Genomic DNA, 144,179 nt, shown 5'->3' on the forward strand with positions numbered 1-144,179 from the left:
AGGCAAGGCAAGGCAAGGATAGGCCCGAAGGCCACGCAAGGCAAGGCAAGGCAAGGATAGGCCCGAAGGCCACGCAAGGCAAGGCAAGGCAAGGATAGGCCCGAAGGCCACGCAAGGCAAGGCAAGGCAAGGCAAGGATAGGCCCGAAGGCCAGGCAAGGCAAGGCAAGGCAAGGATAGGCCCGAAGGCCACGCAAGGCAAGGCAAGGCAAGGATAGGCCCGAAGGCCGCGCAAGGCAAGGCAAGGCAAGGATAGGCCCGAAGGCCACGCAAGGCAAGGCAAGGCAAGGATAGGCCCGAAGGCCACGCAAGGCAAGGCAAGGCAAGGATAGGCCCGAAGGCCACGCAAGGCAAGGCCACGCAAGGCAAGGCAAGGATAGGCCCGAAGGCCACGCAAGGCAAGGCAAGGATAGGCCCGAAGGCCACGCAAGGCAAGGCAAGGCAAGGATAGGCCCGAAGGCCGCGCAAGGCAGGCTAGAGCAGGGAGCCCAGGTGAGCTCGATGCCGAAGCACCGAGGCAACTGTCAGGCAGGGTTAAGAGGGCACACCCAGAGCATAGAGTGGACATAGGAGATGGACTGGGCCTGTCAGGAAAGCCAGCACTAGAGGGACCCCTGGTGGTGAGGCGGTAGCACAGCAGCCACAGCCGTAACAGACTGGGCCTGTCAGGAAAGCCAGCACTAGAGGGACCCCTGGTGGTGAGGCGGTAGCACAGCAGCCACAGCCGTAACAGTACCCCCCCCCTCAAGGCCTCCCCCTCCTCCTGGATCCCATCTGTGCAGGAGGTAATCAAGAATAACGGGAGACCACTCCGGGGGTGATGCGGCAGGGTCAACTCCTTCCCGAGGAAATAAGGCAGTCCATAACCCCACCTGGGGTGATAAGGCAGACACAACCCCAACCTGGGGCAGAAAAATAGTCCATAACCCCTCCTGGGACAAGGCGGCAGGGTTAGACCCCTCCTGGGGTAGCAGAGGCGGTGCAGATTTCCATAACCCCTCCTGGGGTGACAAGGGGAACACAACCCCCACCTGGGGCAGAGAAATAGTCCGTAACCCTTCTCGAGGCGATAGTAGGACCGGTCCGGACCCTTCCAAGGTCGGCATTAAGACCGGTACAGGCCCCTCCAGGGGCGGCAGCTGGGCCAGTACAGCAGGCTCGGATCCTACTCGGGCAATTGTAGCAGGCTCGGACCCCTCTCGGGGCGTTGTAGCAGGCTCGGACCCCTCTCGGGGCGATGAAGCAGGCTCGGACCCCTCTCGGGGCATTGTAGCAGGCTCGGACCCCTCTCGGGGCGTTGTAGCAGGCTCGGACCCCTCTCGGGGCGATGAAGCAGGCTCGGACCCCTCTCGGGGCGATGAAGCAGGCTCGGACCCCTCTCGGGGCGTTGTAGCAGGCTCGGACCCCTCTCGGGGCGATGAAGCAGGCTCGGACCCCTCTCGGGGCATTGTAGCAGGCTCGGACCCCTCTCGGGGCGTTGTAGCAGGCTCGGACCCCTCTCGGGGCGATGAAGCAGGCTCGGACCCCTCTCGGGGCATTGTAGCAGGCTCGGACCCCTCTCGGGGCGTTGTAGCAGGCTCGGACCCCTCTCGGGGCGATGAAGCAGGCCTCGGACCCCTCTCGGGGCGATGAAGCAGGCTCGGACCCCTCTCGGGGCGATGAAGCAGGCTCGGGCCCCTCTCGGGGCGTTGTAACAGGCTCGGACCCCTCTCGGGGCGATGAAGCAGGCTCGGACCCCTCTCGGGGCATTGTAGCAGGCTCGGACCCCTCTCGGGGCGTTGTAGCAGGCTCGGACCCCTCTCGGGGCGATGAAGCAGGCTCGGACCCCTCTCGGGGCGATGAAGCAGGCTCGGACCCCTCTCGGGGCGTCAGCAGGACCAGTTCAGCAGACTCCGATGGCTGACTCAGGAAGTCTGTCAGTAGGACTGGTTCGGACCCTCTGAAGACGGCAGCAGGGCCGGTTCGGCAGGCTCAGATGGCAGAGTTAGAAAGTCTGTCAGCAGGGCTGGTGCGGACCCCTCCGAGGACGGCAGCAGGGCCGGTTCAGCAGACTCAGGCTCTTCTCGGGGTAGTGCAGCAGGTTCAGATGGCAGAGTAGCATGGTTAAAGGTAGTGTGCATGGAAGACACAGATTGTACTGCCGTGGGCTTGATACCTCGAGCCAAAGTCTGATGCTCCTGATTTTGTTTCTGGAGGAGCAGTTTAGAGAAGGCACAGGCAGTTCTAGGACGTCTAGGGAAGGTGCTCGTTAGTGTCCACTTGGCAGCTGTGGGAAGCTGAGCCCTGCTAGAGTTAATCAGCTCTCTCCGTTGTAGAGAAACCTGTTCCCGAGGCTCTAGCACTGGTCTCACAGAAGCCTTCTTGGCCAGGTAAGTCCTGGGTTTTTCTACCCACAAACTGCCAGCAAAAATGTCTGTTTTAGTTGAGCCAGAAACAGAATACTGGTTAGGAGAGCTGATAGCTTTTTCTAATTGCACAGCTGGTCCTAGAGCAGAACAACAGGGGCAGGGTTTGCCTGGAGGTAACAAACACGGGAGACAGGAGCATTTCCACCACCCTGGTTTAGGAGCCAGACAGTTCAAACACTCCTGATAGACAGAGACATTTTTCTTGTTGCAGTTATTGCATGACCAGTGTTCCTGACCAACAAGTTCACAGGCTAGACAGTTCTGATAGCTTGGATAATTCAAAGTCTGACAGGAATGGCAGGTATAAAACTTTAAAGAAGGAGGCATCTTGAATTAGTGAAAAGTTGACTCACCGGCAGGACACAGACCTATCTCTTCCCCTGGAAAATGTGATGGCTTCGGCATACTGTTACGCTTGGGCTCCGGACAGGAGTCGTGCACACCACCCAGCAGGGTGGCTCCAGGTGGAGAGAGACAGGAAGCTCGAACAGAGTCAGGTACCAGGCTGGGTCAGGGCAGGCAGCAAGAATCAGAGTCAAGTTCAGGCTGGGTCAGGGCAGGCGGCAAGTGGCAGTGTCTAAGTACAGGCTGGGTCAGGGCAGGCGGCAGTCAGCAGTGTCTGGGTCCAGGCTGGGTCAGGGCACAGTAAGCAGGGCAGGGCAGGTCAGAAGGCCCGTAGGCCACACACACACACACACGGAAGGCCCGTAGGCCACACACCAATAGCGGGGCAAGGCAGGTCAGAAGGCCCGTAGGCCACACACACACACACGGAAGGCCCGTAGGCCACACACCAATAGCGGGGCAAGGCAGGTCAGAAGGCCCGTAGGCCACACACACACACACGGAAGGCCCGTAGGCCACACACCAATAGCGGGGCAAGGCAGGTCAGAAGGCCCGTAGGCCACACACACACACACGGAAGGCCCGTAGGCCACACACCAATAGCGGGGCAAGGCAGGTCAGAAGGCCCGTAGGCCACACACACACACACGGAAGGCCCGTAGGCCAGGTATGGAAATCAAGGAAGAAGGCCAAAAGGCCGCACAAGGCAAGGCAAGGAAAGGAAAGGCCCGAAGGCCACGCAAGGCAAGGCAAGGCAAGGATAGGCCCGAAGGCCGCGCAAGGCAAGGCAAGGCAAGGATAGGCCCGAAGGCCGCGCAAGGCAAGGCAAGGCAAGGATAGGCCCGAAGGCCACGCAAGGCAAGGCAAGGCAAGGATAGGCCCGAAGGCCACGCAAGGCAAGGCAAGGCAAGGCAAGGATAGGCCCGAAGGCCACGCAAGGCAAGGCAAGGCAAGGATAGGCCCGAAGGCCACGCAAGGCAAGGCAAGGCAAGGATAGGCCCGAAGGCCGCGCAAGGCAAGGCAAGGCAAGGATAGGCCCGAAGGCCACGCAAGGCAAGGCAAGGCAAGGATAGGCCCGAAGGCCACGCAAGGCAAGGCAAGGCAAGGCAAGGCAAGGATAGGCCCGAAGGCCACGCAAGGCAAGGCAAGGCAAGGATAGGCCCGAAGGCCACGCAAGGCAAGGCAAGGCAAGGATAGGCCCGAAGGCCGCGCAAGGCAAGGCAAGGCAAGGATAGGCCCGAAGGCCACGCAAGGCAAGGCAAGGATAGGCCCGAAGGCCACGCAAGGCAAGGCAAGGATAGGCCCGAAGGCCACGCAAGGCAAGGCAAGGCAAGGATAGGCCCGAAGGCCGCGCAAGGCAGGCTAGAGCAGGGAGCCCAGGTGAGCTCGATGCCGAAGCACCGAGGCAACTGTTAGGCAGGGTTAAGAGGGCACACCCAGAGCATAGAGTGGACATAGGAGATGGACTGGGCCTGTCAGGAAAGCCAGCACTAGAGGGACCCCTGGTGGTGAGGCGGTAGCACAGCAGCCACAGCCGTAACAGACTGGGCCTGTCAGGAAAGCCAGCACTAGAGGGACCCCTGGTGGTGAGGCGGTAGCACAGCAGCCACAGCCGTAACAACATCATTGTGTCAAGGTTTATTTAATATTTTTATGTAGTTTAGTTTAATGTTTTTGTATATCAGCATTGATATAATTTTTTATTTTTATATTGGTAGTTTACTTTTCCACTTGTGTTGTCAATGTTTTTCATAATGCTCTTAATATTATTTTTATTTATTAATCCATTAATCATTTATTTATTTCAAAAATTTATAGGCTGCCTATACACAGTTCTAGGCAGATTACAGTACTAAAATTTATAATAAAAACAAATAAAGCATTAAGACGAGCAAAATTGTAAAAAAAACAAAAACAAAAACAGAAGTACAATTCTCAGTAAACAAAATGGCCCAAAGACTGCATCATTTTACTCACTATAATCAATCTGAAATAAGTACATCTTCAATAGTTTCTTAAAGGACTTTCTGCAATCCATCATACACACAGCAAAAGGTAATGAGTTTCATAGCTCAAGACCTGCATCCGAGAATGTTTGGTCCCCTGATTCAGCCAAATGAATAAGTCGGACCAAAGGGGCATCAAGGAGACCTCTCTGAGATGAGCATAGCACCCTTGAAGGATTACAAACAAGTAACATCTGATTTTTCCAGGCAAGGACTCAGTTCTTGAAACATTGTGCCGACTGCGGTGGCCACACCCTGGCTGGCCTCACTCACTCCCATGCCCTGGCTCTCTAGGACTATTGCTGCTGCTTCCCTAGGCATGCATGAGAGTGTGTTCACTCACTAAGTAGGTTCCATGGTGGGAACGACTTCTCTGGCACTTTCTGATGACATCATCTGACGCCAGATTTAAATGTCCAACTTTGCCTTTACAACAGATCTCCTGTCTCGTCTGCAGTGCTTGTTGCCTCCATGTTCCTGAGTTCCTGATCCACTCCTGTGTTCCTGTTCTGTGTTCCTGTCTTGTTCCTTTGGTTCCTAGCCTCGTCCTGCCTCCATCCATGCTCTGTATCTTCTCCCTTGTCCTTGCCTGTTTGCTCTCAGCCTGCCTCGACCCCAGACTGGAACTTGACCACATTTTGCTCTCAGCCTGCTTTGACCCTGGACCAGAACATAACTTAAATTATTGGCCAAAGTTTCAAAGGCCTTTGCGCATAAACCCTAGTACACGCACAAGTGCCGGGCCTCTCCAAAGGGGCTGGACAGGGGGCAGGGACAGGGAGGGGTGGGGCGGGAAGGGACAGCGGCCAATAGTCACTGTTCCAGGGAAGCGCACACTGGCAGCAGGCTGGCACGCGGAGATTACTGCTGCTCCAGAGGAGCAGTAAGAAATAAAATAAAAAATTTGGGGAAAGTTAGGTTAGGTTTAGGGGGAGGGGAAGAGAGGGGAAAGGGAAGGAAGGTTAGGCAGGGGGGGGGGTAGGGAACTGGGGGAGGCCTGATTGCGTTGCCTTGTGTATTTAGCAAACATTTCCCCCCCCCCCCCCCCGTGTGCACCACCCGCACATATGTCTGCGGCTTTCAGATTTTTATAATATATGTGGACCGGTGCAAGCACATTATAAAATCGGTGCATCCATGTGCATGCGCCGGGAACTGTGCATACATGGATGCGCATGTGCTCCTTTTAAAATAGACCCCTATATTTCCTGCTGACCATCAGAATCCGAGGGCCCAACCCAAGAGGAGGTGGTTGGCTTGGAGGAAGATATTGGCTGTGGTGACTCAGCTGCCGCTTGCCAAGATCTATTCGGCGTGACAGCTTTCAAGATTTTGTGATCAAATAAACATGATGGGCCATTATCGCATGTGTTAGGGCGTTATCACACGCACGTGATAATGCCCTAAAACACGCGATACCTACAGCATCGTGACAGTGAGATTTATATTATGGAAAGGGGCAGGGTTAGGGAGGGGTTAGGGTGGGGTTAGAAACATTGTGATTCCGGTACTGCTGTGGGCAATAATGTTTTAGACATTATCGCCAGCAGTAGCGCCAGAAATAACACCACCTTTCCCATTGGCGGTATGGGGGTGATAGTGTGCGCCACGGCCGCAACTGCAGCAAGCAACAACGCACCATCACGATGCAGCCGGGTGCACACTATCACCCCCACCCCTTTTTTTTTTTTCACAACTCATCATTAGCGGAATGATGAATCCCAGGGTAAGAAATTTAAACTGATGTTAGGATTTCGCCTGCTACACTGCCTTATCCTACCTTCATGAAACCTCCCCACCAGTAGAGGCCCTCAGTATGCCTCGTTACTAGTCTTGTCAAGTTCCTTCACACTGCCCTTGCCACACCCAAGTCCCAGCCCTATGTAAAACTGTCTTGCCATAGTAGCCTTTTCGTCTCATGGTGTTACTCCCAGCTCTGTGACCTGACCATTGTTCTTGCCCTGCCTTATGGCCTACAGACCTTCTAGCTTTGCCTTTCCTTGCCTTGTGGCCTATGGGCCTTCTATCTTGCCTTGCCTTGAGGCCCTTGGGCCTATCTTGACTTGTTCTCTTTGTTGAGGCATCTGGCTTATTCTCTCTTTTATCCTACCTTGTGCCTTTCAGGACTATTCTGTCTGTTCCAAGCCTTGCTGCCTTCGGGCTTCTATGTTCTTCATTTCCCTTGCTGCCTTGTCTAAGTCCAGCCCTAGTCTGCCTTGTTGGTCATGTCCTGTCTGTTCCAGTCTCCAGTTCTGCCCGTACCAGAGTCCTGTCCTTGCCTTGTCTCATCCTTATCTTATCTAGCTCCAGGTCCTGCTTAGTATCCAACCTTGCTTTATCCTTCCAGCCTTGTCTGCCTTATCCAGCCTGCCAAGCCTGTCCAGCCTTGATTGCTTTGTCCAAACCTTGTCTCCAGCCTGCCTTCTCCAAGCCTGTGGACTCACCAGAGACCTACTGGCCCCAAGAACTCAAGGGAGGGGGGGGGGGGGCTGGCTAGGTGGATGACTGGCCCTTGTTTTGCCCCAAGTCCTGACCTGTAGTCCCATTCTGCTTCCCAGGTAGGTTTCCTGGACTCTGGGGCCCGGGCAACTGAATTCTCTTTTTGATGGATACTGTAACTTCTTGGCAAGATATGGTTTTTCTTACTCAATCTGGGAATTAAGTGAACTGCTGAAATACACCAATCAATAGGACATTGAAATAATCTAAAGTTGGTAATATCAACTGATGAAAATTCATGGCAGCTCAGCAATGGCTTTAATGGTTTTAACAGTCACAATTCAAAATAGGCTCTTACAATAGTGGTCATCAGCAAATTTTAATCTAGAGTAAGTCCAAGACTCTTTGCATGGGACACCATCAGGAACATCTGCTTTTCAAAAACATATAAAGGGGGTGCACTAATATATTTATAAATGATCTGTAAAGGGGAGTAATGAGTGATCAAATTTGTAGATGATACAAAATTATTCTGTGTTGTTAAATCACAAGCAGACTATGAAAACTTGTCAGAGGGCCTTCCAAGACTGGAAGACTGGGCATTTAAATGGTAGATGAAATTGAATGTAGACAAGTGCAAAGTGATGCACATGGTGACAAGTAACCCACACTATATTTACATGATTTTAGGCTCCACATTAGGATTTACCACCCAGGGGAAAGGACTTGGGTGTCATAGTAGACAAAACTTTGAAATCCTCTCTTTAGTGTGAGCTGGCATAAAAAAAAAAGAAAACAGAATATTAAGAATTTTTAGGAAAAGAATGGAAAATAAAATGGCACATGTCATAATGCCTCTGTATTGCTGTATGATGAGGCCACACCTAGAACACTGTGTACTGTTCTGGTCACCGCATCTCAAAAAAGATATACTTGTTAGGGATGTGAATCGTTTTTCAACGATTAAAATTATCGTCCGATAATGTTTATATCGTCTTAAATCGTTATAGAACACGATACAATAGAAATTCTAACGATTTATCGTTAAAAATCGTTAAATCGTGTTAGTGCGCACTAACTCGAGTTAGTGCGCACTAACTCCCCCGTTAGTGCGCACTAACTCGATTTAGTGCGCACTAACTGAAAATGATACAAATAAACACTTTCCAGGTCACTGAAGGTCAGTTAGGAATGAATATGTGTTCCTATTGGCTGGCTGCCCTCTTATCTATTGATGTTACCAAGGTTACCACTGAGGTGATGGTTGGGGGGATGGGAAATGGAACTGGAAACTAACGAACACCAACAGAAAATGAAACAAAGTGTTCACACTTCCCAGGTCAGTAAAGGTCACTTAGGAATGAATATGTATGTATGTATTCCTATTGGCTGGCTGTGCTCTTATCTATTGATGTTACCAAGGCTAATACTGAGGTAATGGTTGGGGGGATGTGAAATGGAAACAGTTGGAAGCTTGACAAAAAAGTAATGTAATGATCAGCACTCACGTGACTAGAACTTGTTTGTTTATTATTTTTGTTAGCAGGCACCTGAAATGCTAGTGCATGTTGAATTTGCCAATCACTGTGCATTTTAGAAAGGTGGTCCTGGCTGGAACTGTACACAGTTCAAATATATGTAATTGATTGTTGGTAAGTGTATTTTTTAAGTAGCCACACTGGCACAAGTATGTTTACTTTTCCTCCTACTTAACTCACTAGCTCAGCTTTGTAAGAAGGGCTTCTCTGCTTGTGTGTTGTTTTTGTTTGGTGTGAGGAGAGCAGAAACATCAGATCTTTATTCAATCTACTACAGTCATCTCTTACAGTGCCCTATCCCTATTAATACCAGGAGTGTTGTGATCTTCCTGCACACAGTGCCCTAACCCTGATACCAGTCTGAGACAGCTCCCTCCCTGCATTACTAGTGAGAGGCTGGCTTCACAGACAGGGGGGAGCTGCCTGACCCTCACTCCTGACTTCCCCCATGTCCCAGCTAGTGAATGGTGTGTGGGTGAGGGGGGGGGGGGAGGATGGTGAAGTCTGACACAGCTCCCTCCCTGCATTACTAGTGAGAGGCTGGCTTCACAGACAGGGGGGAGATGCCTGACCCTCACTCCTGACTTCCCCCATGTCCCAGCTAGTGAATGGTGTGTGGGTGAGGGGGGGGGGGGGGAGGATGGTGAAGTCTGAGACAGCTCCCTCCCTGCATTACTAGTGAGAGGCTGGCTTCACAGACAGGGGGGAGCTGCCTGACCCTCACTCCTGACTTCCCCCATGTCCCAGCTAGTGAATGGTGTGTGGGTGGGGGGGGGGGGGGGGGAGGATGGTGAAGTCTGAGACAGCTCCCTCCCTGCATTACTAGTGAGAGGCTGGCTTCACAGACAGGGGGGAGCTGCCTGACCCTCACTCCTGACTTCCCCCATGTCCCAGCTAGTGAATGGTGTGTGGGTGGGGGGGGGGGGAGGATGGTGAAGTCTGAGACAGCTCCCTCCCTGCATTACTAGTGAGAGGCTGGCTTCACAGACAGGGGGGAGCTGCCTGACCCTCACTCCTCCGGGGTATTGTGATCTTCCTGCACACAGTGCCCTATCCCTGATACCAGGGGTGTTGTGATCTTCCTGCATGCAGTGCCCTATCCCTATTAATACCAGGAGTGTTGTGATCTTCCTGCATGCAGTGCCCTATCCCTATTAATACCAGGAGTGTTGTGATCTTCCTGCATGCAGTGCCCTATCCCTGATACCGGGATGTGTGCAAGAAGATCACAACACCCCCGGTATCAGGAATAGGGCACTGCGTGCAGGAAGATCACAACACCCCCAGTATCAGGAATAGGGCACTGTGTGCAGGAAGATCACAACACCCCTGGTATTAGGGATAGGGCACTGTGTGCAGGAAGATCACAACACTCCTGGTATTAATAGGGATAGGGCACTGTGTGCAGGAAGATCACAATACCCCTGGTATCAGGGTTAGGGCACAAGTTCTAGTCACATTGACTGATCACATTACTTGTTTTGTCAAGCTACCAACTGTTTCCATTTCCCATCCCCCATATACTGTCAGTAGGAAACTTGGTAACATGAATAAATAAGAGGGCAGCCAATAGGAATACATATTCATTCCTAAACTGACCTTAACTGACCTGAAAAGTGTCAAATTGTATCATTTTCAGTTAGTGCGCACTAACTCCCAGTTAGGGGTAGATTTTAAAAGAAGCGCGATCAGCCTACTTTTGCTTGCGCATCAGACTCAAGCAAAAGTACGCTGGATTTTAGTAGATACGCGCGGAGCCGCGCGTATCCACTAAAATCCTGGATCGGCGCGCGCAAGGCTATCGATTTTGTATAGCCTGCGCGCGCCGAGCCGCGCTGCCTCCCCCCGTTCCCTCCAAGGCCGCTCCGAAATCGGAGCGGCCTTGGAGGGAACTTTCCTTTGCCCTCCCCTCACCTTCCCCTCCCTTCCCCTACCTAACCCACCCGCCCGGCCCTGTCTAGACCCCCCCCTTACCTTTGTCGGGGGATTTACGCCTCCCGGAGGGAGACGTAAATCCCCGCACGCCAGCGGGCCTGCTGCGCGCCGGGGCGCGACCTGGGGGCGGGTACGGAGGGCGCGGCCACGCCCCCGGGCCGTAGCCACGCCCCGTACCCGCCCCCAAAACGCTGCCGACACGCCCCCGGAACGCCGCGACGACCGGGCCCGCCCCCCCGACACGCCCCCGACACGCCCCCCTCCGAGAACCCCGGGACTTACGCGAGTCCCGGGGCCCTGCGCGCGCCGGGAGGCCTATGTAAAATAGGCTTCCCGGCGCGCAGGGCCCTGCTCGCCTAAATCCGCCCGGTTTTGGGCGGATTTAGGCGAGCAGGGCTCTGAAAATCTACCCCTTAGTGCGCACTAACTCCCGTTAGTGCGCACTAACTCGAGTTAGTGCGCACTAATCGGAAAAAACGATTTTTAACGATTTTTTAACTAAAAAATCGTGCCTAAGACGATTTTCTTGCCCTGCCACACGATTTCTATCGTTAAGACGATATGGAAAACGATTCACATCCCTAATACTTGTATTAGAAAAGATACCGAGAAGGTAATCAATAGGGATGTGCAGACCAAAAGTTTAAGTTCATAAGTCCATAAGTCGAAAGGGGGTCCCATTTGCGGTCAATATGGACATATGGAGAATTCCATAAGTTGAGTCTATGTCCATATGTGCAAATAAAAATTTAAACCCCTCACCCGCCTTAATCCCCCCCCCCCCAAGACTTACCAAAACTCCCTGGTGGTCCAGCGGGGTCAGGACGCCATTCCTGAACTCCTTTGCAAGGAGCACGTGACGTCAGCGTCACGTCAGAGTGACGCGGCGTCACGTGATTCCCCTCGGGTTCGCTCCCGGACCCCTCGTTGGGCTCAAAAGGAACTTTTGGCCAGCTTGGGGGGGCCTCCTGACCCCCCCAAGCTGGCCAAAAGTGCCTTTTGGGCCCAACGAGGGGTCCGGGAGCGAACCCGAGGGGAATCACGTGACGCCGCGTCACTCCGACGTGACGCGGACGTCACGTGATTCCCCACGCGTCCGCTCCCGGGCCCTCACGGAACTTTTGGCCAGCTTTGGTAAGTCTTGGGGGGGATTAAGGAGGGTGAGGGGTTTAAATTTTTATTTAGATCAACAATCGCGATTTCCAACGTATTCAACATAGCTATGTTGAATAAGTTGGAAATCCGATCGTTTAAGCCTCATCTTTTTTTTAAGTTAAAAAAAAAAAAAAGTTGCGTTTTCCATTTAAGTTCAAAACGAATGCACACCCCTAGTAATCAATATTATAAAAGGGATGGAACAGCTCCCCTATGAGGAAAGTCTAAAGAGGGTAGGGCTGTTCAGCTTGGAAAAGAGATGGTTGAGGCTATTCAACTTGGACAAGAGATAGCTGAGGGAAGGATATGATAAATGTCTATAAAATAATGAGTGGAATATAATGGGCAAATGTAAATTGGTTATTTACACTTTCAAAAAATAAAAAGACTAGGGGATACTCCATGAAGTGAGTAAGTAGCACAGTCAAAGCAAATCGGAAAAAAATCTTTTTTACACAATGCACAATTAAGCTCTGGAATTCATTGCTAGAGGATGTAATTAAGACAGTTCGTGTAGTTGGAGTTAAAGAAGGTTCGGACAAGTTCCTGAATGAGAAGTTAATAAACTGTTTTTAACCAAGTAGACTTAAGAAATAGCCACTACTTATCACTGTGCGATAGCAGCATGGGATCTATTAACTGTTTGGGATCTTGCCAGGTACTTGTGATCTGGATGGAACACTATTAGAAATAGAATACTGGGTTTGATGAACCCTCTGTCTGACCCAATATGGCAAATTCTTATGTTCTCATATTCTTATACTCAAAGGTTAATTTTAAAAGCCCAGCACGAGCCAAAACTGGAAGATATACCAATATGCTGAGCAGATTTTAAATTTTTTTTCTAAAAAGGCAGGGCATGGTCTGGGTGGGGCATGGACACTCCTGGATTTCTCAATGAAACCTGCACGTAAAAACTTACGTGCACAAGCATGCACCATGGTCCCTGACTGCGTAATTTTACTTCTGCTATGGATGGCGTGTAAGTCATAAAACAAAAAAATATAGGCATGTCAACAGAGTTTTAAGGGGTGGGGCTAACAGAGGAAAAGGGAGGGTATTAAATTAGGAGGGTTTGTAAATCCTATCCCTTGCCTGGGTGAACTGGGAATGAACTCCGCACTAACGTGGACGCAAGCCCTTTTCAAAATCCCCCCACTTACGCAGTGGAAGCAGGATTTGCACCCACATACACTCACCTATTTAAAATTGCACACACATATGTGTGCATATATGCATGTATTTATTTATTTATTCAATACAAAAAAGGAGGATGTATTATGTTCTCTTTTATGATTTTTAAATTGTTAAATAAATTAACCTTATCAACTCTTCACATAGGAACAAATACCATCAGTATTAGTGCAAATGGAATTTAATCCATCGCCTCTCGCCACGCAATGGGCCCCAGGCAAATTCAGCATTTATTCAAGCACTTGGTATATAATCATTTGGTATTGTTCCTTTATTTATTCCAAAACAATTTTTTTATTCTTATCCACTAAAATTTTTTTTATATTTTATTTTCAAAATTCATTATCCCAAAAACCCATTGTATTGAGTGAATTTGTAGGTGAGGATTTCTAGCTTCTGGTGATTTATTTATTTATTTATTTACATCTTTTTATTATACCGACATTCAGGACAAAAGTCTTATCACACTGGTTTACATCAAATCAAACCTGGGAAAGTTACATATAACAAGGGATTAATCAAGAAAAAATCAAGATAAGATCAGGATAACCTAGTAAGGATAACTTAAAACTTAACTCAGAACTTTACTCAGAACTTAGGGAGGGACAGGGCTGCCAGGGTAGAGGAGCTGGGAGAGATAGGGAGGGAGGGAGCATAAAAACAACTAAATGATAATGGTAATGGGAAAGTAGTACTTAAGCACAGAATGACTTAATGAGAGAGGGAAACTGGGGCTGGAGGGAGGGGTGAGGGAAAAAAAGGGGGGGGGGGAGCGGGGACAAGGGGTATGGGACAGGAATAGTGGTAGTGATTGCAGCATAATTACAGGATGATTACATCATATTTCAGAACTGATAAATGCATCGGGAGTCAGGGTTTGTGCCGTGGCAGATTAAGGAAAGGCTTGTTTGAATAGCCAAGTCTTCAGTTTCTTCCTAAAGGTAATCGGGCATTGTTCCTGAAAATAGGGTGGCTTGGAGGACCGTGCGGAAATCGTGAAAGTGCAGGAGTGGTCTGAGCCTTTTCAGAATATGTTCTTTAGTGGTAGTGTTGATGAATTTTTTAAAGTTTAGTCGGTTGTCCAGTATAGCACCAGGATCTCTCACTTGGGTCACTGAGGCGGTAGTGAGGTTGTTGATAGGGGGGTTATAGTCATTGGGAGATATGAGGAGGAGTTCAGTTTTGGTAGTGTTGAGGACTAGGTTGAGGCTAGAGAGGAGACGGTTGATGAAGTGAGGGCAGCTGTTCCAGAAATTGAGAGTTTTGGAGAAGGATTCTGTTATGGGGATCAGTATCTGCACATCGTCGGCGTAAATGAAATGTGTTAATTTTAGATTTGCAAGGATCTGGCAGAGGGGTAGAAGATATATGTTAAAGAGAGTAGGAGAGAGTGACAATCCTTGAGGTACTCCATGTGAAGAACTAATGGGGTGGGATTCTTTGTTGCTTATTCTGACCTTGTAGTTTCTATTACTGAGGAAGGACTTGAACCAGCTGAGGACTGTACCTGAGACACCAATGTCAGTCAGGCGGTTAATGAGAATGGAATGATTCACGGTGTCAAACGCAGCCGAAATGTCCAGCAATGCCAGTAGGTGTGACTGTCCTTTGTCTAAGCCCATGAGGATGTTATCCGTGAGTGAGATTAGGAGGGATTCTGTGTTTAGGGATTTACAGAATCCGAACTGAGCAGGAAAGAGAATCTTCTGATTGTCTAGATAGTCAGAGAGTTGGATGTTGACCAGTTTCTCCATTAGTTTGGTGATAAAAGGAAGGTTGGCAATGGGATGGAAGTTAGCGGGGTCTACATGATCTAGGTTGGGTTTCTTTAGTAGTGGTTTAAGCGTGGTGAGTTTCAGAGGGTCAGGTACTGATCCTTGGGATAGGGAGCAGTTTATGATTTCAGCTAGTGGTTTGGTGATGGTGTTTGGAATGGTGAGTAGAAGTTTTGTGGGGATGTGATCTGAAGGGTGAGAGGAGGGCTTCATGTTCTTGAGGATGGATTTGATTTCTAGGGATGACGTGAGTTTGAAGGAATCAAAGTTTGCTTTTTGGCTGTTGGGGGAGGTGTAGGGGGGAGGAGGCTGGGTATTTGAGAGGATGAGCAGGGCTATGAGGTTGGACATTTTTCTCTCGAAGAAAGTTGCCAGTTCGTTAGACTTAGTTTGGGCTTTGTCCTTTGGTATGGAGGGAGGGGAGGGTTTTGCAAGTACTGAAATGTATGAGAACAAGGCCTTTGCATCATAGAGGAAGTTGTGGATTTTGCTGGCGTAGAAATCTCTCTTAGTGCGGAGTATGATGTTCCTGTAAGAGTGCATGGTGGCTTTGTAGGCTGACAGCAAAGCGGGGGTGGGGTCCTTGCGCCATCTCTGTTCTTTGTGTCTTAGCTCTTGTTTAAGGTTCTTCAGTTCTAGCAAGAACCAGGGTTTTTTGTTTTTAAGGGCAGGGTTAATTTCTTTAGCTGTCATGGGACATATTTTATTTGCCACAGAGTTAGTAATGTTGAGCCAAGAGGTCAGGGCAGAGTCTGCGTTAGAGAGGTCAAGGTTTTGTAGGTCCATAGAGAGGTGGGAGCTGAGGTCGTCCAAAGAGGAGGGTGGAAAGGGGTTTCTGGGCGCGCTCGGGCGCGCTCGGGCGCTTTAAATGATCGGGTCCCACATCGCCGCTTGGAGAGCATCGGTGGGCGGGGTCAGAGGCCTCAAGGAGAAATGAGGCCTTTCCTGGGCTTTCCTCAGGCTAAGGAGGAAGTCCAGAGGCACAGCAAACTCCCCGATGGATGGTGGGGTGAGGAGGATCGGGCCTGCCGGTGGACGGTCAGGCCAACGCGGTATAGGCTCTCTGTGGAGGATGGTCCAAGTGGGGCCTACCGTGGAGGCAGCTGGATCGTCTGTGGGTTCTGTCTGTCGGGTCCGGGGGAACTGGCCACGGCAAGGGCCTACCTTGTAAATAGGGACGTCGGGGGTCTTCTGCGCTGTGGTGAGGTCCAGCTGGAAAGGGGTTTCTGGGCACGCTCAGGCACTTTAAATGATCGGGTCCCACGTCACCGCCTGGAGAGCATCGGTGGGTGGGGTCAGAGGCCTCGAGGAGAAAGGCGGCCCTTCCTGGGCTTTCCTCAGGCTAAGGAGGAAGTCCAGAGGCGTGGCAAACTCCCCGATGGACAGTGGGGTGAGGAGGATCGGGCCTGCCAGTGGACGGTCAGGCCGGCGCGTTATGGGCCCTCTATGTAGGATGGTCCAGGTGGGGCCTACTGTGGAGGCAGCCGGATCGTCTGCGGGTTCTGTCCGTCAGGTCCGGGGGGGGGGGGGGGGGGGTTGGCTGCGGCGAGGGCCTACCTTGTAGGTAGGGACGTCGGGGGTCCTCTGCGCTGCGGTGAGGTCTGGCTGGAAGTATAAGTTATAAAATAGCCACATCCCTGGGCGCAAGCCTGCAAATGCGCGCACTTGTGTGCCATTGAGCCTGTTTAAAAGTTACCATCCAAGAAGCTAACTTTTAAACTGGCATTCGTCGATCTGTGCCCAGGGATGTGGTCATTTTATAACAGATGCAAGTATAGGCACACATGCTATAAAATAGCCTGATTGCGCGCTCAAGTGAGCACAATTTTAAATGGATGCGCGTGTATGCGCAAATGCTACCTCTACCATGTATGTGGGGGTATTTTAAAAGACGCGTGCACTGACACCACTTCCAGTTTTACCAGTTCATTCCCAGTTTGCCTGGTAAGGGATAGGACTTCCAACCCCTCTAGTTTAATAGCCTCCTTTTCTCTGTTACTCTGACCTATAAAACCTTGCTGATGTTCCTAGAAACTTACATGTCATCCGTAGCAGAAGTAAAGGTACGTGACACGAGACCCCAACGCACGCCTATACATGCAAGTATTTACACTCTAATTTCAAGTTTAAGTCCAGGAGCACCCACACACCGCTCCTTTTTTTGAACTTTCCATTTAGAAGCACACCAGCAAGTATGCGCACATCCGGGTGGCTTTTAAAATCTGCTCGGCGCGTGCCGGCCAGACTCGTGCAGGAATCTCCTGGTTTTGGCGCGCGCCAGGCTTTTAAAATTCACCTTTAAAAGTTAACTTTAAAACTGGGTAGCGGATATAGTGTCATGATCTCCCACTCTCATTAGGGTTACTCCAAATACCATCATTACCACAACCACCGACTACACCCTTTTCCCCGTATCCACCCACAGTTTTTTTCAAATGAGCCCATTTGCTGATCCGGTTCCACTACTCCTCTGCCAAGGTCCTCTTGACTCCATCTGGGTGTCGCTGTTGTGGCTTGTCTTCCATTCGCTCTATACCAGGCTTCATCTCTTTCTGAAATTTTCTCCCAATGCTTTCTGACTCCTCTGCATCATCACCAACTGCAGTGCCTCTCTCTGGCCACTCTACAGTGCCTTTGTCTGTCTCCTCTGCAGTGCTTACATCTGGCTCCTCCATGCTGCCTTCCTCAGGCCAGTCTGTGCTGCTTTCAGGTCAGCCTGAGTTGCCTCCTTCAGGGCAGTCTGTAAAGCTCCATCATGAGCTTTCTTGCATGCAAGTCACAGTCACTACAGGTTCATTCACCTGGCTTGTACTCTGCTGTGCCTGGCTTTGCAACTCTGGTTTCTCTTTCTCCACCTTTTTTAATGGTATGTTCACTGGTTCTATGCCAGATTTTCCTGTCACACAGTCCACAGGCTCCTCTTTTGCCCCAGCACATTTGCTATTATCTTCCTCTGCACTGTTGTGTCTCTCTGGTGGGTAAGGCCCCAGTCAGGTGATTCATAGAACTGCTGCACTTCCTCTGCTTCCAGCTTTTCTTCTGACAGGCTGACAGATAAGAGCAGCCAGCATGCTTCCTGTTCTTTCCAGGCACACATGCCCAAGCAGTCTCTAACTTTACAAGACTATTTTGCAGTTGCCTCTGGCTTTCCAAATAGGTTTGAAGCCAAACTTCTATTTCTTGCTCAGTCATACTTTCAATAGCCAAGGCTGACTTCCTTGAGCTCTAGTGCAGAGCAGTTGGCTTGTTTCTGGAGGGCCATACCCTTTTCAAACACACACCAATTCTGGAAGCTTCACTTTTCTTCAGGGGCCATGCCCTGTTCAAACACATTTTGCAACATACTGTTCCCTTTTTTTTTTCATGAGGGAAAGGAAAAAATCCCTGCTTGTCCAGCAAATAACTCACTTTATTTCCCTGTCCTAGGCAAACAGAACTTCTCTCTTACTTGCAATAAAACCATTAAAGCTTTTATTTTTCTTCAGGCCCCCAAGACACAGCTCTCTGTTTTAAAGAAAACATTTTTAAGCTGTTTGGCTTTGGTGCTCCTCTCCTCTCAGTGCTCTGTGCATAGCCAGCAGCACTGCTTCTGCCCAAACTGATTCCTTGGGCAGGTCACACACCACAAACATTCTTTGCCTCCTTTAGTGTCTGGATTTCTGCTGTGCAGAGAATAGTGCAGAAATCCCTGAACTAACAATATATGTGGGATAGCCAAGCAAATATTCAGGCTACAGACAATCTACTCAGGACTCCATCCTTTCTCCTTAAAGATTCTAGCTTTATTCACATCAGTCATCATACACAATAGTAGATAGCTTACTTCATGACAGAGAGGATTTTGGGAGCTGCCTTCTCCTGGAGATACTAGACCTCCTCTTTCCAGCCGGGATAAGCCTCTTATCCTGCTCAGCAGGGACTCACCCACAGTACTGTCTCTCCCTATAGGTTTTAAGATGGACCAGGCTAGATGCCTGGTCCCAATATGTACTGAAGATACAATAAAGATGGACAAGCATAAGTGGTTCAGAGGCAGATCAAGGCAACCTGTTGTCCAAGGTGAGGGATGAGATATACATACCCCCACCCCACCCCCGATGTATGATGCAATGCAGGTTAAATCACTGACAGGGCCAAGAGGGAAGGGGCAAAGGAGTCTCTCAGAGTTTTCCTGAGTAGGAGTCCCTTAGAGTCCGACCATAATTTGAAATGCTGAGAAAGGGGGAAGACAGTGGTTTGGGTTCCCAGAGATATGGCAGATAAGAGTGCCAATGATAATATTCCTAGAAAGCAGGCAACTCTGGAACACATTTGGACTCCATATCACCTGCCTCTTACCCTTCCCCAGCATCTACCTTCTGGGAAAGTGAATGTGTGTGACACACTCTCTCCCCCTAACACCATGCCCAGATAATGTTTCTCCTTCTCTCCTTCTCTTCTTCCCTTTCCCTTTTTCCCTCTTATCTTCTCTCTTCCTTCTTCCATCCTATTCACAACCATTTCCCCTTTCCCTCAGTCCTCTCTCACTCGCACCCCTTCATATCCCCTTTGCCTTCCCTTCTCACTCATGCTCCTTTCCCATCTCCTTTCCTCCTCTCTCCCTCACACCTTTCTTTTCTTCCACAAGTCTCCTCTCACTCACATCCCCTGCAGGTCTTTTTCCTTCTGCTGGCGGGTATTGGGGAGACCCTGCCTTCTCATTATTTAACATGCTGCCATGCGTGCCTTCTTCCTGCTGCAGGAGGGAGAACCGTGCCAGCATGACATTAAACCAAGCTGCTACATAGGTCTTTTCCCTTTTACCAGCAAGGATAGCAACCCCATTTGCACATCAGACACTCTACTACCACATGGCTCTTTCACTTCTTGCTCATGAGACAGAGTTTGCAGGCCCATAGTCTGAATGCAAAGAGAGTCTGCCCCCACAGGAGGATTTTGGGAGGGGGTACTTATTACCACTCCATATTTTTGTAACCTGAGCTGATTTTCATACCCTGCCTATTGATAGAAGAGACTCTGAAGTGGGAGGAGGCCATTCATGAAGAACTTTCATCTCACAACGGAATGAAAACTTGGGAACTACTAGTACCAAGAAAGAACATGAACATTATTAAACCAGAATAGATATCTAAGTTAAAAGTTAAGTCCTAAAAATAATGTGGAGCATGACTAGTGGCAATTGGTTATGATCAGTGATATGGAATAGACTACCAAGAAAAATATTCACTGGTAATGAAAATGACAACTCTTAGATTAATATTGCCTTGAGCAAATGCAAAATGTAATTATGTGACAATCTGATGTGAAAACAGTGTAGCTTCACTGAGAACTACAAGAAGAAGTCCACATGGAGCAACCTTCCGGGACTGATGAAGAGGAAAAGATGACAAAGAATTTGTAAGCTCAAAAAGTCAATATGTGGATTAAAACAATCAGGTTGTGCATTCTACATGACGTTAGACCAAATAATATGTGGAAAGGGTTATCATCAAATAGAATCAGATTAATGCATCTATATACTGTGACAAGGAGAGGAAGATGTTATTCTAGCTGTTTATGTAGATGACATGCTGTTTATGTAGATGACATGCTAGTAGTAACAAGTAGGGATGTGGAGCAATGGACGGCCGGCGCCATCTTAGAAAATGGCACGGGCCATCCATTGCTCTTTCGATGTGACGGGGCTGACCAATGGCACTGGTAGCCCCTGTCACATTGTAAGGGCAAAGTGCCACTGGTGCCATTTTGATTAGTGGTAGCTGACGGCTCGAGAGGGAGAGATCATTCCTGGGACCCCACTGGACCACCAGGGCTTCTAGTAAGTCTTGGGGGGAATAGGGATGGTGGTGGTGGGGGGGGGGGGGGGGGTTGTAATTAAGTAAATTTGAAGGGTTGGGGTGTTTTGGGTTTTTTCGGTTCATTTCCGAAAATGAAACGAAAAAAGTTTCTGGGTTTGGGGAGCGGACCGAAATGGTCCACCCCGAACCCAAAAATGAAAACAAACCGAAAAAATAAATTGTGCACATCCCTAGTAACAAGTGACATGTTTCCACAAGGAGTAAAGATTTTCCTAGAGACCAAAATTTAACTAAAAGATTTTTGGAGAGCTAGGTCAAATCTTAGGCATTGATAGAGAGAGAAATGAAGACCAAAAAACAATTGTTAATCAGTTAACCACTCCAGTCCTCATCAGCCACAAACATGCCTGGTTTTCAGGATACTGTTTCAAAACGAGATCCTCCCCAAGTGTATGTATAATATACCGCACAAACCCCTCCACCTGGTACTTATATTTTATATAGGGTATTCTCTGCCAACCTACTCAAAATATACACTTAAATTAAATTAAATTTAATAGGAGTGCAGGGGATGGTTTCATATCTTAATGGGCTTCCTCCTCAGTGCCATTGTTGTTCTAATCATAAACACACCCTCCAGCCTCCGTTTTTATTCGAAAATGTATTTTTCATAAAAAATCTCATGAGATGGGCTGCAGAGAAACCCCTCTTTTTGTTTTTTGTTTTATAAACTTCAATTCGATATCAATTTATTTTTCTCCGTGTAAACCACACTTTAACTGTTCATTGAGCTGTCGGAAATATAACTCTTGTACTTAACTTTGAAATGTCTCGCATAATAATCGTTCCCGCATAAACACTGCCACAATTTCAGCTCCCATGTACAGCATTGCATGGAGAGTAATCATACATATGAACAATTACAGTGAACTATGATCGATAGCATTGTGGATAAACAGGGGGGGGGGTCAGTCTGTTCTCAATCATCGTCAGCAGGCATGGATCTTTAAACTTCGTACTGAACAGCCGGCAGGTCTCAATGACCAATTGGATTGGCTTTCTCTGATTTATTTATTTATTTATTATTTTTATATACCGACATTTGATCTCATTTGAGATATCACACCGGTTTACATTCAGGTACTGTAGGTATTTTTCTATCCCCAGAGGGCTTACAATCTAAGTTTGTACCTGAGGCAATGGAGGGTAAAGTGACTTGCCCAAGGTCACAAGGAGCGACTGCAGGACTCGAACCCTGGTCTCCTGGTTCATAGTCCACTGCTCTAACCACTAGGCTATTCCTCCTCCCTCTGTTGATAGGTTTAACTTGTATCCAGGATGTGCGTTTAAAAATCAAACAGGAAGTTGGTGAATTTAGAACGCCGTCAGGATTAGAGCAAATACGGAGGCTTGTTTGAGCACCAGAGAATTGAAGAAATAACTTTTTGATAAAGGATGAAATGAGGATGAATAGACCCTGAGGTAGAGACAGCATTTGTCGAAACTTGCGCAAGTCGGGATTATTCAAGACATTTCAAAGTTAAGTATTCTATCACCCACTGGTCTGCCCCTGCAGCCCCCCTCTCCCCTCATTCTTCCATTACACTCTCCTTTCCCTCACTGCTCCTCACCTGTCCAGCACCCTTCTCTTCCTTATTCTCCCACTCTTCCTCCTCTGGCCCTCCACTTTCCTCTTACTATCCTCTTCCCCCTCCACCCTCTCTCCCTTTGCACTCCTCTTGCAACCAGTGCTCCCTCCTCCAGCTCCCCTCCCCACTTACTGTCCTGCTGCCCCATCTCTCCAACCCCCTCCACCTTCCCACTGCTCCTCCTCATCTCTCATCCTCCCAATGTTCCTCCTTTCTTCCACAGGTCCTCTCCTGCAGCCCCTTCCCATTCTATCACCCGCTGGTCTGCCCCTGCAGCCCCCCTCTCCCCTCATTCTTCCATTACACTCTCCTTTCCCTCACTGCTCCTCACCTGCCCAGCACCCTTCTCTTCCTTATTTCCCCACTCCTCCTCCTCTGGCCCTCCCATTTCTTCTTACTATCCTCTTCCCCCTCCACCCTCTGTCCCTTTGCACTCCCCTTGCATGCACGTCCGTCAGACCTGCGGGTGTCTCTCTCTCTCTCTCGTGCGCATGCACACCTCACCGAAGCCCTCACATGGCTCCATTTCCTCCCGGCGCCGCTCCAATCTGACTGACATGCTCTCTCACCCGTGCAAGTGCGGTAGAGTTGCTCTCTACTGTGCATTTGTGGGCCATCGGTCAGAACCCATTTATAAGGTAGATGCTAGACTGCTGGATGGCGTGGGCCACCCAGTGCTCCTACCATGTGACAGGGGCCGGCCAATGGCACGGATACCCTGTCACATGGTAAGGGCAAAGGGCCATCGGCGCCATTTTGATTAGTGGCAGCCGATGGCCCGGGAGCGGGAGATCACTCCCGGGACCCACACTGGACCACCAGGTACCTGTAAAATGTTTTTTTTGGGGGGGGGGGTCGGGAGGGTGGGGGAAGCAAAGAGATTAGTTTTAAAGGGTCGGGGTGGGTTTAGGGGTTATTTTTGTGTGCCGTTTTTCCCGCCCTCCCCCAAAACAATAAGAGAACCCCCACGATCAATATCATGGGGTTTTCCTATTGTTTTGGGGGAGCCCCCGATTTCTGATGATTTTGAAAATATCGACGATATTTTCAATCGTCCGAAGCCCGATTCACATCCCTAGTAGCCAATCCAGGCTTCAAGTACCTGGCAAGTACCCAAACACTAAGTAGATCCCATGCTACTGATGCCAGTAATAGTAGTGACTATTCTCTAAGTCAACTTGATTAATAGCAGTTAATGGACCTCTCCCCAAGAACTTATCCAAACCTTTTTTAAACCCAGCTACATTAGCTGCACTAACCACATCCTCTGGCAACAAATTCCAGAGCTTAATTGTGCATTGAGTGAAAAAGAATTTCCTCTGATTAGTTTTAAATGTGCTACTTGCTAAATTCATGGAATGCCCCCTAGTCCTTCTATTATCCGAAAGGGTAAATAACTGATTCATATATACCTGTTCTAGACCTCTCATGATTTTAAAGACCTCTATCATATCCCCCCTCAGCCGTCTCTTCTCCAAGCTGAACAGCCCTAACTTCTTTAGCCTTTCCTCATAGGGGATCTGTTCCAGCCCCTTTATTATTTTGGTCGCCCTTCTCTGTACCTTCTCCATCGCAACTATATCTTTTTTGAGATGTGTGACCAGAATTGTACACAGTATTTAAGGTGCGGTCTCACCATGGAACGATACAGAGGCATTATGACATTTTCCATTTTATTCACCATTCCCTTCAGTGGCATGGTCACACCACTGAATAAACTGGGCTAACTTAAAATTAGCAACATATATTTATGCGGCTAACTTTAGGACAGCCCTCCGGTGCAACCAGAGTTAGTCACATAAGGTAAGTGGCTAACTCTGAATATCGGAATTAGCCACACAAGTTATGCAGCTAACTCCACTCCTCCCTGAAACACCTCCCGCCTATCCCCGGAATGCCCCTGATTTACGTGGCTAGTATTTAGACGCATATGGTCACCGGTTAGCCATTGAGATGGATCATTTTTCAGTTATCCTTCTAAATGGCTTTTGAATATTGACCTCCTAAGGTTTTCTCTCATTGTGTGACTATGGGAAAGATGCTTAGTAAACAGGGCCCTAAGTTTGTACCTGAGGTAATGTAGGATGAGGGAACAGCAGTGGAATTTGAACTCTAGCTTCTGTGATTCACAGTCTGCTTCTCTAATCACAAGGCTACTCCTCTACTCCACTTGCTTCCTGTTTCTGTGTGAGTTGAATTGCTGGCTACTTACGGGTCAATTTTACGTTGCTAATAAAAGCATTGCTGTTTTATTGCTCTTGCAAAGAGGAAACCTACCTGGCTTCTTTGTTTTTCTTTAGAAGACATTCTGTTATCTAAACTAGCGACATTGTGCCACACATCTCTAACAATTGGCAGTGTGGACAGAATATCTGGGCAAACTGGATGGCTGTTTGGCCTTTCTGCTGCCATCTACTATGTTATTATGTAAAATGAATAGTCCACATCTACACAGAACTCAGGAAACATTGGCACCCTAATTAATGACAATTAGTGATCCCCTCGTTTGGCCTATTGAATCTGTCCTGAATGTTTCATTATATCTATATGGGCTTCACTCAGATTATGATATTATTAATTCACCCCTCAGTCTGTTTTTCCTTGTTTGTCTTTTATAAGCCTGCTGAATAGAATAAAATGTTCAAGGCCTCTAGTTGTAGATTCTATAAATGGTGGATTTCAGATCTTCAGTGCTCTTGATCTGGGTCTTTTCGTGGTCATAAAAATTCCCTAGAAAAAAGATTTTAAGCAACTGTTACCATGTATTGTGCTTGATCTGTACACTGCGAGCCAATATTGGTTAAAGCTTATTTTTTATAATTGTTTGGTTTCTTTCATCCTAGGATCCTGTTTTAGTTGCTAAGAAACGATGTTCTCTGCACAGTATATCCAACTGAAGTAATGGCATAGCTACCCTGAGTATAACAGAGTGACGACATACAATCTGAAAATAACATGCAATTTTTATGGGCCTCCTGTGTTATAATAAGCCTAAATAAATGTCATTTATCTATAGATGTTAAGCTAGAAGGTAGAGTGATGGCACGTTATAGAGTCATCGTTCCACTGAATCCTTGGAGGGGCTCTGATGGGGCAATTTTTCAACAAGTCTCATATTACTGAGGTGGAACTGTAGCTTTGCAAAATCAGTGCTAGATGTCTGCATGTTGTTTTTCAGAATTCAGATTGTGGGGAGTGGGGAAACAGATTTCTGGCTGTACTGGACACTTTTCTATGTGTAATATGGTCCGCAACCTTTACTGGCCTTTAAACAAAAATCAGGATATCAAGTTGGAGAGGAAGCAGAAGGGGAAATGGATGTTTTAGGAAATTAGAGCAGAAAAGCAGATCTCCTACCTCTAGAATCACATATTTGATCACTATTTGTGTATCATATTATAATCCACCTCAAACAAGATTGTAGATGATGGAATATACATTTGTAAAATAAATAAAATGAAAAAAATAAAAAGCTCAGGCGATCAGCACTGGGAGCAGGAGCAGTACATTTTGCTTCTGGTACTGGATGGCTCCATGCATTGGCACGGAAATGCCGAGCCCTTCAGTCCTGGCCTAGATGACTGAATGTTAGCATAAAGCTAGACCTTTTCGCCTCTAGAACTGCACTGGATGGTTTAATTGATTACACAGGGAACACAAAGTCTTTGAAGAGATGTTATTATCAGCAGATTGTTTTTCTAGGAATTGCTACCACAGAAATGAGCACGCCGCTACTTTGCAATGCTATTATTACAGACATAACATTTGTAAGGAAAATAGAATTTAGCATCAGAGAGAAAGATAATCTTTATTTAACCTGGGGGACTTATCAACTGAGCCCTCGAAATTAAATGAGATAAAGATATTGTCTACATTTTATAAGGGCTTTTTCCATTCCACCAGGGTTTACCAGTTGCCCCCATCTGCTTCCCTTCACTGATATCCTTTGCGCAGTGATCAAACTTTGCAAAATATGGGTCCTTCCTGATTTTGAAGTGCCTCCATATCACAGATTTCTTCCATGATCTCTTTTCTACATCCTTGGTGGAGAATGCTGGCACTAGAGCTGAGGTAGAGGGTGGACTCTGAGGAACAACACCAGGGCCATCAGTCACGCTGTCTACCTCTGCTGCCTGCTCTTCATCACTTATCCTCATTTTGCCCTATGTCCCCCAACAGTGAACTGGAAGATGTTAAGACACTAATGTATACTCCCACATTTTCCTTGTCTAGTATCCCTTCAATATTTTCTGATTCAGACAAGTCAAGAAAAGGCTCTTCCTCTGAATCAGTGGCTGAAAATGTTGCCTTCACAGCATCATTTCTAAATGAAAAAAGAAGAGTATGGTGCATTTCTTTTCTCCTACCCCTTTCGCCTTGCTGCTACTCTCTGTTTGCAAAACGTCTGCCACCTTTTCCTTTTTTTTAAAAATAGATTGGAGTAAAACATGCTCAGTGTCATCTACACTCTGTAGTGGCACATACTTTGCACCATATGTCAGTTTTTTCTGGGTATAGCTGGTTTATTCCTTAATAGTCTGTTATGACTGTCACTGCCCGATGTCTCCACTCCGCGCTCCTTACCTCTTTGGCGACTCATCCAGCGGTGTCTGCCTGCCGTCCTCTCCAGCGTCCCTGGTCTGGCTTGGGTGCTGCATCCCACCATGTTGTTCAACTGCCATAGGGCACACATGCTGCGCGGCCCTGCTTCTTATTCCTTCTTTGGCGTGAACCTCAGGGGTGTGCCCCTGTGATGACGTCACGCATCCCGGATACAAAAGCCTACTCTATTTGCTAGCTAATCGAGTTAGCAAGGGATCTCCTTACAGTTGGGATTTGCTCTCCATACCTAGCTACTCTGCCTCTCCTTAATGGACTTACTCTATCGGGATACCCGCTCCTCGGAGGCCTCTCTCTTTTCTTTCAGGTCGCTGTCTGGAACCGGTACTCGCTCCTCGAGGGCCCATGTCCTGGACTCGCTGCCTGAGCTTACTTCTGCTTGGAAGAACCCACTCCTACACCATCAGTGAGTTACCATCTCGACTCCCTCAGAGCTGTTCCCTGGAACCAGGTACTCGCTCCTCGAGGGCCTGCCTCTATTCCAGCTTCTGTGATACCTTCCAGGAGAAACCGCTGTGTGAGTAATCAACCTACGAGGCTCCATACCAGAGCCCTGTGTATGCTCCACTGTACTCACTATCTCAGTTTCTCTCCTCTACAGCACAGCCACTGAGGGATCGCTGTTCCAGTGTCCTGAGGGACTACAAGCCCAGCCGGGCTTCATCTCTACTCACTACTGCCACCTCTGGTGGCTTCACAACTCTGTTTAATAAAAGATCTATCTGTGTTGTGTGTCCTAAGCTGAGCCTGACCTGTGGCCCCTCACGGGACTTCCCCCTGTGGGCGTGGTCATCTGCCACAGTGTCCAAGGGACCACCCAAAACCTTACAAACAATAACATAGTCTAAGAAGTTCCACTTTAGCTTAGGTGCAGGACAACTTCTTTGGTTGTTGTTTGCACTGCCAACCTGTCCAATTTTAGAAATATTTCTTTTGCCTGCTCTGCCTTTCCATATCCCTGACATGATTGATTTCATCACTGGGAGTTTAGATATTAAAACGATTTTATATTTCTTACTGGGACCATAACTAACTGTTTGCCCACTAACTGTGCCGTGCTAATGTGTGTATGCAGGGAACATAGAGACAGTGCAGCATTGAAAGTCACACTGTGTGCACTAGTTCTGACACTGCTGAACTTAGTGACAGGCGCCACAACACAGCCTGGTATATTTCAGTCTCTGCACTGCAATCAGGGGTAAATTTTAAAAGCTATGCGCAGGCGTCCATGTACGCGCACTACCCGAAGTGCACATGGATGCCCGATTTTATAACATGCGTGCGCATGTGCGCACATGTTATAAAATCGGGGATCGGCGCACGCAAGGGGGTGCACATTAGTGCATCTTGGATGCACCAAAGCCCGTGGCCTTCACCCATTCCCTCCCAGGCCACTCCAATTTAAGAGTGGCCTGGGAGGGAACTTACCTTCCCCCTACTCTATCCTTCCTACCCCTTCCCCTAACCTTCTCACCCCCTAGTCTATTCTAACACCCCCCCCCCCCCCAACCTTTGTCTTACCTCTTGCGCACACCGGCAGCCTGCCGGCACGCGATCCTCTGACACAGTGGCAAATAGCCGCTGAGCCGGAGGCCTCTAGCCCTGCTCTGCCCCATCCCTGGACCACCACACCCTTCCCCACTGCTTTTTCTAAGCCCCAGGACTTATAAAGGCGCGTCGCCGGGCCTTTATAAAATAGGCCCAGCACGCATAACCCCCCCTACATGCGTAAATGCTATGGACTGCTCAGCTTGTCAGAGACAAAATCAGTAGCAGCTTTGGAAACAACTCTCAACACTCTGCCTCCACCCTCCCAAAGGGAGAGAAAAAACTGCAAAACACTTGTACACAGCTTTTGCAGTAGTGCCTAGCTGATTGCTGCTGACTAGCTCAGTGACAATCTAAAATAGGCAACAGCCAAAAGATTGTTTGAGAAACGTTATCTAGGAACTCTGAGAGAGTTCAAACAGTGTCCTTCTCTGACAATGCCTTCAGATGGAATGCACAGCAAACAGACATGCTCAGTCTTCAAGATCAACGTCACTGGATCCGGTGCATAGTGATAGGTTGGACTGGAAAATTGCTTCACTGCAATATGTCATCTCTTTTGTCTTTTTGACATGTTCATCCTACCCATTTCTGCTAGCTGGCTGCTCTATATTTTGCATCAGTTCGTAATTGTACACTTGTTGCTCTCCCATGTATTTCTGTGATGCCACTGACTTTAACGGCTCATAGAAATCATTCATTTCAAAACGAATGAAACAAACAGGATTTATTTAATTTTGGGGTCCCTCTCAATTCATTTTGGGGACCCAAAAAAAGAAACAAATTGAGCCCAGTTTGTTTCAGGATGCCCATTTATTTTAAATGAATGCACATCCCTATCTTAACAGCAGTGATGTGCAAAACGTTCTGAGCATCTGTGTCTTACTTTCAGCTCCATACAAATGTAATCTTTATATAACTTTAGTAATTTATTTGTACCTAATAATAATAGAATACAATCAGAAAGGAGAATTACTCTTGCCATCAGAGTTCTGCTGCCTGAGGATCCTGGAACATAGTTTAAAGATGAAGTTAACATCAGATGCAGCTTCTATCTTCTATATTCCCAAGGGCAGGTTTGGCTCCCAAGTGAAGATGCGATCCAGGCTTTTGGTACGCAAAGCCTTGGATTTATTTTGTACACGTTTTATCTCGCTAGAGATTTTGCTGGCTATGATCAGGTTCTTATTTAGCTCAGGCATGCCCCTCTTCTTTATGTAAACCACCTAGGCTACAGGAACTTTTTTTTTCTGCTGTCACATGGTAGCTGATGGTCTTAAAGGCTCAAGGTTTCCAATCCAATGGTAAATATAGGAAAGGTTCACCTGATCTTTTAACCCTGCTGTGAGTTTACAGAAAATAACCTCTTTTCTATTTCCGATTGCTTGAGTGATTCCCCAGTCTCAGGGCCCCAAAGATAGAAAGAAGAAGCAGAAGCAATAAAAATAAGGAAAATAAATAAAGAAGAACTAATAAAGATAAGTTTATAGGTATTACACAAAAGGGATGAGATGTTAAAATATCTGAAACAATTTTATTTTTATCTTGGGTTAATTATTAAACTAGCAGAGACCAAATTTTATAATTACGTTAAATTAATGAACAGCTTTGTCAAGGTTATTAAACAATGAGACTAATAAACATCGGTTACACTTTACATTGAATTATTCTAAACAGTTAAAACTAATTAAATCATTTAAAATTTCCATAGAATATTAAGTAATCTTCTTTCTTTTCTATTTACCACTCCAGAAGGTTTATTTTGTTTAAACTATGCCAAGACTTAATAATCAGATAAGTATTATTTCTTCTTTTCTTTTTCTAAATATTTAAATATTAAATATCTCTGTATTTTCTAAAAAAAAAAAAAAAAAGATTCTTTGTTTCTTTGTTATTTCGCAGGTTCAGGAGAAACTTGGGTCTCCCTCAGGTAAGTATTTTTGGGTAGTTGTATGCTAATTGTTTTTTGTAATCTTTTTAAATTTACTATCTCCTGTGTATTTTCCTCTCTCAGAGTTTAGTAGTTCAATGTGCACGTGCACCCTTATTTGTTTCCTTGCGGCGTCTTGCTTGTGGAGGGTGCGGCAGCAACGGTCTTTCCCCGCAGCTTTTTCTTGTTTAATTTTCCTACTTCACTAACTTAGGGGGTCATTTTCCAAGTGGCTCGCATGCGATAAGGGACGTTTTGCACGTGAAAAGTCCCTTATCACGTGCGATACCAGGATGGGGGTGGAGTCGGCCCCGGAAGAGGAGGAGTCGGGGTGTCACCGGGGCCGACTCCGCGAAGACGCTGCAGACGACGAAAAGGTAAGGGCCTTTTCGCGTCCGAGTTCGCGCCCAATAGCTACACCTTCTATGGTGGCGCTATTGGGTACGAAACCGGCAGCGATCAGACGCGGCGGTGCGATCGCTGCCGGCTAGCGCAGGACCGCCCCCCGGGTCGACCCCCCCGCCCCTCATTACCTAAAGTATCACAGGCCTGCGATACTTTAGAAAATGAGGCCCTTAATGAGCATAAAAGGAAGGAAACCAATTGCTCTTGCATGTCCCCTCTTCTGTAGACCAAAATTAATTTGTGTCTTGCTACCTAAGGTACTTTAACTGAACCTGGATAATCTTACTAGATACAAAATAAAATTATGTAAAGGGTCCCTAACTAAATCGTATGTACCTAGAGACTCTCCTTAATTCTATTTTTTTAGCTTTTTTAAAGAGATTTCTGCTTTTGGGATAATCCATACTACTCAAAGGCATACCCAAGCACTGTTAATAAGATTGTTAGAATTAGAGATGTTTCTTCCTCTTTAATCAGTTACTAATGCTGTCTCTATTTGCTGGTGTTAATGCTCTAATCACTGGCAATAATAGTATTGAACAATCCACTTAATTACAGCAATGGAACCTTCCCTTACTTTGAGAAAAAGCTCTGATCACTGATGATTTGCTGACAAAATTCCAGTCAGATTCAGCCATAGAATTTATTTTTATTTTTTTTTTTTTACTGACTGGCTTTTTTTTTTTTCATCTCCAGGGTAGGTGCAAGAGTATTTGGTGCCCTAGATGAAGCTTCAGTCATGTACCCCTCACTTCCAGCTTACCTATAGGCAGCTGCTCCAGCACAGCACTCCTTTGTGCTTGTGGGATTTTCCTGCCCCTATATTTGGTGCCTTAGGCAATTGCCTAGTTTGCCGAATGGAAGCACCAGCTCCGTCTATCTCTCAGTCTTTCTGAACAAAGATTCTTAGGGGCCGATGCTGAAAAGTCAGCGCCCACTTTCTTAACAAGTACATGGTGTCCGCAAGGGGGGGCGCCATGCAATAAGCAAATTAGGGGGTCACGTTAGCAAGTCGGTGCTAGGATCACTTGCGCGACCTTAGTGCCTCCTTGCTAACGTGACCCTTCGGTTAGCGGCGGTGTCAGTCTTCAAAGCGGCCGGCAGAGGGTTTTTTTTTCTGCTTTTCTGTACTTTTTTTTCAATGCACTCAGCTATTAATGCCTGCTCCAGGCAGGAATTAATATCTGAGCGATAAATGTGTGTCTGAGACGCACATTTATTTTTTTGCATTTGGAGTGAATTAGTAATAGCCTCATTCACATGCATTTGCATGTGATGAGCGCTATCTCATTCACTCCACTTCGGATGCGTGTTAAATAGGCGCTAATCCCCCTATTGCATTAGGGGGTGGATTAGCGCCTATTTAATCCACGTCCGACTGTGGGTTATACAGTGCGCTCGGCTGAGCGCACTGTATTGCATTGGCCCCTTACTGTTATTACTAGAGATGTGAATCGGAACCGGAATCGGTTCAGATTCTGGTTCCAATTCACATCGTGTTTTTTTTTTCATCCAGCCCGATCGCGGTTTTGTTTATCAGCTGCGCCCGAGCCGATAAACAAAAAACACACCCCGACCCTTTAAAACGAATCCCTTAGCTTCCCCTACCCTCCCGACCCCCCAAAACACATTTTACAGGTACCTGGTGGTCCAGTGGTGGTCCCGGGAGCGATCTCCCGCTCTCGGGCCATCGGCTGCCACTAATCAAAAAGTAGCACATTTAAGACCAATCGGAGAAAATTCTTTTTCACTCAATGCACAATAAAGCTCTGGAATTTGTTGCCAGAGGATGTGGTTAGTGCAGTTAGTGTAGCTGGGTTCAAAAAAGGTTTGGCTAAGTTCTTGGAGGAGAAGTCCATTAACAGCTATTAATCAAGTTTACTTAGGGAATAGCCACTGCTATTAATTGAATCAGTAGCATGGGATCTTCTTAGTGTTTGGGTACTTGCCAGGTTCTTGTGGCCTGGTTTGGCCTCTGTTGGAAACAGGATGCTGGGCTTGATGGACCCTTGGTCTGACCCAGCATGGCAATTTCTTATGTTCTTATGGGCCCGTCCACTCTACAGAGTTCCTGTGCCGGCTAGATGGAAGAAGCCTGCTGCTGCTTGGGACCAGGCAGCCTTCCACAGACTAGCCGGCACCACTGTACTTGCATAGCTTGGGATCTGTATAATATGTGTAAAGTAAGGATGACCTTACAGATAGTGTTAAGCAAAAAGGAAAGCTATAGACCTACATATATTCAGAAAGAACGTAGCCCTACCCTGCCAGCATATACAAAGGACAGAGTGAATGTACAATGATACAGCCTGGGGGGCAGCCTCTATGTCTACTGTGCATGATACGATTACTGGTTTGAGCAGAAGGGGGCAGAGTAATGGACAAGTCACTCTTTGGTCGTCAGTGTAATATCCTGCCAGAAGGTGCTACCTAGTAGGGATGTGCAGAGGGACGGCATTCGTTGCATTCATAATTCGTATTCATTGGGAGGCAGATACTTTGCATTCGGCAAGGGGGGCCCCCCGATACGTTCATGCATTCATTCTTATTCGTTTCCTGGCTAAAATTGAATTAACTACAACCCCCCACCCTCCTGACCCCCCCCAAGACTTACCAAAACTCCCTGGTTGTCCAGCGGGGGGTCCGTGAGCCATCTCCTGCACTCACGCCGTTGGCTGCCGGTATTCAAAATGGCGCCGATAGCCTTTGACCTTACTATGTCACAGGGGCTACCAGTGCCATTGGTCGGCCTCTGTAACATAGTGAGGGCAAAGGCTATTGGCACCATTTTGATTACTGGTAGCCAACAGTCCGAGGGCAGGAGATCGCTCCCAGACCGCTGCTGGACCACCAGGGACTTTTGGCAAGTCTTGGGGGACCCTCCTGATCCCCACAAGACTTGCAAAATGTCCCTGGTGGTCCAGCAGGGGTCCGGGAGTGACCTCCTGCACTTGGGCCGTCGGCTGCCTGTCAGCTGCCAGTCAGCTGGCAAGTCAGCTGGCAAGTCTTGGGGGACCCTCCTGGCCCTGTCGGCCCGAGCGCAGGAGGTTGCAGATGGCGCGAGCCATCCATTGCTCCTACCATGTGACTGGGGCTGGCCAATGGCACTGATAGCCCCTGTCACATGATAAGGGCAAAGGGCCATCAGTGCCATTTTGATTAGTGGCAGCCGACGGCCCAAGAAGGGGAGATCGCTCCCCCGCTGGACAACCAGGGACTTTAGACAAGTTTTGGGGGGATCAGGAGTGTGGGGGATTATAATTAATTAAATCTGAAGGGTTGGGGTGGGTTTGAGGTTTTTTTTAATGTGCCCTTTCTCCACTCCCCCCCCCCCCCTGAAAACGATAAGAAAACCACACGAAATTTTATGGGTTTTCCTATCGTTTCGGGGACCCCGCGAACCGCAACTATGGTTCCTATTTTGTCACAAACGAATGCACATCCCTAATAAAAGCCTCTCTTCAAGTCCATCAAGTCCTGCCTGTCCCGAGGAAATGCTATATAGCGATTAATACAGTCAGAGACTGCTGTGAGGATCTGGTCCAGACAGCATGATAAAGTATTTTGGGACATTCCCCCCATGACCCCTACTGTCACTTGGAAGGAGCTGATTGCCATGAAATGCAGGGTGGCCAACAGTTTGGTGAGGCCAGGCACAGCGTTGGACCTTTCGGTGACCGGATCCAAATCCCCTCAGATTTCTTCATATAATTCCAGGATAGCCCAAAAGTTGAGGCGATACCTTCAAACCACATAGTTGTCTAGCATGCCCAGCAAGGATGTTTGTGGAGGAAAGATGTGCTCCCTGTATCTCCTCCGCTGTGGCTGCCTGCGTGCCCAGTGCTGCCCTGGTCTCCAACCCTATAGGGACCACGCTTCTGCCTCCGGTGCAGGGATTTCCCTAGGAGGGCTTGGAACAGGCCTTGCCTGTTCTTGAGGATGTTGTTGTTCAGCTTGCTGTTGTCTGTGGTGAACCTCCCGAAGCATTCAGTATCCCCCTACAATCAAACCTGCCACAAACATTATGGCTTTAGGAAACTAGACCAGGTAAGAACAGGTGCTTTTATTGGGGCAGGAAGGCCTGGTATGTGTGTCCGTTATAATTCCTCTTTTGATAGCGTATGATAATCATCACTGCGATGATACCCGCGATCTGTGATATCTGCCGTGGGAGTACGATAAACAGTTTTCTCACTGTGCCACAAAAAAAAGGTGTAGTTATTTCCGGCATTAAATCCTGCGATAGTGTGCATTACTCTATCACACTCTGGGCTAGCAGACCCTCATTTCCATTTACTCTGTCCAAACTCCTCCCACTTGAATACTTAATTTTTAATTTGCATACGCATGCTGTGTTGCATTTTTTATCGCCTGAATTACGGCATTATTGTATGTGATAAGCCCTAATGCAAAATGATAAATGACCCTGTATAACTGTTCTCCCATATCAGATGTTTGTCAGCAACACACAATGGGCCAGATTTTAAGAATTAGGCATGGGCGTAGATTTGTGCGTGCAACCCAGTACACACAAATCTACACCCGATTTTATAACATGCGCATGCAGCCACGCGTATGTTATAAAATTCGTGGTTGGTGCGCGCAAGGAGGTGCACACTTGTGTACCTTGGACACGCCGAGCCCTAGGGGAGCCCCAGTGGCTTTGCCTTTCCCCGTTCCCTCCGCCCCCCCCCACCTTCCCCTCCCTTCCCCTATCTAACCCACCCCCAGCCCTACCTAAATCTCCCCCACCTTTATTTATTTTTTTACACCTGTTTCTGGGCAGGAGTAGGTTGCATGCGCCGGCCGAGTGCCAGCGCATGATCCCCTGGCACGGTTGCTGTGCCAGAGGCCTCGGTCCTGCCCCGCCCTGCACCCAGACTGCCTCACCCTGCCCACTCCCCGCCCCTTTTTTAAAGCCCCAGGACATATGCACATCCCGGGGCTTGCGTGCATTGCCGGGCCTATGCAAAATAGGCTCGGCACGCACAGGAGCGGGTTTTAAATGTTATGCGCGTATATTACACGTGTAACCCTTTTAAAATCTGCCCCAATATGAGGAAACCTCAGACACAAGATCTGTGAAACATAAAAAGAGTATTGTTAATTGTTCTAGCACCTGTTTTGCTAACAGACTCTCTAAACTTCATTAACCCTCAAGGGAATACTCTTATGCATCGGGACTCAGACAACATAATTTGCAGCCCACCAATCCCGTGTCTACATGGGGTGATAACATCCAATCCAGATCAATGTTGGCACCTATGGAACTGAATATTCAATGAGGTTTGACTCAGTGAAAAAGGACTCTGAATTATCCAGACAGCAGACATTACCTTTGCTAAGGGTTTTCCTCAAGGCTTTTCCCCTTGGATTCCCCAAAGAGAGCTTTGCTTACAGAACTTTGACTGCAGTGAACCTGCAAGCTAAGACTGAGTTCTTTCTCAGTGCAGTCTGCTCCATAACATGGAAGCAACTGTTGTGCTAACTATCTCTTGAAAGAATCAAAGATAATAACTTCTTTTCCATATTTTGCTGTCACATATCTCATGTAGATGTCGTTGAGACCTTTTGAGTTTTATCAATCATCCACCATAAAGAGCTTTGCTGGATTTATCCCATGACGAGATATCGAAACAGTTTTCTAACTTCTGCAGGAATGTGCCCTGGACTGGTTTTAAGGGTGAGAATACTGGCTTATTTATTTATGTATGTATGCATGTATGTTTGTATGTATGTATGTAATTTATTTATTGAAAATACTTTTATTCTGCCTACAATAACTATGTCATGATAGGCAGATTCCAAAGGTAAACATAAAACAGACAAAGTTGAGTAAATATACTTTGAAATAATTAAAAATGACAGTTTACAAAAATGCTTCTCTAAATATATCTGCTTTCATGGTCTTGCAAAACACGTTGAAGTCTGTTATTTCTCATACCTCCTCAGATAAACTGCCCATTGCCTAGCGTCCTGAAAATGAATATCCTTTACTGATGGCATATCAAGAAGTTCTTACTGGCTGAACGCAACATTCTTTTATGTATATAATCTTTAAAAAGATTGGATAAAAATACTGGAGCCATACCATGGACTGATGTAAACAAGAGGGTTAAGATCTTAAACTTGATCCTTTGTTCCACAGGCAACTATAGAGCTGGTTTAACAAGGGGGTTATATGATCTAGCAGTGGAGTGCTCAAAACCAACCTGGCTGCAGAATTTTGTAAAAGCTGTATTGCTCAGAACCTACTTTTAGGAATTCCAAAATATAAAGAATTTCCATAGTCCAAGGCTGTAACAATAAAAGCCTGGACTAAGGTACTGCTTAAATACCTTATACGTTCTGACTATCTTTTACCACACCCCTTGCACTTTAAAACTGTAACAAGTAAACCAAAATAAAAAATGAAAAGAAGTAATTGTATTGTATTAAGCTGTTTTTACTTATGCTGCTAAATAAACTAATCGACTACCTCACAAAAGTGACTGTAACTGCTCTCTAATACTATTCAATTTGTATCATAAGTTTATTGGTTAAATCTAGTAATCTTGTAAGGTATCCATACCCAGATACTCCTGCAACCCTATGCAGGCTAATTACTCAGTTGTTTCCTCTGTGAACACCATGAGGCTAACAAGATCTCTATGACAACGCCTCTGAAACAGCTCATGCCCACATCATTTATTTATTTATTTGAAATTTTACATTTCGCAAAATCCAAAAAATATATTTTTCAATGCGGATTACAACATTGCATACATAAAATATATAATAACACCACAAAAGAGTTCATGCAAAACAAATATAAATGAATAATAATTATAACCAGTCACAAAAAGCCTTAATCCGATGCCTGTATTCTTCCTTGCTTTTCTTTTCTCAACTGCTCTGGCCACAAATTCCACATGGTAGGTGCAAGAAAAGAAAAACAGCTGCATATTTGCATAACAGCTATAGGAGAAACCCGGATCGGCTCACACCATCTATCCAGATTGGAGTGTTTTTAAAATGTGCTCTCCCTCTCCAACGTTTCCTGGCATGAAGGGAACAATGGATGAGTGGGCTATAAATATTTTAAATAAAATAAATAAAAACATTCTCTGGGCATTTTAGAGGAGGTAGAAACCTGACCAGGGCATCCTGCCACTTATTTTACCCGACTTTATGTAGAATTATAAACTCAGCAGCAATGCCATTAGTGCCAATCCTAACCTTTTTGGAATTTGTCTGTATTCCCTTAATGTGGTAGAGGCCTGCCTGGAGCCCCAGCCGCTTTAGGAGTGCCCCCACACCTATACAATTTATTTTTTTCATACATTTTATTTTTCCTTGAAATGGCCCTGTGACCCAGAAATGACGTTAGATTGGAGTCATCATTGGAGCTGGCCGCCTGAAAAACTCAGCACCGGTGGCTTTCTGAAGGCTCCTGGACACACTCTCTCTGGCTTTCTCCCACAAAGCTACAGAAGAAGAGACTCTCCCAAGCTGCAGCCGAGAAGAGCAGCAGCAGTAGCGACAGTAAATTTTGTCGCTAGCTCCGTCTGCCTCCTCTCTCTCTTGAATCATTGTGGAAAGTGGCAAAAAAAAAAGCACTCCCACGGCTGCACTACAGCACAACACTTCCCCAACATTGCCTCCCTCTCATCGGCATAGGACCTGACCACTTTCTGCATCCCAGGGCCAGTGAAGTAGGCAGAGTGCCAGAGGTTTGGGGGGGGGAGGGGGGTTTAGTGCTCTGACCAGCTTTGATTGGGGCTCCACGGATGTGGACAGAGGAATTACTGCTGTAGCCAGGACAGGAAGGATTTGGGAGGTGAATCACGCACATTGGAAGATAGCAGGAGTCTCTGCCGGTGAGCATGGCAGCCTGGTGATCTGAGGAGATAGACAGGCAGTATATCAGAGTAGTGGGAGCAACAACGGGGCTGCAGCAGATAATGAGAGAGAGAGAGAGAGAGAGAGAGCGAAGATCTGGTTGGAGGGTGTGGGCAAAACTGTCTGCCTAAGGGAACCTACAACCCTTCACCAGCCCTGCCGCCTCCTCACGTACCGTTCTCTTAGCAACTCCTGCTTTTCCTCACGCACACGTTAAGGCCGCGGCAAAACAGCGGGTTACTAAGGAGATAATATCAGCGCCCGTTACAGTATCGGAGGGGAATAGCTAATTCCTTCATTATACAGCTAATTCGTTCATTTACACATCATATACATGCTGCGTGCGGAAAGGGTTATGTGTCTATTTTACGAAGCGCTAAGGAGCGTGAAACTGGAGACTGTATCGCTGGATCGCCTTACTCGTCTGTATTGTGCGCTCCCAGCACGTTACAGACGGGGAATCTTTAACCGTACGTTACTGTATCGACCTGTTAGTTGGAGGAAGTGTAGCATATGGATACCTAGCTGGTACAGCACCCTGCAAGGGACAGTATTTTATTAGCTAAAGATAGATCATTAGAACAGAAGAGATCAACTTTTCTTTGCTCTCTTAAGCTTGGCAAGGACAGAGGAATGTCTTGGATCCAGCATGCTTTTCACCAAAGAAGGATTACATCCAACAAATCGGATCAGTTGTTTTTTTTTTTATTGGATGACCAAAGAATTAGATCGGGGCGAATGCCTTAGATTTCAGTAAGGCTTTTAATATTGTTTCACACAGGAAGCTCATAAATGAACTGAGCAGCTTAGGTGTGGATCTTTAAGTGGTAAACTAGGTTCTGAACTAGTTGAATGATAGGTAACAACAGGCAGAATTAAATGCAGTTCACTCCAAGGGCAGATGGATATCAGTAGCATATTTTGGGAATCCATCCTAGGTTCAGTTATGCTTAATGTTTTTACAAGTAATATTGTAGAAGGTTTGTTAAGAAAAGTTTTTTGTTTTGCAGATGATACAAAGATTTGCAACAAGATGGACACTCGTTATGGAGCAGAAGAAATAGTGAATGATCTAAAAACTCTCCAGGAGTACTTAAAACAAGGGTAATTAAGATTTAATGGAAAAAAAAGTAGTTTTATGCATTTGCAGTTACAGAAATTCAAGAGAACAATAATGATGAAGGATGAGGACTGAAGGCCAGCAGTCAGGAGAGAAGTCATGAGATAATCCTATCTGATGATCTCAAAGTAGCAAACCCTGCAACCAGGGCTGTTTTAAACACTTAAAGGGACCTGGACTAACTTCTATGGTTAGCCCCCATTTTTTGTTCCCATACTGACCACCAGCAGTCCCTCTCCTCCCTGTCCCCAGCAGCCCTTCTTTTCCCTGGCCCCAGTACTCTCCTCCTGTTATTCTAATGCTGCTGACCTGCTGCTGCAGCTTTCTTCCTTTGCACCAGCTGACAGAGGGCAGCTGCATGCCACTTCCTTCTTCCAGCCAATGCAGTGCACTTCTTCCAGCCAATGCAGTGCACTTCTTCCAGCCTACGTGTGCCAACACAAGCACATTTGCACTTTCTTTCTGACCATGCAAGCTGATGCAAGCAATCCCTTGGCCTTCTTCTGGCCAGGCCAACTAAATCTTGCATGCCTCTACCTCCTTCTGGCTCGCAAGATTTGCTGCAAGCATGTTTGTACCTTCTTCCGGCCATCCAAGTCTACGCAAGTGTGGTATGAGGTATCTTCCTCCTTCCGGACTATATCACCTCTGGGGCCTGGCTGCCCTGCAGTAATTGTTTCAGGTCTGCAGCAGCAGGGGTCTCCTGCCTGATGAGGTCTTCAGACTCTTGGGCTGGTGGAAAGGCAGATGTCACCAGTCTCGTAGCCAGTCCCCTTCTTCTGGGCAGGCCACTGCATCGACCGCTCCTTCTGTGATGGTAAAGAGGTCAGCCCCCTGACAGTGTAATCTGTCTCTTCTTGTATAGGCCATATCACCTACTGGGACCTCAACAAGTACTTCCTTCTCTCTCAGCTGATGTCACCAAGATCCTCAGACTCTTCCTGTACTAATGTCACTGGCACCTCTTCTGGATAAGTGACATGGGGATTCTTCTTCCTAACTCCTCCCACACAGGCAGGGATGGCAGCCATTTGTAGTCCATTCATTCCTCTGAAGAATTTTTCTCAAACTTCTCCAAACTGCAGCAAAATGCCAAAAAAGTTTTTTTTCGCACCCATTTTCACTTCACAATGCTCCATATCTACCCAGTGGATGGCCTTATGCTCCATCTTGTATAATCACCTATATGGGGACCTCCTGGAATGCAGGGGTACACAGTTGTCTCCGGGACTACTTTTACTCCCGGATATCTCTTTTCTACACAAAGACTGTCCACTTGTCCTTGGGTGCCAGGGTTTGTTTTTTTTTTCCAGTGGGAAGGAGGATTTAACCTCTGAGACCTTCGGCTAAGGGGGGTGGGGACCTACACATAGTCTTCAATCTCTTTGATTGCTCTCACAGTTATACTCACTATTCCGACGTCCTTGCTTTAAAGCACCTTTGAAAAAAGACGCTGGACACTCTGGTGGGGTGCTCAAAAATAAATGTACTCTAATCCAAAATTCTTCAAGTCCAATCAGCAACTAAATCTTCAATCAATTGCCACAAAAACAAATTCTAAAAGGTTATGATGGCCTCACACCTGCACTGTACAACCAGTGTCCTTTTTGGTGGCAAGCATTAGGAAAATGACCCTGCCCTCCAGATGGTGCAATGTGGGCTCCTAGTGTGAGCTTGGATCTTCTATCTTTGTCTTTGATGTTACTGGAGACCTTTGGGAGTAGAGAGTCCCAAAAAAACAGCAAAACACAAATGTCCCCCTTCTCACAGGCAGGAGCTGGTGGCAAAAATTCCTCCCAAAACAACAGAAATACAATTCTCTGCAAAAGTACTTCTCTCTTTTTCTCTCGTCATGTAACTGAGCAGTAGAGAATTGCAGCACTTTATCCTGACCTCTCAAGGCAGGGTGAAAATCCTCTTTAGGCAGGACCAGGATCCACATCAAAAACAAAACGTCTGCTCCAAAACAAATTCTCCCCAAGATGGCGGCATTGACAAGGTTTTATGGCTCTGCTGCTCTGCCCAATGTTTCTTTGTTACTATTTCTTTCATTGATATGCCTCTAAATGTAAGGGGAAGGTATGGATTTTCCCTTCAGAGTCTTTACCTCTATTGGAGCAACAGACTATCATTAGCTTCATGACCTTTTCAGTAGTTTTACAGGGAGCCGAGGACTCTGATGTGATTCGCAGCAAGGGAGAGCCGCGAACTCCTGCAGAGGAGGCATCCCAGAGGCTGTTCAGCTTTGCAGGAGCAAGTGGATTTGACTTAATTCAAAAATCTTCAAAGTTGAGGATACTGTTAAAAATATTCAGGAGTTTAACGCGCTACCATTGTGAAGGACCAGAATGATCTTTCCAGAAGAATAGAATTCTTAGAAAACAAACTGAGACATTTAAATCTGCATCTCTTGAACTTCCCCAGAGCTATAGGGGAAATTCCATATGTGGAACACTGAAGAGGTATTTTCAAGAGGTTCTAGGCTTTACCGTCAATTTGTGAGGATTTTTCCTGATCTTGCTTAACCTACCCAAGTTAAGACGAAAGGTTTTCTAGCTTTCAGGCAGGAAATTATTTATTTCTTTATTTAGTCATTTTATATACCGTTGTTCCAAATAAAGATCACAACAGTTTACAAAAGTAACATTCATACTGTAAATCAACAGAACAGGGATTAATATAAATCTCCTGAGATGTTCTAATACATTTTAACTAAAGGTCTAAGACATCAGGCTAGTAGTACAGGAATTATAATTTAACAGTTTTCACATTATACTCAGTACATTGTCTTAAGATACTTACATTATCTCATTAATTTATTACTCATCCTTCATTGTAAGCCTAAGGGTAGATTTTAAAAGGGCCGCGCATGCGCCCTTAAACGCGCATTTTCGGGAGGTGATTTGGGGTTAGGAGGTGTTGTTATAGACACATTCAGAGGTATCTATTGTAAAACTGACATCATTAAAGATGAAAAGGAATTGATTTGTACACTGCAGCTAGCAGAGACTGCAGAGTACAAATCATCTCCTCTTGTTAGAATTTTCATCACTTATAAGGTCAAAAATTCTTTATTGAAGTCAGCATTTTCTGCTTTTCTGTACATTTTTTGGGGGCTGCTCAGAAATTAACGCCTGCTCTGGGCAGGCGTTAATTTCTGTGCGTAAAAATGTGCGGATCAGACGCACATTTTTTTTTTAGATCTGGGGAGAATAGCTAATAGCCTCATCAACATGCATTTGCATGTGACGAGCGCTATTGGTTTCACAGGGGATTGGACGCGGGTTTTGGACGCGCCCTTATAGCATAAGGGGTTGTGGACACGCATCCAAAGCACACATCCAACCACGGGTTAAACAGTCCGCTTGGCTGAGCGCACCGCTTTGCATCGTCTCCTAAGTAAATGTAAACTTATTGGACATATTATCTGGCAGAGTTAATACAGGTCCCCCCCCTCCCCCCACCACCACCACCAAATCTTCATAAACGTCCTCCTTGCCAAAGAAAGTTTAAAACAAAAAGTTCAGAATTCCAGAGTAGATCTAACATCTCTGCTTTCCACATCATACTGTCCACAAGCAGCATTAACCTGCCCCATCAGTTCCATACAAACTAATTTGCTAGCGAGAGATTGTATTGTGAATCTATAGTGACGATCCTCCAGACTTTCATACTCCAGTGGGGGATGGTAGCTGCTGCTTCTATTTTCAGGTTTCCCTTCAAATTTCCAGAGTCACCGCTGCAGTCTTTGCGACAGCAAAAAGTAATTAGGGTCCCTTCCCAGGCTATATCAGCTTGAAATATCCACTGCAGCACCTCAGGCTCTGAGCTCCGACTGACTAACTCCTCCAAACGTATCCTCTGCATTTAACTCCTCCCTAACCCTCATCTGTTTTTGCTTTTCATTACTCTATTATCTCCATCTCCTTTCCTGTTGCTTCATATCCTCTTTCACCCCTTCCTCAGCCCCCTGATTTCCCTCTTTTCTTATCCCCTCCACAGCCCTCAGTCCCTTTCCACTGCCTCTCACCCAATTCCCAGCCCTCCAGGCTCTTTAAACCATTTCTTAAACCCCTTCTCATCTTTCAGTTCCCACCTGGACTCCCCATTTCTATTGTTGCCACGTCTTTGCTCTTCCAAGTCTACACTCAATGCCTCAGTCTCTCCCCAACCCAGTCCTAGAGTCCCTGCTCTCCTTTCCCTTAGAGCTTCAAGGCAGCTCCTCCTGCTTCCTAGGGACGCTCTCTCCTGTACCTTCCATCACTTCTCTCTCTCCCCCTCGCAGCCTAGTCCAAGCTGAAGGTGAGCAGCATCAGCATACCTGGGAACCTTTGACTGGGGTGGGGGAAGGGCAACTGCACAGTGGGACCATGCTCTCATAAACACTCGTACATGTTCATACTTACTTTCACGGCTCATTCTCTCACATTTGCTCTCATAAACACTCTTACATGTTCATACTTACTTTCACTGCTCATTCTCTCACATTTGCTCTCATAAACACTCTTACATGTTCATACTTACTTTCACTGCTCATTCTCTCACAGTCTCAAATGTCCATTTACACCTTTACTTCTGCCATTCTCCCACCAACACACACACACTCACTCACATCTCTCCCTTTTCCATACACGTCTCTCCCTTTTCCATAAACACATGCCCACTCACTTTCACAACCATGCTCACTTGCAGTCAGCTCTCTCCTACTCTCCTACATGCACTCTCAGATCTCTTCTTCCTACACAAATACACACTCACTCACTCTCACAGACATGCTCATTCATTCTCTCCCCCCCTTTCAAAACACACTAGCAAGAGCAGACTCTAACTTGGGCTTCTGGAGCAGCAGCAGCCTCTTCCTTCTCCTCCTGTGCTGCGAAAGTGAACGCTGCCTGTTTCTTACTCCTCGTTTGATGCATGGGCAGGAAATCACAATGTCGATTCGCCAAGGCAAACAGGATGGGGCGGTCAAGTGGCTGGATACAGGAAACAGGCTGAGCAGGAGCAGGTGGTGTCATGATGAAGCGAAGTTAAGAGTTAAAAAGGTCCGGAGATGGTAGAAATCACTGTCGAGTTCCTCCTTTTTCAGCCGTGCAAGACCAATGATGTTCCTTTCTTCTTTCCAGGTCCAAGCAGATTGGTTTTGCTGCAGCACCCGGAGATTTCCGGTATTGGCCCGGAGACCCGGTAATTCTTTTAGATTCCGGAGTCTCCGGGCCAAATCCGGAGAGTTCCCAGGTATGAGCATCAGTGACCTGGCACTTCTAGCCTGCTTCTTCTGTCACCGATACATTTCACAGATCAGCTGTTCGAACCATACAGGAGGGAGAGGCGCTGACGGCAGGAGGAGCAAGCTAGAAGTGTCAGGGCTGCTTTTCTGCCAGCTGAGCCCAGGCCATATCTCTGAGGGGTGGCAGCAAACTCCTCTTTGCACCCGCTGACCACATGGCGGTAGGCGAGTCCTGCTTCACCTGCAGGCCGTGGCATGCTCCGGCTGCCGCACCAATGCTTATGAAGATTTGTGGGTGGGGCACCCTCTCGTTCAGCCACAGGGCTCATGCACCCCCAATGCTGGTCCCTGCTGCAAACAAAATTGCAGCAGACAAAACGAGGGCAGTTTTCAAAATCCGTACCACGCGTGCAACAGCATTTTACACGCAGATACTGGGAATTTGCAAACTGCCCACTCCACTCCCCTCCCCTTCCATTACTGGTAAAAGTACTTGAAGTGACTGGTCACAGGATGGGTATTTTAACCCAAGGCAAAAAAAAAAGGAATGGGCAATAGGTTTGGGAAGAGCGAGCACTCACAGGGATTTCAGTTTGAAAGCCTCACATATACTTTCGGATGGCTACTTTTGCGCCTGCTTCAAGGGACGGTGCAAAAGTGCGTTGGCACGACGTGGTTGCTTTCCCAGGGCTGCCTGAATTGTCACGGAGAATGTGAATGGGGAGTTTCCCTTTGAAAATGAGCTTGCAGGCCCCCTTCGGGGTACAATCCGCAATGTACCCCGCCGGCCTGCCAACCTCGCAGGCTACTTCGTTGTTGCCCCCCAAAAATGCTGAATGCAGAACTGGCGAAAAGAGGCCCATAATAACGTGGCTTGGGAACAGCTGCTAATCAGGGAACGTGGGCAAATCTGCCTCCCTATTATTGTTGCCTTGTTTCCAAGCAACCCTAGGCTTCCTGACAATCCATAGCTTCACAATAAACAGCGAAGGAGTTTGAGAAACAAGGCATCTGCTTAGCAGAAGCCTTCGAAAAAAGCATTCTCAGTAAGCAACTGCTGCTGGTGCTGAGAGCAACAATGCCACAAAGCTTTTCTTTGACATTTTACTTTGTAGTGCATTTGGTGTCCCACTGATGTCATTAGAAACTGTAAGTCTGATTTTTTTTTTTTTCTTCTTCTTCTTCTCAAAAGAACAGGCACAGCAGAGGCAATGACCGTGCCAGCTTTCCCCACGCACACACTGCTCCTGGAAAATGTACTTCGGTCCCTCTTTGGAGGGATCTTTTGGGGTTGCTTGGGGTTTCCAGTTTCCACATCAAATCAATCCTTGACACCCCCCACCCCCCCCCCCCCCTTCTTGTGAGGTTCCAAAGAAGCAAACCAGGGAGGTGCTCGACAGCATGAGCTCACGAAGGCCTGGGCAGCCCGTGTCTCCTGGCCCCCCCCCGGGATACTCCCGGGATGCCAGATTCTCTTTGTGGATCCCGTGCCTGGCTTTAGGCATGAGATGTGCAGGGGCATACTCGTCACCCACATTCCTTCATCCCCTCCCTGAGAACAGTGGGTTTCTTGAAACACCTAATCACCTATATGCTTAATGCAGCTGGGTAGATGTAAAGTTATCTAGGTACCCACTCTCCAGCACAGTCCGACTTACGTATCTGAACTGAGACAGGGAGCGCTGGTCTTCAGTACTTCCCGGCTAAATTTAAGCTCTGCCCCAGAATGCCCCACACCACCTCTGCTTTTTTTTTTTGCTATGTTTTAGCCAGGAAATGACTTATCCATTCAGGGGGAACATATTTGTCCAGATTTGTCCAACTGTCTCAAGCTTAGCTGGACAAATCCTTATCAATAGGGATCTAACAGTTTCTAATGACCCTCCTAATGCAGAGGTTTCTTGCCACGTTCAGTCAGCATTCAAAGCGTCTGTAGGGTTATTGAAAGAGCTTCGCTACAGCAGTTAAGATGAAGATCTACTGTGCTGTGCTGCTGACCAGGCTTCAGTACTCCATCAAAACAATAACCGTATATTGCAAGCCTGCATCTGAGACACTTGGGAATTAAGTGGCAAGATCGAATTCCAAACACCCAGGTATTGAGAAAAACCCAGCAGGCCCAATGCTCAAGCACTTACAGCAGATGTGCAGCTGAGATAGGCAGGTCATATTGTCCATATGCTTCAGCATCAGCTCCCCAGGGTTCTCCTATATAGTGAACATAAGGAATGAAAATACGATAGAGGCTGTCAAAAGCTGCAATATAAGAATGCTTAGAAAAGGAACTTAAAAAAAAAAAGGAACTATTAGCATGGAGAGCTAGAAAGAGGCTTATGAAACTAGGCTATTAAATCTAAACCAAATCAAGGCTATTTGTATTAAAGTCCCCATTAATTAATTCCAAATTTAACCTCTAAGGCCCCTAGACATCTAAGTTTAGCAGTTTAAAGAATTTAAACTTGGTTAATCATTTCCCATTCCCTTAAATAATCATTAAAACAAACAAAAGATGCGGCAACAGCCCAGCAGCAGGATGAGCACTATCCCGACTTTTCCAATGAGTACCTTATGTACAATTACAATTATCTCCCTATTGGGAAGAGGTCATATGTAATGCATCTGATGAACAAAGCTCCTAACTTTCAAAGAACAAACCTGGACTATGAAGGTTTGTCAGACCTGGAGAAACTGAGGCAGGCAGAGGTGTATAGGCCGGGAGGAGATCTTCAAGGGCCTAGAAGAATAGACCCACTTCTACTCTGGTAACCCCTGTGCCCAGGGCGGCCAGGAATGCGAGCATCACCTTGAGTGACAAGAAATGATCCTGTAGCCGGGACCTGCATTCTGGTGCTATGTTATCTCATACTGCCACAAGCTCTCTATTGACAGTTTGGATTTCACTGGTTTTCTAAAGAGGGAGCCAAAGGGAAAGGGACATTGAAACAGGTTACCTTGTTGGTGTCTCTTGTAGTCCCCACAAGATAGAAATTCTGTTTTGTGTTTGTATTATAGAAAGAGCCAAGAGTTGTTTTCTGGTCAGACATAATGGCTATTTCCTGATATCTTCAGGCCTATACAGGCATGGAGACAGGCATTTTTGGGAATGTGAAAGGAGGCAATTTATTTGGGGGGAAAAAGTCTTTATTAGATTTCCTTGTAAATGTATTTAAGTCTTTGCTGAGCTTTATTCTGTTTTCTTTTAGTCTTCTCTATTTCATTTTTTTCTGGATTCCAAGAGCCAGAATGAAATGAATGTTATTGGAGAAAATGGATAAGTAGACTTATTAGCAGCTAACCTTGGTATGCATTATGATGGGTGTAAAATTCTTCATTTTTCAATTATCTTTTTGTATTTTCTTATTTAGGTGCTCCTCATCATAACGTGTACCTCTCTTCTCTGTGGACTAATGATATAGAGGTTTTGATATCATTCAAATTATTTTTCTTTTCTTTATATGTATTTTTTTCTCTTAATCCTCATATACAGGGTGGCCCCTGGAAAAGTAGCCCACCTCCAATACCAGTGCATCAATTATCTCCTCAATTACATCTTCATATATGATAAATATTAAACAGCAATTAAAAAAAAATCCTCTCATACTAAGGATGAGTGTCCAGTAGGGTAGGGCTAGAACTGCCATTGTTATTGCCAATTCAATCATTAGGAATATAGATTACTAGGTGGAAGATGATGTGGTGTATTTTCTGCCTGTTATGAAGCTAGTGGGCAACTGGATAGCGTGCTGGGAGGAGGGCAACTCTTGTGGTCCATGTGTGTAGGAAGGAGGTATAGGAGACTAAAAGTCAGAACCTCCAAGGTAGCATTTTCAGAAAAGCTGTTAGTCCCATGCTGCAGGACCCCAGAGGCAGGTAGAATTATGGAATCTCAGTGACTAGATGAGACAATGGTATGGGTTCAAGGGCTTTAGATTAGGACCAATGGAACATTTTGAAGAAGATGGATCCTGGATCCTTTTCTAATAGGATGGGCTCCACTTAAACAGAATGGAACCTGGCTATTGCCACTAAGGGGCGGATTTTAAAAGGCCCACGCGCGTAAATCCTTCTGGATTTATGCACGCAGGGCCCTCGCGCGCCGGCGCACCTATTTTGCATAGGCCGCCGGCGCGCGTAAAGCCCCGGGACGCGCGTAAGTCACAGGGCTTTCGAAAAGGGGCGGGAAGGGGCGTGTCCGGGGCGTTCCCGAAACGACGCGGCGTTTTGGGGGCGTGCCCCGGCATTTCGGGGGCGGGACCGGAGGACGGAGCGGGGCTGCCGGCGACGCACGCAAAGGTAAGGGGGGGGGGTTAGATAGGGCCGGGGGGGTGGGTTAGGTAGGGGAAGGGAGGGGAAGGTGGGGGGAGGGCGAAGAAAAGTTCCCTCCGAGGCCGCTCCGAAATCGGAGCGGCCTCGGAGGGAACATGCAGCTCGCGCTGGGCTCGGCGCGCGCAGGTTGCACAAATGTGCACTCCCTTGCGCTCGCCGACCCCGGATTTTATAAGATACGCGCGGCTACGCGCGTATCTTATAAAATCCAGCGAACAAAAGTACGCGCTCGCGTATTTTTTAAAAATCTGCCCCTAATAATTAAAAATGAGATAGTCTTTAAACTAACTAATGGAGGAAGACAACAGTCACTCAGGAGTGCATGGTTTGGCATGAGGTATCTTCAAAGGACACTTAAAAGGACACTTAAAAGAGTGTATCTTGATAGAAAGGATGTGGAAAAAACTGAGGTAGCACAGGTGGATTTAGCTGAAGAGCAAACAAATATGATTAATTCCAAATTATCTGAATTGTCTGCTAATAGTATGTGGGTTGTGAATAGGAACAAAAAAACTATATTTAAGTATTTACCGGTAAATGTATTATGCCAGATGTCTAAAAATAAGACTGCAGAGTTAGAGTGTATGCCACTAAATGGAAATATAGACATAACAGGTATCTCAGAGTCCTGGTGAAAATTAGAAATGAATGGGACACTGTGATACCTGTTAGGATCCCCAGCCGTGCAGGACCGCAAAAGGATCCCCTCACCTGTTCCAGTCGGAGGCCCGGCTCAGCTCTCTCCGTCGCCGCTCCTTGCCACCGACTCCACCCGCAGCCTGCTCTTGTGGCACCCCAAACGCTGCTGACTCCAGCATCTCATGGATTCCTCTCTAGGTGCGCACACGCGCTGAGTCACAGGACTTAAAGGGCCAGCTGCGGGAAAGTTCCCCGCGGCCCAGACTGATGAGACCAGGCTAGGCAGGTATTTAAACCCTGCCTTTCTGCTTCCACTTCACCTCAGCAACGGGTCCTGCTCTTCTGAGAGTGTGAGTTGTCTGCATTTCTGATCCCAGCGTTCCTGACTCTGCCTTGCCTTGTTCCTGATTCCTGGTCCCAGCATTCCTGTTCCTTGCCTGCTGTTCCTTCCTTGCTCCTTATCCTTTTGGATTGGTTTCTTGGCCTTGACTCCTTGCCCGGTATTTGACTCTGCTTGATCTCCGCCTGCCCTGACTCCTTGTCCAGTCTTCCAACTCCGCTGATTGCTGCCTGCCCCAACCTCTGTTCTGCTCCTGGATCTTCGGTCAGCCACCTGTCTCAACCCCTGGATTCATCTGATGCTGCCTCAGTCCTCATCTTCTGGTTCCATGCTTGGGAAGACCCGCGCCTAAGTTCTGCCAGCCCCGGTACCGAAGGGCTCAACCCGCGGGGAACGAGGGTTGGTATAGATGAAGGTCCAGTTGGGTCTTCTCTCCCAGAACCACCGCCCAGCAATGAGGACCTCCAGGGGCAATCCCCTGGAAGATGCAACAACCTTGTCTCGGCTTAAGGGTCCACTTTTCCAACAATAGCAGGGTATAATATGTATCAAAATAGCAAAACTGTATGAACTGGTGGAGAGGTGGCACTATACATTAAAGGTGACATAGAGTCAAACAGGATAAAAGATCTGTATAAAACATATTGTACTGTGGAGCCTCCATAGCTAGAAATTCCACCTGTAATAGAGAAGAATATAGCAGTGGGGTTATACTTCTGTCCACCTGATTAAGATGATGAAACAGATTGTGAAATGCTAATGGAGATTATATTGAGAAAGTCAAAAAGCTTTAATTGTATCTCTCTGTTCAGTGTAATGCAATATAGCTCAATTTAGCTAATAATGTTCTTTCCTGATTTACTTGCTATGAACAAAGATAGAACTACTATTTAGAGTAGAATAAGGAAAGATATGTAAACAAATTTGTACAAGCTTGTACATCAGTAGATCTTTTGGCTCCATGAACAAGAAAAAAATATAAGTATAGTTGGTTGAAAATAAATATAATGAGATGTGACTCTCCTATCAGTAATAAAATGTATTGTGCTTGTAGGCAATTGAAAATAGAACCTAGGTCAGGCTGACCTGTTGATTAGTCAGGACCTAAAACCTATGGTATTTGAATAAAATGCAGAAATGGAACTGTAATTGGTCATGCTGAGATAAAATTCTTTAAATATTTTACTTTATCACGATGACCTCGTATTTAGAAACATTATATAAGATTGATTGAAATTACTGGATTTCAAAAATGCCCATTGAGACCCTGTTTGAAGTGTGGTTTTCTCCCATGTGATATTTTTCCTATGTAAATATTACATATCAATTAAACTTGGAAGATTTATACTGCAACAGATTCATTTTTGTCTTTTTTAAAATTTCAGAAAGAATCACCAGGGCCTTTAATAAATTAGAGAAAAATATTTAAAATCTCCATAATATAAGCTACTAAAACTGGAAACAATAATAATGGGAGCTTTTAATTACTGCAATTTCAATATCTCATCAGTGTATGATAGAGAGGGTAAGTTTCTAGATGCCATAAATGACTACTTCATAGAGCAGTTGGTTTTGGAATTGACAAGAAGGAAACTGCTTTAGATCTAGCTCTCAGTGGAACACAGGACCTGGTGCAAGGAATAATGGTGGTAGAGCACCATGGCAATAGTGTTCATAATGCAATCAAATTTTATATCATCACTGGAAAGAGAATAAGAAATATATAGTAACTACTGCAGTAGCATTTAACTTTAAAAAGGGAAACTTTGATAAAATGAAGAAATTAGTTAGACAGAAACAAAAAGGAGCAGTTATAAGGTTAAAAGCCTGCATGGGTGTTGCAAGTGTGAACTCTTGGGCTGAGGTGGAGTTGATGCAACCTGCAGGGAGGAACTCTGCAGGTCCTCACCAATTGCAGGTGGAGCTAGCTGGAGCACAAGACCAACTGGAGCTTCACCATTACTAGCCTTTGTTCTCCTTAGATTGAGCCCTCAGGTGCAAGGGTCAGCTGGACTTAGGTACATGCCTCTGCAGGGCTGAAGATCCATCATGTTGAAGGTGTTTTAGGCCAACACAAGAAGAGAACAGTGTCAGGGCAAGCAGAAGTCAGGGCAAGTGACAGGTGAGCAGGGTCTGGTCCAGGCTGTGGTCAGGGCCTGGCAGAGATCAGACAGTGTCGTGGTTCAGGCACAGGTCATTGGCAGGCAGTGTTCACTCACAAGCAGTAACAGACAGTGGTCAGTGGCAGCAGCATCAAGGTCCAATCTGAGGTCAAACCAGTCCACTCCAAATCAAAGCCAGAAGTCCAATCCAAGGTAATGAGGGATTGAAGAGAAGGGAAGGACAAGAGACCACAGGAAAAGGATGAGATGCAGGAGATAGACAAGGAGGAAGACTGACCACAAGGATAAGAACTCAAACACAGTCCAGACTGCCAAACAGAACCTGGAATAAGTCACAGGAACTCAGGAATGACACACACTGCAGGAATCAGGAGTCAGGAATCAGGAACCAGAAACATGCAGAGGCAATGCACTTCTCTGATGGAGACGACCTTTTGCTGAGGCTTCTGAGTGCAAGATGAGCAAGCGTTATATACCCAGGGAGAGCTGATGTCATCAGAGGGCACCAAGGAGGATTTCCCACTATGGACCCTTTAAATCACTGGCATTTGGGTGCATGCACGCCTAGGGGCAGCTCTGGAGTGCATCATTTCCCTGTGCATCAGGCTTTTGCAGCTTGAATGCTTACCATGGACTGCATCGTGGGTTTTGCCCAGCGATAGAGGTATCTGGCAGCTGGTTGGGGTTGGAGGTAACAACGGCAGTCCACCGGATGGGACCACAGACTGCCAAGTGCACCAATGGGCTATGGAGATTGTTTATAAACATGTTTAAAAATACCACCTCAGAAGCCCAGATAAAATATATTCCACAAGTTAAAAAAGTAAAAAAAAACCCCAAAAAACAGCTCAAACAGCTATTATAGCTAAATGGTGCTGTGAACTATTAAAGCTAAAAAGGCATCCTTAAAAATAGGAAAGTAGGACCAAATGAGGGATATAAGAAATAAGAAAGGTCAAGAAAGAATTAGAGGAGAAACATGGAAAAGAGGCTAAAACTTGTATTAAAACCTTTTTCAACTGTATAAAAAAAACAAGAAGCTAGATGAACATGGGCTAAAAGGAGCACTCAAGGAAGATAAAGCCCTAGTAGAAAAACGAAATCAAATTCTTTACTTCAGTTTTCATTACGCATAATGTTAAGTATATAACCACAACTAAAACATTTTTTGTAGATGATAATTCAGAAGAACTAAAACAAATTGCTGTGAATCAGGAAAAGATACAAGAGAAAATGTAAAAACAAAATAGCAGCAAACGATGAAAACATGAAGTTATTCACTCCAGAGTTCTGAAGGAACTAAAATTTGAAGCTGCAGACTTAGCTAATCTATATTTTACTCATACCTTTCATTGGTAGCTCAAAGCAAATTACATTCAGGTAAAGTAGGTACTTCTCTAACCCCATAGGGTTAACAATCTATAATCTATTATTAAAATCTGGGGCCTGGAGGGTAGCCAATGTAACTCCAAATTAAAAAAAAAAAAAGGGTTCCAGGGGTGATCTAGGAAACTACAGACCGATAAGCCTGATGGTATCGAGTAAAATGGAAGAAGCTATTAAAGAATATAATTACTGGTTATATGGGTAGACAAGGGTTAATGGAGAAAAGCCAGCATGGTTTTAGCAAAGGGAAGTCATGCTAATCTTTTAGAATTCTTTGAAAATGTAAATTAGCATGTGGATAAGGATGAGCTGGTGTGTTTGGAATTTTGGAACGCATTTGATAAAGTCTCTCATGAGAGACTCCTCAGAAAATTAAAAAGTCTTGTGACAGCTCACTGCTTAGCAGCAGCCACAAAAAGCAGATAGAATGTTAGGAATTATGCTGAGAGGAGAGAGGAATAGAAAATAAAATGGAGAATATCATAATGCCTCTGGATTGATTTATGGTTCAACCACAGCTTGAGTATTGCGTGCAGCTCTGATCACCACATCACAAAAAAATATATATTGCAAAACTAGAAAAGATACAGAGAAGGTCAAAAAAATGATAAAGGGGATGGAACAGCTCCCTTTTGAAGAAAATTTAATGAGTTAGGGCTCTTCGGTATGAAGAGGAGGCAACTGAAAGGGGATATGGTAGAGATTTATAAACTCATGAGTGGTTTGGAACACATTTATCAGGAATGTTATTTAATTTAATTTAATATTTCTATTCTGCCTGTCATAACTGGTCAGTTGCTTCAAGGCAGATAGGGTCACAAGTTAGGGAGGTATTACATTATAAGGTGCTACATTTCAAGACAGATTTCAGTGAAGGAAGTTCAGAAGATGGGGCATGATATGAAAAAGCTCTATATTATGGCGTGAATTATAGTAAGTCCAGAGTAAAGGAGGCATTACATTACAGGTACAATTTTTGAGTGTTACCTTTTCAAACAGTGCTAGGTCTAGGAAATACGATATGAAACAATATATGGTAGCAATTTAGATCAGATTTAAGAAAGTATTTTTTTCAGTGGATGGATAATTATTAGGGCTGTGTTCAGTATTCTTTATTCTTTTTTTTTTTATTTGATTTTTTTTTCTGTTTGTTTCATTTGTTTGAAATGAAATAAACATAAAAAAAAAAAGAGGAGAACATGGGAAAAAAAACAAAGAAAAGAAAACCCAAAGGAAACTAAGGAGCCAGGTTGTACCTCACCCCACCAAACCAATATTCAGCGCTGCCAACATTTAAGGATTAAGCCGTCCCCCAGGCATTCCTTTATGCCCTCTTACCCCTTCCATGGGTCTCTGAATTCCAAATGGAGCAAGATTGATCCCCCAGTTGCTCTTGCCCCATCGAGTGCCAATTTGAGTATGGTGCTGGCCCTTCTTAAGAAAGCGCCAGAAACAGATTTAAAAAGAGACCTGTGCTGGCTAGCTGATGTGCAGAGAGAGGCAGTATATTATCGACAGCACCATCTTAAATGGCAGAATGCCAAACAATCCTTCAATGTCCTTTTGTGCAAATTATCACAGAGGCTTTAATTCAAAGATTGGACTTGCTTCTCATCACCGAGCTTGCTTCTCATAGTCGTTGTCCTATGTAATGGACAACTGGCAGTGGCTAATGCTTCTGTTTGGCATTATTCCCCGACTTGTGATGCTTATGACCTCGCTTCTTTGCTGATGGGTACATAATTCACACATGCTTTTAGATTTCCTGGGACATACACTGTATATATATCTCTCCCAATCCAGTCTAGCATCAGCCTACTCCCATGGCTGAGAAACTCGTAAGCACACAGCAAGGAAATTAGAAGCTCTGAAATATTTTCACTTTCGTCAAACATTGACCTCTTATTTATTTATCTATTTATCTATTTATTTATTTATTTGCTGGTTTTATATACCGTCATTCGGTGTAGCCATCATAACGGTTTACATCAGTAAAATACAATAAGATAAATACAGTAAAACCAAAATACATAAAATTACATTCATAAAATTACATTACTCTTCATCAAAAACATTATCAGACTCTCCCTGCTTTAAGATACTGTAATGGCTGCATGAATTTTCTGGATGCCGTGCAAATGCAGATGAAAATGGAAATTAAGGATTTATGTTACATCATAAAAAGAAGGTGGGGAAAGCACGCAGAGGTGTAGATTCAGGAATGCTTTCCAGCAGACATTTGGAGAAGGAGGCTGCTGGGATTCTCACACTGCATATTGGGTGCCCTTTTCAAAGAGATTCTCCATGGAGTAAACGGATGCTTACCCACAGGGAAGGCTCCTTCAGGGGAAAGGGAGGCTGCCGGGCACAGGGTTAGGGTAGGACTACTTATGCACACGCAGGGATGTCATGCTTTTGTTTTGTTTTGTCTGGTTTTACTTTTAATTATAATAATGAATTTTCAATTTTATTCTTCAAGAAGTAAACTCTTAACAAGAGTATGAACAAGAAAAAAGTAAAACACTACCTAAAAACATAAGAACATAAGAAATTGCTATGCTGGGTCAGACCAAGGGTCCATCACGCCCAGCATCCTGTTTCCAACAGAGGCCAAACAAAGCCACAAGAACCTGGCAATTACCCAAACACTAAGAAGATCCCATGCTACTGATGCAATTAATAGCAGTGGCTATTCCCTAAGTAAACTTGATTAATAGCTGTTAATGGACTTCTCCTCCAAGAACTTATCCAAACCTTTTTTGAACCCAGCTACACTAACTGCACTAACCACATCCTCTGGCAACAAATTCCAGAGCTTAATTGTGCGTTGAGTGAAAAAGAAATTTCTCCGATTAGTCTTAAATGTGCTACTTGCTAACTTCATGGAATGCCCCCTAGTCTTTCTATTATTCGAAAGTGTAAATAACCGAGTCACATCTACTCGTTCAAGACCTCTCATGATCTTAAAGACCTCTATCATATCCCCCCTCAGCCGTCTCTTCTCCAAGCTGAACAGCCCTAACTTCTTCATCCTTTCCTCATAGGGGAGCTGTTCCATCCCCTTTATCATTTTGGTTGCCCTTCTCTGTACCTTCTCCATCGCAACTATATCTTTTTTGAGATGCTGCGACCAGAATTGTATACAGTATTCAAGGTGCAGTCTCATCAAAGAAATTACATGCATTTTAATGCGTTTTACTATTGTACATCCACAATAAAGAGGAGGACCCAACCTCAAATGAAAGAAATTATACTAAAATGGTGAAAAAAGAAGAGAGGCTATTAATTCATACTAAGGTGATTCAAGGTAGAAAGGAGCCCAGTAAATTCTGGGATACATTGAGTGCTGGCCTTTAGAAATAATCGTATTGCTTAAAAACAGAGAGAGCTGCCCAAGGTCAGAAAAAATATAGGAAATATTCACATTTTCTAGCCCAGTTTCTTTTTTTTTTCTTTTTATGTACAAAATTAGCTCTTGCCACACTTAAATAGACACTGCCAGGTCCTGTTACATTTCCTACATGGTGTTTATATATAATTGAAATAGCAAAGTCTCCCTCCATGCCCTTTCCCCACTCAGCCACCTATCTGCAAATGTCATTCCTGGAAACGTTTCAGTTGTGGTCACCTTGAGATTCAGTGTGGAGTTTTGGGGGAGGGCAATGAGTGCATCATCTTTCCTTCTTCCCTCCCACTCCATTCTCTCACACACATATTCTCTCTCTCTATCTTTCCCTTCTGTCTCCAGGAAGGACTCCAGCACTCTTCTCCTCTTCCCTGGTCAACCACAGGACTAATCCCACCACTCTTCCCCTCCTTTGGCATAGGCAAAGAGGGTTTGTGCTTGAATCTAACTCAGCTGTGCCCATCCCCTATGAGAAAAAGCTAAAGAAGTTAGGGCTGTTCAGCTTGGAAAAGAGACAGCTGAGGGGGGATATGATAGAGGTCTATAGATCAAGAGAAGACTAGACTTGGTCTGACTCAGTATGGCAACGTCATATTCTTATATTCTGGCAGAAATGTTAAACGAATACTTCAGTTCTGTGTTCACTAAAGAGGATCCTGGGGAAGGATCGTCGCTAGTTAACAAGAAACTGGAGGGGAGTGGAGTAGATGTAACTCCATTTACAGTAGAGAATGTATGGGAAGAGCTGGGGAAACTGAAAGTGGACAAAGCCATGGGGCCTGATGGGATTCATCCAAGGATACTGAGGGAGCTCAGAGATGTGCTGGCGGGTCCGCTGTATGACCTGTTCAATAGATCCCTAGAAACGAAAGTGGTGCCAAGTGATTGGAGAAGAGCGGTAGTGGTCTCGCTTCACAAGAGTGGGAACAGAGAAGAGGCTGGTAACTACAGACCGGTTAGCCTCACTTCGGTGGTGGGAAAAGTAATGGAGTCACTGTTGAAAGAGAGAATAGTGAACTATCTACAGTTGGGAGAATTGCTGGACCAGAGGCAGCATGGATTCACCAGGGGAAGATCCTGTCAGACAAATCTGATTGACTTTTTTGACTGGGTAACCAAGGAATTGGATCAAGGAAGAGCACTCAATGTCATCTACTTGGATTTCAGCAAAGCTTTTGATACGGTCCCGCACAGGAGACTGGTGAATAAAATGAGAAGCTTAGGAGTGAGTGCCAAGGTGGTGGCCTGGATTGCAAACTGGTTGACGGACAGAATACAATGTGTGATGGTAAATGGAACTCTCTCTGAAGAGAGAGTGGTTTTAAGCGGTGTACCGCAAGGATTGGTGTTGGGACCGGTCCTGTTCAATATCTTTGTGAGCGACATTGTGGACGGAATAGAAGGTAAGGTTTGTCTTTTTGCAGATGACACTAAGATCTGCAACAGAGTGGACATGCCGGAAGGAGTGGAGAGAATGAGACGGGATTTAAGGAAGCTGGAAGAATGGTCGAAGATATGGCAGCTGAGATTTAATGCCAAGAAGTGGAGAGTCATGCATATGGGGAGTGGAAATCCAAATGAACTGTATTTGATGGGGGTAGAAAGGCTGATGTGCACGGAGCAGGAGAGAGACCTTGGGGTGATGGTGTCTAATGATCTGAAGTCGGCGAAACAATGTAACAAGGTGATAGCTAAAGCCAGAAGAATGCTGGGCTGCATATAGAGAGGAATATCAAGTAAGAAAAAGGAAGTGATTAACCCCCTTGTACAGGTCCTTGGTGAGGCCTCACCTGGAGTACTGTGTTCAGTTCTGAAGACCATACCTCCAAAGAGACAGAGACAAGATGGAGGCAGTCCAGAGAAGGGCAACCAAAAAGGTGGAGGGTCTTCATCAAATGACTTATGAGGAGAGACTGAAGAATCTAAATATGTACACCCTGGAGGCAAGGAGGAGCAGATTTGATATGATACAGACTTTCAGATACTTGAAAGGTTTTAATGATCCAAAGACAACGACAGACCTTTTCCGTCAGAAAAAAATCAACAGAACCAGAGGTCACGATTTGAAGCTCCAGGGAAGAAGATTCAGAACCAATGTCAGGAAGTATTTCTTCACGGAGAGAGTGGTGGATGCCTGGAATGCCCTTCCGGCGGAAGTGGTGAAGACCAGAACTGTGAAGGACTTCAAAGGGGCGTGGGATAAACACTGTGGATCCATAAAGTCTAAAGGACATGAATGAAGAGTGGGTGGCTTGCGAGAATGATGGCTACTACCTGGAGATAATACCCTTATTCAATAAACATACACAGGGTTAATGCGACTCCAACATTGCTCTAAGCTTCAACGGCAAGAGGAAATGTGGAAAAAAGGATTTGAATTCACAAAAAAAAGCGGGGAGTAGCTTGCTTGTTACGGCGGTTACTACCCCAAACCAAATAAGCCTGATACTTCACTTTCAATGCATATCCAGCATAGCTCTCTGCTTCAATGGCAGGGGAGAAAGACTGATACTTCACACACATCCAGCATAGCTCTCTGCTTCAACAGCAGGGGAGAAAGACCGATACTTCACGCATATCCAGCATAGTTCTCTGCTTCAATGGCAGGGGAGAAAGTCTGCTACTTCATTTTCAATGCATATCCAGCATAACTCTCTGCTTCAATGGCAGGGGGAATGAAGAAAAGTGGATCTATAAGCAGACAACAACCACAAAGGACTGAATTACATAGTCTGGGTAAACAAACAAGCATGGGTGTAGCTTGCTTATTGTGGCGGTTACTACCCCAGACTAATTAAGCTAGATATTTCACTTAGATGCAGTTCCAACACTGCTCTCTACATTAATGGTGGAGGTGGAAGGGAAATAGAAGCAAAAGGTTACTAAGAGCCAAGATAAACAGATAAGTATGAGAAAAAAAAAAGGTGCGAAACTTGCTGGGCAGACTGAATGGACCGTTTGGCCCTCTTCTGCCGTCATTTCTATGTTTCTATGTTTCTCTTATGAGTCACTCTGTTCCCTAATACAGCCCCCCTTCCAGTCATTAATTCAAATTTGATCATATTATGATCACTATTGCCAAGTGGACCCATGACCATTATCTCTGTCACCAAATCCTGCGCCCTACTGAGAAACATCTAAAATTGCTCCCTTTCTCATCGGTTCTTGAACCAATTGCTCCACAAAAGTGTTGTTTATTCCATCCAGAAACTTTTCCTCTCTAGCATGCCCTGATGTTTCACTTACCCAGTCAGTATTAGGGTAATTCAAATCTCCCATTATTATTGCACTACCAATTTGGTTAGCTTCCCTAATTTCTCTTAGCATTTCACTATCAGTCTGAGCATCTTGGCCAGGCGGTAGTATACTGCTATCACTATAGTCTTTCCCAACACACAAGGGATTTCTACCCATAATGATTCGATTGTGCATTTAGTCTCATGCAGGATCTTTAACCTATTGGACTCTATGCCCAGACATAAAGCGCCACCCCGCCACCAAGATGCTCCTCTCAGTCATTGCGATATAATTTGGACACAGGTATAGCATTATCACATTGGTTATCCTCTTTCCACCATGTCTCTGAGATGCCAATTAAGTCTATGTCATCATTCACTGCTATACACTCTAATTTACCCATCTTACTTGTTAGACTTCTGGCATTAGCATACAAACATTTCAAAGTGTGTTTTTTGTTTGTATTTACATTCTGCTTTTCAGTTGACATGAATAAATTGGAATCTTTTAGCTCAGGTGAATTTTTAATTATAAGCACTTGGACTACTTTTATTATTGGAACCTCTCTGTTGAGATGCCCTAACTAATGCTTCATTAGATTCCTTCGAAAATACCTCCCTCCGAACCATGCACTACTGAACGACTGTCGGCTTTCGCCTTTTTTCTAGTTTAAATGCTGTTCTATCTCCTTTTTAAAAGTTAGCGCCAGCATCCTGGTTCCACCCTGGTTAAGGTGAAGTCCATCCTTTAGGGAAAGACTCCCCTTCCCCAAAAGGTTCCCCAGTTCCTAACAAAACTGAATCCCTCTTCCTTGCCCCATCGTCTCATCCACACATTGAGACTCCGGTGCTCTGCCTTCGTCTGGGGACCTGCGCGTGGAACAGGGAGCATTTCAGAGAATGGATTTCAGCTTTCTACCTAAGAGCCTAAATTTGGCTTCCAGAACCTCCCTCCCACAATTTCCTATGTTGTTGGTGCCCACATGTACCATGACAGCCAGCTCCTCCCTAGCACAACCTAAAATCTTATCTAGGTGATGCGTGAGGTCCGCCACCTTCGCACCAGGTAGGCATGTTCCTAGGCAATCCTCACTCCCACCAGCCACCCAGCTGTCTACAATCCTAGCAATCGAATCACCAACTATGATGACTGAACTAACCCTTCCCTCCTGGACAGTAGCCCTGGGAGACACATCATCGATGCGAAAGGACAATGCACCACCTGGAGAGCAGGTCCTTGCTGAGGATCATTTCCTGCTGCACCAGTTTGATGATCTCCAATCATGAGACCTTCTTCCTTCAATGCACGCGTAAGGCCTGCCAGACTGGATGTTAGTGTTTGAGGTAGTTGTGGGTGGATCCTTGGGCCGGTAGCAGATGACCACGCCCCTGTGAGAAGATCCCGAGAGGGACCATCGGTCAGGCTCAGAGTATGGAGACAGACACACACTAGTTCCTTTATTAGACAATATATAGGGAACCACCAGAGGTGGCAGTAGTGAACTGGAATGCCCGGCTGGGCTGTAATCCCTCAGATACTGGAACAGCGATCCTGGATAACTGAGCTGTAGAGAAACTGAATATAGTGAGTAAGCAGGGTATGCAGAGTTCAGGAACAGAACCTTGACGGTAACACTCACACAACAGTCTCTTAGAAGCAGCCCAGGAGCTGGAAAGAATTAGGCCCTCGAGGAGCGAGTACCTGGTTCCAGGGAACGCTCTGAGAGAGATGGTAACTCACTGGTGTTGTAGGCAACAATGACTTCCTGGCAGAAGTGGTATTTAGTAACAAGGTCCAGGCACGTGGGCCCTCGAGGAGCGAGTACCAGTTCCAGACTGCGATCTGAAAAGCAAAGAGAAAGCGAGACCCCCGAGGAGCGGGTACCCCTGGTAAGTCCGAGGAGGCAGAGTAGCAAGGTAGTGGAGAGCGAATCCCATCCGCCGATAACTGGAGGAAAGCCCTTATCCTATAGTCCTTGCTAACTTGATTAGTTAGCGATTTCAGAGACCTTAAATATCCGGTGGAGATGACGTCACCTCAGGGGGGCGCCCCTGAGGTTCGCGCCACTTGCTTTTACTTGAGTCGGGGCCGCGCTGCGCACTCGCCCTTAGGCTGCTGGGGAAACATGGAGGAGTGCGGCGTCTAGCCAGTCCGGGGATGCCGGAGGAGAATGGCACGATGACGCCGCGGGCAGCCAAACTTCCAACAGGCAAAGAGGGAGTCGCCAAAGAGGTAAGGTGAGCGTAGTGGAGATGTCGAGCAGCGACGGGTCGCAACACTGGAGTTGGGAACTTGGCTACTATGTTCCTGAAGGTCTCATCTATATGCCTCAGCTCCCCCAGGTCTGCACTCTAGCAAAAGACTGGGAGGAACTCCTCTTGCTGCTGGACTGCTGCCTTCATCTTAAATTTGTTCAGTTCCTAGTTAAGTTTTAGATTGCTATGGGTATAGGACTGTGTACAACTAAGGTCCTTTAAATGTATTAGTGTATTCACTATATATCTGGTAGTGACCTACAAGGGAATGATTAAACTCTTGATAAGGTGTGGGAATTTCTGAATTTAAGTTAAAAGGCTGATACATTTTTTTTTTAGTGTGAAATTGTCACCTGCCTATAAATTAAAGGATGTGCTAGGGGTGGGTGGGAGGGTTGGGAAATACAAACACACAAACTTCTGTTTTTTGCCTGCCTTTCTGACTACCTATTTAATACAAAACACACAAACTCCAGATGTTTGCCTGCCCTCTGACTAGCTATTCATTATAGACATACAAATACACTAAATAATATACCCCAATAGTTTACTTCTCTCCAATACTTTTAAGTTTTAAAACTTTTCAAAAAGCACTACTTACCAATTCTTTTCAGCCACCAGCAAGATTATCCTCTCCTCTCAGTGTGTGTGTGTGTGTGGGGGGGGGGGGGGGGGGGGAGGTGTTCTATTTATTTATTTAGATTTGATTTCATGCTTTGCCCTATATAAATAACTAAATAAATATGTGATTTTGTGAGGTATTTGAAAGATGTATTGGATTGTGATGGTGTGGAGGGATATGGGTGTATGAGGGATAAGCATGAGGGTATGTGGAAAGGCTGTGTGTGTGTGTGTGTGTGTGTGTGTAAGTATGTGGGCCTACTTATGTGGGGGTGTGGCAAGGTGGCTTAGAGGGATGTGGGGGACATAGGTGTGTGAGTGGGTATGAAACAGATTGTGGGGGTGATTTTTTTGTGTGGTGGTGTGTATATGGGTGTGTGTAGTGTGTGTGTGTTTTGAGAGGACTGTTACATAACAATGTGCCACTGATTCATATTTTCTCCAATCTCTTCACTTTGAGCAACCAAAAATCCCATATAATTAAACTCCAATATTATTTTCACCTTCACCACCCACCCATTGGAAGATGATCAACTCTTCCACCACATCTGTATGCAAAAATATTTTATTTATATATTTATTTTATTCAAAAAATTTACAGGCAGCTTACTTCCCCAGCTCAAGGTGGCATACAACATAAAACAATCATAATAAAACGTGAAACCAATCAAAACAAAATATAATAAAGAATACAGTGAACTAAATCTTTCTAATTCGTATAGAATTACATCAAATCAATTAGTTGCGCTCATTCAGTAAAAGCCTGCTGAAATAGAAATGTTTTCCAATGTTTTCTTAGACAATTTTATACAAGTAGTAAGATGCATGTAACCACCCTGCGAGGGGAAGCCTCTTGAACTATTGTCTACATGGCTGAAGGTAGAAACTTAAAGGTGAATTTTAAAAGCCCGGCATGCACCAAAACTGGGAGATATGTGCATAAGTCAGGCCGATGCGCACAGAGCAGATTTGTAAAAGCGCCCACATACGCGTGTATCACCTGCTACGCGCACAACACATTTTTTCTCAAGAAAAGGGACGGGATGGGCATTCCTGGATTTCTCAATGAAACCAGTGCACGCCATGATGCCCTATTGCATAACTTTATTTCTGCTATGGACTTACTTTCTGCTATGGACTTACTTATGGTGTAAGTCAGAAAACAAAAAGAATCTAGGCATGTCAGCAGGGTTTTAAGGGTCAGGGTTAATAGGTGAAAAGGGAGGCTATTAAACTAGGGAGATTTGGAAGTCCTACCCCCGGTCTGGGTGAACTGGGAATGAACTGGTTAAACTGGCTATGGCCGTAGACGCCACGCCCTTTTAAAATCCCCCCACTTATGCGGTGGAAGCGGGATTTGCACGCACATGTGCAATGTCCACTTAAAATTGGGCATACTTGAGCGCGTGTACATATACACGCCATGGTATAAAACAGCTGCATCGATGGGTGCGAGCCGGCAAACGTGCACATGTGTGTCCGTGTGCTTATTCAAAAGTTAACATTCCTCAATGTTGCTGGCAAGGGACACGCTCAGAAGCCCTCTCTCCAACTGGGTGCGGCAAGCAAGGGGACTGGACCCCACTCAACATACTATCCCGGAAGAAGGGAGAAGTGCAGGGGTAAAAAAAGGAAAAGGAAGTGGGGTATACCAAATAATTGCATTTCCTCTGCTGAATAACAAACAAGATTTATTAGCTCAAACAAGTATTTGGTTAGGCAAACAAAAAAAAATGAAATTTATCATGAACAAGTTTGCGAATACTAACAAGAATGTTCTCTATAGACTTTATAGGTATGACTATGTCTCTTACAGCAGTATTTTTATTTTCTATAACCAAGAACAATTGTCCAGGAACAATTATCAGATCAATGTAATTCGCATACACTAAGAGATAGATGCCTGTAGTCTTATACAAATCCTTTATTGAAGTGGAGACAGAAGGTAGCCCGACTCTGGCCGAGTTTCGCCGTTTTCAAAACGGCTGCCTCAGGGGCTTACATATATCGTCTTGAGTTCCCAGTTTTTTATTCACACAAAAAATATGTAAGATGATCATATAATTGAATATATGATCCACAACAGTATTGAATCTTTAGGCGCATTCAAAACCGGATCTCCACTTGAGAGGTCAAACATGTTCAATAAAGGATTTGTATAAGACTACAGGCATCTATCTCTTTTTGTTCATCCTGACGGCTTTTATAGATTGCCTTCCTTTCTGCTTTTTGGGTCATTCGCATACACTATTCACATTAGAATGTCCTCTTAGTTGCTTAAAGTTTTGCAAGTCATAATCAAAATATGTGAGTAGCAAAGTATGACCAAGAACTGGAATCTTTGTAGGTGTTCCTGTTTTCCTGCCTCCAGGCAGTGAAATAGAATGTAAGTATGTCTATTACTTAAGATTATAAATTGTAAGTGTCTTGTTATCTGTCAATCTTTTGTCAAACGGCTGTGTTTGCTAACTCAGTCTTTCCTGGTTCCTCATACTTCTTTGTTCAAGCCTTTGTCTCTCTTGGCACGCTGGTCTAGCTAGACTGTGGGATACTTAGCTTGGTCCTTGTTCCCAAAGGGGTAGATTTTAATAAAGTACGCCCGTGCGTACTTTTGTTCGCACACCAAGTGCGAACAAGAGTACACCGGATTTTAATAGATACGCGTGTAGCCACGTGTATCCTTTAAAATCCGGGGTCGGCACACGCAAGGCTGTGCAAAATCAGCAGCCTGCGCGCGCCGAGCCGTGCAGCCTGCCTCCGTTCCCAACGAGGCTGCTCCGAGATCAGAGCAGCCTTGGAGGGAACTTTCTTTCCACCCCCTCGCACCTTCCTCTCCCTTCCCCTACCTAACCCACCCCCCTAGCCCCATCTAAACCCCCCTACCTTTGTTTGAAGAGTTACGCCTGCCCGAGGCAGGCGTAACTCGCTCGCGCCGGCTGCATGATTCCTCGGCCCGGGAGCAGTTCAGAGGCCTCGACCATGCCCCCGGGCCGGAACCACACCCGCGGCCCCGCCCCCGGATGACATGCAACCGTGACACGCCTGACACGCCCCCGACACGCCCCCCAGGAAAGCCCCGGGACTTACGTGCGTCCCGGGGCTTGCGTGAGCCGCTGAGCCTATTCAACATAGGCTCGGTGCGTGCAGGGGGAACTTGGGGCAGGTTTTCGGGGAGTATGTGCGTATCTTACTCGCATACCTCTTTGAAAATCTGCCCCAAAGTGTGAGTGGCGTATCTCCTCTCCCGGTCCTGCTGTCTCTGTGGATTCTTGGTCCGTGGAAATTCCGCTTTTCTTCTCTTCTTCTCAAGTGTGTTCCCTCTCCTTTAATTAAAATAAAATGGGGTAGGACTGACTACTCTGCCGAAGCATTAACTATAACAAGGTAATGTTCCCTCGGCATAGTCTCGAAGGCTTGCTGAAATTGTGTCTCTCTAGTAGGGAAAAATAAAATGATAAGCAATAATCCCTATTCTTCAGTGAATCAGAGAGAATAAGTGGACATAGTGTCCTGCAGCAGCAATTGCAGAGAAACGGCCATTCAGACTGTGCTTTACTTTCACACTCTATCTCTGTACAAACATTTCTCTTCCTGTCACAGTAAGGGTGGCTCAAGTATAGTTTCTGCTATCACTTCTCTTGTTTTCACTTCTTCTGGTTGGGACTACCAATCCAGCTTTTGTCCTGCTTAACGTTTAATAGATCTCTGACATATGAAGCTGCAGCCTCTGCAGTTGACTTGCTGTAATGAGGTTCAGTAGACTGCATCAGCTGACAATACAGTAATTCTCAAAGTCTTTGGGATAAAACTCTTCAATAGCAATAGCACCAAACAGAGAGAGGCTTGCACAAAACATGTATTATTTTCTCAGATGCCAAACAGCAGCAGCCCCTTTAGGAGTACTTCAGGGAATAAGTATTGGTCATCAAATATTACAGGCCCAATAATATTCAAAATGCATTCAGCGCTATTCAACTAGTTAAGCAGGACTTATGCAGCTAAGTAGCTTCTGCTGGATATGCACCCAAGTTCAGCTGCCGGCAATTAGCCGTATAAGTCCCTTACACAACTAAAATGCACGTACATAAAAAGTAGGCATGCACTGGGCGGACCGGGGGAGGAGTGAGATGGTTGTTTAATTTATACACCTAACTACTGATATTTGGAGTTATCCAAATAAGTGTACATCTAAGTTTAGACACCCCATAGAGCAGGTCTAAACTTAGCCGGATATACATTGTAACTTCACCGGATTAGTCAAATCTGGCTAAATTACTTAAACGGCCAGCGCTTAATATTAGGCCCTAAAATATTAAACCAGATTAAATATTTACTTTCAAATTTCTGCACAAAATTATCCAAAAATTCCTTTCCTCAATAAGCAGAATCAAAAAACTCACATCTTCAGCTGTATGTTGGACATTAACTAGAATTCCTGCCTTTTACTTTCAGGAATAATAGACAAATATATTCCAGACCCTTCCATGCACATATCACACATACACTTCAAGTCATGTATACTTTTTCTCCCTGCGGCTTCTGCTTTCTGGAGGCACTAGAACAGGCTCTGTGAAAGAGCTGGAGCAATGCACTTCTGCTCCTGTTCTGTGCCAGCAGCTTCTCTGCCCCAAAACTATGCAACTGTAACTTTATCCTGACCCACTGGAATTCATCCTCTGCTGCTGGTGTAACAGAGAATAGTACCTAGGGGTCCTTGGGAGTGATATTTAGAACTGCATAAACCATCCATTACCCTCCCTGCTTGGAATAACCAGTATGGATAAAGATGTTTAGTGTTAAGAACATAAGAACATGCCATACTGGGTCAGACCAAGGGTCCATCAAGCCCAGCATCCTGTTTCCAACAGTGGCCAATCCAGGCCATAAGAACCTGGCAAGTACCCAAAAACTAAGTCTATTCCATGTAACCATTGCTAATGGCAGTGGCTATTCTCTAAGTGAACTTAATAGCAGGTAATGGACTTCTCCTCCAAGAACTTATCCAATCCTTTTTTAAACACAGCTATACTAACTGCACTAACCACATCCTCTGGCAACAATTTCCAGAGCTTAATTGTGTGTTGAGTAAAAAAGAACTTTCTCCGATTAGTTTTAAATGTGCCCCATGCTTACTTCATGGAGTGCCCCCTAGTCTTTCTACTATCCGAAAGAGTAAATAACCGATTCACAGTTACCCGTTCTAGACCTCTCATGATTTTAAACACCTCTATCATATCCCTCCGAGGCCGTCTCTTCTCCAAGCTGAAAAGCCTAACCTCTTTAGTCTTTCCTCATAGGGGAGTTGTTCCATTCCCCTTATCATTTTGGTAGTGTTCTTTAAAACAATGGATTAACTTTAAATATACCCAAGCAAGCCAAAGCACTAGAAATTGAGGTATTCCTATGCTGTCTTCTTTTCAGATTCCCACATGGAGAACTGCACGATGAAACTCTAACAACTTGGAATGCTGCCAAGCCCAAATACAAGCAGGGAAGCAAAAGTGAAATTCCAAACTGCATTCCAACAATTGAGTGGATCGGAATCAAATTTGACAATAAAATTACACTTTTACATTATTTTTCACTCAGATTACATTAAATACTTACTTTTAAAGGTTCCTATGAAGTTTCTTTTTATGTTCCACTCTCCATTTCCCCACATTTTCCTCAAAACAGCAGACAGGCAGTTCATTTATTACATTCAGGTTTCCTGACCTTTTATAAGTCAGAGATCTCTTGTTCCAGGGAGGGGAGTTCTGTGTCTGTGTCTCTTTTAGATAATCTCCCTATTTTTAATCATTTTTAGATGATTTTTCTTTCCTGGCTATCAGTTTAGTTTCCTTTCCTTATTGTAAAAAAAAAAAAAAAAAAATCTTCATTTTACGGCATCCCAAAAGTATGCTTATTATTATTATTATTACAAATGCTTATAAGTTAAAATAGGGGCAAAAAATGGCAGAACTTAAAAAGAAAATGGGTATTGCAAATGATGAATTGTATTCTGGTCACAGCAGCTAGTATCAGCAGGGCTACAATTTCAGCCCACAGCCAAAGTAAAAAAGATTGCCGAGTGTTTTCACAGAATACAGATTAAGGCATGCAAATTAGTTCATTACATTTGGCACTGTACTAGGGCTCAGATGCTCGTTGCAAGCACGTAGCAGTGAAGCTGGGAGAAAATAAAAACGTAAAGCAAAAATAAAGCATGACTTTGTCTGCAGATGAAGGAAAGGGAAAGACTGTAAGGGGAAAGGTTATCAGGTCTTTTGGGGTGGGCTGATGTAGTCCTGATGGACCTCGGGAAGGGAGAGCCTTGAGAAAAGCAGCTCTGCAAAGGGGTAAAACCAGGAAAGGACTCCAGCATTTTCCGGAAAAATGAGGCTAGCAAGTAACACCAAGAGAGAGAGAGAGAGAAACAAGAAAGGAAGGAGAGGAAGAGAAGAAAGAGGGTGGAAAAAGACGGAGAGCGTGCATTGGAAGCTCAGAACAATGAAATAAAATAAAATGGAACAGAGAAAAGTGGAAGAACTGTCACAAGTCTGAAACTTGTAAAACACTAACACCATCACCAAGCCTTCAGACCATGCTACCGACCTTTCACTGAGATTTCATAAAACCAATTCTTTTTCCTCAAATTCACATCTAATACAACAGGAATTAAGGCAAAAAGGGGAGCTGGTGGAGGCAAGACAGGACGTTTCATTACAATCAGACTCTTTGTTGTAAGATGAGCTCGGCTGCTTTCTTGGAAAGAGAGGACAAGCCTGGCAGGTGGAGCTCCTCTTCTAGTTGTAGCTGGGAATGTAAGGGGCACACTTGGCACCAAGGCTTAGTCCAGGCACGGTGTCAGTAAACCCTGGCATGGATTTCCCGGAAGGTGGGGAGGACAGGACAGACCTCCAAGACCCAAGGCAGAGTGTAAGTTACTCTTTCTGTGGGTGTTTGCTCAAACTCTGCGTCTCTGTACTGGTGATGGTGAGTGCCAATAAACAGGCTGGACACGTGAGTAGGCTGTTCTAAAACCTAACGTTTACTGTTCAGATGGTTGAACAGAAATGAATTGGCACCAAGTACATTTGCTTTTTTGTCACATCCATAATCAGAGCAATAAATCAAATCCAAAATGACCTGTGTCTGTGGTCCCTTGGTCTTTTCCCAGGGTCCCCTGTCTTGCCTTGGCTGTTGTGATCTTTACATGGAACGATGGTATATAAATAAAATATCTAAATAAAATACAATTAAAAATACTGGCTGCAGGGCTGGGACTAGAAAGGGTTCTCCTGCCCCTGAAGAATCTCCCTTGCACAATACCAAGGTCCTCCGCCTGATCCTTCTTTCTCCAAACCTCTTTTTTCCTGTACTCTTGGCTGAAATTCTGGTGTGGGGGTCGCAGTTCCCTCCTCTCGCCTCCCAGCTGCGCCCCCCCCCCCCCGTCGAGATCAATGCCCTCTATGTCATGGTTTACTTAGATAGCGCCAGGGATCTTTTGCTAGGGAGGATCCAAGATTACTACAAACAGGGAAAAAAAATCCTTCTTCTCTCCCATCCTCTCTCTTAGGAAGGAAATGTGGACAAAAAAAAAAAAAGCTTCTTCCCAACAAAAACCTGCATATAACTCAAAACGCAACAAAAAAATCATTGAGACCTCTGGTTCTAACCGCTGGATGTGGGCCAGCAAATTGATCTCTCTAAGTTCCTATACTCCTCAGAAGATGGAGCTGAGGTACTCCAGAAAAATACATCAGATAGCCTTCATCAGGCTCCAGAAGAAAAGACCAGGCTGAACTGTGAGGCAGGGGCAGCGGAATGCCTTTTAGGCTGCGGGTAGAGGGGAGTAACTAAGCTCTGCCTCCAGCTCCCACTGCCAAGCTCTTCTTTCACAATTATTGTTATTGTCATTCGTCCTTCTATACATTCCCCGTCATGCGAGGGCCGTTATGTTCCATAACACCTCCCACAAGAATAATGCCAGGGACTCAACAGCCCCAATCTCACATCTGCCCCCGTGACAAAAAAAAAATACAATGAAGACTCGCCGGCCCCAACGTAGTACTAGCACTCCAAGAAGAAAAAGAAGCAAGGCCTGGCACGCCAGCATAAAACATTCCTTTTTTTTTTTTTTTTAGCAGAGGGTTTAGTAAATAGCAGCGCTATTATTTGTGAAGAATAAGAACATAAGATCATGCTATACTGGGTCAGACCAAGGGTCCATCAAGCCCAGCATCCTGTCTCGAACAGTGGCCAATCCAGGCCATAAGAACCTGGCAAGAACCCAAAAACTAAGTCTATTCCATGTTACTGTTACCAGTAATAGCAGTGGTTATTTTCTAAGTCAACTTAATTAATAGCAGGTAATGGACTTCTCCTCCAAGAACTTATCCAATCCTTTTTTAAACCCAGCTACACCAACTGCACTAACCACATCCTCTGGCAACAAATTCCAGAGCTTTATTGTGCGTTGAGTAAAAAAGAACTTTCTCCGATTAGTTTTAAATGTGCCACAATGATGATGGGTATTCTGGATTGGCATAATCTCCAAGTCTGGTGGCAGTTTGACTATGCCTTTGACATCTTGGTCATGGAACCTCATGGTATATAAATCTCATAAATCTCATAAATAAATAAATACTAAACCCCACAAAAACAATGGCAGAACCTTTATTCTCTCCCTCTAGCCTTCTTCTCTTTCCTCCTGCCCCTAAGTCCCCTCCTCTCTCTCCCTTACCCCTCAGCCCTCTCTTCTTACTGTCCCCTTGCTCCCAACTCCCTCCTTGCTCTCTTTCATCACCCCATCTCCCTCTTCTACCCGCCTCTTCCCCCATCAGACCCTCTTCTCTTCCTCTACCGCACTCCACCCTTGCTCTCCTCCCCTGCCCTTGCCCTCTTCCCTCGACCCTTTCTCTCTCCCCACCCCACCCTTGTTCTCTTCTCCTGCCCAAGCCTCCTTTCTTTCCCCTGTCCCATCAGCCCCTCTCTTCCCCCTTTCCTTCAGGCCCTTTCTCCTTCCGCTCCTCTTCCTTTCTCTCCCCTTTGCCCCACCTTCTCCTGCTTTCTGCCACCACCCCTCCTTCCTCTTCCTTTTGCTCTCTCTCTCTCCCTTTTACCCCCCCCCCCTCCTCCTCTTGCTCTCCTGCAGCTCCACCCCCTGTTCTCCAGCTCTTCTACCCCTTACATGCCCGGCATCCCGCTCACCTCAATGTCTCCTCTCTGGAGCAGGAAAAGAGTAGAGCAGCAGCAGCAGCAGAAAAATCGGTAAGGACCTGCAGCAGCAAACATCTGAGCGGGTCCCATGACAGCAGCAAAGCTGAAGAGGACCTGCATGAGGTGATTCTCCCCCTTTTGTGCAGCTGGCCTGAGGCGGGAGTTAGGAGTCTTGTAACTTCTGTCACAACAAGCAAACTGCACACAAGTGGGAGGCTCAGAGCACCGGTAAGCAGGAAGGGGGGTTTGGGGGAGTTCTCTTCTCTTTTGCTTACTGGTTCTAGCAGTGATCAAGAGCTGGGTTTTTTTACACCCCTTGCCCTGATCAAGGTTAGTAGGGCCATGGCCCTAGTGACCCACCACCTATGCCTAGGGGGTCAATTGCTCTTAGGCAAGCAGAAATCTAACATTCAGCAACTTCCAGTGGGCAAGCTGTGGTAAGATGGTACATCAGTGTAACTCAAAAAGCAAAGCGGAAGCCGATCCAGTTGGCTGTGTAGCAGTGAAGAGAACAAGAATCGGATGATGGAAAAAGCCCTTTATTAGATACAGCCCAACTCTGGACGAGTTTCGCTCTTGTGTGTAGAGCTGCCTCAGGGACTCTACACAGGGAAGAAAGCTGTATGCCGGGTTGAGAACGATGGCTGAATAGTGCGAGTGGCAGAAACATAATGGGCCTGCAAAGTTGATGGAGGTAACTAACCAAACTCTAAAAAAAAATAATTTTGATGCTGTACCAGAGTGTATAAGATAAAGAACAGTACAAGTGTCTATTGCAAGGATTTCGTTCATAACAGCAATTCTCTTAAACACAGAGATGGCATTTTCTTATGTTTTTCTTATGTTTTTTTCTTATGGTAACTTTTAAACAGGCGGGCGGGTGCACATGTGCGTGCATTTGTCGGCCCGCGCCCAGGGACCTGGCCATTTTATAACATGCGCACAAGTTATAAAGTTCCCTGTTTTGGGAACTTTTCATTTGTGCGTGCAACGGGAGAGATGCACATACTTGGACAACTTTTAAAGTCCTATCACAGCGCGCTGGCCCAAAATATTCGCGCATCCTCTAATTGATGCATGCATCAAGCTTTTAAATGCAGCTGATAATTTTTAATGAATGAGTATAGAGGAGAGAATTTTCAAAAGCATACAAGTACATAAAAGGCTGTTTTACACGCATATATAAGCCTTTTGAAAATAACGTCAGGGTCTGGAGGGGGTATAAATAAAAGTGCATGTAGAAGCAATTTCATGCGTATTTGAAAGAAGCGTTCCTGGGAAGCGGAGTTAGGGTACGGAACCCATTTACACACGTACTTTCTAAAATCACAAGTATGCACACAAATGTGCACATGTACGCCCTGCAAGGTTGGTCTCTATCAGCTAATTTTCTAAACTGGCTTAAGTCCACTTTGAAAATGATTACTGAAGCTCACGTGGACTTCAGCCCTAAGCACTATGTTATAAAATTGGACTCAGAGTTTTTAAAATATAAATGAACTTTTGCCCTTACTAAAGGGTGGGTATATTATTTTAACAAAAAGTCTAGTTCAGTAAATGCCCTATTATCCGGCACTCAACCAACCGGACAGTTGAACTAACCGGCATATAGCAGCAGTGCTTTTTTTTTTAGTTCTGCGGGGCAGAACTGGGTGAAGGAAGGCTGCTATGTCTGCTTCAAAGAAGGTTCAAAGAGAATACTAACCAATATTTCGAATATAATTTTTCATTTAATTTATTACATTTCTTGCTGCCTTTATAACCATGTGCTCAAGTCAAGTAACAATAAAACAATAAATACAATAATCTTAAAACACAATACTTAAAATAACAGCATAATCACATGATAATAACAATATAAAATCCAACTCAGTCATCCTTTAACACCTAGACATAAGCAGAGACAATAAAACTTACATCCGCTTTTGCTGTTTATGCCTATCCCTCCCCACTGGGAAAACAATAAGGCGGTAACTTTTAAACAGGCACGTGGGTGCCCATGTGCGCGTTTGCCAGCTCGCGCCCATGGATGTGGCTATTTGATAACAGGTGAATATATGTGCGCATGGTATAAAATAGGCTGAGAGCATGCACATGTGCGCACCATTTTAAGTGGGCACGTGCATGTGCGTGCAAATCTCACTTCCACCGTGTAAGTGTGGGGACTTTAAAAGGGACACGCATGCACGCCATTGCCAGTTTCACCAGTTCCTTCCCAGTTTGGCTAGGTAAGGGATAGGGCTTCCAACCCTCCCCTTGTTTTCTAGCCTCCCTTTTCCCCTGTTAGCCCTGATCCTTAAAACTCCGCTGACATGCCTCGATTTTTTAAAATTTTATTACTTACCTGCCATCCATAGAAGTAGTAAATTTATGTGACGGGGACCCCAGGGCGCACTTATGTGGTGGAAGTACTTACGCACTGGTTTCATCGTGCAATCCAGGAATGCCCACGCCCCGCCTGTTATCTGAAACTTTTTATTTGCACGTGTAGCGGAAGATATGCGTGCACTCGGGCGGCTTTTAAACTCTGCTCGGCGCGCGCTGGCCTGACTTGTGTGCGTATCTCCCTCTTTGTGGCAGGGCTTTTAAAAGTCACCTGTCTGTGGTTTCTGCCAGTTGAATGAACACAGTGACCCCGGTAGAGCAACTTAAAATTTTGGGATTAATCTTTCTGAAGACAGGAGTAGGAGAGTTCTGCCTCAATACCATGAAGGAGAGGAGAACTGTTCAACTCTGCATCAGAAAGTCTGAGGAGTTCAGATACTGCCCTGCATCCCTTTGGACGGAGCTCAAGCAAAGTCATTGATCTGTCCAGTTTGGGATCTGTAAAGTCAATGGGAGCACATATCCCGGGGCACTCATTATAAATATTCATTTGGGACCAGCGTATAATCCCCTCAGTGCTTCAGTGCTGGGGAGAGGACAATATCCTCTTGGAAATAGCTAACCAGATAGGAGGTTTGCGGAGATTATGTTGGACTTTTTAAAATAATACCTTCATTGCCAAAATCTGCCCTCTAAGAGAGAGGAGCTGAAGAACTGTATATTCTGTTGTAAATATTTATTTACCGTCTACACTGCAGTAAAAGGAAACGCATCTGGGGAGTGTTTTATTTGTAAGAGCAGCTGAAGCTGAGAAGGTCTTCCCCCACCAGAAGGCCCTGCTACATAATATATTTCCCCCACAAGAAACTAAAACTCCTGTGCTATATAGAAAACCAGGGTTTACAAAAAGGTCACATTTTATTATCTGCTTCGGGAGAAAGCAAGAGGCAACAACAGTAAGAACTTAAAAAAATACAAAAGTCTTCGGTTGACATCAAATCACTGATCAAATGTGTGCTTTAAAAGTCATTCTGTATTGATTTTTATGTTCTGAAGAGAATATCATATTACAGCTGGCAAAGATAAAAGAGCTAAAAGCTGCAGGTGTTCAACTGCACACCAACATACGATGCTGAAGTGTTATGGGCAGAGCCCCCAGTTCCCTGGGGCAGAATTTTCGAGTTTTTGTGACATGAGTTAGCAAATTCTGTGGCACATTGCTTTCAAAATTCTCCAGCAATTCTATGGTAAATTTGCAAACTTTTACATAAAGATTCACACTTCTGACTATGCAAAAAAAAAAAAAAAGTCAATTTTTTTCTTTAAATCTTAAGACAATCATAAAACCAGAGTATAAAAACATGCAAATTACACACGCTAACACCACAAATAAATCTTCCCAGGCAGACTGCAAGGTACTGACATGATTCTTAGGATAACTGCAGTCTTTGCTTTGGGGGGCACTGGCCAGTAAGCACCGTGGGCATTTAAACATCTCTCTATGAACAAACAGCCTTTTTTTTTGTGAGAGAACCAGCCCCACAAAAGCAGGAAGTCTGATTTCAGGGTGTCTCCCTGCAGAGGCAAATAACAAGCTACTGAGAGCCCACTCCCCCAGTCCTTCCCCCATCCGCCTCTCCAATATAAAAAGAACGTTTTCAAAGGGCACCGGAAAGACTTGGGAGGCGTGGGAAGAGGGAGAGAGAATAGTGGAGAGAAGGGGGTGATGGGGCAGATATACTCGAGCACTTCAAAAATAAATCCATCTTTCTTAAAACAAGACAAATGTATTTCCAACAATAGGTTCTGAGAGGTCAAATGTCTGGGCTGTCATTGACATGGTTAGGTTACTGTGGCCAAAGACCACTAAGTTGACCTGCAATCTGAGACTCAAAAGATTTTTTTTAGCTAGCCAATTGTTCTAGTTTGAACTGTAAATCTCATTTCTGTGAGTTTCGAGGCAGTAGAAGACTGTGTGTTACAGCCAGGGGCGGTTCTATAAGGAGGCAGGGTGAGGCGGCCGCTTCAGGCGGCAGAATTTTGAGGCGGCAAAAAAATGCCCCTCTCAGAACGCCACTGCGGCGTCCGCCTCACCCTGCCTGCGTGGCTGCCGACCCAGGCCAGCGGGCGGCAGAAAAGAGGAGGATCGCTGCAGCAGGCTGCCACCAGAGGCCAGGCCGGAGGCATGGAGGAGGGACAATGACGATGACACCGGAGGCCAGGCCGTCGGTGGCTGAAGGGAGGAGGGATGGGGCAGGGCGAGAGGGGGTGGGGCGAGGGAGCGCCATCTCGTCCCTCGACTCAGATGGTAGATTGCCTTGATCTGCCATTTTGGTGCCTTTACCACAGGGGTGGTCATAGAGGGGCACTAGTCAGATGCTGAGAGCCTTTTAAGTCAGGGCAGCTAGATTCTTCCCTGAGTTTCCCCCTTACATGCTCCCTTGGGTCAACAACCATGTCTTACTACATCACTTTTTGAAGATCCCTAGATGGTTCTAGTCATGAAGTCATGTCAGTTTTCTGCTCTCCTAGAACTCTACGATTATCTTTGTCCTCCTCACCTGGAGTGTACTTCCTTTTCCATGTCTTTCCTCTGCACTGGCAAGCAACCCCCATTTGCCAGACCTAATTGTATACCCCTTAAAAGTCAGCAGGATAAATCAAGAGAAAAAAAGAGAACTGATTATGCTCAGTTTAACATGATCTTACTATTTAGCTACTCCTCATGATTTAGTTATTTCAAGTTTCTGTGCCGAAGCATAGCATAAACATGCTATTGGGACACATTTTTTACTGTGCCCACACTAAATCTTTTTGCATCACTTGATAAGTGGCTAGCTTTTTTTTTTTTTGGGGGGGGGGGGGGGGGGGCGCGAGCCCACAGGAAACATTTTTTTAGTGTGAGTTTTTTTGCAAAGTCCCCTTTTTATCTCTCATAAAGGTCAATGAGATTCATGAATCCTCTGTAAAGTCATTTGTAACCTGGACTCATTGAGTGGGTTTAATACACCTCTCTGGTTATTAGAGTTCACTGGTCAAACAACTGCTATAGTGACCTGGGCCCAAGGTGATTTTCTTCATTGGACAAGAACACTCCCCACTCTATGGCTGGCTATACCCCTGTTTAGTAACTGGCTCCTGAAGGCAGGACTTTTCGAGCCAACACAAACCTTCCCCTTCAAAACTTTCACCTAACTCAAACCCAAACCCTGAAAAATGAGACTAGTTCAAGCCTCTTTTGCTGCTTCAACTTTACCAGTTTATTTAAAATTAAAAATAGGGTACTTAACAACTCCAAGTCACAGGCTCCTTACTGTAAGAAGTGATCCCCGGCAATCCTATACAATTCATTCTGTAGTAGATGCAAGACTTACTTGTTTTCCAGAGTTTAGTCAAGTACTGAAATATTGAGACTGTCAATAAGTCACAATTACTCCCTTGTCCCCATGATCTCCCCAGGGGTGGATCATAAAGACTGGCCATAGGCCTAGGCATACAGTATAGAATGTTTTCCCTCCATGGTCATTCTGCAATCTGCTTTTGCTACTGCAGTTACTGCAAGTCTCAATATTTATACTCATACAATGTCACCAATGCATCATCATAGCTTAAGGTAAAAACCCCTTATTCCAGGGGTCCCCAAACTCTGGCCTGAGGGCAGGATGCGGTCCTTGGTTGGATTTCATACAGCCCCCAGCACTGAAGGCTGAAGGAGCTTGATCTGGCCTGCAGTGGCGATGACAGGAGGAGCTTGATCCAGCCTGCAGCGGCGATGATAGGAGGAGCTTGATCCGGCCTGCAGCGGCGATGACAGGAGGAGCTTGATCCGGCCTGCAGCGGCGATGACAGGAGGGCACTCCACCACTATCACCAGTTCAAACACTTGAAGTCAGAAGCACAACTGGCAACATGTCAGTGTGGTGTGGACAGGGCATGCTGGTGTAAGGCAACCACTGATTGGCCGCGTTATGCATTGGTGGGATTAGTGCTGCTTCTCCAGGCTGAGCTACTTGGGCTGAAGAAAGGGAGAGAGGCTACAGCACAGCCATGAGAATGTTTTGGCCATTGTGGAGAGTTGTGCAAGCCATGGTGGGTGGGGGGACGGGAATACATTGGTTCCCAGCCAAAGGTTCTGCGGGGCTGCCAGGGAAAACCAGGCAAAGGTGGTGACTCTCGGAGGTCCCAACCACGCTGCCATCAGAGCTGAGGGGGAAGAGACATGGGCATTATCAGCTAAGTGTGCAGGCTTTGGACACACGGAGTGCAGACATTCCTCATTATTATAATCCAGATACCAAGTCTTCCTGGATTAGGATCTCCAGAGAGGGAGTTTTGCTCATAGCACAAATCTGGCATGTAGCAAGAGAGAGGAGTGAGAGGAAGGGGAAAGGGAAAGGGGTGAGGGGTGAGGGAAAGGAACGACAAAGGAAAAGGAAGTGGGGAGGGAGCAGGAGTGTATTGGTGGGGGGGGGGGGGGCGAGTGAGAGAGCTTTGCCGCACACAATCAAATGCCCCATTCCATCACTGATCCGCCCTCCCCCCCCCCCCACACACTCCCTAATTCCCAAGGCAGGCGAATATTGGGTAAGGAGTGGAGGCAGGGGGCAAGGGGGTGTGGCAGGACTGCCAATTCTTGGAGAAACTGAGAAATATTTCTGACTTTCTGTCTACCACACTTGTGTGTCCCTGGGTGCCTTGCCTCCCACCTCCCCCCTTCCCCAGCATTTCAAATCACTGAAAGAGCTAACACGATCCCCCTCTCAAACCTTCTCGGCAATCCATTCAGAGGGGCGCTCTCTCTTCTCCTTCCCCCCACCCACTGGTTCAGGAAACTGAGGTGAGCTCCTCCTGGCACTGCCTGTGATTTGAAATGTCCTACGTGGCCCCTCTCTTGGAATATTTTGGTTAGATGTTAAGTTTGGTAGAGGTTCAGCATCACACCCATACAGATCTGGGAGTCACACTTTTGGGACCAGGGATACATATGAATTGAACTGCAGGGGTGCTGATTCTATAAGGAACTGTAGAAGGAGTGGATTAAAAAGCAAAATAGCTTAGCTCATGGTAATTTTCTAAAAAAGGTATCAGGTAGGCCCAGCGCGAGCGGATGTGCATACCGTGCATTTGCACGGGGTGGCACACCCGGGGGGAGGCGGCGAGCCAGAGGCAACAGGAGAGGCCATGGGGCTGCTGGCAGCCGAACACGGAGAGAGGTTACAAGCCGCCAGTTTCCTCTCCCCCCCCCCCTTCCGAATCAGGAAGGCCCGCGAGACCGTGGTAGAGCTCATCCCGCCACGGCCTGAAGACATCAGCAACAGCAATGGCAGCATGGTCTGGCTTTCCGCTCTCCTTCCCTTTCCCCAACCAGCACCATGGCAACACTGACCGTTTGCCCACTCTCTTCCCCAACCAGGATCGCGGTAGCAAGGGCCTGGGCCTGTTCACCTCAGGCGCTTCTCCCCTGTGGCAGCTGGAAGCACTTTTACAGCTTCCTCCCTGCCTGACTCTGCCTATGCCAGCAGGAGGCAGTTAGCAGATCTCTTGCACTGCTGTCTTCTGTCGGTCCCTTCTAATGCTTGGCTTTAGGTTCTTACCCACCCAAAAACATCTGGGCCTTTCAGCCCTCCTCTTCCTACACTATGGGGCACCACCAGGATTATCAATAGCAGCCCTGCCTTTAACCCTCAAGATCAGTGTAAGTAAAAGCATTTTTTTTTTTTAATTTATTCAGCGGCCAAGGGGGTAAAAAATGAGAGAGAATGCTAGTGAGTTAGTCAATGAGCTTGCATGTGTGTGTGAATTAGAGCATGTGAGTGACTGTGCATGTATGTGAACTTGAGAGAGCGTGTGAGCAAGCGAGCATGTCTGTGCATGAGAGAGAGCATGCATGTGTATGTAAGAATGAGACAGAGCATGTGAGCGAGTGTGTTATGTATGGGAGCAGCGTGTGTGAGAGAGTGTTTATGTGCATGTCTGAGTGAGAGTATGTGCTTATCTGACAGCCTGTGTGTTTGTGCATGTATGTGAGAGTCTATGTGTATGTGTGAGAGCCTGTGTGCCTGTGAATGTGTCTGTGTGAGACCCTGCGCGCGAGCCTATGTGCCTGTGAGAGCCCATGTGTCACACATAGGCTCTCATAGGCACACACATACGCATAATGTTTCTATGAGGAAGAGGGAGCCTGTGGATGTTAGAGAGGGAGTGTGTGAGAGAATGAATGTGTTATTGTGCGTGTGTATGTGAGAGAGAAGATAAAATTTGGGTGTCCCTATCTCCCCCAATCCACGACAATCTCAGGGTGACTGGAAATCAGAAGAACACAAGTATGGAGAGCAGGATATTTTTTTTAATCCTTAGTTTTAATTATTGGGTGTAAATTGATAATTTTTCTCTTTTGAAATATTAAATTTTTTGGTGGGGGGAATAGAACATTTTTTAATTATTGGAGTTTTTATTCATCAAATGTTTTGAAATATTTTATTGGTATATGGGAAATTTTGTATGTTCTATTCATAAACTGTTTGAAATATGCATTCTTTTTATGAATATGATTTTACTATTATAATTATTTTATAATTCTTTATTTTATTATTTAATGTTTTTTATGAAGAATGGTAATGTTTCTATTTTCCCATTGTTGCTCTGCCTATAGAGGCTGGCTTGTTGTGGGTTCCAGTTACTTCTTCTCAGCACGTTTTGTTGATACTTTTTGATCTCTTTATTCTGTATTTGGTCAGGGTCTCTCTGTGTTCTACATATTTGACCGAGGTGAGGTATTTTGTTGGCATGTAATTTCTGTGCAGGGATCTATTGCAGCCTGGTTTCCTAATAAGAGCTTTATTGGTGTTCTAGGGCCTGGTGTAATATGTGCAGTGTTGCCTTTTCATACATAAGATTGTCAGGGTTGTTTTGGTAGGGAGGTTTATTATATTGTAATGGTAATTCTGTTTGTTCGTGGCTTTCTGAGGACCAAGCTCGCATCCAATACACATTACAAAATGTCTAATTCCATAGGAGCTCCAAGTGCCTTTTTTTTGCAGAGTTTTCTGGTTGGCACCAGTGCATGTAAATATAATATGCATTGTTGTAAGTGATATTTTTGCCTCAGAAGATTGTACTTTTAAATGTTCTTTTTCATGTAAAATTTGTTATAAGTGCATAATTTAATTGTATGTCTATAAATGAAATGGGTGTGTATGGGGTAGCGTGTGTGCAAGGCTGTAATGTTTGCCTAGTGTACCTAATACCCTTCCCTATCCATGGGTTCTGGGGTGGGGGTGCGTGTCAGTTTTAAAAATGTAGATTGCAGGATGGAGCTGGGCTTTATTTGATGGGTCCGGGACAGACACTGAATGAATTGGGGGGGGGGGGGGGGCAGCACAGTAATTTTTCGCACAGGGCAGCAAAAAAGCTAAGCAGCGGCCCGGGTATCAGGTCAGGGCCAGTGGCAGCTTTCGACCTTCCACTCCAAACGCAATGGGGAAAAGAAAGTAAGTTCAGAAAGTTCCAGGTCAGCAACCTGGCAGAAAACCATCAGTCACGATTGGCTTAACCACAGTCCAGAACTGTGTTTATTTTAACACTTTCATTTAGAATAATCATAAGGCTTTACAACAGGAAATTTGTCAACATCAGTTATAGTGCATAAAACAAAAGAATATGCAGTTGACCTTGAAAATAGCTTTTTAGGACTGGTAATGACTTCAGCAGCGGAGTGTGCGCACACTATGACACCCTTCCCCTTTCAAGGCAGCCAGCAAAACCTCCATGCTGCTGCAGCTGCTGTCTAATTAGAAAGCGATTGCATTTGATCAGAGCCAGCTATAGTAAGCTGAGGGCTGAACCCCTGGGACTCGGGAAGCTTTAGCTGGAGGGTCGGAAATCTGACCTGGACTCTAGCACAGGCTGCTTGCCTATAGCAGGAGGAGGCAACTCCAGTCCTGGATTGCCAAACACAGATCTGGATTTGAGGACATTCATGACGAATATGCATGAAGTATATTTGTATACAATGGAGGCTGTGCATACAAATATACCTCATTGTGGACATCCTGAAAACCAGTCCCATTTGTGGGACTCTGGGACCAGAGTTGCATACCCCTGGCCTATGCACATAGCCACCCTGTTATAAGAATTAAAAAAAAAAAAGAAAGACTTGGATATTTTTTGTATAAATTGGGTGACTTGGGTCAAGCATTGACCTGGAAGTAGGATGAGATAAACTTAAGGAGAAACCATTCTCATGTTTTAAAAATATTTCTATCCACTAGAAGCAAATATTTAGACATTTGTACTAGTTATAAAATATAAAGATTACTGGCGCATATTACTAATGTGTCACAATGTTCCATTTAAAAGCCATCAAATACATTTTAAAAGCCTTGCACACATGAATTATGGGGATTATGCATGTGGCCAGGCCCTTTGTTCAGCGCTCACATTTTTGGAAGGGCCCGGCCATACGCGTAACCCCCATTAGGCGCCGAAATGCTGGGCCTTTGAAAAGGGGGCAGGCCAGGGAGCGTTGTCTAGGAGGGGCAGGGAGGGGCGGGCCAGGACAGCGCCATTCGACGCTGTCTCAAGGAAGTGTGCACCGGCCAAAGATTATGTCTGTTCCTGAGAAGAAGTAAGTAATCAAAGAAAAAAAACATAAGTAGCTAGGAAGGGTTTAGGGGTGAGGGAGGAGGGAGGAGAGGGAGGAGAGGGAAAGGGTAGGAAGGTTAGGTGGAGGTATAGGGAAGTTATATAATTGGAGTAGACTGGGAGGGAACTGGGGAAGCCCTACACCCGTCACTGCATGTTACCTTTTAATATCCCCTCCCCCCGCGCCCGGAGGCAACCCACCCGCACAGGCGCACTTGGATGTTAAAATATGCCGTGCATGCGCATGTGGGTGTTATAATCCATCACGCATGTGCGTGTGGATATCGTATTTTAGCCGCATCCATGTTTGTGCACCGAGAACCACAAGCACATGGACGTGCACGGGTCTTAAAATCGACCCCTATGTTTTTGAGGATGTCATTTCATGACAAGAAAGTTGTACCTTTGAATATTGCACAGTATTTTATAGGCAAGAGAACAAATAGACTGTGAGCGAGAGAGAAGTTCTTTCAAACAATAACATAAGTAACATGCTACCATGGATGCGGACAATCAGCAGCACTCTTCTAGGACATGCAGTTTGCAAAACCCTGAAGCGTATGGCCTGTGGCAAACTGAGCCTTTTCCATCCACAGCTCATACAAGCCCTAGGGGCACTGATTGACTCAGTGGACTCATAGATACCAGGATTTTACCTGTAATTGGAGAAGCTAGTCTGTCACAGGAATTTATAGTGAATTTCATGGGTAAATCAAGATAGAGAAAGGATTAACTAAAAGAGAGGGGATTGGATTTTAAAATCTTTATGGATCTCATTTATCACAAACTTTATGTTCTAACCAGGTGATTACTGTCATCTCTTCCAACTGCTTGGCCTGTAAGCATGTATACCTCACTGATTTTAAGACGGCAATGACTACATATTTAAATAATGTCTGAGATCCAACAGCTAAAGGAATTACTCCTGGATAATCAGACTTGTGGTTTTTCTCTTCCTGCTTCTCATATTAATTCTCAGTGCCCTACATCGCTTGCCAGGCAGGAAAAGATGCATTTTCACATCTAATGCCAGATAATCTCCTTCAACTTTATAGCAGCTTGACTGACAGACTGCTTCAAGGCCTGCCCACATAACCATAGCATTCAGACAACATTCACATGCTTCTCTGGAGATGGCCGGCTTATGCATGGGAGTCTAATTATTAGAGATGGATTGGTGCCTGCAGGACTGACAAAATCTCTTTATTGTGTTCCCTCAACCACGGGAAGGAATCCAACCTTACACTTCCCTGGTGTGCTGTTTACTTCGTACGATGTCTGCTGAGAAAAATGTACAGCAAGCGACAGCCTTACACGCAGGTCTCCTTTACTTTTATTTAAGGAGGTTCACCTACAAACTGTCTTGGATCCTGGAGGGTCCCAGTTCACCAAGCCTTCTGAATAAGAACATAAGAACTTATGAATATGCCATACTGGGTCAGACCAAGGGTCCATCAAGCCCAGCATCCTTTTTCCAACAGTGGCCAATCCAGGCCTTAAGAACCTGGCAAGTACCCAAAAACTAAGTCTATTCCATGTTACCATTGCTAGCAATAGCAGTGGCTATTTTCTAAGTCAACTTAATTAATAGCAAGTAATTGACTTCTCCTCCAAGAACTTATCCAATCCTTTTTTAAACACAGCTGCACTAACTACACTAACCACATCCTCTGGCAACAAATTCCAGAGTTTAATTGTGCGTTGAGTGAAAAAGAATGTTCTCTGATTAGTTTTAAATGTGCCACATGCTAACTTCAAGGAATGCCCCCTAGTCTTACTATTATCTGAAAGAGTAAATAACTAATTCACATTAATCCGTTCTAGACCTCTCATGATTTTAACAGCTCTATCATATCCCCCCCTCAGCCGTCTCTTCTCCAAGCTGAAAAGTCCTAACCTTTTTAGTCTTTCCTCATAGGGGAGCTGCTCCATTCCCCTTATCATTTTGGTCGCCCTTGTTATTCGGGTCAATGAAAATCTGGTTCTGCAGTCATCTGACCCTTGATTGACTTGTGAAATTTATAGAGTGGAATACCAAGTTAACAAAAATTGCTGCATACTTCACTTCCAGGGATTCAAATTAGATTCAGAATGTAGCAGAAATATTTTATCTGACTAAAACCAGATCTATACTGAATCTGTGTATCTTTCTCAACTTTCCTGGAAATAGCTGCTGAGGTTGATAAGTATTGGAAGGCAAGGGAGGAAAACAAGTGTCAGAAACTGCTAAGCTGGTTGAGGAATACGAACAAAATATCCAACCTTCTTATGTCTTGACTCTGGCCTTGAAGAATGTCAGATCTATTTTTGGCACAACTCTCTGTAGAGGGAATACCACAGGCAGGAGCCTTCACCAGAGAAAGTATGATTAAAGCATTGCATGGTCTGATAAAATTCAAAGTCCCTGTCTGCTGCCCAGCTCAGTAATTGGAATGTAAGTTGCAGCAATCCTAAGATATATTACCTTCAGCTGATATCTTATAGTGACAAACTTAAATCACTAGTATTTTATTCACACATATCTCTTAACTCCTCAAAAGATCATAGCTTGTTTACATGTCAGTTCCTTTCAAATTTGCCCTTCCATTGACCTTGCAAAACTCAGCCAGTGCCTAATGGAAAGTCAACATGCCTTAGAAGCATATAGGGTTTCTCTCACTAATGACATAGACACAGAAACACGGAAGGAAAGAACCATTTAGTCCACCCAGTCTGCCCATTGCTGCCTACCTATTTTGCTATCAGAGGTCTTACTTGATCTGTGGTCTTCTCTCTTCCTCCATCACTAAAGTCTCTTTAAGTCTATCCTATGTACAGTTGAATTTTGCTTCTGTTTTGTCTCCCATAATCTCTGTGGGAAGTCTGTCCCAGATGTCCAGCACCCTATCCGAGAAAAAGTATTTTCTCACATTCCATTTTAGCAATGAAAGTGGAGGTGCTATTATTAGGGGAAGTGTCATTACTAGGGGATTTCAATCTGTTGGATGTGGATTGGGACATTCTGGCTGCGGAATCTTCTAGAAGCAGAGAGATCCTGGATTCTCTGCAGGAATAACTGTTCCATCAACTGGTGACAGAACCCACATGGGAAGAGGCAATACTAGACCTCGTCCATACCAACAGGACAAGTGTTTCTGATGTTATAGTGGACAATCATCTGGGATCTGGTGATCACCATATGATGTGGTTCAGAATTAGAAGGCAGGAGATGAAGGTTCAATCAAAGATGAGGGTCCTAGACTTCAGGAAAACTAACTTTGTTAAAATAGGGGAGTACCTCAAAGAGTCAATAGCTGGATGGAAAAATCTAGGGAAAGTAGAAGAGGAGCGTGCAAAACTAAAAGGAGAAATTTTAAAGGCAACAAACCTTTTTGTTAGGAAAATAAATAGAGGAAAAAATGGCTGCAATGGTTTTCTAAAGAAGTAGCTGAAAAGGAAATAAAAAAAAAAGTTAGCATTCATAAGCTACAAGAGATCACAGAAAGGGGACGGCAGGTGATAGTATCTGGAAATGGTAATAGAATCTGGGAAAGTAGTCAGGAATGCAAAGATTCAAATAGAAGACAAAATAGCAAATATCGTAAATTGGGCACACAAGACCTTTTCCAGATATGTTAGTGAAAGAAGGAAGTGCAAAAGTTACATTGTGAGACTCAAAAGTGAAGTGGAGGAATATGTAGATGCTGATGAGGATAAAGCAAAATTGCTTAACATATTTCTGGTCGGTGTTCACTGTGGAAGGAATAGGACTGGAAGTAAGTTAAACCTCAACTGATTTTCAAAAACATGTATTTGTGAGGAGCTAGCTAAACTTAAAGTAGATAAAGTGATGGGGCCGGATGAGATACATCCAAGGGTATTAAGGGAACTTAGAGAAGTTCTGACTGACTGGATGACCTTTTCAATGCTTCTTTAGAGTCAGAAGTAGTTTTGGAGGTCTAGAGACAAGTGACTGTGGCTCCTATTCACAAAAGTAGAAGTAAGGAGAATGCTGGGCACTACAGGTTGGTTAGTCTGATCTCTGTTGTGAGCAAATTAATGGAATCACTGCTAAAACAGAGGATAGTGAAGTTTATGGAATCCAATGGATTGCAAGATCTGAGGCAGAGGGTTTTACCAGAGGTAGATCTTGTCAGACAAATCTGATCAATTTCTTTGATTGGGTGACCAGAGATTTGGATCAGGGAAGAGCACTAAATGTAGTGTATTTTGATTTCAGTAAGGCCTTTGCAACTGTTCTGCATAGGCAACTTATAAATAAACTGAGCGCCTTTGGTCTAGGCTCTAAAATGACTGAATAGGCTAGAAACTGGTTGAGTGGGCTAAAATAAAAGGTAGTGGTAATTGGTAAATAGAGTTTACGCTGAGGAAGGATGTGTTACTTTACTAGCAGCGAGTTGCAGGGATCAGTCACTGGACTGATTCATTGCAACATTTTTGTGAGCAACATTGTGGAATGATTGTTGAGAAAGTTTGTTTTTTTTGCTGATGATACCAAAATCTGCAACAGGGTAGACAGCCAGGAAGATGTGGAAAAAATGAGGAGGGTCTAGTAAAGCTCAAGAAATGGTCTAAGGACCGGCAGCTAAAATGTAATACTAAAAAATGCAGAGTTATGCATTTATGCTGCATAAACCCAAGGACGAGTTACTGTACAGGGGTGAAATTCTTCTAAGCATGAAAGAAAAGCAGGAACTTGGTGTCATCGTATCTTGAGGTGACCAAACAAGTGGATAAGATGATGGCAAAAGCTGCATAGGGAGAGGAATGGTCAGCAGGAAAAGGGAGATGATATTTCCCATGCATAGATCCATGGGAGACCTTATTTGGAATACTGTGTACAATTCTGGTGGCCACGTCTTCAAAAGGATATAAATCAGTTTGTGTTGGTCCAGGGGTGGCTACTAAAATGATCAATGGTCTTTGTACTAAAGCATTTGGGGACAGACTTAAAGATCTGAACATGTATACTCTAGAGCAGTGGTTCCCAAGCCTGTCCTGGGGAACCCCAGCCAGTCAGGTTTTCAGGATATCTACAATGAAAATGCATAAGAGAAAATTTGCATGCACTGCCTCTATAACATGCAAATTTTCTCTCATGAATATTCATTGTGGATATCCTGAAAACCTGACTGGCTGGGGAAATGTGAGATAAGGGAGATATGATAAAGATGTTTAAATACCTCCAAAGTTTCTGTTGCACTCGCTCACGGGCCTGTCCCGTGAGCGGCTCCACTCACCACTCCCAAAGCTACCATTGAAGCCACAACCCATGTGCCGCCAATGTCTGCCTCTTCACAGTCCGAGTGCCACCAATGCCACCACTTCCAGCTCTTCCCAGCTCAAGCCGCCATCGATCTCTCTTGATCTTCGCAGCCCCAAGCCACCAGCCATGATGCCATCACTGCCTTCTCTTTGTGGCAGGGTGCCACCGGCGCTGCTTCATCCTTGAGGCCTGGTTCGCCACCGCCAATGTTCCATTTCTGTGCGGTGCCTCCCTAGGCACCGCACAGAAATGGAATAGATGTGCGCACAGAAATGTGCGCACATCTCTGCACAGAATTTAAAGGGCCCATGGCGGGAAAAGCCCTGTGGCCCTCTTTGATCATGTCACCGCCTCATCTTCAGCCCTATAAAATGTTTCCTTGCCAATTCACCGTGGCCTTCACAAGGACTCTCATGGTAGTCCATGGCTCTTCATCCTTCAAGGTCTTCTGTGGTGATGTTCCTGTCTTGATGGTCTTCATGTTATTCGTTGGATGTTCCTGGCCTTCTTGTACCTGTTTCATGTTCCTGGTCTCTTGTCAGTTCCTTGTCCAAGTCTTCTGAGTCCTTGCCTCATCCAGGTCTTCTGAGTCCTGACCTCATCCAAGTCTTCTAAGTCTTCGCCTTGTCCAAGTCTTCCATCAAGTTCCATATGTTCCAGTTCTCATTCCCAAGTTCTGCCCTTCAGCTCCTCTCTCATTCTTCATCCAGGTGTGCCAGCATCATGGTCCATGACCAGTCCCGGTGGGTTGTGTAGGGTGCCTCCTGGCACAAGGCCTGTCTCCCAGTCTGACTTTTCTAGGTCAAGTCCTTGGAGTCATTCTTGTTCTTAGAGATCCAAATTTCAAGTTCCAAATCTAGTTCCAAGTTCCTAATCATGTTCCTAGTTCGTCTCATGGAGCTTGTCCAGTACTGGTATACACTTGCTCCCTGTAATGCATACCTTGTGGCTCTGCCCTGAAGTCATGCCATGGTTCAAGGACTCACTTTCTTTGAGCAAATTGACTGTAACCCCATGCTCGCAACAGTTTCCATGCAGAGGAAAAGAGAGAGTAATGATGGAGAAGTGGTTGGTGTACCACAATGAAGTGAACTTTGTGCTAAATGTGCCATGAAACAAAAAAGGTTGGGAACCACTGGGGCAGTGGATGCATGGAATAGCCTCTCCATGGAAGTGATGGAGATTATAACAGTATCTGAATTAAAGAAAGCACTGGATAAACACAGGAGATCTCTGAGTGAGTGGTTGGGGCTGTAAAGCTGAATTAGCTGGTGTGGATGGATATACTAAATAGGCCATATGGTCTTTTTCTACTGTCATGTTTCTATGCTAAACCCTTATCCTTGAACTTTTCACTCTATGAAAGTGCTATCTTCTGGTATGTTATTGAAGCCTTCTAGATATTTTAATGTTTGATGCATTCCCTATTCCTTCCATCTTCTAGAGAGTACAACTTTAACTTCTTTAGTCCTACGCTCTATGGGTTACAGTGCAGGCTATGTACCATTTTGGTAGTCCTCTTTGTCAAAGTTGTCTTGTAGAGATATTTTCCAGAGCTAAACACAGTGCTCGAGGTAGAGTATCACCAGAGGCCTCTGGAGAAGTAATATTACTGTTGCGCTGGAGGTGGATCCTTGGGCTGAGGTGGGGGTGATGCAACCTGCAGGCAAGGGCCTATGGGTCCCCATCGTCAGCAGGTGGAGTGGGCTGAAGCTAGAAGCCACTGGAGCTTTACCTATACCAGCCCACATTCCCCTCGGGTTGAGCCTTTGGGTGCCGGGGCCGGCAGGACTTAGACAGGCCTCAAAATTGGACATCAACAGCAGGTAGTTCAGCCCAGAGACAGCAGCCATCAGGTGGTATTGTATTATCCTGGACTGGTCCCAGTACAGGAACCCAAGCACCACGGATCAAAGATTGACTGAGGGTGCTTGAGCAGAGAAAGGCCAGAGCCTTAGGAGTCCAAGTCCAGAGGATAGGGACAGCAGCATCACTGTCGAACTTGAATGAGAACTGGAAGGTGTAGCAAACAATGTAGAATTCTGGTCACAAAGGAGTCTATAGCGTAGTCATCCATAGCAATGGTCAGGGCGTGGAGAAGGCAGGCATGGTCAAACGTAGCAGTGGTCAAGGCATGGAGAAGGCAGGTGTGGTCAGACGTAGCAATGGTCAAGGTACAGAGAAGGCAGGCGTGGTCAGGCATAGCAATGCTCAAGGCATGGAGAAGGCAGGTGTGGTCGGACGCAGCAGAGGTCAGCATGGAGAAGGCAGGCAAGGTCAGATGTAGCAGAAGTTGGCACCAGGAGATCAGTTAAAGTACAGACGAATGAGGACACAGGAACTTGGAGACACTCAGGAACACGGAACGAGGAAGCACGGAGGCAACGAGTACTCAGAACTAAACAGGGAACCAAGGAGACCTGTTGCAAAGGCCACGCTTCAGTGCAAGGCCTGAGCATTTATACACTGAAGGATCTGACGTCAGAATCCAGGTCCGCGGCCAGGTTCCCGCTGCGGGCCCTTTAAAAGGTTTACTGATGCGCGCGCGCCTAGGGAGGGGCCTAGGGAGGGACGCGGAGTTGCTGACGGCATCTCCGCAAACTCCACGGAGAGGCCCGACAGATGGAGGCATCCCGGCTGGAAGTCCCGGGAAGTAGAGCAGGGCCGGAGGCGCTGGCGGGAGCCCAAGGTCAGAGCTGGTGGCCCACTGCCACAAGTGACGGGGAGCTGGAGCCTGGGAGTTGCTTAGAACGGTGAGAGGGCCACACCGTGGGGCTGCCACGGGCGGCAAGCATGACAATTACTTCCATTTTTCTACTAGTGATAGTTCTCTTTATTCACCAAAACCAGTTGGGTTTCACTACAGCTTACAACAGAAAAACATTCTGGTAAGGGGAGTTCCCTAGGGAAGGTTATCACTTAGGAGTGACAGAAGGGTCCAATCCTACAAAGGTGGGTCAGCATCAATGGAGTATAAAAAGAGACTTCATAAGTCCTGAGGAAGAAAAGCAAGATATATCTTGGAAGGAGCTGGGGGAGAAGCAACAAAGGGACTGCACTTTGCCTTGGAGATAGATAGGAAAGGTGAGTCTTTTCCTTCAGGTGATGTAGGGTTGACCTACAGAGAGATCTAACTCTTAGATAGCAGGGAGAGGATTTGTTCCTGTTGAGCCAGCCAGCTATGAGTAATTTTGGGAGCAAGATCAGGAATCTCTACCATTCTTGTGGAAGTGTGAAGAGTCAGAAGCCTTTATGAGAATATTAAGGGAGTCCCCAGCTGGTAGAAAAATGACTGAAGAACCATAAGGAATTGTCTTTACAGTTTTGTGAGCTTTTGAATTGGAGATAACTGTTTCTTGATTTTGGGTTGTTTTTTTTTAACTCTGGACTGTGTACGTTTGTGTATCCTGAACTTTTATTGTTTGTTTGTTTGTGGGGTTTTTTGGGGTTTTTTTTAGTAAACTCTCTTCTGCATTGAATACAACACTGGTAAATGGACTGTTTATTTTTAGAGAGACCCTATTTAGGGCCCTACATTTGCAGATTTTCATTTTACTTGCATATTAGTACATTTTCATTTCTAACCCTTCCCCAATGTTGCTTGTAAAGAAAACATTGAAGGAGCCTAGGTTTCCAGGAGCACCTGTTCCATTATATGAACTAGGTATTTGCCAAAGCACCAACCCCTGGGAGACTGCAAAAATCACTAGCATGAATCCCTGGCCCCAGAGACCCAAGAAACGAGCCAAGAAGCTTGGTGCAGCTGCTGGTGGGGCCCATCCTGCCAGCAGCAGAAGAAAAGAATGGAGAGGCCAACTCCTTGGCAGCTGAAGAAAAGAGGGGAGAGACCAAGCCTGAGTGAAAATATGCATGAGTGAGAGATAGCTTATGTGAGTGAGAGAGAGAAAGTGTGTGTGTGTGTGAGAGAGAGAGAGAGTGAGAGAGAGGGGGGGGGGAATTGTGTGATTGAGAGAGGGTGTCTATGTGTGTAAGGGAGTGTGTGTTAAAGAGGTAGCCAGTTTGTGAGCATGTATGTGTGTGAGGAGTGCATGTGAGCTTGTATGTGAGAATGTGTGTGCATATGTGTGTGCATATGTGTGAGAATGGGAACATGTGTGAGTGACAAAGGAAGAGTGTATATGAGCATGTTTGTATGTAAGTGAAAGAGAATGAGTGGGTGTAAGAGAGAGGGAATATGTATGAGTGAGAAAGGGAGTCTGTGCATGAGCATATGTGTGTGTAAAAGAGAGGGAGTATGTAGATGAATGTGCATATGGGTGAGATAATGAACATGTGTGTGTTAGACTGTGTGTGTATATATGCGGGAGAAGAAAGTTTGAGTACCTTCTCTACTACCCCACTAATTCAATCTGGGGGTGAAATCTCAGGGAAATCAAAAGGTTACAGGTATGGAGACTGAGGAATTATTTTATTCTTATTTGTTTTAATTATGAGTATTATTTAATTATGAGAATTATCTGCTGTTTTAAAATATTTTATTAGTATTTGGGAAATGTTTTTAAATGTTTATATGAGTTTTTAATTATTGGGTGCTCTATTCATCTGCTGTTTTGAAATATTCTTTTTATTAGTTTGATATTTTTGTGATTGTTTTATTTTTCTTGGTTTTATTGTTTGATATTTTATGAAGAATATTGATGTTTCAGTTGTTACAGTGTTACCTTTTTATAGGTAGGTTTGTTACTGTTTAAGTGATAGCAGTTAGTGCAGTTTTGGTATAAGAGATTTACTATATTGTAATTGTAATTCAGTTAATTCATTGCTTTCTGAGGGCCAAGTCCACACCCAACATGCAATATAATAGGCCTAATAGTATATGGGTTCCAAGAGCCTTTTTTGCTGTTTTACAGGGATTGCTGCTTGGCATCACAAGTCAAGGTTTTGTTTTTTTTTAAGCCATTTTGTTTTTATGACTCTGTTCTTTTGGAGTGCAGCTGGAGTAGCAGTATGGTCTAGGTATAGATCTGATGTTTGACACCAGATTTTGTAGATGGACCCATATCTAAATTGGCATCTGATAGCAGGCAAAGAGAGAATATTGCAGAGCTAAAACTTTATAACCATCTTTTTCAAAGGGACCCAACTGCAATCTATGAAGGTCATATAAAATAAGGATATCTATTGCAACCAATCTGTGCAACAACCATCTGATGGGCTCAGGAAATAAAATCCATTTATGAATGAGACTAAACCCTCTATAACCATGTTTATTTGGAATGAATATCAAAATCCTAGAATTCTGTGAGATAGGCACAGCTGTGACCTGTTAATGGAGTTAACTAATTAGATTGTATATACCACTGGAGCGCATTCATTCAACTTTGGGCTAGATATGATCATTGATTATGATGTAGGCTATATAGAATTTGCAGTTAAGATTGTTACATACACTACATACCTGAACTGAACTGTTGCACCCATTATCTGTTGCCTCATTGAATCTGCAAGTGGAAACCTTGTGTTTTTGTAACTGTTTTGATTCAAAGATTCAGAGATTCAGAGATTGTCTACTCCCAAATACAACAAGCACTCAGAAACAGCTAGCCATTGTGTGGAAATCAATCACAATATTGCTAGCGTTGTATTGTTTCCTACTACAGCAGAGGTCCTAGGCTGAAAAGATTTTTTGGAAGAACTCAATACTGTATATGTTACTATATAAGGCCTTGAAACAGACTGGGGAAAATACAGCTTCCGGTGTTGAAGGCTTTACTAAAATTCACAAAGGTCACATCAACTACATATATCCCCTCTTCTCCCTTCCATATTCTATTACTATGGTCAGTTCATAAAATAAATCAATTTAGTTTTTTAGTCAAAATTTTCCCCATGTGTAAACCATGTTGCCTATGATTTTATAACCCAGTGGCTTAAGGTGTCGCACTATTGTATCCATTACCTTGCCCACCTCTGAAATTAAACTAACAGACCTGTGGTTTTCTGCTTCCTTCTTGTTCCCACCCTTGTGGAGTGATACATCTGCTTTTCTCCAGTTTCTTGGAACCTCTCCAGTTTCAAGTGACAAGTTAAGCATCAGTGTGAAGGGTACAGTTAACACCTGATTTAGCTCCTTCAGTACTCCGGAATGTGCCCCATCAGGTCCCATAGACTAATGTTTAATGTCTATTGTGTCTCTCCAACAGCCTACTCAGTAAATGACAATGTGTTCAGTCCACAGTGCCTTATGTCCTTGTCTTTTGCCTTTGCTGTTATCAAAGACTAATGCTGAATGCTGAATGCAGAATGTTTGAAAACCTGGGAGGAAAAGAGATTCTTTCAGCTCTGCCCAGCAACAGTGGCTTGTGTGCCCTGAAAAATATGGGAGAGAAAAATTCTAACATAGACCTCTTTCTTGCCCATCAGCTGCAATATCAGAATCATTTTTGCAGTCAGCACGCTCTGATGATACAGTGAATGGTAGACAGAACAAATTTGGGTTTTTAACTTCAGGGACACTGGGGTGCAGGTCTATGTGTGGGGGAAGAGGGAGTCGGAGAGAGAGAATCAAAAGTCATATTGCACGCAAACCCAAAAGTCACAAATAGCATCTGATAAATATTAAAGAGTAGAGTTAACAAGAGTTCAACAGGGACACATAAGTTCTTAGATCCAGTTTTAAAAAAATATTGAAAAAACAGTGCATACATCAACAGTAATATTCTTGAAAAAAAAAAAAAATGATACCAGGTCAAGTCCACCAGTGGCCTCAGCCCTCCATTTTTTCCCAAAGGGAAAAGGAAGCAAGTTCAAAAATGTTTCCAGGTTGGTGATCTGCCAGAAAATCTCCAGAGCATATCATTTAAAACTTTCAAAAATCACCAACCTCATGATTTAAACTGAAAACCAATTTTATTCTTTTATGATCAATCATAAATCAATTTTATTCTTTTATGATCAATCCTTTCATAATCTTGTTCTTAAATTCTCCTTTACTTTTGTCTGACTCCTGATTCCTTTCCTTTCTACTATTTTGTTTCTTCCTCCTTTCCCCATCTCCCCTCCCCTTCCATCTATCTCACTGACATCTAGTCTCTCTCCCATAGGGATGTGAATCGTTTTTTTACGATTTAAAATATCGTCCGATATATTTTAAATCGTCAAAAATCGTTAGAGCCGCGATACAATAACAATTCCCCCGATTTATCGTCAAAAAATCGTAAATCGAGGGAAGGGGGAGGGCGGGAAAACCGGCACACTAAAACAACCCTAAAACCCACCCCGACCCTTTAAAATAAATCCCCCACCCTCCCGAAGCCCCCCAAAATGCCTTAAATTACCTGGGGTCCAGAGGAAGGGTCCCGGTGTGATCTTTTACTCTCGACCTCCGGTGCTTGTAGAAATGGCGCCGGCCATACGCTGTATGGCCGGCGCCATTTTACGTACGGAAAAACGATTCGCATGCAGGAAGTCGTTCCCGGACCCCCGCTGGACCCCCAGGGATTTTTGGCCAGCTTGGGGGGGCCTCCTGACCCCCACAAGACTTGCCAAAAGTCCAGCGGGGGTCCGGAACAACCTCCTGCAGTCGAATTGTGTTGTCTACGGCCGGCGCCATTTTGCGCCGCCATTTTACGCAAAATGGCGCAGGCCGTAGACAACACGATTCGACTGCAGGAGGTCGTTCCGGACCCCCACTGGACTTTTGGCAAGTCTTGTGGGGGTCAGGAGGCCCCCCGAAGCTGGCCAAAAGTCCCTGGGGGTCCAGTGGGGGTCCGGGAGCGATCTCCTACGCTCCTGACCTCGGGGGACAAAAAACAAAATGGCACCGGCGCTACCTTTGACCTGTCATATGACAAGGCAAAGGTAGCGCCGGCGCCATTTCTACAAGCACCGGAGGTCCGAGAGTAAAAGATCACACCGGGACCCTTCCTCTGGACCCCAGGTAATTTAAGGCATTTTGGGGGGGTTTGGGAGGGTGGGGGATTTATTTTAAAGGGTCGGGGTGGGTTTTAGGGTTGTTTTAGTGTGCCGGTTTTCCCGCCCTCCCCCCCACTGGACCCCAGGTAATTGAAGACATTTTTGGGGGGGGGGTTCGGGAGGGTGGGGGATTTATTTTAAAGGGTCGGGGTGGGTTTTAGGGATGTTTTAGTGTGCCGGTTTTCGATTTTCATGATTTTCACGATATTTAAAAAACCCAAACGGCGACGATCCGATTCCCTCCCCCTCCCAGCCGAAATCAATCGTTAAGACGATCGATCACACGATTCACATCTCTACTCTCCCATGTTGTCTCCATATCTTTGCCTATCCATGTCTTCATTATTATGTATCCCATTTCTTCTTCTTTCCCTATGTCTTTCACATCTCCCCCTCTTTCTCCCACATCCCATTCTTCTATCGTCTCCTTATCAGCTCTTCATCTCTTACTCCCATTGCCCCCTCAGCCATCTGTCTCCCTCCCCTTCAAGCAGGCAGATACAGTACAGTGCGCTCCGGCAGAGCACACTGTTAACCCGCGATTGGACACACATTTTCAACGCGCTACCATTACCCCTTATTCAGTAAGGGGTCGAAAACGCGTGTCTAACCCCCCCGAACCTAATAGCGCCCGCAACATGCAAATGCATGTTGATAGCCCTATTAGTTATTCCCACGTGATTCAGAAAGGAAAATGTGCAGCCAAGCCGCACATTTTACTTTCAGAAACAAGCGCCTACCCAAAGGTAGGCGCTAATTTCTCCAGGCACCGGGAGAGTGCACAGAAAAATAGTAAAGACTGCTTTTCTGTGCACCCTCCGCCTTAATATCATGGCGATATTAAGTCGAAGGTCCCAAAAGTTACAAAAAGTGAAAAAAAAAATAAATTTGAAGTCGGCCCGCGGCTCACGGGTTGAAAACCGGACGCTCAATTTTGCCAGCGTCCGGTTTCCGAACCCGTGGCTGTCAGCGGGCTCGAGAACAGACGCCGGCAAAATTGAGCGTCGGCTGTCAAACCCACTGACAGCCGCCGCTCTTTTTACCGCCGGCCATAATTTGAATACTGAATCGCATGCACAGGAGAGCGGGCGTTCGCCCGCTCTCCCGCAGACTTTACTGTATCAGCCCGTTAGTCTTTTATTTTCCCCAAGCCCTTCCAATCTTATCCTCTCTCATTCTGCCCTCTGTCCCTTCCTTTCCCCAGTCATTCCTCTCTTCCCTCCCCTATTCTACTTCATTCCTTTCTCTTCCCTTTTCTCAATCTCCCCTCTGTCGTTCCTGCTCCTCCCAGTTCTCCTCATCTCCCTTCCCATGTGAATCATCTCCTTTCTCCTCTTTCTGCATAGACACAAATTAGCAGTACACCAGTGGGCTGTCCTCAGCCTCTCAGTATAGTCAGTGAGTGCCTAGGGGACCAAGACTGAGAAAACACATGCGCATACTCTATGACCCTTCAGCAACTCAGCTCCTCCAGCCCATTTGTACATGCTTTCATGCATTGCTTTACCTAAGAAGAAGAGCTGTATCGCTGTGAGATCATAGAATCTGTGTGTACCTGTATGCGGGTGCTCAACCTCAGTCCCTGTGGCACTTACTGACTGTGACTATACTGAGAAAAGCTGAGGATTGCCTGCTGGTCTTCTAGAAATCAGAGGCTGCCTAAAGTGAAAGACCTAGCAGGAAATATGGGAGGCAGAAGTAAGAGGGCCAAAAGTTCAGGAGTCTCCTGGATATTCTGGGAGACCTGGGCTATCTGTGATACTGCTACAGTGTCAGAACTCCAAAGACCAAAGGGTAACGTCTTTAAAATTACAAAATTAGGATAGGATTTTATTTATTTATTTAAAAAAAAAAAAGTATTACTTGCATGTATGCTTTTATGCACTGGCAATAAGGACAATAAAAGCTTAAAGGCAAATTTTAAAAGCCCTACCCAGTACACATGCCAAAGGCGGGAGATATGTGCAGAGATTGGGCCGGTGCATGCCATACAGATTTTTAAAAGTGCATAAGTACACACGTATTTCCCGGCATGTGCACAAAACTTTTTTGGGCAAAAAGTGAGCAGGACATGGCCATGGTCCGGGTGGGGCAAGGATGTTCCTCGACTTCTCATTGAAATCCGCATGTAAGTATTTACACACCCAAGTGTGTGCTGGGGTCCCCTACCTCTTAACTTTACTTCTGCCATGGATGGCATGTAAGTCCTAAACAAAAAAATGAAAGAGGTTAGCAGAGTTTTAAGGGTTGGGACTAAAAGGGTAAAAGGGAGGCTTAGTAACTAGGGGGATTAGGAAGTCCTTTCCTTTAACTGGGCAAACTGGAAATGGAGCAAGGAAAAATGGTAACTGCGCCGGCACGCTTATGTACCAAAATCCCACTTAGGCAGTAGAGGTGGCATTTGCGTGCACATGTGCGTGTCCATATAAAATTGCATGCACATGTACACGTGTACAGTCTATTTTATAGCAAGTGCGAGCCGGCATACGTGCGTAGATGCGTGCCCCTTGTGGCTGTTTAAAAGTTACCATTTAAATGTTGACAAAAAGTCACGTTATGGTTTAATTTAAGACCTGCTATTGCATGGTAAAATAATGTTTGTGTCTCTACAGACCGTCCTTTTCCTTACAGCAAAACAGGAAAGTAAGCATTATTTATAATTCAGTCTTGTTTCATAAAATTACGGGACCAACTCTGTTTCCTTTATCATGCTCCCACTGGCATAATAAGTAGAATTAAAAAAAAAAAAAAAGTTCAATTACCCTTTCTGTGTCTTGAAGGGGAAAGGATGACAATACACATGCCCTCTTTTCCTTCCATTTGGAAGCCTGACATATTTTAATAATGATCAAAATAATTTTCTTTTTATGCTATTGGAGTCCATTAAGTAGCCACTCTGTTATCTTTATGACAACAGGCTACTGGAGAAACCAGAGGAGAAAAAAAAAGGCTTCGGGAGAAACCACAAAGCAGGAGAGAGACAGTTTTCTGTTTGTCCATTCATTTTTTGTGCACATGCAGTGACCGCTTTGAACCTTTCGCAAAAGGCAGGGTACAAATCTGAATAATAAATCTGTAAGTAATTCTTTCAGCAAGAGATGTGCCTCTGTTTGCACACACATGAACGACGAGTCACTGGAATTATGGTTCATTTTGAAATTATATTTTTTGAGGCTATGTTGCTTTTCAGCGTTCTGTTTTTTAATTTGTGTGAGCAATCCAGGGATTTAGGTTAGCGAAACCAAACATTAATGTGGAAATTTAAGAATTCAAACAAACCAAATCTTTCTCAAGTAGCACATCCATTCCCTACATATTAGCCAGGGTGCGCAAACAGCAATTTAACTTCAGAGACAGTCTTATGCTGGGTTGGGTTCTAAGCTTCAGAAGCAAGATTTGAGTGTCTTCCCCTGAAAGACCATCTTATGTGCAGGATAGAGGAGCTTAGTCACCAAGGAGCTAGGCAGAATAATAAAGAACTACCTTAAAAAAAAAAAGTATTTACAATGACATGATAGGCTTCAACAGAGAACCGAAAGCTAACATTTTCCATAGAAAAGCAGCTCAAGGACAAAGGGTCATGACAGAAAGCTGAAGGAGAGTGACTCAGAAGAAATGTGAGGAAATTCTTTACAGAGGATAATGGATACCTGGAATAACCTATTAGGAAAAGTCAGAGCACCCAAAACAGTGATCGACTGCAAGCATGAATGGGACAGAAACAGGGGGTAGTGGTAAGGTCAAAGGGGAGAACCATCCAGTAGAGTCTGCAGGAACTTACTGGATAGGGGAGACCAGGCCTACTAGGTAGGTCAACTTGTCTTGATCTGTCAACAAAAATGAGTTTCTCTAATGTTTAAGGACCTTGTGTTTTCAGTGATTATTTTATTTTCCCTGGGAACATATCAGTATTTATGAAAACCAATAAAACAGCAACGGAATTTCTCCTTCTTCCCCATTGATTTTTCTCCTGTCTTTGTTGGTTATAATTGTAGCTCCTGTTCCAGCAGTGGACCCGGAAGGCAGAGGTCACGTGGGGTCCCAGGGCCAACTCCTTTCTCTGTTCCATGACCCCAGGGGGAGGTCAAGTTATTATGGGGGGAGGGGAAAGAATACTCCTTCAAGTTCCTTAGTGTGGGGGAGACTCGATATCTGTCTTCAGGAGGTCTCTCTCTCACTGTAGGTGGGAGGGTGCTATTATTTGTAAGGTTTTGGGTGGAACCTTGGACACTGTGGCAGCTGACCAGGTCAGGCTCAGCTTTGGGACACACAACACAGAGTTTTATCTTTTATTAGACAGAGTTGATAAGCCACCAGAGGTGGCAGTAGAGTAGAGATGACACCCGGCTGGGCTAGGGTTCCTCAGGATACTGGAACAGCGATTCCCTCTATGGCTGTGACAGCGGTTTCTCCCGGAAGGTGACACAGACGCTGGAATAGAGGCAGGCCCTCGAGGAGCGAGTACCTGGTTCCAGGGAACAGCTCTGAGGAAATAAAGTTGGTAACTCACTGATGATGTAGGCCACGGTTTCTTCCAAACAGTAGCGATAAGTTCAGGCAGCGAGTCAGGGAACATGGGCCCTCGAGGAGCGAGTACCAGTTCCTGATAGTGACCTGAAAGAAATGAGAGAGGCCCCCGAGGAGCGGGTACCCCGTTAGGATAAAGCCCAAAAATTGGAGAGGCAGAGTAGCTGGGTACGGAGAGTGAATCCCATCCATAAGGTGATCCCTTGCTATCTCGATTAGCTAGCAAAATGTGTAGGCTTTTGTATCCGGGATGTGTGACATCATCACAGGGGTATTCCCCTGAGGACCATGCCAAAGAGAGAATCAGAAGCAGGGCTTTGTAGCGCGCACGCCCTATGGTACCTGGACAACATGGCGGGATGCAGCGCCCAAGTCAGACCGGGGACACCGGAGAGGACGGCAGGCCGACGCCGCAGCAGCCAGATGTCCATCAACCACAGGAGGAATCACAAAAAAGGTAAGGTGGGCGGAGTGGAGACATCGGGCAGCGACAGACGTAACAGAGGGATGAGGATGCCAACAAAATACTCTGTTTAAACTTGAGAAATGTAAATATATGATGTATCAATCAATAATACCTAAACAAACATCATATTTAATGGCTGAGAGACAATATGTATTTATAAAGTAGAATGTGGCTCCTCATATATCAAGTGAGCTTCTTTGATATTTAAAGAATGCTCACAGGCAAAAATGTATAGCTTGTTGAATGCTATTTTGCAGTCTGTCTTATTACTCCAAGACTGTATTGCCTTCATGTAATCATTGGTAGAATGAGGCTACCGCCAAAATAGCATTCAACAAGCTATACATTTTTGCCTGTGAGCATTCTTTTAAATATCAAAGAAGCTCACTTGATATATGAGGAGCCACATTCTACTTTTTAAATACATACTGTCTCTCAGCCATTAAATATGATGTTTGTTTAGGTATTAACAAAATACTCTGGACATTCAGGTTGGGTGTCCAGTCCACACAAAAGTTTACTGCAGCAATTCTTCAACGGCAAGTCGTAGCACGATACACATCAGTTCTTGGCACAGCAGTTTGTTATCATGGTTCTTCAAACTTCATTATCTGTGAAAGCGTCCCTCAGTAGATGGGCTAGAGAAGGAACTCACACTCCAGGGCATGGAAAAGTAAGTAAGCTTTCCCAGATGGACAGGAGTAGGTAGTTGAGGACAGAAATCCCCTTCCAGAACAATGGCGGACAAAACAGGGCCTCCACAATGAACCCATCTCAATTGTACCTCTTCTCCCCAGGGTGAAGGCTCCGGATGGTCTCCTAAATTGTTAATAAAGGTATTATTCGCAATTTTTCTCCCGATGTCACACGGGATGTTCTGGATAAAATCTCAGCCCTTCTGGTTTTCCCTGCTCCAGGGAAGGAAAGGTGGGCAGCAAAGTTCTTCCTCCCAAATCCACAAAGTCCCGACCAAAATGTCCAAAAATTGGAATTCTTTTGAAGAAGGGTCACCTCACGGGTTGTGAGTGGGCAGAATCGTTCCAACCCTGACCACCCCAGGGGAGAGACATCCCCATAATCCCTTCCCAGGCACAAAACCAAGAGCTTCTTACAGGAAGCTCCAAAAACTCAGCAACAATCCCTTGATCTCAAAACTGGAAGCAGCAGGATAGAGAAAAGTCTCCCACCTTTCCTGGATGACAGACAGGAGGAGGCCTGATCCTGGGGAAAGGACAAATTGCAAAGAATTAAATAAAGAAAACCTGCTTTCTGCCTCTAAACTCTGTAGAGTATTGACACTGCACCCTGATATATGACGCAACCTGCTTTTGTACATTGAGGGTTTTACTGACCACTCCAGCAGCCTCACTGGAGGTGCTGTTCTGAAAGCGGTACATCCCTCCCTCCACTGCTTAAATCTTATTCCTAGCACAGATGTTTGGGAACTTGGGACACTTGGTGGCGATCCCAAAGGGCTGCCACCTAATAAACACTGATAAATTCATGTGGAAAATAAAATAAAAACTGAAAATGAAGGTCCTTATTTATGTTCTTTCAGAAGCGAGAAAGTTGATTAGTGGAGTACCTCAGGGATTGGTCCTTGGGCCAGTTCTGTTCAACATGTTGACCACAGTAGTGAGAACATTTTTTTTTTAAGGCACGTCAAAGTGGATTACATTCTGTTATTTCCCTATCCTCAGAGGGCTTACAATCTAATAGGCAGATTTTCTAAGCCGTGATAAGGTGATATCACGAGTTAAACTGCATGTAATGCACGTGATAAAATGCTGTTTATCGCGTTATATTGCCATATCACACCATATCTCCAGGCCCATTAATGCCAGGGGCAAGCTTAGGTGGACACCATTTTGAAAATGTCATTGATGAGCCTGGACCTCTCCAGGTCCCTGCTGACCATCAAATGTGCATCTTAAAGGTATGGGAGGTAGGAGGTAGGGGTTGGGGTATGCCTGCACCCCTTAGGCCACCAGAGGCATTTTTGGGGGGTTAGAAGATGGGGTTTGGGAGAGGAAGACCAGTAGACCCCAGGGATTTAACTTCCTTTGGAAGGAAGGAAGGGCTGGCCCTTATGGGTGAGGCATCTTTTGGCTAAGAGGCCTTTTTTGGGTTAAGTTAGGGGATCAGGAAAGGCATAGACTGTCATCACATGATTGGCCTTATTATTTTTTCATTTATTTTGGGGGAGCCAGAGCTACCTCGGAAGGCAGGGATGGGGGTCAGGGGTCTCCAATGATCCCTGGGAAGAATTGTGTTCTTTTGGTGGTTGTGGGGGGGGGGGGGGGCATATTATTTGGGCCTCAGGCCCTTTAAGCAATGGTGGCACCGGCTGTGGCCAAGGTGGGCCATCATCACGCAGGAAGGCCTTGTATCGCGGTACAATTTTTTCTTGTGCGTTTGTGCCGCAATAAAATTGTACCAGAAAAATGTCATGATAGTTTGTTGGGGAAGAGCCAAATATTGCAGGGACGCCCTCCCATGAAATTTGGCCCCTCCCATGATAAACTAACACGGATAGTAAATCTTCCTATAAGTTTGTACCTGAGGGCAATAAAGGGTGAAGTGACTTGCCCATAAGGAGCAGCAGACCACAACAACACTGTGCTTCCAAGAAAACATTGTGGGTAACCTGCATGGAGTGGCAGTACAACCCAATAGCAGTATTGGCACGGCATAGCGTTTCCTAGAAGGCAATCAAATAATTTGCATGGAATGGTGATTACAAGCATGAACAACAGTGGTATAACTGAACTGGGACTTCAGAAAGGCTGAGAGTTCTGCATGGATGGAGCACAGATAACTCTTAACGTTAATGAGCATGGGGAGGCTGGATTTTAACCTATAAGGGGCTTGCTAGTAGATATGGAGAAGGCCATCACTGTAACAGATTTTGGGCATGCTTGGGGGATATGAAGGGGTAGGAAAAGGGTGGGGGAGTTAGTTAAAAGATGTGAAGAGAGGGAATCAGTACTGGCTAGCATGTGGGAACTCATATGGGCCTCCACCCAAGTGCAGCAAAATCTAATGGGCAGACTACATGGGCCATTTTGTTCTTTATCTGCCATTCACTAAGTTTCTTATGCTATGCTTAGTAAATATATGTAAAGGGAACATACCAGACAGAAATTAAGAAACATTATTGTTATAGGCTGCTAAGTTTAGGGGTAAGGGAGAGGAGGTGGCAGTGTCTGTATAGGCTAAATGTCAGCTCTTAAGAGAGTTTGTACTCTGTGTACTGACGAGCAGACAGGGGCTGACAGTGCAGGCTGCAGCTAGCAGCAGGTTTCCTAAGTGGGCAGATTCAGTCTGAGTGCTGAATCCCTTTCACTAATTGTTTCTTAACTATAGCAGTATAAAGAACAATTAATCAAACTCATACTAAGGTTGCAAAAGGATGTGACAGGTCTAGGGATCCATCCTTCTGCCTACGTGCTCTGTCCAAGAGACTGGCCAATCCCACAAGGTCACAGAGCCCAGTGAGGCTTTGCTGGACTATGCAGCAGATCTGTAGAGTACTACACTCAGCATGGCTGATGGCTGCGATCAGCTGCAGTTACCACACAGAAAGTTTCATTTCGTAATGATATGCATTGACACCCAGCAGCCAGCCTGCTGCATGTTACATGAGCTGCCACACCCTCCCTCAGCTTCCACGCCTGAGCATTCTTGAGTAGCTGCTGTGACAGAAATCCTTCATGCTGAGAAAGTCCTAGATAGTGTGCTGCAATATTATTGCCTGTGGCAGGCTTTTGACTGAGATAGACGAGTGCAAATGTTCTGTAAAAGAAAATCTGTAATCCAAAAAAATATATATTTAGGTGTAAAGCTCCCAAGTAATTGGATCTGGAAACAAGACACAGGTTCTGTGCAACTTCATGGGATTAGATGTATATATGTATGTCCAAAGTCCCAAAATAATCCAACTGTGCTTGTGTTCTGATTAGTGTGTATGTGGATCCTTGGCCCGAGGTGCGAGTTAATACAGCCTGTGGGGAGGAGCCCCACAGGTCCGCACCGTCAGGAGGCGAGATGTTGGAGTGTAGGGAAGCTCCCTGCACAGTCGAGGGGAGAGCTCCAGAGACCAGGAGATGACCCCCATAGGGTAGCAGCCTGTAGATGGCACTTGGAGAGACTGAAGAGAGAGGGCACCAGGCAGATCACGGGATGATGGTCGCCCAAACAGCCAAGCAGGATATTCTCCGATGGTGCAGCCCGAGGGGCGGAGCCACAGCACAGTGGGCATAGAGAGAGAATCTCAGCGAACCCCCTGGGGCGGAGAGCCCGGGCCCAAGTCCAGTAGCTCACGTAGACAGGTACCTGGAGATCGGAGGGTAGCTGGCTGAGTAATGGAGAAACAGGCCCATGGAGAGGGACAGCTGTCAATTGTAGAATCACAAGGAGAAAGCCCCGAGGAGCAGGGAAGCTCAGGGTGGTCTTGGAGTAGGTGAGCGCGGCCCGAGGAGCAGGAAGGCGTGAACAGTCTTTGAAGGATACGGCGCAACCCCGAGGAGCGGGGAAGGCTGGCTGAGAACTCACAAGTCGCTGCAGTAGTTCCCAAGGAGAGCCGAGGTAGAGCAGGAAGCCAGAAGGAACCCAAGAGGTGCGGGGCCAGCCCGAGGAGTGGGGTAGGCCAGGGAACAGGTCCCCGTAGAGAGCACACTGACCCCCAAGGAGTGGGTGCCAGACAGGGTCCACGATACAAGCAGGAGCGGCGTCTCAGGAACAAGGCAGGCATAGGACTCGTACGGAACTTGTTGCCAAGTCGGATTGCTGGGGTGAAGCAGGAGCTTAAATACCAGAATCTGATGACATCATCAACAGGGGATGCCCCCGAGGTTCCCGCTGAAGTGGCTTTAAAGGCGGGACTTATGATGCGTGCACGCGCCTAGGAGGACCCAACATTGGATCCGGAAGAAATAGCGTCCATGCCTTCGTGAGGAGGCCTGCAGAATGCGGCGATGCAGAGAGGCCCGTGCAGCGAGCAGACCCGGGGAGGGTAGGAAAGCAGAACAAGCTGTGAGTACTCGTGGTCTCAGCCATCTGCGACTGACAGGCATAACAGCTTATGCCATTTTGCAGCTCTGGGGTTGGCAGCATCAGGACTGGCTCCATTTGAACCAGTAACCTTCAGCTTTACAGATTCAGATTCCAAAACCTTATGGCATAAGAACATAAGAACATAAGAAATTGCCATGCTGGGTCAGACCAAGGGTCCATCAAGCCCAGCATCCTGTTTCCAACAGAGGCCAAACCAGGCCACAAGAACCTGGCAATTACCCAAACACTAAGAAGAACCCATGCTACTGATGCAATTAATAGCAGTAGCTATTCCCAAAAGTATAATTGATTAATAGCCATTAATGGACTTCTCCTCCAAGAACTTATCCAAACCTTTTTTGAACCCAGCTACACTAACTGCACTAACCACATCCTCTGGCAACAAATTCCAGAGCTTTATTGTGCGTTGAGTGAAAAAGAATTTTCTCCGATTAGTCTTAAATGTGCTACTTGCTAACCTCATAGAATGCCCCCTAGTCCTTGTATTAACAATCTGAATTGCCAAAGTAATAGGCTTTGTCTTATGTGATCCATCTGCCATCTAATGCTGAATACCTACCTACTAGTGCACCTCTGTTTCTATGTATTTGTGTTCTGCCCCACCTTCTGATGGGTCAGAATTGGTCAGGCTATGCCCCAGCATTGCCAGTTCCACTTATTATAAGCAGAATTGGGTTTCTTTCAAAAACAATTTCAGGCTATTTTGTCTGCTGTGGGTTGTGTTTTTTTGAGTTCCTCGGCCTTGCCGACTGCGAAGAGATGCCACAGCTAACTGTGCACATGGTGACATCACTGGTGACACAATAACCTGGAGGAGGCCAGGGGACTGTGCCAAACTGACAACAAATGGTTTCTTGACCTGTAATTGACCTCCTATTGATGACTATCCCAAAGGTTTGCTTATGGTTCTCACAACAATTTCAGCATGGGTTCCTTATCTGGCATTACCTCTGAGTTTCAATTTGCAATTCCTTAATACTCCTGTGGGAGTCTTGCATTTTTTAATACCTCCCATCCCAAATCAATCTGTAACCCCTGGCTGGGATAGATCCATTCACTGACACCCAGGGGCACATAGAAAGAAAAGAGATGGACTCTTTCTACACACAACTCCTCTGAAATTTCTCACTCCTCAGATAGTATTAACAATCTGAATTCCAAGGCTCCATTTGGGGGACGAACAATAGTTCTTACAACTGGATTGCTTTTGCAATATAGCCCTTCCATCCCTTGTACACAGCACTGATAATTATCACTGTCTTGGCATCTAATAAGCATTCCAACTTCTTTTACTGGTAGCTGTTTAGATGACTGGATAATATTTAGAGCTTCAATTCGGATTTCAATTAAATTCAATCAAAAATAAGACAGCAGAAAGATTAATAAACTTATTCCACTTCATTAGCAAAGTCTCTCAACTCTTCTGGAAGCATTTTTATTTTCATTTGAATTCTTTCTTTTCCCAATTACCCCAGATTTATCAGATTGAAGTTAGTTCAATCCTCCTTTAACCTTCCAAATTTATATCCCCCCCCACTCTTCCCACTGTAGGTGGTTAGAATTTAGTCCCAATGCTCCATCAGTTCCAGCTTTAATACATTTCCTGAAATCTTCTTAAATCCTTTAACTCCTTAGGCAGCACCTGATGGGCCCTTAACTCTCCCTATATTTTGCCTGAGTTAGCAGCAACAAAGTTCTTCTACTGTTCCTTTGAATCCTCTGGTTTCCTTCCCTCTTGTGCCACTGGCAGGGATCTTCTCCTCCAAACGAATTCCTCCACACCTCCAGCTTCTTTCAGGGTGAAAGAGGTCAGTCTCTCCAGGGTTTGGTTACCGGGTACCGAGGGCCATCAGCTCCCAGTGGAACAAAAATAGTCTTTGAACCCCAAAAGAGGAAAAATCAAGCATGAGACTATTTATTTATTTATTTATTTATTTATTTATTTATTTTTGGTTTTTATATACCGGAAGTTCCTGTATAAAATACATATCACTCCGGTTCACAGGTAACTGAAATAACTACCGCCGTGTGGCGGTTTTCATGGAACATATCAAACGATTTACATAGAACATATCAAACGATTGCTATATAATAAGTAGAAAAAAAAACCAAACTAAGTTCACCTATGAAACATATAAATAAGGCCAATAATAAATAGTGTAAAATAAACATTGCATTAATGCTATAGGACAGTGGGTTGATTATATCTTGTTCTTAGCTCTCTGGGAATGCTTGAAGGAAGAGCCAAGTCTTGAGTTTCACCTTAAAAGTGGTATGACTAAAAGGCTGGAATAAAACGTCCTAGCCTCCAAACAAAGTTAAAGTTCAAACTCTTGTTCATCAGGTCATTGTCAGGTCTATCCTCTGAAGGAGAGATAGCACACTGCAGGTCTTCCCCAAATCCAGTCTTGAATACATAGACACCCCAATCCACTGTAACAAGGAGGACTGGCTCTCACAGGGAATTCTCCAAAATGGGAATAAAAGACCTCAACAGAATCACAAGGGAAGTCCAGAATGCAGGCTGACTTCAGGGGAATCCCATTAGTTCCTTTCAGTCCTTAATTAAACAGAGCTCCTGCTTCAACAAAATCCAAACTAAAATCCATGATGATAGATGTTGCTTTGGGATGATAATTGGTTAGGTCCCACCATCTGCAGCTTCCACATGGAGAAGCAAAACCCAAACCTCTCTTTATTACTTCCTACACTGAACCTCCCCAATGAAATGTTACAGCCTTGTAGTGAGGGAAACTAAGAGTTCCCTATAAATCTGTGGCTTGTAGGCTTGTATGTTGCCTTAAATCAGTGTTTCCTAACCCTCTTCTAGAGGGACACCTAGATAGTCAGGTTTTCTGGATTTCCACAATCAATATGCATGAGATATATTTGCATAACCTGGGTCTCTAATGTATGCAAATCTATCGCATGGATATTCAGTATAAGGTTGCCAACTGGCTTCAGATTTTCAGGACAGATTGATCCAGTCCTAGTTTTACCCCATTGCATGCTAGGACCTATTCTGATTTCCCTATTGCATTCCCTAAGAAAAGCAAGACTATAAGTACCTGCATGCAGGGGAATAAAAGAATGACTGGATCAACCTGTCCTAAAAATCAGGAGCCAGTTGGCAACCCTAATTTAGTATGGATATCCTGAAAATCCAACTGGTTAGGTGTGCCTCCAGGAGAGGGTTGGGAAACACTGTATTAATGAACAGGTCAGGTACCATTTCCACAGGCTGTATTTACTTTGGGTAGTGTTAAAAAGAACTCACATTTTTTCCCAAATTGAAATTGCTTTTGAACCAATTCAAACCTGCTGAGGTAGTGCACATCTTATATAAATGTAACCATGACCTAATAACACTTTCCATCTTTCAGAATAATTCTAATTTTAATTAGGAATGCACAAAGCAGTTCAGAATAGATTTGAACCAGTGGTGTAACCAGAACTGATTTTTTGGGTGGGCACATGATTATCATGGGTGGGCTGAAGGCATGGAGGTCTGAGACCTTCTAGTTGTATTCCTATTGATAAATAATTCCATACACTGCACCCTACAATGGATTTCTAAGTAGTTTGCAACAACCATTATGCATCATGCTTGAAACTTTAAAATATTTTACCACAATTATTTCAAGCACTTACCAGCATTAAAAATTCCTTATTAATCTGTATGAATTTATTTTATATATATTGCAGTTTATAAATGCACAAATATATCATGCAAAAAGCAAAGAAAACAATCAGATCCAATCAATCATGCAATAAAACAAAAATTAATGTAGTCTTTCATGAATCCTCTTTGCAGAAAGCCAGAAATCTTCATAAATACAATAAAATATAATTAATCATCAGAACAGGTGCAGAGTAGAGCTAGGACAATTCACATTACAACTAACATGAAAAAAAAATTCAAATTCTGGTGTCACTTCAGCAAAAAATAATCCCTCCACCGCTAAACATTTTAGCCCAAATTTTCAAAGCCCGGTGCACACAAAAACCGGGGGATACGCATGTGGCTGGGCCATGCACGCCAAGCACATTTGTGCAGCGTTTTTGGTGTCAGGTGGCAGGGTGGCAGGGTACATGGTTGATTTGTTGGATGCTGTGTTCCCGGTTACACCCCTATGGTTCTTATTTGGATGCACACCACTCAAGACACACCCTCTGCCCCCCAAGTAATGCCCCTCCACAAACAACATGGATACTCACTACACAACCCTAACAGCTCACACCCACTCACTCTCTCACACAAAACACCACACACACATACAACAAATCACAAACACCACTGCAACAACAATCTGCATACACACCAATGTACAAGATGCATCATAACCATCCCCACAATCCCAAATACTCCATGGCAACGCTATCCCTCCTATCACTCATCCTGATAAACGTACAATCAGTCTCCAAAAAAATCCCTATTCTACATGATCTCCTAATGGACAACTGCCCCGACATCCTCTGCATCACAGAATCCTGGCTCAAGAAATCGGACACACCACTAATCAACCAACTACCCCACTCAGCATATAATATCTTCTTACTACCAAGACCTAAAAGAAAAGCACGGGATCTACTCTTTCTAGCCTAAAAGAGATTCAAATTCACTCAACAACCTAGCAAACATCCTCCACCTCTGGAAATTGGACTCTTCAAAGCAAAAAACCTGCAAATCATGATGGTATACGCCCCACCCAAATGCCTGGACCTCCACATATCCTCCCTCATTGAAATCATCTCATCACACATCAACATGAGCACACCAGCAATCATCCTATGAGGCTTCAACCTCCACATAGACTCCACCCCACAGTCGCCCACATGCAAACTCCTTCTCGAAACCTTGTCAGCCATCGGATTCAATCAAATAGTAAACACACCAACGCAGAAATCTGGCCACACACTTGACCTCATCTTTATCAACAACAAAGCATTACGCACCAACAACCCCCTCACAACAACCAACATCCCATGGTCTGACCACGAACTGATCCATTCCACATTCCAACTCAAAATCAACCACACAGAAACCAACTATAACAAAAAATACATCAAATTCCCCAAACCATGCCCCGGTGAAGATATCACAGATGCCCTCCCCACAGTACTAAAAGATCTTAACCTCAATACTGCAAATACAGCCACACACACTCATGGCTCACTATCAATGCTGAAATCGCAAAATCAAAATGTCCTATCATCACCAAAGAAATCAAAACTGGGAAGTCCCTTAAAGCACCATGATACAAACATGAGCTGAAAAACATCAAACATATACTCCAACAAGCAGAAAAAAAATGGAGAAAAGATCCTAACCCAACCCACCTAGACAAATACAGAACAATACTTTACATCTACAAAACCGACATAAACCAGGCCAAATGAGATTACTATGCAAAGAAAATCCATGATCACCAATACAACCCAAGAGCCCTCTTCAACTTCATCACAAAGCTTACCCAACCAATTCAAATCCCACCCTCCAATGAGAATGCCTCCATAACCTGCGACAAACTAGCACAGTTCTTCCTGGACAAAATCTCCAAACTCATAACACCCACCCCCCAAACCACCAAGAATATCCAGACCTCCCAGCTCATGGCAGTCCCCAACTGGACCACCTTTGAACCCACAGCCTCCACTTAGATAAAAACCATCATACAAAAAATAAACCCAGCCACACACCCTCTCGACCCCATACCTATCACAACCTTGAAACTAATCCCAGATATCATAGGCAAACCCATAGCAGACATCATCAACACATCACTAGAGCAAGGAAATTTTCTCGATGCCCTGAAATGCGCCATCATCAAACCAATAATAAAAAAACCCTCACCTTGATACCAATGATCCTACTAACTTTAGACCCATATCAAACCTCTCTTTCATTGCAAAAATCCTCAAAAAAACTGTTAACCATCAACTCTCCGATTACTTGGAATCACAAAAAATACTTTACCTATCACAACACAGATTCAGAAAAACCCTCATCATGGAGACACTCCTACTGACCCTTGCCGACTCAGCACTCAGAGGTCTAGATGCTGGCCAATCCTACCTTCTTATACTACTAGACATATCCTCCACATTTGACACCATCAACCACAACATCCTCCTAACCAGACTAAGTGAGATTGGACTAAATGGCACAACAATCAAATGATTTAGCTCCTACCTAACAAACAGAACATACAAAGTCACCTTCAACAAAAAAGAATCAAAACAGTTCCCCCTTTCACATGGAGTCCCTCAAGGATCATCACTTTCCTCCATTCTCTTCAACATTTACATGCTCCCACTATGCAAATTCCTCACCAACTTGGGCCTACAGTACTTTGTATACACTGATGACGTCCAGGTCCTCCTCCCCACGAAAGAAGACTTACAGAACACTCTCATACAATGGAATTCCATCTTAGCTCAAATACAAAAACTCCTATCACAAATATCTCTCACCCTTAACCACACAAAAACAGAAATCTTACACATCTCTAACAACCCCCCTACATTGAACATCCAAGACCATTCATCCACACAAAACAAAAGCCAAATTGTCGCAACTGTAAGAGATCTAGGCATCACACTAGACTCTGAACTAAATCTGAAAACCTTCATCAATACAATATTAAAAGAGGGCTACTTCAAACTACAAGTCCTCAAAAAAATGAAACCCCTTCTTCTCATTCAAGACTAACGATCAATACTCCAGGCCCTCATCCTATTTAAACTTGACTATTGTAACTCCATTCTCCTTGGACTCCCAGCCTCCACCCTCAAACCCCTCCAGCTACTGAAAAATGCGACATCTAGATCCCTTACAGAAAGCAAGCGCTCCACACACATCACTCCTATATTAAAAGACCTCCACTGCCTCCCCATAAGCCACAGAATTCAATATAAAGCCCTCACCCTCATGCACAAATCCATCAACAACGAAAAGACAGACTGGCTAAAGGACACCCTTCATCCATAAACCTCTCAAAGAAACTTGCGCTCTAAAAATAATGGACTACTTACCATTCCCTCTATCAAACAGGCCCACCTCACCTCAACATGACAACGCGCAATTTCAATTGCATGCCCCGCACTTTGGAACAAACTACCAGCAAAACTCCGGATAGAACCCTTAGCACAGAACTTCAAGAAAGCACTAAAAACCTGCCTCTTCCGAAAAGCCTACCCCGCCAACAATTAACCCTCGCCACTGGGATCCATCCCAAACAACCGCTCTCCAACCCAGCACATAACCCACTAGAAAACTCATAACTCCCAAACCACAGGTCCTCATTGACTCAATAACACTAGCAGTCACAATGTTAATTAAGTCGCATTTCTCATTCAATTTTCAATGATATACAGGTACAACAGAACACAATATTAAGATTAAAGCAACACATAGAAGCAGTTTTTCAAGTTACGATAATGTTGGCAGTCATAATTGTTAATCAAGTCATGTTTGTCATCTACAGTTATAAAGTTATACTGTTAAAATTATATAGTTATAATGTTAAAGCAGTACATTGAGGCAGTTTTTCTTACAAGTTACAATGTTACAATGTAAAGATAATATGACCTGTTGTCACACTATCACACAAGTTATCATGTAAACCGATGTGATACCCATGTTTGAATGTCGGTATATAAAAACAAACAAACAAATAAATAAATATCCCCGATTCGGATTCGGGATCCTGGATCGCGTATGTTTCTACGCAAAGCGTGTTTTGTGGGAAAAAAGGTGATTTTATCTGTCTGGCGATCTCCAGATGCTCCCTCCTTTTGGGCCTGGCGTAATTACTTGCGTGTCATGATGAGTATGGAATGTTTGGCGTCGCCTGCCTCCCCGAGGGGACGGCGACGCTTTCTTACTGACTGGCAAGCTTATGTCCAGTCACTTCCACACCGTGCTCATAGTCTTGTAGTGAATGATTAATTGTTTTCTGTGGGCGGTGCTTGATGGACTCACCCATTATAGACAATGTCACTCACCTGCTTGAAGCTGGGGAGGTGGGGGTTGGGGGGGAGGGGGGATTGGGTTGGGAGGAGGAGGGGGAGATCTATTGATGTTTGCACTGCGTTGATGTTTGCACTGAATTGGTGGTTTGTTCTGGGGAGGGCTCAGGAACACGCCCTTCTCAGTATGCTACTCATTGTATTTCGTGTTGTTCACAAAAATTTAATAAAAAACGTTTAAACATAAAAGCAGTCCAGCCATGCGTGTATTTCCCGATATGTGCCGAAATACTGGGCTCCTTGAAACGGGTGGGCAAAGGGGTGGGGCTGAGCAGGAGCTGACCGGGACAGTGGCCATTAGGCCCTGTCCTGGGGAAGCGTGCACCAGCAGCCGGCCAGCGCACAGAACTTACTCCTGCTTGGAGGAGCGGGTAAATTCTAAAATAAAAAAAATAACGATAGTTAGGGTAGATTTAGGAGTCGGGGAGGAAAGGGGAAAAGGGAGAAAGGCTAGGTAGGGGGATAGGAAAGTTCCCTCCCAGTCCTCTCCTTAATTGGAACAGTCTGGGAGGGAACTGATGTAGGCCTGATCACGTTGCCACATGTTATTTTTTTAAAATCCCCCCTTGCACGTACGAAATGCCACCTGCCCGCATATGCGCACGCCGATATTAAAATTGTGCATGCATTTGCGCATGGGAATCGTATTTTATAACATAAAGAGACTACATATTAGAAACAGAAACATGCAGACAAAACCGAAATAGAAAGCCTGAGAAACTAAAGTCTCTGAACAGTGGAATATTGAATAAAGAGCAAAATACAAAAATATAAGAAATGCACATTTCCAAAGATGGCATATTCTAATTGCTAAAATCTCAAAATATATATATATTTTAGGGATGTGAATTGTTATTTTGACGATTTAAAACAATCGTCAGATATATTTTAAATCGTCAAAAATCGTTGAGTCGCGATACAATAGAAATTCTCCCGATTTATCGTGAAAAATCGTAAATCGGGGGAGGGCGGGAAAAACCGGCACACCAAAAAAACCCCTAAACCCACCCCGACCCTATAAAACAAATCCCTTACCTTCCCCCACCCTCCCGAACCCCCCCCAAAACCTTTTACGAGTACCTGGTGGTCCAGTGGGGGAGCGGGGACCGATCTCCCGCTCTCGGTCCATTGGCGCCATTTTGGCTGCCACTCAAAAATGGCACCGATGGCCCAATAAAAAAAAAACCCACCCGACCCTTTAAAAACGACCCCTTAGCTTCCCCCACCCTCCCGAGCCCCCCAAAACATACCTGGTGGTCTAGTGGTGGTCCCGGGAGCGATCTCCCGTTCTCAGGCCATTGGCTGCCACTCATAAAGATGGCGCAAATGGCCCTTTGCCCTTACCATATGACAGGGTATCCGTGCCATTGGCCGGCTCCTGTCACATGGTAGGAGCACTGGCTGGCCGGCGCCATCTTTAAAGATGGCCCGAGAGCAGGAGATCGGTCCCCGCGCCCCCACTGGACCACCAGGTAATCGTAAAAAGTTTTGGGGGGGGGGGGTTCGGGAGGGTGGGGGAAGGTAAGGGGTTAATTTTAAAGGGTCGTGCCTCACTACAAAAAAAATAACGATGTGAATCGGAACCAATTCCGATTCACATCACCCACGATCAGATTTTTTTCCCCCCTCTAGCCGAACCCGATCGTTAAGATGATCGGGCACACAATTCACATCTCTAATATATTTTACCTTTGTTGTCTGATCTTTGTATTATTTGTCAGTCATTTCCTGATTCCTTTTTAGGGTCTTTCTTCTTGTTCTGTTTCTTCTCCTACTGTCTTCTTCCCTTCCTCCCTTATATACACACACACACACACACACACACATAAGCTTTCACTCATGTGTTCTCCCCATCCCCAGCTCTCACTCTCACATTTTCTACACACACACACACACACACACACAAAAGCTTTCACTCATGTGTTCTCCCCATCCCCAGCTCTCACTCTCACATTTTCTACACACACACACACACACACACACACACACAAGCTCTCACTCTCACATGCTCTACCACAACCACAAACTCTCACTCTCATATACTCTCTCCCACACAGACACAAGATCTCACTCTCACATTCTCTACACACACAAGCTCTCACTTTAACATGCTGTACCATACACCCACACACAAACTCTCACTCTCAAATGCTCTACCTCAAACACAAGCTCTCACTCTCACTCCCCAGCTCCCATTCTCACACGCACGGATGCACATTCGGGTTCCCAGTCTCACTCACATACACTCATGCCCAGGCTCCCACTCACACCCCCACACATCCACCCCCAGGCTCTCATTCTTATCTCTACACTCACCAAGGTTCCCATTCTCACCCCACATACACCCAGGCTCCTGTTCTCACCCACATACACCTTCAGGCTCCCATTGTAATCCACACACACACCCACACTCCCATTCTAATCCCCACATACACTCAAGCTCCCATTCTCACCCACACAAGCACAGTCAAGCTCCCATTCTCACTCATACACACATGGGGCTTTTTTATTCGGCATAGCCAAACTCCTACTTCTGCTGTCGCAGGGATGGGATCCTGTGATGGCCTTGCAGCTCCAGCCCTCCTTTTTGCCATCATGGGGATGAGAACCTGCGAGAACCTTGCAGCTCCGGTGTCAGACAGCCCTGGCTGGTTGGGCCTGAGCTCCTTTTCATCTTTTATTTAAGGGAAGAAATAAGTTGGATTGATTGGAATATTCCATAAGAGCAGAATACAACTCACTTGGGTGCTACTTCCAGGGCTACTCTACAGGGTCAGTATGTCAATATTACTTTGAATTCCCTCACTGATGGGGCTATAACAGAACATCAGCTGTTCTGTCAGTCAAAAAATCAGGAGCTGAAAAATAATTCTCTTTAAATTCATGATTTGTTTCTTGTTCTGTTAGCCCTAGGGAAAAAAAAAACCATAGAATACCTTGCAGACTGTGCTATTTTTTGTTGGCTAAAAAAAACCCCAACAATGATTTTCCATAGATGTTATTCTACACTAAACTTTGGGACATAGGAAAATAAATAGGAACCTATGACATTCCAAAAGCTAATGTTCATTAACTTGTATATATAATATATTTATGTTGGTCCAGTAAACTATCACAACCTCCAAAGTATCTCTTTAAGTTTATACAGAAGATGGCTTAATTATGAATATACATGAAAGATGCACAAATGAACAGTTGCCAGGGTTGAAGCCTTGACAACTGGTGCTACTGCTCACAAGTTTCAGACTCAACCCCTTTATATGTCTTTAAAGTTAGAATCATAAGTGTTGCTGTGAACTTGGGCTATAATCAACTGCATTGTGGAAGGCAAAAGAAATATAAACTTAAAGCAATCATGTTGAAACAATTTCCAATTTTTCATGTTTTTAGATCAAGAAAACATATACGCCCCACTCAGAAACTCTAATCAGCATTTCTTTGTAAAACACATGTAACAAAAATACATAGTAAAAGATCTTCAGGATAAAAATCTTTCTAATGAGCAACATGCAAGTATTTGACAAAGTAGTCTAAACCTGTAAAACAGTCTGCAACGTCTACATTACAAGATCATTTTCTCCAGCATCACCTAAAAAAACATGTGAGAGAATATTGATGCTCACAAATGCCAGCAATAATCAAAGTAGGAAACCAAGGGAGGAAACATGGACAGGCCTGGCGTCTCAAATAAAGTATTCTGGTGACCCATCCACTTCAGCTTGGCTCTCAGCACACACCCTGCCACATTTACCGGCTTCTGCAGCCCTGCTGATGGCTTTACCATTCATAAATGATAAAACTTTCACGCCTGATCTGTGCGGGGGAGGGGGAGGAACACTCTAGGTAATGGAAAATATTATGCCTTTTCTATACTGTAGTTAGGAAACCCAAAATCCAAAGCATGTTAAAAAAATTTTGAATATCTTACCACTCTATAGATTTTTTAAATAAATAAATTTAATAATAATAAATATATAAATATATATCTGAAAATGTTTTACAAAAATAATTTCAAATGTAAAAAGATGTAAATGTCACTCACAGTCCTGGGATATTTTGGGAGATGATGTAAGTCTTGCAGGGGAAGGCTCTAAACTGGGAAGTTCTTTAGGTGGGAATAAAAATGAGATGAAAGATGCTTCCAGTAGAATAAGAATGATAAGAAAACTTCTTGACTGCATATAAAGCTTTCTGATCTGGCTCAGTTCAAGAGCTTAAAGACATCAGGGTAGGGTAAGGGTAATTTTGGAACAGCCTGCGTACATTCTAAATAAATGATATGCATGCATTGCATCAGCATTCAAAGGGACAGTACACAGGTGCTTTCTCTTGGGAAATTATCCCGCCAATTAGCTCCTCACACAATTATTCCTTCTAATTTGTGTGCAGATTTTCCTTGGGAAAATGTTCATGCATATTTTTGAAACTGTAGAAGTCTGCATGTAAGTGCTAACCTCTCCCCAAGCCTGCCCACAAGGACTGCCTCTGCTCACTGTAGGTAAGCTTACATTTATGCATGTTATACATGCGTACAAGTTTACTCACCTATCAGGCAGGCAACTTTGTAAAAGGCCATTTCCATGTCTAAGGATTTCAGCAAAATTGGCATTGAGAAGTCTGCAAATGCCTCTTTTTTTTTTTTTTTTTTTTACTTTTTATTTATGAATGTCACATTACAGTTTCTAAGAGACACCCTGAAAAGGATAATTAGACCTAGAAACATATCAAGGATAAACAAGAAATCACTGTATCTAATTTGAATCTAAGTCCTGAAAAAGGATGGGGATTCAATACCATAATTCAAGGAAACAATAAAGAAAGTAAAGGAAATAGCAAACAATAATGGTTCATACTAAGTAATAAGGTATGCAAAAGAAAAAAAATCATTTTGGTTCGTTCATTCATTTCTTTGGGGCCAAATTAGTTTAATTAGTTTTAATACAAAAAAAAATTGTTTATTCATTTCATTAATTTATTTGTTTGCCATTAAAAAGCTATGTGGGAAGCACTGTGGTCTGTACTGGGCTCCACAGTAGTGATTTTCTTATCATTTCTAATGAAACTTGTGAGAAGAAATCATCAGAACGAGGAAAGAACTGCAAGGTACTTAGAATGTGGCAAAGTGGCATAAAAAAAGTGGCATAAATTAGCCCAAGGCCCCACAAAGGGGAAAAGGGGTACCAGGCTCCTTCCAGTATTGGGAGGAGTTCTCCAAAATACCGTGAGAGGAGCAAAGATGTAGCAAGAGGAGGAAGAACATCCCAAGGTGGAAAAAGAGGACGCCAGCAATAGTGACATGAACACTTGATGGCATCACGAGAGGCAAAGTGGCACTGAAAGTGGCATCAGCACCCTAAGCACCCTGAAGGTGCAACAAAGCAGAAAACCTGGCAGCAAGCATCCCAAGATACAGATAAATAGACCAAGTAGAATCAGAAAGACTGGTAGCAAGATTTCAAAAGCATAGGAGAGGTGCACAGCAGCACCCCAGATTGGCAAGAAGACCTCAAAGTGTAAGAGCTGGAGTATGCCAGGAAGGTACAGTGGCAGAAAGAACCCCAAGATATAAAATCTGCACATAGCAGCAAGGCTGAGCAGCACTAGGAGCTGAAGGTGTAGAATGAAGGGTATAGCATTAAGATAGAGTGGCATGGGAGATGTCAGTCATTCTATTTGAGTATACAGACACCTGGAGAGGGGAATGCCTCACCCTGTTGAAATAGAGCTGCACCTGGCTGATCCACCAGTTCAGTAGCATATATTTGTGTCACGGAGTAAGCAAAGCCACGTACGTCATAGATACCCTCGTGCACAGTACAGTGGAACTGTGAATGGGCCATGAAATCAGATATGATTCATAAAGTGGTGCAGCAAGTGTGCCGAACAATGGATAGCCATGGCAAGAGAAAGAGACGACAAGAAGGTGAGTACCATAGAGAAAGAATGGTATGAGAAGCCTGAGGAGTGTTTCTGTAAGTTTGCAAAGCAATATATGATTAGGTGTTGCGCTCGCTGACGGGACAGGCCCACAAGTGGCTCTGCTTATCTCCTGATGCCACCAGCTGGGCTGCTGCTTCCATGTGGCGAAGGGATGCCGCCTCTTCCACCTTCTTCATGGTGTGTGCGCCACCATCGTTGCTGCTTCTGTGCGGCAGGGAGTCACTGCTGTTGCCATCTTCTATGTGGCCAGAAGCACCACCAATCCTGGACCTCGCCTAGCCACCGGTCCCATACGGCTGTATAAGATGCAGCTGCTGTCACTGCAAACCCGCACTGCCTCTCCTTGGCAGGAGAGATGCAACCTCTGCCATTCTTGAGGCCTGGATGCCACTGACGTTCTCCCTGATTCAGTGTCCTTAGGCATGCGTGCATACCTCTCCTTGTAAGTTAAAGGGCCCATGGCAAGAAAGGCCCCACAGCCCCTTCTGATGATGACCTTCCTGCACTCCTATAAAAGGGCTCCAGTCTTTGCTCCGGGCCTTCGCAATGGTTGCAAGCATCTTCAAGGTCTTCCTGATCCATGTTCTTTGTTCCATGTTCCTGGTCTCTCATCAGTTCCTGGTTCCTGTCTTCAGCATCTCCTGAATCCAAGCCTTCATCTTGTTCCTGATATTCAAGTCTTTGCCTTGTTCTGGAATCCATGACTTTGTTCCTGGTCTCACCATGTTCCTGGTACCTGAGTTTTCTGAGTCCTATTCCTTGTCTGTGTCCTGTTCAGAGTCTTTGTTTGCTGGTCTAAATCTCTGGAAGTCCCTTGGATTTAAAGTCTTGTTCTAAATTCCTGAATTCTGGGGTCCCATCCTTGGTCCTGAGTTCCTGATTCTGAGTCCGAGTTCCTGAATCCTGTCCCGGTCCTCAGAGTTCTTGTTTTAGCTTCTGCCTTGTTCCTGAGCCCTGTGCCTGCACCGCTGTTGTCGAGGTCTGTGACCAGTCTATGGGTTGCGTAGGACGTGCAGCAGTTCCAGACCTCCTCAGTGCGTGCACTGCTCTTATCGGGGTCTACAACCAGTCCACAGGTTGTGTAGAGCATGCAGCAGTATAGGGCTCTCCAAGAGCTTCATCATGTTCCATGTCTTCAGAGCCTTCATCTTGTCCTAGTCTTCAGTGCCTTTGTCTCGTCCAAGTCATCAGTGCTTTCATCTCATTTCAAGTCTTCAGTGCCTTTCTCTAGTTCCAAGTATTCAGTGCCTTCTTCATGTCCATGTCTCCAGAGTCATCTTTGGTTTTCGCCTTCATCTGACCTGACACACAAGCCATTCCCAAGCAGCAAGTCCAAAAGGGCTTTTGAGCGGCTAGATGGTTACCCCAGAGACTAGCATTGTGTTGCTAGATCTACCTTCGCTGGTCATGCAGGTTCAGTGAGGCCTTCCAGTCCATTAACGACTATTAATCAAGTTTACTTAGGGAATAGCCACTGCTATTAATTGCATCAGTAACATGGAATCTTCTTAGAGTTTGGGTAATTGCTAGGTTCTGGTGGCCTGGTTTGGCCTCTGTTGGAAACAGGATGCTGGGCTTGATGGACCCTTGGTCTGACTCAGCATGGCAATTTCTTATCTTCTTATGTTCTTATGTGTTCTGAGATACAAGTCAAGATATTCCTGTTCCAGTCAGCCTGTGCCCAGATGCGTTTGCCTGTCAGCAGCATCCGAACCAAGGCCAGTCCACAGGTTGTGCACATCGCGTCGCAACACAGGCATTCACGCTCTTGAGTGCCATCCATGCTTGCAACACTAGGGCAATATGAAAAATGGACAAGTACTGTAGGGGAAAGGGATTTGGTAAGAACCTTGAACACAGGTGGAGCAGTGGAGAAGCACTCTAATGTACCAAGACCAGTTTGGAATGGCAGCAGCAACAATGGTGCTGCTGTATCTTAAGAACTGGAATGGTAGGATCAGAGCAATGCATCGAGAAGTGTAGTTGTAACACCTCCAAAGCTGTGGTGTTATCAGTGTCAGGTTAATGGAACATTTGTAATACTTATGCAGATAGAAAATGTAGCATCCTTAGGGACTGCAAAGTTTATTGGAAAATAATATTAAGGATCCTGAGCTTCTTTAAGACGGTTTTGAAATGGTGGTTGGACTATGGCATCCTGCAGCTGGAAGTGTCAATGCACAGTGTTTATCTTTGGAGCATGGCATTCTCAGCTGGACGTGTCAGGCAACAGTGGCTATGGTTGGAGTAAGAAAGGCTTATGCAGGATAAGTTAGGCCTCACTATATATGGTGACACATGACAGACCACTGCTGCAAGTGTCAGGCCAAGGTGGTTATAGTTGGAGCAAATGCCAGGACACAGTGGTTATATTTGGAATAAGACAGGTTTATGCAGAATAAGTTAGGCCAGACCTCAGATGTGGTTTTTGGAGAAAAGGTGGCAGAGGATCTCAGTAGAGTCATACCCCAGGGGTGTTTGGCAAACACTACCACTGAGGAATGCCTCCACTGACTTCCCCTCCCTGTTTCGTTCCAAACAATTGCTGAAGCAAAGCAGGCAGAGGAAGTCAGTGGAGTCATGACCTTGTGGTGGTATTTGGGGCTCAACAGACAGAGGAACTCAGTGTAGTCATGACCCTGTGGTGGTCTTTGGGGCAAAACAGGCAGAGGAACTCAGTGGAGTTATGGCCCTGCAGTGCTGCTTGGAGTATGGCAGACAGAGGAACTCAGTGGAGTCAAGACCTTGTGGTGGTGCTTGGGGATAAGTAGGCCCAGGAACTTAGTGGAGTCATGACCCTGAGGTGGTGTTTGGGGCAAAACAGGCACCACAGGGTCATGACGCCACTGAGTCACAATTCTGAATTAGAGGAAGTGACTATGTTTAGGTTGAAGCACAGGAAGTGACAAAGTATAGGTTGGACAGTATTTTATTGAGCCATTATGAGCATCGATACAAATGAGACGAATATAGAACAAACTAGTTCTAGTTTGAATAATAATTTAAATAATAATTTAAAACACAAGATAATAAAATCGTATAAGAAATCTTAAGTAAAGAAAATAATTTTCTATCATGATTATTTCTATCATTATTCTATCATGATTATTCTATCATGATGATTCTATCATGATTATTTATAACCTTGTATAGCACACTCTTGGTTTGAGGATTTCCTGTTTTATCATTAGTCAACATATAAGCAAAAAAAATGAAAGATTCTTTTAAATTATGAGGTAAAGATTATATTGAGTGTTATAGATGGCATACAGCAGCAAAATATGTATGCTAAACAATACATATGTTGCTCACAACGAGGGTAAATTTCCAAGGCCTGTCTGTGGGTAAAATGGTGTATTTCCAATATCCAGGACCATGTCAAAATCAAAAGTACTTATTGGGTCAGGAAGAATACCCTCTAGGGTACTTCCTCTGGGTTCCCGGGTTCCCTCAGTAGTTCAGTAGGGATCATCTGGTAGGAGGCGGCAGGGATCCTAGGTAGTCTTGCAAACTGCTTTCTATTGCTGTTGTTATCTCATTATATAATCAGGTAATGGGAAAAAATTATCTGATAGGAGCATATTGAGAACTTGTATGTGATCCAAGAACAATACAGCATAGGAATGTAAAGAACATTTATATATTTTATGCCATACATCACAGCTGATATAGATAATAGAATAATAGATTACAATAATGTAGAACCTACATAAGACAGGATGCGGAATATAATTTCCCTCTGACTTGTCTTAACTAAGATGGACTTGCCATTGATGTACATTTTTGTGGCCATCAAAGTGATCCTTCTCTTTTATAAGAGGAGTTGCTGAGATTCAGGTAGGGGAATGCTTCATCCCATGTCGAATCAAGAAGGGCTAAGAGAAAGTGCTGAAGTGGGTTCCATCAGACCAGACCTCCTATCTCCCAGCTGTATGAATAATTGCATGGTTACCTGGGATCCTGTACAGACTGTTACCAGAATTCATCTGTGGAGATGAAAGTGTTGATGGGTCTTCATTACCTGGTTATTGCCTCTTTTCAGAAGGAGATGGAAAACCTAACTAGTATCATTCAGTTCTCTGTGTTCAGATGTGTCAGCTCCTTTATGGGTGTCACAGTTTCCTACATTCCTAACTACATTCTGTAGCCATGGTCTCAGTAATAGAAGCAGAAGGTACAAAGGGGCTTCTATGAGACAACTTCCTTCCCCTGTACGATCAGAGCTATTGGCTGCACTTATGAAAGATTGGTTTCTCCAAGAATGCAGGAACTATCTATCAGAAACCATAAGAAAATAGTATTTCATACAAAATCAATACTACATTACCCATCAGAAAACAAGGATCAGCTTAAGGAAGATCTTGATAACTAAGAATATTTAAACCTGATTGTAATTGCATTCATGGAGCAGAAGATAAGTGAGAAACAAGCCAATCAGAAAATGTAACTAGTGCCATATGACATCTCCATTATTCATCCACTCCTCCATTGTAAATGTTTTCTATTGTGGAAAGTCTCGTGGATGAGACTTACCTGGGTAGGTACTTGGCCTGGCTTTGTACACTTCTGTCTGTAACAATTAGAAGCTTTAATGAAATATTCGTAATCACTAAAGAAACAGAATGCAATTAATTTACTTCTTTATTTTATTATCTGATCAGGTGCACACAGATAAAACAGATCACTAGCTGTAACCCAAGATATGAGAGCTCTGAGTGGCACAGCAAGAATTCACACCTTATAATAGATCTTAAGACATTGATAACAGGCTTTTAACAAATCAATGGTTAGTATATCATACTCTTCATGAATAATAATCACATTATATCAATATGCATTGAATTCCAAGAGCTTATATTTAATTCTTGTAACTAAAGCTATGCATAAGCTTACATTTTGCCTACATAATAACAGTTAACCTTTTGGAGTAAACAACTCTAAATATCTCCATATATGATTATGCTTGGCTACTAAAAATTATATACATATACAGGCTCAGCGTGACTGGGTGAGCATACTGTGCATTTGCATGGGGAGGCACACCTGGGGGGTGTCGGCAACAGAAGAAGCCGCAGAGCCACCGCCAGTGGAGCCAAACCTGCTGGCGAATGACGAGGAAGAAAGGCTGCCAGCTATGGCAAAGTTCAACCCGGCGGCGGGTTGAACTGCTTCACAACTGCAGTAGTTCAATAGGGCGCCACCGCAGTGTTCCCCTCCTGCTTCAGCAAGTTCCCCCCCACCAGGGCCAATGAGAAGAGGAGCCCATGGGGCCATGGTGGAGCTCATCTCACCGGGTCACGAAGAGAACAGGAGGCCATGTATGTCTCTGAGTCTATGTGAGAGTTTATGTATGTGTGTATGTCCGTGTGTGAGTCTGTCTGTGTCTGTGTGAAAGCTTGTGTCTGGCCATGTGAGAAATTATGTGCCTGTGTGTGTATCTGTGAATGCCTGTGTGCATGTGTGTGTGTGTGTGTGCCAGTGAGAGCCTATGTATCACATATAGGCTATCAAAGTCATGCACGCACACACATTATGTGTCTGAGGGAGAGAGGGAGCATGTGTGAGAGCATAGGCATGTATATGAGAAAAGGAGTGTGTGAGAGAATCAATGTGTTATTGTGTGTGTGTGAGAGAAAGAGAGAAGATAAAGTTTGTGCGGCCCTATCTCCCCGAATCCACGAAAATCTCAGGGTGCTTGGAAATCAAAAGAAGTCAGGTACAGAGAACAGGAGATTTTTTAATCCTTATTAGTTTTAATTAATGGGTGTAATTTGATGTTTTTGCTGTTTTGGGAATATTTTATTGTTTTTTGGGAAAAAGAACATTTTTTAATTATTGGATTTTTTGAAACATTGTATTGGTGTTTGAGAAATTTTGGATATTCTGTTCATTAACTGGTTAGAAATATTTATTCCTTTTATGAATATGATTTTACTATTATGTTTTATATTTCTTGATTTTATTATTTAATGTTTTCTGAAGAATGGTTATGTTTTTGTTTTTCATTGTTGCTCTGCATATAGAGACTGGCTTGTTGTGGGTTCCAGTTCAGTTCTTCTCAGCACGTTTCTATTTATACTTTCTGGACTCTTTATTTTGTATTTAATTAGGGTCTGTCTGTATTCTGCATATGTGACTGAGGTGAGCAATAAAACAATTTGCAAAACAGAAACAAAAATCTGCTTACCTTGTTCAATGTTTTTTTTTTTTCTTTTTGAGAAATTAAATTAGTTAAGTCATGCAAAAGGAATTATAGGAATAATGCCATGGTGCCACAGTAGCTTGTTACAGGAATTTAGCAATGGGGTTAAGTTTATGAGTTGGGCTACTGGGACATCATCCTTGCATTAGATTCACCCCATCCAGCCGTACTGCCAGCCCTCGTTTTCTTATAACCCTGAGATTTTAATCCAATATTTAGTTCATCAGTACATTCCAGTGCAGTTCATCAGTAATGTGAGAACAATAGTACATTCTCCCATCTTTTAGGAACAGTCTGCCATAAAATAGAAATGTAGAATATGATGGCATATACTGTAAGCATCATTCAGTCCATCTGCTTTCCCTAAAATGTTTCCTTTTGTAGTGCCGACGTCTCCAGTTGGTCTCTGACTTCTCCCTTCACTTCTTTACATCTCAGTATCCTCTATGCTTATTCTAGGGTGTCTTGAAATCTACTACTGGTTCCGCCTTTGCCATCTCGCCTGGCAGGCCATTCCATCCATGTACTGCCCTTTCTGTAATGAAATATTTTCTGACGCTTCCCTTAGTCAGCCCACTTTTGAGCCTCATACCATAAAGTCTTGTTCTAGAATTTCCTTTCCACCTGCCCCAGTTTTGAAGGCTGTACACTTGCAAAACAAACTGAAATCCTATTCGGATAAAAGATCAGTATAAGCCATTCTCCATAATTATCATTATGCCAGTTCCTTTTCCTGGTTAGAACGTGGGCCACCACCAATAAGCTACTTCTTTTCCCTAAACAACAAAATGTTTGAAAAATGCGGAAAACTGAAAAAAGAAACAGATCCCATTCTTTTTAACTACAAACCAAAATTGTGTTGAGAAAGACTAGTGGTTATGGAAACATTTTACAGTAGCAGGGTCACATAAGGAGCCATGAAGAAGGCAATTCTGGTGCTAGGTCTTGATGTCCCTCTCTGGTCTTATCAAAGGTTATAATCTTATTTCTGTTTCAAGAACATTTTGCAATGACTGACACCAAAAATAAGTACTCTGCAGCTGGCACCTCCATTCCAGGGAACAATTAAGATCACCAGTATCCATACAATAACAGCCTTCATTTGCCATTTCATACATTTTGATCACTCTGTGGTTAAAATTAAAAAAAAAACAAAAAAAACCCAACAAGTTTTGAATTTAGCACAGCAGGCATTTGCAGAAAAGATTATAAAACAAATTTTAGCTAGCACTGTGATAATTATGATGTTAATCCCAGCAGTTTGCTATGACCTTTAAATATAGATTAGGCAGTATACTACATGTATATGTATGCAGTGCCCTGGGGCATCGGGCTCAAGGTGGCCTCATCGGCAGGGCTGCTTTTACCTAGGGGCATAGCAAGGGACCCATTGCATACGCACTCAGAGCTTTACCCAGATGACTGTCAGTACTGACCAGCCCCTCCCCTGACAGGCAGAAAAAAGGGAAAGAAGGGGGGTGGCCATCCTGAAGCTGACAAAGCACAGTGCAAAGTAAGAAGAGTCCTCTGCTCCCAAATACAGCACCTCCTCTCTTCCCCCCCCCCCCCCCCTGCAGAGACCAGGAAGAGAATGGGATGAAGCTGGAGTGGATAGCAGAACAAAACAGAATTCAGTCTTTTTGTCTGCCTAGTTCTGTTTCTAATTTGTGATTCTGAGGGGTAGATTTTAGTACGTGCGCTTGAGCGTGACCATGTGAGCACGCTTCCCGGCACGCACACACGGAGTGCTGATTTTGTAACATGTGCGCGCTGGCGCGAGCTTATTATAAAATCATTGGGCCGCGCGCAAGGGGGGGTAGATTTGTGTAAGTTTTGCGTGGCGCCGCATTGCGGCCTTCCCCAGTTCCGTAGCCCCTACTCTAACCTCCTTTCCCCTTCCCCTTCCCCTTCCCCAACCTCTAATTCCTACCTTTTTCCTTTTTTAATCTTTTTTCTTCGCACTTACTTCAGGGCCCAACCTGAAGTAAGTTGCGCGCGCCGGAACAGCAATCAATGCCTCTGTCCCGGCCTGCCCCCGACCCACCCCTCCCCGCCCAGGACACACCCCCTGGCCCGACCCTGCCAAGAGGCCTGGCAGTTCTACGCATAACAGGGGTTAAGCGCGTGGCTGGGCCCCTTTGAAGATGCGCGCAGCGTGCGCAAGGCCCAGGCATGTGCGTAATCCCTGTTTTTAACACACGCGGGGGGGATTTAAAATTTGGCCATTATTCTGTATTCGGTGGGGATCTGTGTTTTGTGTGTGACTGAGATGAGATATTCTGTTAGCATGTAGTTTCCATGTAGAGACTTGTAGCAGTCCAGACTGTTCTGTTTTCTCAACAGGAAGTGAATTGGTGTTTTAGGGCTTGGTAGAATATTTGCAATGTTGCCTTTTCATTCACACAGGGTTGTTGCTGTTTGAATTCTGGGTGTTCTTGCTGTTTTGGAATGGCAGATTTGCTTTATAGGTTCTGTCTGACTTTTTTTTTGTTTTGTTTTTGTTTTACAAGGTTTTGTTTTACTTCACAAAGTGCCTGGTAGAGGAGGGAGTTTATGTCACTGTTACTGATGTGACAACCTAATTTGAAATTTTTATGTATGGTGAATAATTAGGGGAAACATCCCAGTTCAGTCCAGTCAGTAATTTCAGAGATTGCTTTCAACCAATATATCTGGGGTCCCCAAACTATGGCCTGAGGGCTGGATCCAGCCTTTAGCTTAATTTCATGGGACCCCTGGCAGCAATGGCAGAAGGTGCTTAATCTAGCAGCAGCAGCAGCAGGGCATTTTGCACTACCAACAGCTTGGAAACAGGATGCTGGGCTTGATGGACCCTTGGTCTGACCCAGCATGGCAATTTCTTATGTTCTTAGTTACTTGAAGTCAGAAGTGCAAGTAGTAGCATGTCGGAGAGGTGTAGATGGAGTGGGTTGGCGGAAGGCTACCACTGATTGGCAGCATTATGCTTTGCTTATGTTAGTGCTGTTGTTTGTGCAGATGGAGCCACTTGGGCCAAAGATAGGGAGAAGGAATGCAGTTTTGGGCCACTGAGGAGTTTGATGCAGGCTATGGGGAGGAAGGCACTGGTGGAACCAAGTCATAGGTTTTGCAGAGCTACCAGGAAAAAAAACAGGTAAGGATGGTGGCTCCTGGAGCTCCCACCCATGCCGCCATCAGAGCTGTGGAGGAGGGGGGCATGGATAACATCCCTTAAGGATGCAGGCTTTGGAGGCACAGAGTGCAGAAGTCCTCATTATTATAACCCAGATAGCAGGTCCAAGTGTATCTCACAGGATTAGAATTTCCAGAGGGAGTCGTTTTATTCTTACCACAAATCCGGTATGTTGCAAAAGAGGGGAGTGAGAGGTGGGGGAAAGGGATGAGAAAGGGGAACAAGTGTATGAATGACATACAGTGCAACACTCATACACATCCTGCTATCCATCCACCCTCCCCACCTTCTACTTCCCTAGGTGGGCAGATGTTGGGGAAGGAGGAGGTAGGAGACAAGGTTGCTGGAGATGTGACAGGGTTGCCAACCTTGGAGAAATCTAGAAATATTATTGTGGACGGGAAAGAAGAGAATGAGGCAGCCGCCAAAACCACAGGAGAGGGGTTTTTTTTCCCCCGCCTCCTGCAGTTCTTGTTGCCTTAGGGGAGAGCCAGCGCAAGTACTGCTGTTGCTGCGGAAGAGAAGAGAGACTTACACTGCTCCTGCTACCACTGCCTGCCCCAATGTGGCAAGGAAGTAGAAAGCGGCTGAGAGCCCTAGGAAACCCCCCGCCTCTGAGAAATAGATGTGGCTGAGGCCAGGGCTGTCACAGTGAAAATTTTGACAGAAGATGGCTGGTGTTAGAAGTAGACAGCTGCACTGTTCACCAGCTCTGCAAGAACCATGATAAAACTTGGATGAACCAACCAACACTTAAGGGGATTAGTTACAGGGACTCATAAATACATGTATTAGTGTGTGAGTGTGAAGGACTTAAAGAGACAAAATCAATTTTATCCTAAAGTTGTTCCTTATTCCCTTCACCAAGGTAAAGGGACAGGGTGACCAAAATGATAAAGGGGAATGGAACAGCTCCCCTATGAGAAAAGACTATAGAGGTTAGGACTTTTCAGCTTGGAGAAGAGATGGCTCAGGGGGGATATAATAAAGGTGTTTAAAATCATGAGAGGTTTAGAACGGGTAGATGTGAATCGGTTATTTACTCTTTCAGATAGTAGAAAGACTAGGGGGCACTCCATGAAGTTAGCATGTGGCACATTTAAAACTAATCGGAGAAAGTTCTTTTTTACTCAACGCACAATTAAACTCTGGAATTTGTTGCCAGAGGATGTGGTTAGTGCAGTTAGTATAGCTGTGTTTAAAAAAGGATTGGATAAGCTCTTGGAGGAGAAGTCCATTACCTGCTATTAATTAAGTTGACTTGGAAAATAGCCACTGCAATTACTAGCAATGGTAACATGGAATAGACTTAGTTTTTGGGAACTTGCCAGGTTCTTATGGCCTGGATTGGCCACTGTTGGAAGCAGGATGCTGGGCTTGATGGACCTTGGTCTGACCCAGTATGGCATGTTCTTATGTTCTTATGGTAATTAACTGTAAAAGTATTGAACAGGAATGTGGGATTATTTACACCTGATCTTAGTAGAGGAGAGCATGGAAGAGTATGAGTGGAAAGAGCTTGTTGAAGAATTGTGTGGTATAGTATGACTTGAATCACAAAAGAGTCACTTCTATTAACAGAGAATTAATAGCTCCCAGTTCTCCTAAAAACATTTTTACTAAGTGCCAAGAGAGCTTCTGTTCTTCATTACCCATTTGCTGTGTAAGTTAAAACTGGGAATGTGAATGAAAATTCAGAAACTGTTCTCCTAACTAAAAGTTCAAGATCGGGAATTTTCATTAGCCTTTTCTTTTCTATAATTAGAAAACAGCTCAGTACACTATCATACACCGCACTAGGGAACTCTAGCTTGCAGAAAAGACTTGGTGAAAGGAAAGTTAGTTTTTGTTGCTGATTTCTTAAAGTTAAGTAGTAGGAACTACTGAATTAAGAGGAATGCTGGATCGATACCTGCTGCGGGAATGCAGCACACATCAATCCTTCTACGAGGAAGGATTGATGCCTGTTGCAACTAGCAATGTCACCCAGGAGACACTCACTGCAATTGGAGATATTGCACCAGAACTTTGACAAGAAGAACCAAAAAAGGAAAAGAAAAAACAAACATTTGGTCTGGCCAAACTATCAACATTTTACTGAGCAAAAAAGTGAAGCAAACTGTACAGTACTTTGTGAACTAAATAGTAAAGCAAGACAAAAAGAGAAAGACTGAGAGGAAAACAGATTCACCAAAAGCCAAAGATATTTACTTCAAGTGACTTTGTACAAGAAGAGCTAGTAAAAGAGAAATATAATGCAAAGAATCAGTTTCTTAAAAATACAAATTTGGAGTACAATATTTATCTGACTCTTAGTTGGGTTCAGCATAAGGTCCTACGAGAAAAAGAATATTACTGTTAACTTTGTCTTAAGATATTTTGCTACTAAAAAAAGATTTTACTGTGTTAAAGGTTCAAATTGTTATCTAAGTGTGTAGGAAAGACTTTTGCATGATACACTGTTTAAAAATACTCATTGAAAGTTTTTAATTACCTATTGAGTTGTTTATTGCCAGCCAGTTCTTAATTCTTTTCTTTTCTAGAACAATACAATTGTTAAACCATTTACTCCAGGAACATTTATTGCAGAGGTCTTTTCAATTATTTTCTTCACACAGAATGTTTCCAAGCTTTTATCTCTGCTTTCTCTCCCTATCCCAGGAGACTGGCTGGGTAGGTTATACCTGACTACAATAATCCTGGCAGGAAAGTATCTTCAATCTAGCAGATTGCAGGATCCATGGCAGCATGGTTTTACCACAGGGAGATCATGTCAAACAAATGTATTTGATTGGGTAACCAGAGAATTAGATTGGGGCTGCATGCAGGGTTTGTTGTACTTGGATTTTAGAAAAGCTTTTGCCACTGTCCTAAATAGGAGGCTCATGAATGAACTGATCAGCCTGGGAGTGGGCATCAAGGTGGCAGGCTGGTTTAGAAAGTTGTTGAGTGACAGACAACAGAGGATGGGTATAAATGGAGTTCACACTGAGAAAGGAGTGAGTAGTGGAGTGCCTCAGGGATCAGACTCAATATCTTTCTGAGTAATATTAAGGATGTGAGAAAAGGAAAGGTTTGTCTTTTTACAGATGACACTAAGTTCTGCAACACAGTGAGCATCCCTGAGTGAGTAGATGCAATAAAGTATGATCAAATGTAAACTGCCCGGGGTGGGTCAAGTAGTCTGATAATGTTTCATGACCCTCCCACTGCTGTGTCATGCAAAGAAGTTCACTTAATACTCCTGAACAAAGATTTATCAATCAGGTAATTACTCTGGTCTTACTTTCCCTCTTATTACCTTTAGTCACCACAGGTTGAAGTAATAGTAATCTCCATTCTTTCTATTAAAGGAATGCAGACATTAAACACTGTCAGACAAGTATTTGTTTCCCAAACCAATATTCTATGATACATGCATTACATTTCTACTCATGAATACAATTATTTTCCTGAAATATTTTATGTTTATGTTTTTCAGGTATATATTCTTTTGGAGGTCATTATTCAGCACCATTTGTCTGGCAAAGTTTGGATTTATCCAGACAAATTGCAGGATCTGAAACTCCCACCATGTTAACTGACCCCAAGAGAGCTGGATAATTTTTTGTCCATCTAAAAACATATCCAGCTAGCCCAGTGGTGGGTCAGGGGCATTCTAGAGTGGACAAGTTATCCGGCTAGGTTAGCACTGAAAATCGGCATTTTGCCAGCTATCGGGCTAACACATAGATTACCGGTACTTTAAGACTGCTGATGAGCAGTCCTAAAGTTAAATGCCACAAAAAGTTGTGGATAGGAGGGCAAGCATACCAGGTAATCAAGTAATAAGAAAAGCATGCTGCAAGAAATCTTGTGGATGGTCCGTGAATCAGCAATAAGCTAATGAACCAAAGAACAGGTTACAATCTTCCTTTAAGATGTGTACATAATTCTTGCAGCATGTTTTTCTTATTAATTCAGTCTTAAAGTAAGCCAGATAAACTTATCTGGCTAACATTGACATAACACGGGTGAGCTTCTGAATATCCCAACAAAGTTAGCTGAATAAGTTTATCCAGCTAATATTTGCTAGCCAGCCAGTGTCTGAATATGGACATCTTGGATTTCAGTTTGTCAGAGCTCTATCGTAATTATTTTAAATTACTCAAATTCTGATCAGAATTTGAGGATTTGTGATGATGTAATAAGTGAGTGATATTGGTGAGCTCACGGTTGATGGTGCCATGTTAAAGCTGTAGTAGACAGTCTCTGTTTTCCCCACAGGGTGCCCTGGAAAACGGGGAGTGGCTTCTACTTTGCAACAATTCTCTGGCCTTCTGGTTACATGCTGCTGAAGATCTCTAGCTAGTACCTACTTCCTATACTTAAAAAAAATCAATTAAAAAATCCTATTCATCCTTTCAGCCAGCTAAAGTCAGCGTGTTCCCTGTTTTGACTGGATACCTTATTGGAATTGTGATGAACTAACTTTAGAAAACAAAATCATAAATCAATGAGTTTTCCTATCTAACAACTTGAGCAGAAAGCAGCAGAGGAATACAGCAACCAGGCACATATTGAAAACAGATTCCTTTCTCATAGAAATTTCTGCATTTACAAACAAAAGGGAACCCTGGCTTCTCTTCAGGGTAGTTTCATTTCAGACAAATCCTCTGACTGTAACTCACAGAAGCCACTTCTCCATTTTAGAGACAGTGAAAATGGCACACCTTCACTTAAAGGCAGGTACAATTCTCTTAGCCCTATATTTTCAGCCCTCAGAACTCTCAAGCATTTCATATGCTTTTTGTATTTTCCTTTTGAGTCTCCTTTCCAACAGTAACAGCATTCACCCATGCACTGTTTATCACTTTTCCCTAAAATTGATTTTCTTCTCTTTGGTTGCCTTCTTTTTTCTTTTTGTTTTCCCACTCACAAAAACTCGCAATCACCAGTCTTCAGCAATGATCCACAGCAGTCAAGCTCTTTGTTCCATTTTCTTTCTGTCTATCTGCTTTCTGTATCTCCCCCGAGTGTTCCTTTCCACAGGCTTTTTTTCCCTTATCCACAAGAACCTCTTTTTTTTTTTCTGCACGAGACAGTATCAAAACTAAAACTGACCCTTCTGCAACACCCAGAGGGGAACCAACTGAGCTTGCTGCTGTTTTCTGCAGAAGCACCACTCTGTTTCAGCGGCCCCGTTTTCAGTGCTGCAGGGTGCAGGTCTGAATTGCAGCCATGGAAGGCTGCCAAGGAATACGGTCTCTCTTATGGGGACTGTTGCTAGTCATAGGAATGAAATTATTTTTTACTCTGTTTGTTACGGCTCTGGCCACGAACGCCGCGACCAGACCCTTACCTCCGTGTTCCTGGACCTGTTCCCACTTCAGTTGGCCTAGTTCGCGGTCTGTTCGGCGGCGTCCCCGCGAGGGCTGCGCCGCCGGGAAGCCTCCCATGGACGCCCTACCTCTAGGCGTGCGTACGCGCCACTTGGGCGCTTTTCTAGGCTGTTTCCCGCCAGTGGTAACTCCGCCCAGTTCCTGACGTCAGACGCCGCGGCCTTGATAAGCCGGCCGCGGACACTCAGTCTTGGCCTTGCAACGGGTTTACCTACCGGTTCCCTGTTGCTCCGTGCCCCGGAGTGAGCGGCCTTGGAACTCGCTCCGTTCCTGCTTACCTGCTACAGTTCCTGCCTGGTTCCAGTTTCCAAGTTTTGCTATGGTTCCTGCCTGGTTCCAGTACCTGAGTCTTGCTACAGTTCCTGTCTACTGTTCTAGTCTGGTTCCAGTTCCCAGTCCTGCTCATCAGCCTGCCCTTTCCAGTCTCAAGATCATCAACCCGCCTAAGTCCCATCGGCCGGGCTCCTACGGGCTCCTCCCGGGGGAGCATCGGCTTCCAGGGTGAAGAGCACCTCTACGTCCTGCCTGAACATCTGCCTCCCGGCCTGCGGTGTACCAGAGACATTGAATACCCTTCCCAATCTCTTGCAGGTCGGCCCAAGGGTCTACTAAACTGAGACTCCATAACACTGTTTATACTGATAAAGTGGGCAATTAACAGTTAAGATTCAATGCAAAAAAAAAGTGCAGAATAGTTGCTTAGTACTGGCACATCTATTTGTAATGCTTTTTTTGTTGTTTTTTCTTTCACCATTGTATCTGGGTTTCTAGCATCAATATTTTTATTGGTTGGTCTGGGAATGAATAATTATACTCCATGTTTTTAACAAAGAATGTATTTAAGAAAGAATGACATTAACTAAAAATGTAAAATTAGAAATTTGCAGCAGAATCTGGGGGCAGAGTTGGAGGGGGCGAAACTTGGTTGGCCCCTCCAACTTAAAAGACATTCCACTGCCTCTGCCACAAAAAAATATAGTAAGAATTACACATTTCCACTATTCCTGCTACAATCCTCCTCCTCTTACTATATACATTGCAAAACTTGTTAAATTCTTTTTAGGCTTTTAGACTGTCCAATTTAATTAAAAGTACTCCTGGTGCACTCAAGGCCTGTTGAGATTGTCACTTGGCTGTGAGTGCACCAGGAGTACTTTTAATTAAATTGGACAGTCTAAAAGCCTAAAAAGAATTTAACAAGTTTTGCAATGTATATAGTAAGAGGAGGAGGATTGTAGCAGGATCAGTGGAAATGTATGATTGTCACTGTATTTTTTGTGATTTTAGCTCCATCCATAGGACTGCATCACAGCTGCTTTTAAAAATATGTGCTTTTCTCCCAGCCTTTCCCTGCATAATCACACCCACCAATACCTATTTGATTCGATGCTGCTCGTGGAGCCCATCCCGTGAGCAGCCTCTCACCTGCCCCAGCCTGATGCCTCAGGACCTCTTCTTGAAGCCTATGCCAACCCAGATCGCCGCTGCTGCTCCTCGTGGCCCGACACCGCTGTGTGTGGCAGGAGGGGCCGCCATTTCCTCTTCGTGGCGGGAGCCACTACCCGGACGCCTCTTCGTGGTGGAATGCCTCCGCCGTCTTCATCTCCTGTGTAGCCTGGATGCCCTGATACTGCAGCCTCTCTCCATGCAGCAGGAAGCCGCCGAAGACTGTGTCTCTTTGCAGCCCTGGTACCGTTGCCAACTTCCTACAGCTCCCGGGCCTCTAGGCGCATGCGCGCCCCTGCTTTACATTTAAAGGGCCAGTGGCGAGAAATGCCCCATGGCCCCAACTGATGATGTCATCACCTCATCACTCCTCCAGCCCTATAAAAGGGCTCAGTTTTCACTCCTCGGGGCCTTCGAATCGGATCCATGGTCATCCATGCTTCTCTCTCAGGTCAAGGTCTTCCGTGGCTTTCTCATGTCTTGCTGGCTCCTTGTTAGATGTTCTAATGTTCCTGGTCCTGTCTTCATTGGAGGTCCTTAGTCATATCTTCGGTGTCCTGATGTTCCATGTCCTGAAGCTCCGATGTTCCATGTCCTGACATTCCTGATGTTCTGTGTTCCAGTCCTGGACCTGATATCCTCATCTCCGGCTCTTCGTCCTGCTTTCAGGTTTCCTGTTTGTCCACCCTTCCTGGTGTGCTACCATCATGGTCCGTGACCAGCTCATGAGGGGCTGTGTAGGACGTTTTGTGGCATAAGGCCTGTCTTCATGTCTGCAGCGCAAGTCTACGGAAGGCCCTTGTTTTTAATGCCGAGGCCAGTTCCTGAATCCGAGTTCTGAGTCTTGAATCCAGTTCCCGGTCTTTGGAGTACCTTGTTCCTGCTTCTGTCCATGCCCTAGACTCAAGTCAGAAGCTGCTCCACTTCAGCGTGATCCAATGCAGGCCTCTCCTGAATCATCGACATGTTTCCAGTTCCAAGTCTTCACTTTCTCGCCTGGAGTCTACTTCACTTTCGGCATGGTCCGCGACAAGCCATGGGTGGCTGTGTAGGACGTGCTGCAGTGCAGTACTCACCTTGTACTAGTGCCTGAATCCTGAATCCTTGCCTGAATCTTCCAAGTATCCTGGATACTTGTCCGAGTCTTCCAAGTATCCTGAGCCCTCGTCTGAGTCTTCCAAGTATCCTGAGTTCCATTTCTCATCTTGATTCTGCTCTCAGCCTCCGCCTGGACTCACGCACTCGTCGTTCCCAAGTGGCGGGTCCAGAAGTGCTTCCGAGTGGCCGGAGGGCTACTCTTGAGACCAGCATTGCATTGCTGTGTCTCACCAGTGCATGCAGGTCCAGTGGAGGGCTGAGTCTGCCTTGTTTCAGTAGGACACATATACATAGCACAGATGTCAGATATGTTTTGCTCTGTTTGCAGTGTGCACTATTAATCCCTGAATCTGACACAGCCACAGGGATCTACAAAAAAAGTGCCCACCTGCCTGTTTCAGAAAGATATTGTCACTGAAAGCTAAAAGAGTTCCAGGGGAGATCCGTGAAACTATAGACCCGTGAGTCTGACTCAATGCCAGGAAAAATCGTGGAAACTGTTATAAATAATAAAATCACAGAACATGTAGATAGACATGGTTTAATGGGACACAGCCAGCATGGATTTACCCAAGGAAAGTCTTGCCTCACAAATCTCCTACATTTTTTTGAAGGGGTGAATAAACATGTGGGCAAAGGTGAAACGGTAGATGTAGTATATTTGGATTTTCAGAAGGCATTTGACAAAGTCCCTCATGAGAGGTTTCTAAGAAAACTAAAAAGTCATGGGATAGGAGGCAATTTCCTTTTGTGGATTGCAAACTGGATGAAAGATAGAAAACCGAGAAAGGATTAAATTTTAAATTTTCACAGTGGAAAAAGGTAAACAGTGGAGGTCCTCAGTGATCTGTACTAGGACTGGTGCTTTTTAATAGGGATGTGAATCGTTTTTGAACGATTAAAATTATCGTCAGATAATTTTAAAATCGTCCTAAATCGTTAAAGTGCACAATACAATACAAATGCCCCCGATTTATCGTCAGTGGCATTTGTATTGTATTGTTAAATAGGGCACGGGAATTATTTGGGGGAGGGCGGGAAAACCGGCACACCAAAACAACCCCTAAACCCACCCCGACCCTTTAAAACCAATTCCTTACCCTCCCCCACCCTCCCGAACCCCCCCAAAATGTTAAATTACCTGGTGGTCCAGTTGGGGGGGGGGTGTCCTGGCACGATCTCCCGCTCTCGGGCCATTGGCGCCATTTTGGCTGCCACTAATTAAAATGGCGCCGATGGCCCGATAAAAAAAAAAAATCCACCCGATCCTTTAAATCGACTCCCCTTAGCCTCCCCCACCCTCCCGACCCTTTTTTTTTAGGGAGGCCTGCGCCGCTAAAAAAAAAAACCCCACCCGACCCTTTAAATCGACCCCACCCTCCCGACCCCCCCCAAACGTTTTAAAATTACCTGGTGGTCCAGGGGGGCCTCAGGGAGAGGAGAGATCCAGGGGGGCCTCGGGGAGAGATTTCCCGTTCCCAAGCATCAGCTGTTCTAAAAAAAATGGCGCCGATGCCCCTTTGCCCTTACCATGTGACAGGGTATCCGTGCCAATGGCCGGCCCCTGTCACATGGTAGGAGCACTGGATGGCCGGCGCCATCTTTAAAGATGGCGCCGGCCATCTTTACTCATCAGCCCCTATTATAGAGTATAGTACAGATTTAAAGGGTCAGGTGGGTTTGTTTTTTTTAGCGGCGCGGGCCTCCCTAAAAAACAAAATTAGCGATGTGAATTGGAATCGGAAACGATTCCAATTCACATATCTTAACGATCAGATTCCCCCCCCCCCCCAGCCGAATCTGATCGTTAAGACGATCTGGCACACGATTCACATCTCTACTTTTTAATGTATCTATAAATGATCTGGAAAGGGGCATGACTAGTGAGGTGCTTAAATTTGCAGATGACACAAAATTATTCAGAGTAGTTAAATCTCAAGTGGATTGTGATAAATTGTAGGAGGACCTTGTGAGACTGGAAGATTGGGCATCCTAATAGCAGATGAAATTTAATGTGGACAACTGCAAGGTGATGCATATAGGGAAACATAATCCTGCTGTGGTTACATAATGTTAGATTCCACATTAGGAGTTACCACCCAGGAAAGAGACCTAAACGCCATAGTGGATAATACATTGAAATTGTCAGCTGAATGTGCTGTGGCAGTCAAAAAAGCAAACAGAATGTTAGGAATTATAAGGAAGGAATGGCGAATAAAATGTTGGATGCCATAATGACTCTGTATCGCTCTATGGTGAGACCGCACCTTGAATATTATGTGCAGTTCTGCTCACTGCATCTCAAAAAATATATTGTTGCACTGGAGAAAGTATAGAGAAGAGCAACCAAAATGATAAAGGGGATGGAATTGCTCCCCAATGAAGAAAAGCTAAAGAGATTAGGGCTGTTCAGCTTGGAGACTAGACGACTAAGGGGGGGATATTATAGAGGTCTACAAAATCAAGAACGGACTTGAATGGGTAAATGTGAAATGGTTATATACTCTTTCAGATAATACAAGGACTAGGGGGTGTAGGAGTAATGAAGAGGCATCAGACAGCTTTCATGGCAGGCCGCAAAAGGCCTTGAGCACAGTGTAGCACTCTCTTTTATTGTACATTCATACAAAGGCAGATGATGTGTCATTACATGATTGGCTACTTTCCCATAGCAACAGACGAGTCCCTACACTATTGGCTTTGGCTCAGGGGGTGTGCACGGATCATTTCATTGGCTGCTGAAATCTATACCTCCTGACTTTGTCCTGCCTCTGACTAGGGAACACCCAGCCCCTCCCCCAGGAATTCAGGGCTAAGCACAAGCCAGAGAAATACATGAAGTCAGGTATCCTTTCCTAGGCAGAGACTTAAGCACAAGTGATGCTTTTATTCAGGCAAATGTCAGGGAGAAGGGAAGTTAGTGTTTAAACCCTGATGAAATGGCTTGCTGGCAAGCGCATATTTCCCACATCTCACCCTTTCTGTTTTTGTTTAGGCAGCTCAGTAAAGCTTTAGACCCTTACTGAAATCTGTTATGTCTTGGTATGGGCTGGAAATAGGGGAAGGGGGATTATGGAGAGAAGAAAGCTTATTCGGCGTGGTGTGCCAGCCACCGATGAGCTCCTGAATCTCCATATCACCCAGAGCTGGTGCAGGTGGTGTGCCAACTCTGCAGGGCTCATGATTCCCTATTAGGCATCTTACAAGACATCTTTGTATTCGGGCTGAGAGCAAGGTTTGAATATGGATATGAGGTTTGGGTATGCACTGAATACAGCATCACAGGCAAATAATTAAGATAATTACAGTAATTATAATAGAAATCACCCTTTTGAGACCAGAAATAGCAGGGAGCCAGGACCATAGCCAGTCCCATGGAGAAGTAGGTATTCTGCCTGAAAATGGTGCATCAGCAACCATGGTTTCTATCTGCTCTATGGTATGTGTGAGGTTTGCTTTATAGTCTGATATGTACACACAGCAATGAGATCCAATTAATGCACAAACACCACCCTTTAAGGCTAAAATGGTTTCTAAGGTATAGCTGTTCTGTAATGCTACTTCTCTAATCTGAGAAACTTCTGTTGTGAGTAGTTTTAATGCATGGACTGTCTGATTAAATATGGCAGTCGTCCAGTTAGCTAGGATGTGTAAGTCCCTGTAATTCATAGCTGTTCCCATTGGAGGAAACAGGCTTCTAGCTATCTGAGTTTCTGTATACTTTTCTATGGGATTATTTATTGCCTCCCTTTTGTTACGGAGCCTTGCTTTGGGTTAAATTTTTGACTGCATAGTATGAGGGGAGGATGTAGCCTAAAGTGCATCTGTCTCTTCATCTTGGGGAAATGTACATATATGCTCTACGCCCACATAACATCCATATGTTTCCTAACAGATTAGTGGACATGTCATTGGTTATCATTTGGGCTATATAACTACAAAAGGTAAATCCTTCATCCCCTCTATACTTTCTGTACCTGCTTGGGTCTCCCACTGCACATCCTGAAATCTGCCAATTGCATACATATGTGTGGTATAATTATGTAAGTGTTCAGTGATTAATACAAATGTTCGGTTACAATATGAAATTTCCCACCTGAAGGCCCTTTCCATCCCCTGTATCATAGTCCCAACAAAGAGCGGCAGTCTCTTGAATACAGCTACCAATGTGTAGTATGGTATTATTAACTGGAGAGTTAATGAAAACACCTCTCTGTAAAGGATAATTGGTCCATACTGTAAGGTTAAATGGTACAGCATGCATCAGTAGTTCTCCGCAGGCTTGGGTTGGCATGGGTGTGCAGATCTAACAGTCTGTTTGATTCGACAGGTGTGAAAAGTTCTGTGCATCGAGGATGTACAGTTGTTCTGTCAGAGTCCTTGTTCTGAAATCGCCATAGCTGGAGAAATAAGGCAAAGGAGGAGGGTGCAGAACACAATTGTTAAAGAGTTGGCATTCAGGCAAGAAAAAGCGGCTAATAAGTTCTCTGGAGTTTTCTCAAGGCCTTGCTGTTCCAAGAGTTGTGCAGATTGGTTGGATAGGACCTTGATCTGTCCCCATGTGGTGCTGCTTTTTGCAAGGAGTCCAGTCTCTGTCCTTCTGAGGGCTGTGGAGGCTCATGGAGAAGTTTGGGATCGGGTCCTGTAGACCTGGACACCTTTCCATCTTTCCACGGCTTGATATACCTGTGGAAGCAAGCAGAGAAACATATCCTCGTTCCCCATTTTAAGGGAACGGGACCGTACCAGACATTAAATATTCTATACAAAACTGATGGCTGTGGGTGACTAACCCTAGTCCCATAATGATTACTCATGGCTGTGGTCTTAAATTTGATATGTTTAGATGATTTAAAGTGATTTAAAACAATACTTTGTTCTTGTTCAGCCAGTCCTTCTTAGGGGAAAATCCAGGGGCAATTATCCCTCCTTTTTGTTTTTGTTTTCAAGAGCTCTTAAGGGTATGATTGGCTCTCTCCACAATGGCTTGCCCTGTGGTGTTGTAGGGGATGCCAAATACGTATTTAATGTTCAATTATTGACAAAATTCATGTGAAGGAATGGCTGCAGTAAATAGAGCCATTTTTCAGAAGAGAGGGTAGTCCCATTATCAAGAATGTTTTTATGCAGTGATCAATTTTCATTCAGGAAAATAGCAATAAATGTAAATTAATCGTTTAAAGGAAAAGTCATTTGCAGTAAGCAGAATCAAATGACAAGTATATTAGACATTATATTAAACATATGTTACACAAGACTGACATATATTCATTCATCCTGCAAATATTCATTCATAGTCTTCTTGGCATCAAGACAGACAACAGATAACACATAATTTGAGCTAAAAATCTTACCAAAAAGTTATCAAAAACAAAATTAGATCAAGGATCAAAAGTCAAAAGTCGTTAGAAAAATGTTAAAATAAACTGCAGTGTTCATCTTCACATCTCCTCATGGTAGGAAGGCTATAAATCTGGAAAATATCAAAAACTGGCATACAGCAAAAAATTACTAAGGTAAGGATTAAAGTGAAATTCTTACTTTTTTAACCTTGGAGAATCAATTCTATCATTCAATTTAATAAAATCAATTTGGATTTGCAAGAAAAGGCTTGGGAGGGATTGCTTTAGATGTAGCAACCTCTATCAGTAAAAATTATAAGGTTCAGAATTCTGTATAAATTTTGTGAAAAAGAAAATAAAACTGAAGTGTCCTTAATACAGAAGGTCTGTAGGCCTGAAAAATAAAAACTATTACAACAGAATTATTAAAACATAATATAATATAACTTGTAGAATAACATAGCGCCTCCTAGTGGAGACCCCATCATTACTTTATAGATTGCAACTATTGTTCCAGGTTGCAATCAATAATACTCTGAGCTTACTTTCAATGTGGAATATCAGAATAGAATTTCTTCATATAATTATTAGAATAGGAAATTAAACACGCTGTTTGCTCTGCTCTGTCTGCTGCACGCTAAAGTGACTGTAACTACTATTAATCTGTCTGAGTTATAACATATATAAACTAGAGAGAGAAACTGCAGTACTAAGTCCAGTTTTTTTTCTTTTCAAAAGTTCTCCCTCCCTCCCTCATGAGTGGCAAGCAAGAGTTACAGTAAAGGGGGGGGGGGGGGGGGGGGGGGGGGGGGGGGGGGAG

The sequence above is a fragment of the Rhinatrema bivittatum genome, chromosome 2 (assembly GCF_901001135.1).
Source record: "Rhinatrema bivittatum chromosome 2, aRhiBiv1.1, whole genome shotgun sequence".
Taxonomy (NCBI): domain Eukaryota; kingdom Metazoa; phylum Chordata; class Amphibia; order Gymnophiona; family Rhinatrematidae; genus Rhinatrema; species Rhinatrema bivittatum.